The sequence below is a fragment of the Ictidomys tridecemlineatus genome, chromosome 12 (assembly GCF_052094955.1).
Source record: "Ictidomys tridecemlineatus isolate mIctTri1 chromosome 12, mIctTri1.hap1, whole genome shotgun sequence".
NCBI classification, from domain to species: domain Eukaryota; kingdom Metazoa; phylum Chordata; class Mammalia; order Rodentia; family Sciuridae; genus Ictidomys; species Ictidomys tridecemlineatus.
The window spans coordinates 119,686,081-119,827,410 of record NC_135488.1 but is presented as its reverse complement, the minus strand read 5'-3'; the positions used below and the strand labels follow the sequence as shown (position 1 = coordinate 119,827,410).

The following is a 141,330-nucleotide window of genomic DNA, read 5'->3' as shown; positions in this document are numbered from 1 at the left end:
TGAACCTCAGCAGATGACCAGAGGCCCCTGGTGCCTGGCACCTCGGGCCTTTCTCGTCTTTCCGGTTGATCCCATTTTCCAATTCCGGTCCTTCTTCTTCTCTCCATGACAGCCCAGCTCTGACGGCAACACCCTCTCTCGACTCTGGTCGAAGGACACACTGCTCTTCCTTCCACTCTGGAGTGTCCTCAGGTCACCTCTCCTGTGGCTTCTAGTGTCTGGGTTTTGGTCACCCAGGGCCTGGGTGGATGCCAGGGGTGAGGCTGGGCACGACCTGGTGCCCTTTCTCAGGGGGCTGAGGCCTCCAGTCCGACTCTCCACTGCCCTTCAGATGCAAAACTTGACCTTTGGCTCCTCAAGTCCCGTGAGGGGATCACCCTCTGGGCCTCTGTTCCACTGTGTCCTCACCTTCTGGAAGCTGGATTGTCCAGGTTGAGCGTGGCTGCCCTCTCCTCAGAGCTGGGTTCGAAAGAGGAAGCTGGACCTGATGTCTGAAGGAAGCTAGGGGCCACTGTCACCTTCTCTGAGTCCTTTCGGATGGGAAGAATAGAGACAGGAAGATGCTATTGATTTCCAAGAGGGAGACCATCAGTCCAGCGGGGTTCTGGGCAGGAAGAACTCAGAGCGGGCAGGATCCCACCGGCCTCTCCAGGGACCCAGCAAACACACGGGGCCAGAGGCCTGAGAACCAGGAGGGCTACACAAGCAAGTCCTGGAGTCAAAGGCCTGAGGGCCTGGATGGGCCTGGTGAAACTGGCCTCCTCGGTGCTTCCCACACGACCCACTCCACATTCAGCCCCAGGGCCCTTCTCTGTTAGCAGCTATGAAGGCCGATTCTAGGTGCCACTGGGGCTGGTTAAGAGCTACCTGGAAACTGGACAGCATACTTCAGGCAGGGCACAGGAGTCCCAGCTCTCACAGAGACCATGAGCTGCCCTTTCCCTCTGCCTCTGTCCTCCCTGGGCCCAGGTAATGGACACTGCTGCCCATGCTGTGCAGCTTCCCCCACCCGTCCATGCAGGCACAGCCCAAGTTCCCTGGCAGCAGCCTCACAACCATGCTGAAGGAGGCTGTCCAGTTTCTAGTAGCTCTTAACCAGCCCTGACCACACCTAGAATCAGCCTTCACAGCTGCTACCAGAGATGGGCACCTGCCTTCAGCTCTGGGGCTGAGTGTGGAGTGCCTCTGATTTGTCCTCACTGTTCTGCTCCGTAGCGAAAGAGCCCAAGGAGCAGAAGGCGGAAGAGGGGCCCAGTGCTCGTGAGCACATGGAGGGCGGCCACGGGGAGAGGGCTGAACCTACAGGTGGAGAATGCTGGGTGGCCCAGCTGGCTCACTCCCCAGAGATGAGGACCTGTGTGCAGGACTCTGGACTAGACGCTCAGGGCAAAGCTCTATCCTCCAGGCTCTGTCCACTGCCATATCGACGTCCTCACCCCAAAAGTAGAAGTTCCCAAAGAGAACTTCCTCAGGAGAGAAGACAGAGAAGACTCCTCCACACAGGAGTCCCTGCTGCTATTTTACGCCCCAATCCCATGCAGTTGCATGTAGCCTACTACACAACACAGCACCCCTGCGGATGTGTGACCATGTCTCTAGCCACATGGCAGCTCAAGGCCACAGCCTCGGGCTGCAATCCAGTGCACGGCCTGAATCCTGTGGTCACAAGTGACTCAAGGTTTCAGACCTGCTGACCTAGCTGGTTGAGCCTGAAAACCCCCTTCTGGGCCTCACAGGTACCCCCTTGGGCCTTGGGTCTGTGCTTCCTCACACCTGTAGGTACCTGGAGCCATCTCAGTAGGAGGGGGAGGGGAGCCTCTGTACAGCCCTGGGATCGGGGTCTGAGGCCAGCTGCCGCTTGGCGCGCCCCACCCTCTGGATTCTCAGCCGCTCCTCGCCGCCTGCTGAGGGAAGGCAGGGTTCGCAGGCTCCACTGCTCTTGGTTGACCTGCATGCACAGAGGCAAGAAGCTGGTGCTGCCTCCAGAACACACCTCAAACTGAAGGCCTCTGGGGGACTAAACTTAGCTGCTGAGTGATTCTGTGGGACAGCTGACACGGCTGAAAGTGGAACATGTCCAAGTACACAGGCATCACCCACATCCACCAACTCCAACTCCAAGAGGGTCCTCAGACTGCCTGCAAGATGCCTGCCATGCCCCATGAGGAGCCCCTTCAGAGCCAGGCCTCCCGGGTGCCTGCCCAGGGCCGGGGCTGGACTTTGACTCAAATCAGAACCAAGTTCCTGTGCTCAGTGCCCTTGGCTAGGAAGTGCCAGTTCCTCTTCACAGACTCTGAGCACCTCTGCATTGGTCTGCTGGCCAGCTGAAAGATGGCCCACATGCACCAAAAGGAGGAGTCCAGGTGGGCTCCTGGATCTTGGGCTGCAAGGAGCCCACTCCAGTGTGACTATTTGTCTGGTTCAAAGCATGAGGCCCAACCTGGTGCAGATTTGTCCCCTGAGCACACGCCCCAGCTGGACAACAACAACAGGAATCAACAATGCTCATGTGTTCCAGCCATAGCCAAAACAAGTGGTTCTGCAGAGAAGGGAACACGTGTTCCATAGAGCAGGGCCATGGTCCCTCTGCCAGGTGTGTCCAGCAAGTCTGCACTGAGAACAGAGACGAGGGAGCCAGGAAACAGAGGTCTGGTCCCTGCACAGCCGTCATTGTCCCTACTACATGCTGCAGTGGGTGACAGATCTGCAGCTTGGCTTCTCACTTCTCACCCATAAAATGGGAACAGAAAGTGGAGTCCAGAGCTGTCTTAGCTGGACAGTGATGTTAGCCTGTCGGGAGGTGTGCTGTTGTGTTTTATAAGCTTAAATGAGTAGGAGAAAGAGGCCAGCCTTCAAGAAAGGCACACATTTCATTTCCAGATGATTCCCTCTGCCAGATAGTGAGCCCCTCCTGCCTGGCCACTGTGATGGAGATATCCCTGTGAAGCCGACGGCAGATGAAGCTAGTCATGGTGTACAGTACCTTTGCTGGGGACCAGATCAGAGGCACAAGCCTCGGTTCTCTCCATATCCCTCACTGCTTCATAGCAAAGAGCAGCTGACCTGTGGTCTGGGGGGTTTACAGCTGGTTTTTAGGCCACTGCTTCATCTCTGGGTACTTTGCCAACATCATGACACTCACTGAATTTCCAATTCCCTTGATTCTCTTGGCAAAATGTCTGTACCGGAGCCGATTGAGAACAGAAACAGGGTTATGTGGATTATGTCAGAAGTCTCTGCAGGCTCAGTGAGTGAGTGTGCAAGTTGAAAACCGACCCATTCAGCCAAAAGTGGCAGGCACTGCCTCGGCTGTTATGGTCAAGTTCAGCCTCAGGACACGGAGGCCTCTTGCTCCCAGCGTCCCTGGATGGGGCCAAGATCCATCTAATTGATCCAGTTGTTTAATTAAGGAGGTTTAAAAGTGACAGCAGTTTGGAGCCTATTCATGATTCATTTGCAAAATAAAAACATCCATCTTTCTGCAGATCTGTTCCAGAAGTGTAAGTCTCTACTGTTTTTGGACTCTGGATGTCTTTGAGGTGCCCTGTGCTGCCGAGATGTGAGTTTGGCCTGGTCGGGATGCCATCCCAGGAGAGCCCTTTCCAGTTTTTGATGGCAAAGTTGTTCTGGTTGGTTGGTTGCAAGTTTCTTTCTAAACAATACCCTGTTGAGTAGGATGCACTTTGCACTGTAGACTTTCTTCTTTCAAGACTGCTTCTCGAAGACAGTCCTGGGAAGACCAGTGTGGCCACTGCTCCCAGCTGCATTGCAGCTTCAAGACCTCACTAGACTTGGCCGGGCCATCTCAGTCTCATGTTGTACAGTGAGAGAGGAGAATATCCACAGATGATGGGCACTCAGGTGGCCAATACTGGGACAGCCCTGTGCCATGTTCCTCAGGTGCTGGCCCAGCTCCTCTGATGCACCTGGAAGGAGGTCCAACTATGACCCAGAGCAGTGGCCACCCTCCGGGGGCCAATGATGCAGCCATGTCCTTGAGCCATGGGGCCCGAGGGAGGAGAGCCCCCCAGGGGCTGCCGCCCAGGAACTTGTTCCCTCTCCCATGGGCACGTGGAGTCTCCTGAGCGCCTTCCTAAAGCCCGTGATCCTTGATTGTTTGCTTTGAGGGGAGGGTTGGCACAGTCAGACAAGAATGAATGAGTGAGATCAGGAGGTTTTGGCAGAAATGTATCAAGAAGTACAGGGCCTCAAGCCAGCGACAACCAGCAGGAGGGAGAGGCCCCGTGGTGGAGAGGTGCGGTCACAGGCAGCTGCATCCAGTTCACACTAGCACGGATCCTGTCCCAGATGCAGGTGATGCCCAGGGTCACTGCAGGAGACCCACCCCGTGCCCACCAAGCACCAGAGGGTGCAGGTGCCTGCAGCCTCCATCTGTGCACTGGTGGAGATAGGCACGAAAGCTCTTTCCTGCTGGGGGCCTCCAGGGGCAGAACTGCATGTGACTTGCTCCACTCACCAGCCAAGACACACGTGTGAGAGAGCTCTTGCTTGTAGCAGCTGAGGCTATTTCCAGCTAGGGATGAAGCAGGCTCTTCACAGACAGGCAGGGCCCAGCCTGGAGTATCCTGACACCCCTTCAGGCCTCTGTTCCAGCTCCCATGCCCAGTACTAGGGAGGGTGGGATGGCTTTGGACATGGGGCTGCACAGACAACTCTCCGGGGCTCCAGTCCAGGGTCTCCAGGCTCCAGCTGGAAGATCTTTGTATTTCTGCCTTAATTCTGGCTAACGTCTTGGGCTGGAAAAGCAGTGATCGAGAGCTAAACATGGTGACTTCATCCCATCTGAGAAAGTAAGCAGCGAGGCTGCTGCTAATTCAATCTGAGTGTTTAGTGAACACACATCTGAAGTTTTCTCCCACAGTTCTATTCTAAAGTAACACAGTCTGCCTGCCACCAAAGATCACTTTCTGCTTTCTCATTTTTCACCAGCCAATAAATCAAAAATTAAACAATTCAACTTAGAAGTGTGACCATGCTGGCCACTTACCACCCATGCTCACCAGTCACATAGCCAACAAAATCTAGCAGAAAATGTCCACAGTCAATGTGTTTCCTAGTCCTTTTTTCTGACTGTTGATACAATTCTTTTTTATAAGCTTTCTTTGAAATCCAGGCAAAATTACCTGTAATAAATGGAACTTGATTGATTAGATTATGTCATTTATCAGAAGAGGAGGGAGGCAGGTCTATCCCAGAGAAGTAACACACTGCTCCAAAGAGCAGTGCCCATGAGAAAGCCAGGGGAGGCCAGGGGAGGCCGAGGTCTAGCAGTGGGCAGTGTAGTGCGTGGAGCAAAGTGCAGGAACCAAGGGCATCTTCCTTTTATCCCTGAAGAGGCCAAGCGCACACGGCATGCTTGCTCACGTTAGGTGCAGAGGACGCTGAGATAAAGAAAACAGGGCAGGCCTCGAGGGTCTGGTGATCCGCAGTGAACACAAGGACAGGACAGCAGTTTGGAGGTGAGAAGGCTTCCTGGCACTGTTGGGACCTCCCCCCGCCCAAGAGTTGAGGAGAGGCTTCCAGAAAACACGCCTGAGTGGAACCCCGGGATGACCAGGGCTGTCTGGCCCAGGGGCAGGGGCAGTGGCCTGGAAGATCCAGATGAGCAGGGCTGGGGCAGTGGCTTGGAAGTGACAGGGAGCTGATGGACCAGGCTCTCTGAGAAGATCCCCTGGTGCAGCTACACTGGCGTCCACTGTGCTTCAGCCAGCGCAGAGCCACAGAGCTGTGGTCATCCTCATCTCTGTCCTCCTGCCTGCCCAGGGCAATGGCTCTTGAGAAGAGAGCAGGAGCCCTGGTGAGCAGAAGCCCACTGAGGTGCTTGCTGAGAAGCTAGGGGTTTGCCTAAAGGCAGGCAGAAGCCACCGCAGAAGGAGAGGCCCAGCCACACGTGTGATTCAGGGTGACCCTGGTCTGGGAGCCACACTGTGCCAAAATCCAAAGGCACATCCCCGAGGGGACTGGGGATCTCCAGCAGTGTCAGTGGCCCAGGCCAGGGCAGCAGAGACAAAGAAATGAAGGGTAAATTTGAGGTATTTGTGAATTTATTGCTTTTATAGAAAGATAAATAGATGGGAGCAGGGGTCCCACATCTACAGCCTTGGGGTTTTGACAACTGAACACAAACTAACCACAGCAAGAAATGGACTGTGTGAGTCACCGCTGCCCAGCCTGGTGGCCTCTCCACCATCAGGCCTCACAGAGCGAGGGCACCCTCTCCCTGTGCTGTGTCCTGCGTGGCGGCAGCACCTGGCCCCAGCTCCTGGTCTGGGCAACGCCTGTGACTGGGCACTGAGTGGCCCTGACAGGACCTTCAGAGCGGCCGTGTCCTTCCACTCAGCATTGGCTAGCTATGTCCCCTGGGTGGGTCCACCTCCTGCTGTCCACAGCAGGCCTGCATCTTCCTTTTGTTTTATGGGATCTTAAGTACCTGACCTCCTTCATTCAGTTTTAATATTTCATAGTTTCTTCTTTTTCCTTGGTCAGTTTTGCTAGAAAATTACCATATTTTTAAGCTTTTCAAAAAATTCATTTTAATGTTGATTTTCTCTATTTTAAATTGGGTTTTTTTTTGTTTGTTTCATGGGTTTTTTTGTTTGTTTGTCTGCTCATTTTTACCATTCCTTTTGTCTAATTATGTTTTAGAATTTGCTCCTTCTAGTTTTTCCGAGTGGAAGCTTGGCTGACCATTTTACTTCCTGCAGTCTCCCTGCTTCTTCCTCTGCATCACGTCAGCTAACTCCCACACATTTTGATACATTGTGTTTATATTTCAAGTCCCAAATATTTCTGGTTTTCTTAAGGAAACCGTAAGATCTTAACATCTTTCCCATTGTTTGTTTGGAAGGGAGTTTCAAAATCCCAAACACCTTGGGTGGCCGTTGCTGTCGGTTTCTAGCTAAATTCCATGAGGATCTGCTGTAGTCAACCCAGGGTCACACCTAGCACCGAGTCCATCTTAGGCTGGTCCTTCTGCATGGACGTAGGTGCAGTGATTTGTGGGAGAATCGGGCCAAGTTCTGTGCCCAGTATTTTACCTTTTCAGACACAGATTTAGGGAAGCAGGTAACACTCAAGAGATTGCAGGCCACCTCCAGAGGGAGAGGCCGCCCCCTCCAGGCTCTTCCTGGGGTTTCATTTACTCTGTCAGGTGCTCAGGAACCATCCAAGTCGCTTTCTCTTAACAGACCCTGGCTCTGGGACAGGATGGGTGCCATGTGCACCTCCAGGGCCTGCCCGGAGGCCTCATGCCCAGCCGTCCCAGCCTCGGCGGAGCCGGCTACCCTGCACCTCCAGGGGCTTCCTGGGGGCTCGTGTCCACTGATCCTAGCCCACGAGGATGTGTCCTCAGTCGCCAGAGCCCACCGTCTGTTCAGGTTCCCTTGGGTCTTTCTCATCTTCTGCTCCGGGTCCTACCCAGGACACCCTCTGACATTTAGCTGTGGGCTTCCTTGGCCCTCCCTGGGGTGATGGCTTCTCGGACCTCCCACCCGTGAGAGCGCCACACAGCCCGGGGTGGGCCAGGCCTCAGGCAGCCCGCCAGCTCTTCTCCCAGGCAAGATGGCGTTCACGCTTATTGGGAGGAGACCAGAGGAACCGTCCCATGCCATGATGCCCTGTGAGGGTACCTGGTGGCCGTGAGTTGGGCTGAGACCCCTGGCTGGGTGGATCCCCCACAGCAGTCCCTCCTTTCCTGCTGCGCGTGGCTGGGGTGGCGGCCACATCAGAACAGGGACATCACAGCCCTGCACGGAGGCCCCATACCAGGGTGTGGGCGGACCTGCGGGGAGACGAAGCTCTGCTCCTCATTAGCTTCCTGGTCTTCTTTGTCAGCGTGAGCAGGGGGGCCTCCTTCCTCACATGTGGGTTATTTGGCTCCTCTGTTGCTCAACCTCAGCTCGCACCGTGGGTTCTTCGGGGGCTTTGAGGGAGCCCTGTGCTCTCAGGGTGGCTTCTGTTTGCGTGCTTGTGTGGATTCTCTGGCTTCCTGGCAGGCAGGAGGTCCAGGCTCATGGTGAATTTCCTACCCATCCTAGAATCAGCTGTTTCTAAAGGAACCTGATTTTTTGCTGGAGAATGTCCTTGGTAGACAAGACCCAGGGCTGGAGTGCTGCTTTTACGTGGCTCTATGGGCAACAGCAGAGCCTGGGCGTGCACATTCCACCCAAAGCCTCTGCACAGGGCTCTCACGGCCATCTGCACCCACACTAGGCTCCACACTCACACTGTGGCGTGGACCTTGGCCCTACCCTCTGCCTGTCTGCAAACGGTGGTGGCAGGGGGCAGGCTGACCCTCTGCCCACCACCCTCTTAGTTTCTTCAGTTCAGGCTGTGGGGGGTGGTCATCACTGACCCCCACCCTGTAGCTCCAGCATCCGGGTGGTCCTGGGAGCTGCGCTGTGCTGGCCTCTTGCACAACACTGTGTCTGCAGTCTCTGGACCAGCACCTTTCTCACCCTCGGAGAAGTTGTTTCTCACATTTGAAATACAACTAGATCCTGTGATTGGTCAGTTGGGACTTCCTTCTGGGACCCCCAACTCCTAAGGAATTTTTAACTTATATACAATGAAGTTTCACTTTTTCTCTATGAAAATTCCCTGGGTTTCGGCAAGAGGGAGAGCCGTCTCACCTCTAAAGCTGCTGGCGCCTGCCTCCTCATCCCTGACCACTCAGGCACCGCGTGCTGGCAGCTGCTCCATAGCTTTCTTACCCTACAATTTCTTCTTTTTTAGGAGTGCTGTGCAGCTGGGGTCCAGATGGGCCCCACCCACCTCCTCTGCATTGCTGAGCAGTGTTCCATGTGTGTTCACACCTGGATTTGCTCTCCATTCACCTGGGAGCCCGTCTTGGTTGCTGCTGCTGTTTTGAAGAAAGTGGCTATGAACATTTGCACACATTTTTTGTGTGGACACAGATTTCAGAGGCACTGGGGGGACTCTGGACACATGCAGAGCTGTGTTCATTGTTCTGAGACACGGCAGACTCCTTGGTGCTGCCCCTCTCTGCGTCCCACAGCAATGAGCATGTTCCGGTGCTCAGCCCTGGCCAGAGTCCAATATTCTCCATCATCTTCAGATTTTGTTCTGCCTGTTCTCCTAGGTGTGTGGGGCCGCTCATTGGTGTTTTAATTTGCAATTCCCTGATGGAAAATGATATTGATATCTGTTTGCATGCCTACTTGCCATCTGCCTCTCTTCTTATTGTTGAGTTTTAAATGACCTTTGTTTATCTTCAATACCAAAGCTCTTATTCCATTCTGTAGCTGGTCTTTTAACTTTTCAGTGATTTCCTTTAGAACTTTCAGAGAGCAGTTTATCATTTCAATAAGAGTAAATTCACTGACATTTTCTTGCGTGGTTTGTGGGTGCTGCAGGTAAAGACACATCAAAGCCCGTGGGTTTCTCTCCTGTCTCCTCACTGTTGGGTGATCTTGCTCCTGCTGTGCATGCCAGGTGCCACTTGAGTCCGTGTGTGTGCTGCACACAGTGCCTGGTCTGATAGGGTTTCACGACCTGTTTTTCACTCTCTCCAATCGCCTCCTCACCTTTGTTGAGAGCATATTTTCTTGGTTTCTTTGCTTCTGTGGTCTGCAGAAGGGGGCCAGGGCTGTGTGAGTGTCCCCCCACCTGGGCTCTCTGGGGCCACTGACCTGCACACCTATTCCCACCAGCGCCACACTGTCACCATCACTGCCGCTCCGTGGCACGTCTGGAGGCCGGAGGCTCCGTCTTCCCCCTTGGCTCTCCTTCTGGGCGGCACAGTCTGTTCGGGGCTTTCACCTCTGCATCTGGAGTTTGGGCTCCACTCGGCCGTGTGGAGTCTGTTTGGCTTCCCACTGTGACCCCTGTGAGCTGTTGGTGTTGGTGGACATCCCGTATCTACTTGGGGATGCTCCTCTTTGTCCCTCATTTCCTGCATTATTCACTGTGAGCCTGTGGGCATCCTTCCCCTCAGACAGCTGATGTGGGTTATATCAACAGATATGTAAATGTCAGTCATCTAATTGCCTCTGAACGCTGTCTGTCTGGCATCTTTCCACTTGCCCTCCCTTGTGATTCTTTCCTACATTGTGCTCAGCTTGCTGATGCTTTTCCATCTCATTTTTCCTCTCCTCTCCTTCTTCTTTCCTGCCACAGGTCTAGCTGTGCGGCATAGCTGCCTCCAACAGCCAGGCTCAGTGGTCCTCCTTCCCCAGCCCCAGGAGCTGAGCCACAGGTGTACCACGGTGCCCATGTCCACCTGCTGGTGTGTAGTTGAGGATTTTTGCCTCACTACTCATGGACACTGGCCAGCATTTCCCTAATGAAGCGTTACCTGGTCTTAGTGTTAGAGGAATGCTGACCTTGGAGCATGAATCAGGTGACGTGGACTTCTATTTTGTGTCTTGTTTCCTGCAAATATCTACAGATAGCTGTTGTTTTTTTATTCCTTGAGCATTTGGCAGAATCTACCAGTGAATTCATCTGATCATAGGCCTTCTTTCCTGGAAGGTGAATAGTTGACTCAATTTCTGATTATAACTATTGTAATTCCTGTATGCCTACTCAGGCATCTCCGTCTCCAAGGTGGGTTTTATAGGTATGCTTTCCAGGACTTGGTCCACAGGTGAGCAGTTGCTAAGCACACACTTCGACCTCCAATGCTGGAGGGTGGTGATGCCCTCTCATTCACAGAGCCAATTCTGTCTCTTTCTTGTTAGCCTGGCTCAAAGTTTATCATCCTTTTATTTATTTTTTCAAAGAACTAGCTTTTGGGTTTATTGATTTTTCTCTATTTTCCTGCTTTCACTTTCACTAATACCTAATCTCATTTGATTATGTATTTTCTCCTGTTTTTTTTTTCACGTCTCTGGGAGCATGCCCACTCAATGTTCATAGGACAGTGTGCCCGGCCTCGCTCCTACCTGGACTCCAGAGTTGGACTGTTGGCGGCACAGGGAGAGGCTGCGCCCCAAGTCAGGTGGGCAGGTGGGAAGACCTGGTCAAAGGGGACGGCACCTCACTTAGGAGGAGAAAGTTTTCCATATCGATTGGTGACCATGGTTAATAATCTGCTAATGTTTCAAACTGGCTGATAGTAAACTTCCAACGTTTTCACTACAAAAAAGTCAATGTAGTTAGCTTGATTTAACTATTCCACATGGTACTCATAGATGATGACATCATTTCGTACCTATGCCTATATGCAACTACAATTTGTCACATAAAAACTTGAAATGAAATAAAATAAATAATAATTGAGGAGAATATTTTAAGTTGAAATAAAATTAGAAGCTTTATTCCGCAGGACAATGTGCGTGAGGGAAAGCCCAGGACAGCAGACACTGCTGGCCATACTAGTGACCCACAGGGGTCTAAACAGATCTCAGAACTGAGAGCAGAGTACCACCTCTTTCAGATAAACACTCAGCAGCCATAAAAGGATCTCAAGATAGCACCTGGACAGAGAAGTGAAAAATCAACAAGTCCAAGTCAGTTACACCCCGTGTCCACTCTCTCCAGGGCGGGGGAAAGGCACGATACAATCACAAGGTGCCACTCCAAGCGCACCAAGAACCCCGCAGGACCCTATGCTGTGTGCCCTGCCGTGGGCTGCGGAGCACTCAGCCCTCGCCCACTGCAGGGGTCACTCAGTACCTCAGCTGGATGCATGTAGACTTGGTGCCCAGCTCCAAGCATCTAGTGGTCACCCACAGGAGACTTGTTAAATAGACTGTTAGCGTCAGAATGGAATACCACAGGACAATAATTTATCAAAATGTTGATACAATGAAAGAATGAATTTCGTAAGACAATATTGAGCAAAAGCAACCACACACACACACACACACACACACACACACACAAATTATTCTTTTAATTAAAATTTCAAAATCAAACATAATAAAATTTTTTTCCATCATGTATACATATGTCCAAACATTATGTTGCATAATATATATATATATATATATATATATATACACACACACACACACACACACACACACACACACACACAATCTAAATTATCCATTTAAATAATAAACAAAAATAGATGATTTAACAGGTTGCTTTTCTTTTTTTTTTTTTTGTAAAAAGCATTTAGTGAAAAAGAAATTCTCTGAGCTTTGGTAGAGGACCCACCAGGAATGAGGAATACAAGACACTATCATATCTGCAATGCAGATCTGCCTCTGGGCACAGGAGACTCGGGCAGGTGCTTCCTGTTGAGTTGCAGGTATCTCCGGGCCTGGGGTGGCAGAGCAGCTGTAGTGCGGTGATTGTACCAGTGAGACCAGATCCATTCAGCTCCCAATGCAGAGGAGAAGCCATGTGTGCATTCACTGATGACTTAAGCTAAAACATTCTCAAACTTCTGTTTAATCCTACCTTTAAACAAGGTTATCACACAGGTTAGAATTTTAAAAATATTTCCATTGCACAAGTAAGAAAACTACAGCTCAAATAATTTAGGATGTGCATTCAGAATCCTGTAACTAGTTGAACACAGTGGAGCCTGGAGCCGGTCCACCTTCCTTCCACACCCCACACAGGCCAGCACAAGGCTGGGGTGCTCCAGCCCAGCCCCAACTTCTACAGAAAAACAGTATTTTTTTCAGGTTCCTAGGCTGATTGTTGTTTTTTCCACCATGGCTCTGAAATTAATTATAAAATTTAATTTTAAGAGAGACAGTCCCTGTCACTAAGATTCCTAGGAAACTGGTCATAAAATAAAAATAAGAAGAGTAAATACTGGTAAATGAGAAACTTATGCAATTTTTTAGTTAAGTACATAGCTGAAATTCAAGGATGATGTGCATTGAAATACTAATTTAATTGGTTACTATTGGTTCCTTGCCAAATTCGAAATAAGGTCTCTACAAGTGCTTGATATGGGGTTCAGACTAGAATATTTTAGATTTACAATGTCTGAGGGTACCCCTTAGTGTTTTCATGTAGGAAAGGTGAGCTTATGTCCTATGCCTCACAGGCATGCTCACATCCCTGGAAAACTACAAAGCCTGCTATGCCACCAGACGGAAGCTGCAAAGCACGAGACAGAGGTGTCTGCCATACTTCCTGTTCTACTTCTACCAAACCCGAGACCCTGGCTGAAGAGTGTTCCACCTGAGGAGTGAATTTCCAAGCATTTCTAATTGGAAGTCAAAGAAAACAAGGCCAACTAAGAAATCAACACAACTTTCAATACATTCAGTGAGGACACTGCCAAAGGCGGCACCTGCAGCATGGGCCAGAGAAGGCAGATTCTGGAGCAGACATGGTTGGTCCAGAACACATCCTTCAGATGCATCTTCTACGTCCTGGTCAGTAAAGCTTTCAGGAAAGGTATCCAAACAGTTTGAAGACCATACAAAACTTCTGAATTGCAGGCAAGCACAGACCATATTACCAAATGTGATCATACAGTCCACAGGACATAGACTACCAAGTCATGTGGAGGACAACAACCACTGGCACAGATGGGAAGGGTAGAAAACAATCTTAAGAGACTCAGGTCCTGCCAACAGATGAAAAATGTGGACGTGAGCTCCATAGGACTCAGGTTCTGTCATCACAGATGAGGAGGAGGGAGGTGAGCTCCATGAGACTCAGGTCCCGTCATCACAGATGAGGAGGTGGGAGGTGAGCTCCATGAGACTCAGGTCCTGTCATCACAGATGAGGAGGTGGGAGGTGAGCTCCATGAGACTCAGGTCCTGCCATCACAGATGAGGAGGTGGCAGGTGAGCTCCATGAGACTCAGGTCCTGCCATCACAGATGAGGAGGTGGGAGGTGAGCTCCATGAGACTCAGGTCCTGTCATCACAGATGAGGAGGTGGGAGGTGAGCTCCATGAGACTCAGTTCCTGCCATCACAGATGAGGAGGTGGGAGGTGAGCTCCATGAGACTCAGGTCCTGTCATCACAGATGAGGAGGTGGGAGGTGAGCTCCATGAGACTCAGGTCCTGCCATCACAGATGAGGAGGAGGGAGGTGAGCTCCATGAGACTCAGGTCCTGTCATCACAGATGAGGAGGTGGGAGGTGAGCTCCATGAGACTCAGGTCCTGTCATCACAGATGAGGAGATGGGAGGTGAGCTCCATGAGACTCAGGTCCTGCCATCACAGATGAGGAGGAGGGAGGTGATCTCCATGAGACTCAGGTCCTGTCATCACAGATGAGGAGGTGGGAGGTGAGCTCCATGAGACTCAGGTCCTGCCATCACAGATGAGGAGGTGGGAGGTGAGCTCCATGAGACTCAGGTCCTGCCATCACAGATGAGGAGGTGGGAGGTGAGCTCCATGAGACTCAGGTCCTGCCATCACAGATGAGGTGGTGGGAGGTGAGCTCCATGAGACTCAGGTCCTGTCATCACAGATGAGGAGATGGGAGGTGAGCTCCATGAGACTCAGGTCCTGCCATCACAGATGAGGAGGTGGGAGGTGATCTCCAAGAGACTCAGGTTCTGTCATCACAGATGAGGAGGTGAGAGGTGAGCTCCATGAGACTCAGGTCCCGTCATCACAGATGAGGAGGTGGGAGGTGGGCTCCATAGGACTCAGGTTCTGTCATCACAGATGAGGAGGTGGGAGGTGAGCTCCATGAGACTCAGGTCCCGTCATCACAGATGAGGTGGTGGGAGGTGAGCTCCATGAGACTCAGGTCTTGTCATCACAGATGAGGAGGTGGGAGGTGAGCTCCATGAGACTCAGGTCCTGCCATCACAGATGAGGAGGAGGGAGGTGAGCTCCATGAGACTCAGGTCCTATCATCACAGATGAGGAGATGGGAGGTGAGCTCCATGAGACTCAGGTCCTGTCATCACAGATGAGGAGGAGGGAGGTGAGCTCCATGAGACTCAGGTCCCGCCATCACAGATGAGGAGGTGGGAGGTGAGCTCCATGAGACTCAGGTCCTGTCATCACAGATGAGGAGGTGGGAGGTGAGCTCCATGAGACTCAGGTCCCGCCATCACAGATGAGGAGGTGGGAGGTGGGCTCCATGAGACTCAGGTCTTGTCATCACAGATGAGGAGGAGGGAGGTGAGCTCCATGAGACTCAGGTCGTGTCATCACAGATGAGGAGGTGGGAGGTGAGCTCCATGAGACTCAGGTCCCGTCATCACAGATGAGGAGGTGGGAGGTGAGCTCCATGAGACTCAGGACCTGTCATCACAGATGAGGAGGTGGGAGGTGAGCTCCATGAGACTCAGGTCCTGCCATCACAGATGAGGAGGTGGTAGGTGACCTCCATGAGACTCAGGTCCTGCCATCACAGATGAGGAGGTGGGAGGTGAGCTCCATAGGACTCAGGTCCTGTCATCACAGATGAGGAGGTGGGAGGTGAGCTCCATGAGACTCAGGTCCTGTCATCACAGATGAGGAGGTGGGAGGTGAGCTCCAGGAGACTCAGGTCCTGTCATCACAGATGAGGAGGTGGGAGGCGATCTCCATGAGACTCAGGTCCTGCCATCACAGATGAGGAGGTGGGAGGTGAGCTCCATGAGACTCAGGTCCTGCCATCACAGATGAGGAGGTGGGAGGTGAGCTCCATGAGACTCAGGTCCTGTCATCACAGATGAGGAGATGGGAGGTGAGCTCCATGAGACTCAGGTCCTGTCATCACAGATGAGGAGGTGGGAGGTGAGCTCCATGAGACTCAGGTCCTGTCATCACAGATGAGGAGGTGGGAGGTGAGCTCCATGAGACTCAGGTCCTGCCATCACAGATGTGGAGGTGGGAGGTGAGCTCCATGAGACTCAGGTCCTGTCATCACAGAGGAGGAGGTGGGAGGTGAGCTCCATGAGACTCAGGTCCTGACATCACAGATGAGGAGGAGGGAGGTGAGCTCCATGAGACTCAGGTCCTGTCATCACAGATGAAAAGGTGGGAGGTGAGCTCCATGAGACTCAGGTCCTGCCATCACAGATGAGGAGGTGGGAGGTGAGCTCCATGAGACTCAGGTCCTGTCATCACAGATGAGGAGGTGGGAGGTGATCTTCATGAGACTCAGGTCCTGTCATCACAGATGAGGAGGTGGGAGGCGATCTCCATGAGACTCAGGTCCTGTCATCACAGATGAGGAGGTGGGAGGTGAGCTCCATGAGACTCAGGTTCTGTCATCACAGATGAGGAGGTGGGAGGTGAGCTCCATGAGACTCAGATCCTGCCATCACAGATGAGGAGGTGGGAGGTGAGCTCCATGAGACTCAGGTCCTGTCATCACAGATGAGGAGGTGGGAGGTGAGCTCCATGAGACTCAGGTCCTGCCATCACAGATGAGGAGGTGGGAGGTGAGCTCCATAGGACTCAGGTCCTGTCATCACAGATGAGGAGGTGGGAGGTGAGCTCCATGAGACTCAGGTCCTGTCATCACAGATGAGGAGGTGGGAGGTGAGCTCCATGAGACTCAGATCCTGCCATCACAGATGAGGAGGTGGGAGGTGAGCTCCATGAGACTCAGGTCCTGTCATCACAGATGAGAAGGTGGGAGGTGAGCTCCATGAGACTCAGGTCCTGCCATCACAGATGAGGAGGTGGGAGGTGAGCTCCATGAGACTCAGGTCCTGCCATCACAGATGAGGAGGTGGGAGGTGAGCTCCATGAGACTCAGGTCCTGTCATCACAGATGAGGAGGAGGGAGGTGAGCTCCATGAGACTCAGGTCCTGTCATCACAGATGAGGAGGTGGGAGGTGATCTCCATGAGACTCAGGTCCTGTCATCACAGATGAGGAGGTGGGAGGTGAGCTCCATGAGACTCAGGTCCTGCCATCACAGATGAGGAGGTGGGAGGTGAGCTCCATGAGACTCAGGTCCTGCCATCACAGATGAGGAGGTGGGAGGTGAGCTCCATGAGACTCAGGTCCTGTCATCACAGATGAGGAGGAGGGAGGTGAGCTCCATGAGACTCAGGTCCTGCCATCACAGATGAGGAGAAGGGAGGTGAGCTCCATGAGACTCAGGTCCTGCCATCACAGATGAGGAGGTGGGAGGTGAGCTCCATGAGACTCAGGTCCTGCCATCACAGATGAGGAGGTGGGAGGTGAGCTCCATGAGACTCAGGTCCTGTCATCACAGATGAGGAGGTGGGAGGTGAGCTCCATGAGACTCAGGTCCTGCCATCACAGATGAGGAGGTGGGAGGTGATCTTCATGAGACTCAGGTCCTGCCATCACAGATGAGGAGGTGGGAGGCGAGCTCCATGAGACTCAGGTCCTGCCATCACAGATGAGGAGGTGGGAGGCGATCTCCATGAGACTCAGGTCCTGTCATCACAGATGAGGTGGTGGGAGGTGAGCTCCATGAGACTCAGGTCCTGTCATCACAGATGAGGAGATGGGAGGTGAGCTCCATGAGACTCAGGTCCTGTCATCACAGATGAGCAGGTGGGAGGTGATCTCCATGAGACTCAGGTCCTGTCGTCACAGATGAGGAGGTGGGAGGTGAGCTCCATGAGACTCAGGTCCTGTCCTCACAGATGAGGAGGAGGGAGGTGAGCTCCATGAGACTCAGGTCCCACCATCACAGATGAGGAGGTGGGAGGCGATCTCCATGAGACTCAGGTCCTGCCATCACAGATGAGGAGGTGGGAGGTGAGCTCCATGTGACTCAGGTCCTGCCATCACAGATGAGGAGGTGGGAGATGAGCTCCATGAGACTCAGGTCCTGCCATCACAGATGAGGAGGAGGGAGGTGAGCTCCATGAGACTCAGGTCCTGACATCACAGATGAGGAGGTGGGAGGTGAGCTCCATGAGACTCAGGTCCTGCCATCACAGATGAGGAGGTGGGAGGTGAGCTCCATGAGACTCAGGTCCTGCCATCACAGATGAGGAGGTGGGAGGTGAGCTCCATGAGACTCAGGACCTGCCATCACAGATGAGGAGGTGGGAGGTGAGCTCCATGAGACTCAGGTCCTGCCATCACAGATGAGGAGGTGGGAGGTGAGCTCCATGAGACTCAGGTCCTGTCATCACAGATGAGGAGGTGGGAGGTGAGCTCCATGAGACTCAGGTCCTGCCATCACAGATGAGGAGGTGGGAGGTGAGCTCCATGAGACTCAGGTCCTGTCATCACAGATGAGGAGGTGGGAGGTGAGCTCCATGAGACTCAGGTCCTGTAATCACAGATGAGGAGGTGGGAGGTGAGCTCCATGAGACTCAGGTCCTGCCATCACAGATGAGGAGGAGGGAGGTGAGCTCCATGAGACTCAGGTCCTGACATCACAGATGAGGAGGTGGGAGGTGAGCTCCATGAGACTCAGGTCCTGCCATCACAGATGAGGAGGTGGGAGGTGAGCTCCATGAGACTCTGGTCCTGCCATCACAGATGAGGTGGTGGGAGGTGAGCTCCATGAGACTCAGGTCCTGTCATCACAGATGAGGAGGTGGGAGGTGAGCTCCATGAGACTCAGGTCCTGTCATCACAGATGAGGAGGTGGGAGGTGAGCTCCATGAGACTCAGGTCCTGCCATCACAGATGAGGAGGTGGGAGGTGAGCTCCATGGGACTCAGGTCCTGCCATCACAGATGAGGAGGTGGGAGGTGAGCTCCATGAGACTCAGGTCCTGTCATCACAGATGAGGAGGTGGGAGGTGAGCTCCATGAGACTCAGGTCCTGCCATCACAGATGAGGAGGTGGGAGGTGAGCTCCATGAGACTCAGGTCCTGCCATCACAGATGAGGAGGTGGGAGGTGAGCTCCATAGGACTCAGGTCCTGCCATCACAGATGAGGAGGTGGGAGGCGAGCTCCATGAGACTCAGGTCCTGTCATCACAGATGAGGAGGTGGGAGGCGAGCTCCATGAGACTCAGGTCCTGCCATCACAGATGAGGAGGTGGGAGGTGAGCTCCATGAGACTCAGGTCCTGCCATCACAGATGAGGTGGTGGGAGGTGAGCTCCATGGGCCTCAGGTCCTGTCATCACAGATGACGTGGTGGGAGTTGAGCTCCATGAGACTCAGGTCCTGTCATCACAGATGAGGAGGTGGGAGGTGAGCTCCATGGGACTCAGGTCCTCTCATCACAGATGAGGAGGTGGGAGGTGAGCTCCATGAGACTCAGGTCCTGCCATCACAGATGAGGAGGTGGGAGGTGAGCTCCATGAGACTCAGGTCGTGTCATCACAGATGAGGAGGTGGGAGGTGAGCTCCATGAGACTCAGGTCCTGCCATCACAGATGAGCAGGTGGGAGGTGAGCTCCATGAGACTCAGGTCCTGTCATCACAGATGAGGAGGAGGGAGGTGAGCTCCATGAGACTCAGGTCCTGTCATCACAGATGAGGAGGAGGGAGGTGAGCTCCATGAGACTCAGGTCCTGTCATCACAGATGAGGAGGTGGGAGGTGAGCTCCATGAGACTCAGGTCCCGTCATCACAGATGAGGTGGTGGGAGGTGAGCTCCATGAGACTCAGGTCCTGCCATCACAGATGAGGAGGTGGGAGGTGAGCTCCATGAGACTCAGGTCCCGTCATCACAGATGAGGAGGTGGGAGGTGAGCTCCATAGGACTCAGGTTCTGCCATCACAGATGAGGAGGTGGGAGGTGAGCTCCATGAGACTCAGGTCCTGCCATCACAGATGAGGAGGTGGGAGGTGAGCTCCATGAGACTCAGGTCCCGTCATCACAGATGAGGAGGTGGGAGGTGAGCTCCATGAGACTCAGGTCCTGCCATCACAGATGAGGAGGTGGGAGGTGAGCTCCATGAGACTCAGGTCCTGCCATCACAGATGAGGAGGTGGGAGGTGAGCTCCATGAGACTCAGGTCCTGCCATCACAGATGAGGAGGTGGGAGGTGAGCTCCATGAGACTCAGGTCCTGTCATCACAGATGAGGAGGTGGGAGGTGAGCTCCATGAGACTCAGGTCCTGCCATCACAGATGAGGAGGTGGGAGGTGAGCTCCATGAGACTCAGGTCCTGCCATCACAGATGAGGAGGTGGGAGGTGAGCTCCATGAGACTCAGGTCCTGCCATCACAGATGAGGAGGTGGGAGGTGAGCTCCATGAGACTCAGGTCCTGCCATCACAGATGAGGAGGTGGGAGGTGAGCTCCATGAGACTCAGGTCCTGCCATCACAGATGAGGAGGTGGGAGGTGACCTCCATGAGACTCAGGTCCTGCCATCACAGATGAGGAGGTGGGAGGTGAGCTCCATGAGACTCAGGTCCTGCCATCATAGATGAGGAGGTGGGAGGTGAGCTCCATGAGACTCAGGTCCTGTCATCACAGATGAGGAGGTGGGAGGTGAGCTCCATGAGACTCAGGTCCTGCCATCACAGATGAGGAGGTGGGAGGTGAGCTCCATGAGACTCAGGTCCTGTCATCACAGATGAGGAGGAGGGAGGTGAGCTCCATGAGACTCAGGTCCTGTCATCACAGATGAGGAGATGGGAGGTGAGCTCCATGAGACTCAGGTCCTGCCATCACAGATGAGGAGGTGGGAGGTGAGCTCCATGAGACTCAGGTCCTGTCATCACAGATGAGGAGATGGGAGTTGAGCTCCATGAGACTCAGGTCCTGCCATCACAGATGAGGAGGTGGGAGGTGAGCTCCATGAGACTCAGGTCCTGCCATCACAGATGAGGAGGTGGGAGGTGAGCTCCATGAGACTCAGGTCCTGCCATCACAGATGAGGAGGTGGGAGGTGAGCTCATGAGACTCAGGTCCTGCCATCACAGATGAGGAGGTGGGAGGTGAGCTCCATGAGACTCAGGTCCTGCCATCACAGATGAGGAGGAGGGAGGTGAGCTCCATGAGACTCAGGTCCTTCCATCACAGATGAGGAGGTGGGAGGTGAGGTCCATGAGACTCAGGTCCTGCCATCACAGATGAGGAGGTGGGAGTTGAGCTCCGTGAGACTCAGGTCCTGTCATCACAGATGAGGAGGTGGGAGGTGATCTCCATGAGACTCAGGTCCTTCCATCACAGATGAGGAGGTGGGAGGTGAGCTCCATGAGACTCAGGTCCTGCCATCACAGATGAGGAGGTGGGAGGTGAGCTCCATGAGACTCAGGTCCTGTCATCACAGATGAGAAGGTGGGAGGTGAGCTCCATGAGACTCAGGTCCTGTCATCACAGATGAGGAGGTGGGAGGTGATCTCCATGAGACTCAGGTCCTGCCATCACAGATGAGGAGGTGGGAGGTGAGCTCCATGAGACTCAGGTCCTGCCATCACAGATGAGGAGGTGGGAGGTGAGCTCCATGAGACTCAGGTCCTGCCATCACAGATGAGGAGGTGGGAGGTGAGCTCCATGAGACTCAGGTCCTGCCATCACAGATGAGGAGATGGGAGGTGAGCTCCATGAGACTCAGGTCCTGTCATCACAGATGAGGAGATGGGAGGTGAGCTCCATGAGACTCAGGTCCTGTCATCACAGATGAGGTGGTGGGAGGTGAGCTCCATGAGACTCAGGTCCTGCCATCACAGATGAGGAGGTGGGAGGTGAGCTCCATGAGACTCAGGTCCTGTCATCACAGATGAGGTGGTGGGAGGTGAGCTCCATGAGACTCAGGTCCTGTCATCACAGGTGAGGAGGTGGGAGGTGAGCTCCATGAGACTCAGGTCCTGTCATCACAGATGAGGAGGTGGGAGGTGAGCTCCATGAGACTCAGGTCCTGCTATCACAGATGAGGAGATGGGAGGTGAGCTCCATGAGACTCAGGTCCTGCCATCACAGATGAGGAGGTGGGAGGTGAGCTCCAAGAGACTGAGGTCCTGCTATCAGTGATAAGGAGGTGGGAGGTGAGCTCCTTTTTCTTGCCGAGTTTTATTCGCCCCAATGGCGTCAGTACATGGTGCAGGAGTGTGAGAGTGAACACTGAATAATGGTCACTAGATGATCTTGGAATCTAGGTCCCAGCATGTGTGACATGAATGTCGGGACGTGGGAGAAGCAAAGAATTTCATGTACAGTGGTCACTGCACGTAACCCTTTTTTAGCAGGCAGGACACACCTTCAGGGTAAGAAATGCCTTGCCTCCGTTCCCAGGTGCCGTGGGTCTGCCTGTGTCCTCCTTGCCTCTGTGGGGCTTCCAGCTGGGCCCTGAACGATGTGGTGAATCCACATGAGCTTGGGTCCTCTACAGACCCAGCACAGGACTCGCCCTGAGGAAAGGCTGAGCTGCCTCATGGTGCTCAGCACAGAGTTTCCTGGAGACCAGAGCTTCCTTTGGGAAGAACTGCCTTAGAAGGCTAACTTCAGGGACAGCCAGGGCTGGGTGCTCCCATGGCCTCTGGGGTGTGGTGTGATGGGACTCTCCAGCTCACACCCTCTCTTGCTTGTCTTTTGATGGGTCAGCAGTTCCCATGGGCGTCCACTGCATGGATGGAGGGTCTGTCCTCACCCTGGACCTGAGGCAGTGGAAGAGGAAAGCACTGTGGTGCATTCTGCAGTGGTCACTCACGGAAGAGCCGGGGGAAGGCAGCGATTTCTCACTAGGAAAGGAAGGGAGACCAGGCTGGGCTGGCTGGGAGAAGCCCACCTGCCTACTCAGCACTCGCCCGTCCACAGAGGCCTGAGCCTTCTCAGTGAAGGGCTCTTCAGTCAGAGGGAAGGAGGCTGTTAGACTCCAGAAGGGCGCTCTGTCTAGATTTTAGAAATTGTGGTCGGAAGGCGCTTCAGCTAGGAAAAGCCAGCACAACAGGGCCCTGGAGAGAGGGCCTCTTAGAGGCCTGGACAGGGGAGGATCACTGTGTCCACTTGGTGTCCAAGGAGATCCACTCCTCCCAGTGGCCGTGGGCCAAGCTCCAGGCTGCAAGCACTTGGACAGCTGGACGTGATGTTTCTGGTGATCTGGCGGAACATTCTGTAGAGTTCCAAAGGCCCGGGCATGTGCAGGACCGGCTTCCAGCAGGACACAGGAGTCCAGTGGTGAGCTCGCGTCTGAGGGCTGTGGCTGGAGGCCATTCCAGTCTCTGGGACGTGAATGCTGGAGCAGAGGCTTCTTGATCTGGAAGGAGGTGAGGGATGGAGCTGGACTGGGGTCTCCTGACGGAGCAGGTCACTAGAAGTTGCACAAGCTTTTCCCTAGGACCCTCAAAGACTGCACCCCAAACAGGGAACAGGAGGACAGCTCAGCTCCTGAGTCCCTCATTCCAAGATCCTGCAAAGACCATCTACCAGCTGGCACAGTGGCCATGCCTGTCATCACACTGACTCTGCAGGCTGAGGACCACCGGGGCAGCTTAGAAGACCCTACTCAAAATAAAATAAAAGATCCAGCAGTGTAGCCCAGTATCATACACACAAAAGATTATCTGTCCCTCAGGGCGTGGTCATCAGGAGCAGGCTGATTATTATAGAGGGAAGATTCATCTAGATCTTGGAATTTGTTTCTAAGTTTATTTATCTAGAACACATGGCCCTCCATCAAGAGTGTCCCAGCACACAAGAAGAATAGGAAAAACCCAGGTCCTCAGGAGGCTAGGTCATGAAATTACCAGTTTTAGATTTTAAAATAGCTATGGTTAGTATGTAAAGGAATGATGTAAACCTTAGTAGAGAGCCAGAAACTATGAAATGATAGTCCTAGTGTTAAAAAATGTATAATTTTTAATAAGCAATCACTGCCTAGGTTGAATGCTGATGAGACCCAGCTCAAGAGGGAGTTTGGAAACACTCAGAGCAAGGTCAGACAGAACAGAAGAGCAGATGAAGCAGCTGGGGAGCACCGGAGCTTTGTTCAGTTGCAATTCTCAGAGAAGAATGAATACGAGGAAGCAGGAATAATGCTTGAAATAATGATACTTAAATGATGCTTGGATTGTTGTGGAACTGAAGGGCAGCAAGCCATGGGCTCTGATGCTCAACCACCTAAACTGGACAAAATAAAAGATACCGTGTTTGTGATCATGTGCCAGGACAGCTGAGAGCCTGAAGCCTCTCCTGAGGGTCACCACCTGCACATAGGCTGCCGGGGTCCAGAGCTCCTTCAAAGAGTGAGTGGACTGGCTCTCCCAGAGGTGCCCAGGCACCAACCCCAGGAACAGAGCCACAGAGATGTCAAACAGCAACTGCAGAAACCATGGCAGAGCTCCACAGCAGGGGAGCCCTTCCAGAGAGGACTGTACATCCAATGAAGCCAAGGATGTAGACAGAGAAGAGGGATAGAGTCTGGCAGAACCGGCCCTACGGACCAATCACAAACCGCTCGGGCTTACACATACCTCTGTGCATCTGTGCACATGAACACGCTCAATGGACATTCATGCAGACGCACACATCTAGACAGACACCTTGCATAAGTACAAATACAGATGATCATACATGCACCAAAAAGGCTGAGAAAGCAAGAAAGCCTGGTACACAAGTTACAAAGTAGGGCTCGAATTATTTGGCAGATGTTAAAAATATTGGTTTGGGTTCTATTATAGCAGGTTGAGGATGTATGTCACAGCGGCACCGTGACAGTTCTTCAAAGAACAGTAAAGGATGTGTCTTTAACAAGGTAATATATGTTTAAAAGGGGGGGGTAAGCCAATTAACCTGATATGAGTAAAGAAATGAGAAGAAAAGAATATAGAAGGAAAACAGAGTCAAATATAGGAACCTGGCAGATTCAAATCTAAACATACCAGTAACTTCATTAGATGTAAGTTACCTAAATTCTCCAAATCAAGGATATAAATTTTCATCATGGATAAAAATGATCCACTATTATGCTGCTAGTTCAGATTTAGGAAAAACCAATCCAGCTCCATGTATTTATGAAAGATGCCCCTTTCCTGATGAAAGTAATAAGATACAAAAACACACTCCCTGCAAACACATCTTGGCTGCAGGGAGAGCGCCCCCGCAGACCCAGGGCCAGACACAGGCCCTGTCAGGAGCAGAATTGCAAGTGTCAGGAGCCTGCTGAGGTCACTTTTAACTCCAGGCAGGTGACGTGTGTGCTCTCAGAGCTGGGTGGGCTTCAGGGAACTGTTTGCTCTAAAATATGTCCCTCAGTCGCCAACACAAAGGCAGAAGAAAAGCTGCCAGGATGAGGCCAGCCATCCCCAGGCTGCACAGAGGTCAGCACAGGAAAGAGCAGTTGAGACAGCACAGCATGTGCCCTAGCCAACCTGGTCCAGGCCTCCAAAAAGACTGACCGACTTGCTCCCCACAGTCCGTCCAGGGAACCTGCCCACATCTCAGCTGGCCAGCCGGGGCCTCGCCTGGAGAAGGGAAGGGTGAAGGATGAGAGAGGGAACCCGAGTTCATGCTTCTGGGGAGAAGCAGCTGGACCTTCTCCATGGGATCCACAGAGTCAAGCCGGGAGACATGGGTGAAAGACGCGGCGTGGCTATGCTGGCCAGGGACAGCTTCAGCTCCTGAGGTGCTGTGAGCCAGGGCCATCTGTTTCCACTTTCAGCAGGAGGAGGTTCTGGATGCAGAAGCAGGGTCACCAAGAAGCTGCTTTCTCTAGGACACCATGGCCGCACAGAGCAGTGAGGTCCCTCCCACATGAGCGCCCAGGCAGGTGGAGTGGCTCTTCATGCCCAGTGCATCCTCGTTCCCTCCCGGCCCCTCCCTAGCCCCCGTTTCCTATTGGTCTTCCTTTTATGTATTTATAGGTTTGTTTTAATTGCTGTATTATAGAATTCATAAATGCAGGATTCACACATGCACATAGCACCACGTGGTGATTTTCATTCTGCCTTTTCTCCCTCTTCCCATCCTTCCTAAATCCTCTTCCTCTGCTCCACTGTTCTCCCTTCTACTTTCAGAGGATTCCCTATCCCACTTTTTTCCTTTATTTTGTTCTAGCTTCAGAACTCTAGCTCAGAAGCAGAGTGCTTTCCTGGTGTGTACAAAGCCCTGGGTTCTATCCCCAGCACTGCAAAAAACTGAAGCATCAACAAGAACGTACATGTTTCACTTCAGCCTCCCTGTTAGATTGGATTATAGACACAGGTCATCACCATGTCAGGAAGTGGCTTTTCACCTTAAAGGGACTCTGTTTCTCTCAGAATAAAGGGACTCCTAATCTAAAGAAACAAATCCACAGAGACCAAGAGCACAACTGTGATTCATGGTAGAACATCAAGCACCTACAGAAACACAGAAGGGGACCAGAAGTCCCCAGTGGTTACCATGGACATGATCTAGCCAGCACTGTGAAAGAAGAAATGACATAGAAGAACTGGAAAAGGATACGATGAATCCATCTTTAAACAAAGATCGCAAGATAGTGTGTATATCAAATTCAATTTCAAAATTAATAACCACATTTAGCACAACACTGAATAAAGATCAATGTAAACCTGATTCTATACACCAGAAACATGTCATAAGAAGATAAAATTTAAAATCTATCTTTATAATGGCATTTAAAAAATCAAGGCTTAACAGTGTATCCAACAGAAGATGCATGAGACTTATTCAGAAATCCAGAATATACTGTAAAAAATTAATTTCCATGACCATTTTAATTAAATTTAATTAATTAAATGAAAATGATTTAATTAATTTAATTAAAATGGTCATGGAAATTATGTCCGGTTTCTTAAAAGTGTTCTGTGGGTTTAAAGTAAGACCCTAAGATAACCCACGAGGTCAATCAAATCCTGTAGAACAAACCTGGAACAATTGTACACTTGGATGATGGTGAGGACTTGGCTCTGGGCTGGACGCAGGGCAAGGAACAGGGTGCCTCCTTCAGAAGCAGATGGTACAGGGACAGCAGTGAGCTGCAGAGCCACGGGGCAAGCACAAGTGAGTGGGATGCCCATGTGCAGAGATGGAGTCCCAACTTCACCCAGCAAACAGGTGCCCCTCCGGCGAGAGGCCTAGACTGCGCGCCGTGCAGACCCGTCCCAGACCTGACTGTAGCTAATGATGTGCACTAAAGGCTACAGGAGCCTGTGGCAGGGGGCCTGGCCACACATCCGGGGGGACCAAGAGGGACTAAGACCTTTGGAAAACCAACAAGAAGAGCAAAAAACAAGCCACGCTGGCGAAGAGGATTCCATTAAACACGAACCTTTGTGTACTAAGACGCGGCAAACAATCAGAGGCTGGAGAAGCTCACCTCATATCCCGAAAAGAGCTTGCTGTAGCGGAATTGAGAGGGACGCATACGGAAAACCCCAGGCTGGCGGCTGAGGCCCAGGAGGAGAACCGGATACACGCTGGTCACTGCCAGAGCACTCCCAGGCAGAGCCACTGCACCAAGGAGTGGGGACAGGGACAGGTCATACCTCATCTCCTCCTCTCCCAGAGTCCTCCCTCCAAGCTCCCTCTGCTGGTGAACCTGGGGCCCCGGGCCCACGCGGGCTGGCCCCCAGAGCTGCCACACCAGTGCTGGATGTTTCCACCAATGGCCAGTTCTCTGGCTCCGCCTCTCCCAGTTCTTAGAATTGTGTGGCCCCACTTTCTGACAGTGCTCAGTGGGGCCAGCCCCTCTTCCTGGAGACCACCCACACCACCCTCCTGGCACACAGGCTGGGCAGAGCCTTCTCCTGAGAGAGTGAGGCCCTGGCTGCTCTGAAGGAGGGGTTATGGCAGCCACCAGGAGACCCCATGGCCAGGAGGCGCTCAGCACCTGCCTCACAGCAGGCGCCAATGTGGCAGGTTCTCCTCCTGGGCTCCAGGACATGGGCAGCTGTCCTGGGGAGGCAAGGGGTGAGGAAACAGGAGCTGCCCGGTGGTGCTGCAGGGGGCTCTGGGGGTCCAGGTGCCAGCAAGGGTCAGGCACAAGGATGGGGCCTGTGGGTGCTCTGCAGAGCTTCCCCAGTCGGGCCTCAGATGGGAAGGAGCACAGTCCCGCCTCATGGCAGCCTCTGGGCCCAAGCAGAGCCTGGCCGAGCTGAGTATGGATGCCTGGTCACAGAGATGGGGAGATGAGGGCCCTCTGCCTCTCCACATTCGCAGCAATGGGTTACACAGCCAAAGACGCGAGCCCCTGTGCCCTTCTCCCTGAGGCCCCTGCTGGGCCCCGAGTGAGCTGTCTTCTCCTCACAACCAGCCACGGGCCCAGGTCCATCTGACCACAGCAGTGCCCCTGGGGCCCAAGCCAGTTCACAGTGTCGTCCCCTGCTCTCACATGGGAATGGGAGCAGGATGAGCTTAAGACTAGAACAGGGATTTGATGGGACTTTGTGTGTGCACATATGTATGCTGGTGTGGGGAAGGTGCTGTATTGTGTGCACATGTGTCGTGTGGTGAGTGTTGTGAATAATATGGGTGCACATACTTGTGTGGGGATCACAGTGTGCATGTAGCATGGGGCCTGTGTTCACACATGGGTGCACATGTGATGAATACCTGTGTAGTGTGCATGGTGTGTGGTGCTGCACTTGAGACGTGTGTGTATGGTGTACAAGTGCATGCCATGCCTGTGTGTGACATGTGTGGCGTGTACCTGTGTGTTGTGCACATAGTATATATGTTATAGTGTCTGTGTGCATGTGTCATTCATCCCTGTGGGTGGTGCATACATTAGGTGTATGTTTGTGGTATGCTTGTGTGTGGTGGGCATGTGTGTGGTGCATAAGCACATGGTGTGTACACATGTGGTGTGCATACATGTGGTGCGTACCATGGGGCACATTCAGGAACCCTCCATGGGTCCTGTCAGCTCTGCAGTTGTGCCAGGCACCCCCCTAACAAATGCTGTTGAGGGGCCGGCCGCATCCTCAGCCTGCAATCACCTAACCCACGTCCGCACTAGAGCCACCATGTGGTCAGCAGGACCCTGGGCTGTTGAAGCAGCTATCCCCAGGCATGTGATCCTGTGGCCCTGGTGCCATGTACTAAAGAATCATTCTTGTAGGGTAAAGAAATAAATATAATTGTATGTGCATTTTCTGTCAATGGTCAGGTCAGCTTGGCAGGAGGGTGGGTGGACTCGGCGTAGAGGTTCTGGTTCTCAATGGGCCACATCATCGTGTGAAGAGCTTTATTCATTTTAGCATGGGGGGTTCCATGCATTGTGAGTACATCTAATAGATACCTGTCTGTCCTGACTAGAGAGGTCCATGCCGTGGCCCAAGGGGAGGACAGCTCAGCCTGCAGGTCAGGTCTGTGTCCTGTGCAGACAAGGCCTGCTGGACAGGAAGATCCAGGAGAGTATGACTGGGCAGAAGACACTGGGCCTGAGGAAACGAGGGGACACCTTACTGTCCCTGAGATGAGAGGGACCTGGTGAGGCTCCTCGAGGCTGAGGCCAGGAGAAGCCTGTGACCCAGAGCAACTGAGCAGCAGCAAAACCAAGAAAATTCAAATCCAAAGAGTCAAAGCCTCGTAGTGTATGATCTGTCTCCGTCTCCAAGCGCACACACACACACACACACACACACACACACACACACACACACAGCTGAAACAAAGGAACTCGGGTTTTGTAAATCATCAGAGACTTGGAAACCTGTGCCTCATTTCAGAATGTCACCAAGGTGACTCACTGCCTGGGCTGTCGGGAGCAGTCTCTGGAGGGAAGGCTTCTTCCTGAATGAGCTGGTGGGAAGCAGGGGCTCTGCCCTCTGGCCTGACCCCACCTGGCTGTGCGGGCTGAGTCAGGAGGATGTCTGAGCTGGACAGCGTGGTGCAGACTCATGCTGCTCAGAGGGAAGTGCTGGCCGCGGCTCCCCCTCTGAAGTATGATTAGGTCTGATGGACACGCTGGTCACTGAGTAGCCGCCTTGTCCACACGACACTAGGACAGGTCTACTTTCCTTGCACTCAGGAGATGAGTCAGCAGGCTGATTCACTGTGCCCGCGCCTCACAGCCTGTCATATCCTGATGGAGTCACACCTGAGTATTGATAGAGACTTTGAAGCTTTGATTTGCTACATCTTCAAAATAAGCTCATGTTTTTGTTCAGTACCTGTCGCTGCTTCAGATTGTCATGACACTCCGGCTGGCGTGGCAGCTGTCCACTGCTGCCCTCCTGCAGGTAGGGCCTGGCTCCTGGCCCACTAGGTGCAGGGGAAGACTTTGGGCCTTGGGTGTGGCAAGACCCTGGGGTCTGGGAGGCCTCACAGGGATGAGCCCCCACCCCTTCACGCCACAGCACAGCGCTGGGAGGTCTGCTGCACAGAGGTGGGCTCTGTTGGAGGGGCGGCCCGTCTGGGGAACTCCCTCCCACACCCACAGCCAGCTCCAGGGCCACCTGCAGCCTCATGGTGCAACAGCCTGGCCAGACCAGGCTGCTCAGCTGCAGAGCAGCACAGCAGATTCACCTCCAGCCCTTGGCACTTGACCGGCCATGGAAGCCCCCAGCCTGGCCGCAGACAACGCTGGGGCTCCCAGGTTTGAACATCTTCAGGAGTCACTTGGCACTAACCTATACCAGACAATTTCCACAAGAGAGGCAGAGAGTGGGTGTGCTTGGTTTTCAGCACAGAGCACTTATGGCCACTGAAGTCACAATATGACGATGCTTTAGATCTCAGGGGAGTGGGTTGTTCTGAGGGAGGTGGTGTCAAGGTCAGTGCTATCCTCAGACGAGCCACCAGAAACGTTTCTGCCCTGGAACCTGCAATGCCCCCTGAACAGCCTGCAGGTCCCCATGTTCCCCCTCTGCAGGAAGGGTGGTCCTGGCCCACAGACCACAACCCAGGCAGGCGCCAAGTGATACTTTATCTACTTCACACAGCAATTATTCAAAACCAAACTCACAAACTGAGCAAACTGGGGAGAGGGGACCACCGAGCCACCCTTTAAAAACATGAGGGCTGGACCCAGCCAACCCTGCAGGGAGCTCGCTTGCCAGCAGGTCTGAGGCCCGTGACCCACGCCTCCTGCTGGTGGGGGTGGAGGAGACGCCAGGCGGCCACCTTCCATGGGAAGTCGCTCTCTGGTGCTTTGGCCTGGTCTTCACTTGGCACCCACAGAGGACACAGCAGTAGGGTCCGTGGACCCAGGGTGGAGAGTGCAGACACGCTCTGCTCTGGTGTCAACCGCTGGCCTTTGCACTGAAGCAGCTTCAAGGCCAAGGGCTCTCTTGGTGGCTTGGGTTCACTGCAAGGAGACAGAGATGCCATCACCTTTCTAGGCCCCAGGAAGTGGGCAGTTCTCCCACCAACTCTGAAGGGCATTGCTGCCCACTTTAGAAAGTGAACCCCAAAGCTCAGCGGATTTAGATGGCTCAGTCTCCCCAACACCTCAGCTTCCTGATATGGGGAAAGTGTGGTGCATGCCCAGGTCGGCCAGTGGGAAGGTCTCTGCGGTGGAGTGTCTGAAGGTGAGCTGGACTGATGGTGATGGACGGTGTGCTGAATCAGTACCCCTGCTGTGGATGAAATTCCCTGAAGAAGTGTGCAGGCAGAGGGTGCTACAGGGCTGTGCTCAGTGCGTGAGGGTGCAGAAGTCCCGTGTCATCTGTGCAGCAGGGTCAGCCTGCCCACCACAATGTGTGCATGTAAGCCAAGGTGGAGCCAGAGGACTATCCCACCAACTCCACACAGCCTTGAGTGCAAGTGGCCACTTGGAAATTTCCTCCTGTCAGAGAGCAAACTCACTCGTGCAAGGACAGCAGGATGGCTGTTTTCACCAGAATCCCTGGGAAGACAGTTCTCCCAGGATATGCTTAGAACAAAGTTCTGGACTCCTGTTCTCAAGCACCTTCTTGTGCAACAGAGTAACACTCAGGCCTGTGGAAGGGCTGGAGATTCACTCCACAGCACAGAAGTGGGGCTCCAGCACTCTCAGCTGGCCACTCTCAAGGCTGGCCTAGGAAGCAAAATCTTACTGGCAGAAACGAGTCAAGCTAAACAAATCCCACTGTTGCTTTAAAAAATGCCGATGTTTAAAATTTTTATTAATTTGCTCTTTTTGCCAAGGGGAAAAAAAAAACACAAACAGAAGCACTTCCTTCCACTGTGAGGGCACGGAGCTCATGGAGGCTTAGAAGTGGAGTCAAGTCCATGACGCAATGACCACCTCCTGGCCCCCGTCTTGCCCCCTGAGCCATGAGCCTGCAGATGACTGAATCATGCTGGCCAACAGAGTGCAGCATCCTGATGCTGCAATTAGCCTGAGTCAACCCAGAGCACCAGGCTGCCTTGAAGCACATGGCCCTAGAGATTCAGAAGCAGGTGCAGCACGCTGGCAGTAGAAGGGACCGACCCTGCACTGCTGTCCCCACCTTCTTTGTTTTCAGCTTAGCATCATGGGCAGCAGCATCTTCCTGTATACAGTGTCCAGAAGAAAATGTGTCCAGGTTTTCAGTGGCACAAGAGTTGCCCAAGTAATGCCTCAACTGTAGCCACAGATGCTTGGTCTGGAGGTCACAGGCTTGCCAGAGAGATTTGCTGGTTTAACCACAAAGACAAATTGTGCTGACTTCCTCATTAAACACAGTTACTGACCAGCGTACATAATCGACTGATCAGCGGGCCCCCTGATTTCTGCCAAGGTCATCTGAAGATGACCGGGTGAGCAAAGTGTTGGTGCCACCCTTCAGGCACCAGGCTTCACGTATGTGAACCAGAGTGAGCTGATGCAGGAGTCAGCATGGTGCCAGGACTCCTGGTGACAAAGCCACCCCTTCACCCAGCCTTCCCCAGTGCCCATGCAAGCCAGTCATTCCAGTCTTGAGACTAGAACCTCTGAGACAGTGGCAGTGACCGCCAGGTACTTTAGAAGCTTGCCTCTTCCCAGGTGCTCTCTTGCATCTCCCCGGAGCCCTGAGGGGTGGGCATCTGCTGCAGTAGGTTTTAACTGGGCAGCTGGGATCAGGAAGTGTGACCCACTCAGGGCCAGCTGCGTATTCAGCAGCATGTGACCATCCAGTTTCCTGAGGTGCCATTTGAACACAGGCTACTACGTACATGCACTTGGGTGGCAGCTCTGCAGGCAGAGGCATGCAAGCATTTGCTGAGTGACAAGGGACGTTCTCCATGACCCAACAGTGGCCCCAGTGGTGGCTCTCCTTGTGCTCCCGAGGTCTGCTCAGGAACAGGAAGGACGCTCCCTGGCTCCTCTTCCTCTGACGGCCAGCCTCAGTGCTCTCCCCCCTGGCAGGACTTGGGCACCTGCTCTCATGAGTCCACCTTATCCATGCCCCATACCTTCCCATGAGGACCCACAGCACGTGCTTGCCCAAGAGACTGTATTTCGGTCCCTCTTGTCAGGGCATCTGCTGACGCAGAGCAGAGCAGCTAATGGGCTCCCCCTCGGCCCGGCCCGCCCTGCTTGTTGGCACATTGTCTGTGCACATTGTTTGCATGTGCAGCTGGCTGTGCTATTCACAGGGGCCCAGCTGGCAAGGCAAAAATATGCCAGGGCCACGTCGATACGCTGTCGATACGCTGCAAGACACTGAGAGAGAAGGGCTGCCAGAGGCTCCTTGCTGTCGGATCTGAGGGGGAAGAGTGCAGCCTCCCGGCCACTGATGCCCAGCTACAGCACCGGGGAAATGGCCTGAGCTCACTCCCGGTGCAGAACCATAGAGCTGAGAGGAGCTGAGGGGGAAGAGTGCAGCCTCTAGGCCACTAACGCCCAGCTACAGCACCGGGGAAATGGCCTGAGCTCACTCCCGGTGCAGAACCATAGACTCAGAGGAGCTGAGGAGCTGGCTGCTCTGGAGCCAGCCTCCCTGCGAGCCAGGCAGGCTGCCTGGCCCTGCTCCCCAGCTCCTCCCCCCACGACTACACATGCTGGTGCTGTCACAACTGCTCTGGGTCACACTGTAGGACTGGGTCTCCTTTTGAGCTGCATTGGTACTGGCTCTTTCATGCTCAAAGGCTCCAGTTGGGCACAGGAGTGTTCTTGTTTTGAGTTGCACCTTTCAGCCAGGCCCATGAGTTCTGGGCAGGAGAGTCCACGTTGACCTGAGTTCACCTGAGGGCAGGCCAAAGGCCAGAAGCCTGTCCTCACATCGACATGTGATCTGGGCTGCTGGGCAGACCCCTGCCACTGAGATGGGTGAATGCTTTCTTTGTGCTTCACGGTGAGGTGAGCCGTGAGTTCAGGAAGCTTGGTGCCTAAACAGCAGGGCCTGATCTCTGTTAGAGCAGCATGCATCACCTGGCCCCAGTGTTCATGCATTGATTTTTGTGTCCTTTGCTCTTTCCTCCTTTCTGCTTCCAAAATGAACCTAATGTGCAGAAGTAACTCAGGCTGAGCAGTGGACTTCCTCCGCACCATGTTCCAAGTCCCTCACCTGCTCCCGCAGCCTCGGGCAGGCTTCCACTCTCCTGCCTGTCTTCTTCCTGCAATGGATTTTCTGGTTCCACTCCATGTGTGCTGACAGTGCTGTGGCTCTACATGGCTTTTGTTGCTTTTTCCTCACCCAGATGCATGTTTGAGGGTGATGCGCTCATCTCCAGCAGCTGGTGACGTTGCTGACAGCCCCTGGATGTGCCTGTGTGCCTCTTCTATCACCTATTTCCTGTGACTACCTAACAAGCTATCACCAAGTCGGATGTAGGAACCACACCTGCTCAGCCTGTGAGCTCATGCCCAGCTCAGCTGGGGCTTTGCAGGGGCTGCCGCAGAGCTGGGCTGCGCCCCTTCCCCCCAAGGCCTGACGGTGCCCATCTTGGCTCTGAGGACACCTCAGATCCTTGCCCTCGTGCCAGGTGACACAGGGCTGCCATCTTGCCAGGCTGGGGTTGGGAAGCAAAAGGCCACCTGGGGCTCCTCACCCAGGGCCTTCCTCATGTGTCTCCACCAAGCTGCAGAGTCTCCCGCTACAGGCTGCGAAGCAGAGCCCCAGAGGGTCGCTGATGTAGGGAAGGCTGACTTGGAAAATGCTGAAAAACAGGATCACGAGAGTGAGCCTATCCGAAAACTTCAGGGTGTACAAATTGGCAAGATCTCAAAGCATACATGCACCCAAAATCTACCAACAGTGTTTCTGGACAGTGAGGCAGTAAGTGAGTTTAGGGTTTTTGTTTTGTTTTAGCTTACTTTTATTTATAGATTTTTTATAATTGAGCAAAAATTGCTTTTATAATAAGAAAAAATATTTCCCTTAAAAATATAAACATGTCATACTAATTGTAACATATTGTATCAGTTTTCTACATTAGCACAAATAATATAAACAAAATCTGAGCACTGACTGTCATGTCAAAGTTTCCTCCCGTTTTGTCTAAAAGAATAATCAAAGCCATCACTTTTTAAGAGAGTCCAATGTAACTTTTACTTGAAACTTCTTTCTACATTTGTGTTTTAACATAAGAGGGTTACATTATATTTCTGCAGTGTGCCCGGGGTTTAAACTTGACAGACATTTGAACCTAGAGCTATCAAGTTTCATTGTTTTATTGGAAGTGGTTTGTGGTGTCACCTCAAAACCTCCAGTTCACCACGAGCTTGTTCTTTGGAGGAGGAACTCAGATGCCTTTCCTGGGGCCCGTGGGCCCTGCAGGGATGGGACTTCCCAGCTTCCTCCAGCAACTGCGGGACATTGTCCGGTGAACTCCTTTGTTCTGCACTTCCCACGGGTAGGCACTGCTTGAGAGCCGTGGCTCCGACCAGCACTATGGACGTCAGAATGGCTGCAGGACAGCTGTCCTTCTGTAGGGCTTGGAGCCTGAGGGGAGGCAGGTGATTGCACCTCTGAAATCGGAGTGTGAGGAGCCCCCACAGGGGAGCCAGTGTGTCCAGGAGGAGCCCAAGGCCAGAGTGGGACTGTGGCACCAGGGGTGGGGCTGGAGCTGGCAGAAAGACCTGCTGGGGGCTGGAGCGTGGCCTCAGCTTTGTAGGACAGTCTTCATTCCACGGCAGCAGGCCTCTGGCCCTCCCCCTCAGGTACCAGCTGACCACCAGACCACCTCAAGGTGGGGGTCCACGTGGTAAGAAAGGGACCGAGCCTCTGCTCTTTATGTGGCCAGCCACATCCAGATACATCCTGGTGTGCACCCACCAGGGACCCGCTGACCTGGCCTCTCACGCACTCTGACGGGAGGTTCAACAGAGCAAAAGCCCCTGAGCTGCAGGAGAGGGTGGCCGCTGCCCGCTGCCTCCTCAACCTTCTGTGGTTCTCACTTCACTCTGGGAAGACAGGGGGTTAGTTAAGAGGATGTTTTTAACCTGGCGAAATGTGAGTTTCTTGCAAAATTACTGGGAAGATGGTTGGGGCAGCGAGAAGATCCCCTGTGGGTTGCTTTGTTCTGTTCTGCTTTGTTTCTTTCTTTTTGAGTATTTTAAAACCTATTTGGGAAACCTGAGTCCATTTTGCCACCCCAGGACACTCCTGTGGGAAGTCGTTCCTCCGCTTCCTGGACCAGGCATGGAGAGATGGGGTCCGGGAGTGTGGGCAGCAGCCAGACTGTTCAAGCCCAGTGTCATGGTGGTGCTGGCTTTCTACCTGGGGCTGCAAGTCTGCTACCTGCTCTCCCTCCTGGGAGTGGACTGCCTGAGCCTTCACACACTGAGGAACAACTTTCACTCCTTAACCCAGGAACCCATTTGTCTTTGAAAAGGGGAGTTAGTGACAAGCGTAAACCTGGAGCCACACCTCGCAGTGAAGCAGAAGCTGCTGTGTGCCCAGCCTGGCCTCTTGAGAACACGGCTGGAGTCCACTCCTGGCCCATCTCCCTCATCTGATAGCACCGAGGGTGCAAAGCCCAGCAGGCCACTGTCTTCCCAGGAACTGTCACCTGAGACATGACCTGTCCCAGACGTGAAGCCTGGAGCTGCAGGGCACAAGACAGGCCTGCCAGGTGGTCTACGGGGCTCCCACACAGAGATCCTGCCTGTCTAACTCTGGCTTATTGTGAAAAATCCGTCCCGTTTGACAGTACCTGCTCTGGTTCACAGGGAGGAGTGCTCACTACAGGCCCTGTGCGCTTAGCGACATCAGCGCTGAGAGCCAGCAGACGGGAAGCAACAGCAGGTCTGCTCGTCCACAGCGACTCTCGCTGTTCCCAAGTCCTCTGTCCTGCCGCCACTGGGCACGAGTCCCATGAGGTGGGAAGCTGTGTCTCAGGTTAGAGGCGTGTCAATGGGAGAGATGCCCACCCACAGCAGGACTCCCTCTTCACAGAGAAGGAGTGGAACATCTAAGCCAGCCGCTGGTGAAACAGGAGAAGGGGCCCTGCCATTCCTGTCCCTTGCCCCTTGGGCCCAGGACATCACACCTGCCCATGTGGGGTCCCCCTATGAGTCTCCCAAAGCGGAGACATTGCAGCCCATGGAAGCCTCACGGTTGGGAGGGCCTGGGCGCCACCCACCTGGAGAAAGCCAGGAGACCAGCGAAACCTTGCCCTACAGGTGCTGAAACAGAGGAGCCCGGGCGAGGAGGCGAGGAGGGTAGCGCATCAGCAGGAGAGCGAGAAGCTGCTCCCAACAGAGCCAGCAGAGGTGAGCAGGGAGAGGCACTGCGCCCAGACCCAGCTGGGCCAAGCACCAGCCAGGAGGCAGGTGGGGGGCAGAGGGCGGCGCGGGCGGCAGGCATCGAGACTCTTGGGAAACTGCCTGGATCCCTCCTGCTTCTCCGAGCTCCAGTACCGTTAGCCGTGATTTCAGGTGATAGTGTTTAGCACCACAGCATTTCACAAATTAAAATACACACAGAAAGAGAAGAGCCACATATTATGAAACTAAAATTGACACACTCAAAGAACATTTTTGAACACAAAGCTTATATTTAGATGTTTTCTGTTTTTTTCTTCCCACTGCTTCCTGGGTTCCTATTTTTCACTCAGGGGAGTTTTGCTTTGATTCAGTAACTGCCCTGCATCTAAATTCAAGGTAGGATGAAGTTCCCAGTTCGGATGACGTTCTCCTCCTGTGGGGTGAGTTCTAGAGACCAGCAGCTGGTTGCTGCAGAGGAGGTCAGTGACCGAGGACCGGGCTGCCTCCCCCTGGCCTGGTCCTGAGGTGTGGCTCGACGCAGGTGGTCCTCTGTGCAGGCAGCTCCAACAGGGGAAGCCAGCTATGGGAAGGGAATGAGGGGCTTTGCAAACTCTCCTCTTACCTACACATCAAGAAAATAAATGAAATCTGCCTACGCAGGGGAGTGTAGGATTGCAGGATCCATCCGGGGATGGATCACCGGTGTGTCTGCACTCGACACACTGCCCGTCGCCCACTAGGCCCTAGAATCCAGTAGGGCAGGGCCTGTGCGGAGCGGTGACCCAGGCACTCACTCCACCAAGGACACACGGGAGTGCCAGAGTGGGTTCAGGGAGTTGGACTAGTCTCAACCTGATCTGAAAAAAGTGGCAGCTGCACCAGTGCCAGCCTCCATTCCTTCTCCAGGCCACACGCTCCCCCTGCACCCTAACGGTGGTGCCCTTCTCCTCAGGGCAGGCAGGAAGCCAGTGGAGCTCCCCCAGGATTTCTGGTGTCCCTGAACCTGGTCGGGTGCAGCGCTGGCCAAGTGTGGGTGATTCTGTCGGTGCTGTGACCTCATGGGGCCCCGGCAGAGGAGGAGGGTGCTGCCAGGCCCAGGAGTGACCCCCGCGCTTCCTGCAGGACTCTGATGAGGACGCCCAGCTGTAAACAACGGTGAAGTCCAAGTGTCGAGCCTGGGGCTAAAGGCTTGTTCACCTTTGCCCCAAAGGGACATGGATCGGGGGCCATTGTCCTCCCTGCAGTCACCCCAGTCAGAAGCACACTCCCAAAGAAAAGGCCGAGGGCAGCTTTGAGGGTCTCAGAGGGGTCCATGGCCGGCAGCCAGGTGTGCAGTGTGAGGGGCGCGTGTCCCCGCGTGTGGTGCCTGCAGGTGGGCTGGCACCCACTTCTCTGTGTCCCACCTGCCCCTGAGGCAGGGCCGGGCTGAGCTGGGCTGCTGTCCACCGAGTCTGTTGCGCCGCAGTTGCTGGAGGACCCCCGTGGATCTGGCTCCAGCCAGCCCAGTCCTGGGGAGACAAGGGCCAGGACTGAGGGACAGGGCCCTTCATAAATCTTCAGTAATTAGTTTTATTTGCTCATTTTTTCATTTCATTTGGTGTCTTCACATATTATCCTCACAAACCCTCCCTAGTACAGCAAATAAAATTGTACAAAAGTACAGGGACAGGGGAAATTAGGTTTCCCAGCACTCCAGAGTATTAATTAAATTTAGTTATTTACCAGTTAAATGCTAAAGGTCTTTGGGTGATTAGGAAGAATAATGACGTCGTCAAGGGCCCTGGTAATTGTGTGACAATAATGGGATTACACTGTGAAGCCCTGTGCCACACGGGGACCAGCTGCCGTCCACCCCTCTCAGCTGTGGGGAGCATCTCAGACCTCGGCCAGGTGGCTACGACCACCAGGTCCTCCTGCCCCTGAGCAGCGCCACCTGGGCCCGCTGTGCCCAGGCCTCCCTTCAGAGTGCTGCTGCTTCCTGCGGTGCCACGGCAGGTACGGGCACCAACACCACTAACTGGCGCCTCCTGATTCCAGGCTTCTGTCCACCTCTCTCAAGCCCCACATCCCGTCCCTGCCGAGTGGACAAGGACAGTTAGGTCCATGCCCTACCTCCTCTCTCTGCTGCCCTGAGACCAAGTCTACCCCCAAACCAGTGCAGCACTGAGTCCCGCTGGACCGCCCTGGGCCTGGTCCCCAATCGCACAGTGTGCACCTTGCACAACCCTTCCATGTGCCCCACCCCTGCCCATGTGCATCCCTCTCACACCCCAGTTCTGGACCTTAGTCAGAAGGCCTTCCTCAGCCATCCTGCTGGATGGAAGGTTCTGGAATGTGTCTTGAACTCATGGCCTGTCTTGTGCCCAGTACGGCTCCCTGGCTACCAGCTTCCACCCGAGGATGCAGATTCAGCTTCATCCACAGAATGTGTGTGAAAAGCTGTGTGCGCCCGAGTCTTGGGTGCCTGGTGGGCGTTTGGTCAACGTTGGGAGGAAACCCCAGGGACGGAGCATGGGACGAGGAGAGCAGAAAACGCCAGGGGGCCTTGCTCTGCCCACATGATCCTCCAAAAGCAGGCCTTACGGTGGAGACGCCCGTTTCCCTTCAAGGACCTGGCATGGCCTTTTGTTTCCTGATTCCCTGGTGGCCCTGTGACTGCAGAAGTGAGGTCCCAGGCCTGGGGTGGGGGTGGTCCCTGAGCTGAGGACCCCCTGACTGAGGAAAGACCCAGGAGCAGCTCTGCCCCTCTGCTGCCTTCCTCAGGTGAAGGAGCATCAAACAGGCTCCAGAAAGGCACCTTCACTGAGGCTGCCCCACCCCAGCAGCCATCCCCGGGTCAGGCGAAGCTGCCAAGCCAGGTGCTGCACAGGGGCCCCTCCTGACCCCACTGGCCTTCCGCCCTGGAGACCAAAAAGCAGCCTGGGCCAACCATGCTCATGGCCAGCCGAGCTGCGACTGTCCGCCTGCTCCTGCTCTCCAGGGCCAGGAGAGCACCAGCCCTTGGGGGTGTAAAACATGGGAAACGCGCACGTTGCCTGGAGTGCACGGAGGCCCGGCCCAGTGACCGCAGGAACAAGGAGAGTGGGTGGCATGAATGCCAGAAATAGGTGTTTCTGGCTTTCTTGAGAGGAAAGGCCACCTGCCCAAGATAGGCTTCTTGGAGACGGGAAGAGACATAGCCCAAGTATACTGGGTAGTGCCCCGTCACAGTGGACCCCACTGAGGCCAGGACAGGGTTGGTCCTGTGTCCCTCGCCCACCATTGCTTGGGCACAGGACAGAGCTGCAGGGCCAGCTGCTGCACACAGGCCACCTCTCCAGGCACCTCAGTCTGAGGCCTCGGCAGCCCTGTCCTGGGTCCGGCCCTGTCCTGGGACTCCCTGAGAGGCGTCACAGATTAGGGCCACAGGGGCTCTTCCCAAACCCATCTGCTTCACAGATGCAGTCCTTGCAGAATCAGGCGAGGCCACATGAAGCGCACTGACTGGCACCTGTACAGTGGCCTGCAGTGTGTGTGCTGCGCCAGGGGTACCTACAGGGCCAGGTCTGTGAGGACCGACTGTGTGCGGAGGTCGAGCAGGGCCAGTGCCAGATGCAGATGTCAGTCAACTCCACATGAGCAGCTTGGATGCCAGAGTGGCAGCAGGTGCTCCCTACAGTGGAATCCGCACAGCTCTCTGTCTCCCAGCCAGGCTATCTTTGTGGGATTCACAGTAGAGGACCTAACGAGGGACTTGGACACAGCGTTAAACAGAAGAGCCTCGGTACCATTCAGCCAGATCTGCAGGTGGGAAGCAGAGAGCGTGTTAGATCTCAGGCAAGAGGTGCAGCCTTGTGGTGAAAGGCACTGCCTCTGTCCTGCTGACCTGAAGCTGCACTGTGGGAGCGCCTCTCTGGGCAGAGCCGTGCCCAGGCCCTCTTGCCCCTCTCTGCTCTGTGCGGGGGACATCACCTGCTCAGAAGCAGCCTTGGCTCAGTCTTGCAAGGGAAAAGAATGGGATGTTTTGTCTCTCAAACCAAAATAAGGGGAAGAGGACAGTCCTGCTGGTGGCCCTTATGTCCCTGTGCCAGACCCAGAGCCCTCCACTCCCACCAGGGCAGCCTCAGCCACAGGCACCAGGAAACTCAGGAAGCGGCAGTCAGCACACGGGCCTTCCTGGTGGGATTTCTCCGTGGCACGTTGTGTTCTGAAATTCTCCCATCTGCAGCGGTCGTTCTTCACTGCTCTCTCACGTGAAGAGAAACAGAGGACGGATTATTAGACCAGGCGACCTCTGTGGTGTGTTCCAGGTAGCACAGGAGATTGGTGTGTCATCATTTGGATGGTGCCCAAGACCCCAGAGGCTTCCGTCTGGAGCCAAAGTTCTCCACTGGCAAAGTCTTGCTTTGTTCTTCTGTCATTTATCTTCTATGGCCTATCATCATCTGTCATCTATCACCTAATCTCCTTTTGCCTACCATCCCTCTGTTCATGTCTCTATCCAATCATCTATCGCCTGTCCACCCATCATCTACCCACCATCTTGTCTCCCTGTGATCTCCTCTGTCAACCATCCATCCATCCACATCCACTTCTTCCTGGGATCCTATTTCTATAGAACTCCTACCCTATGGCTCTTGTCTCCATAACAGCAAGCTTCCTTTAACATCTGCTTGAATAAAGCCGGCTTTGTTCCATCTATGCTTTTATAAAGTCTTTGCAAACTACTTGTGCCTTTCAATATTGGTATCCAACAATGGTGTATTGCTGCTGCTCTGGTGGCACATGGGTCCATGTGACACAAAGAAGTGTTTTCCATAACAATCAGGAGTGGAAGGAGCAACCAGGGTCAGGAAAGAAGCACAGCAGTTCCACGTCTGTCTCTAAGTCTTGTATGTCTAAAATAATATCATTACATTAAAATTTTGAAGAAACTTAATTAGCAACACAAGACAAAAGAAGTAACGGTGATATGCTAACACTTCTGTTTATATTGGTTTTTTTTTTTTGAAATAAGATGAAGTGCATATGGAATATTGGTCTGGCAGGAATGAGCAGTTACTTTGTGATTTCTGTTCTTGAGGATCAACTTTCAAAATTGCTCGACAACTTCTGCAAATACCCAGCGTATTCTCTGCAGTTGCTTTCCTGAGAGGCGGCAGGCCTCTCGACCCCTCCTCCACGATCGGCATGCACTTTGTTAATTTCAAGGTTAGCGTTCTTTTCTGAGGCAGCAAAGGTGCACAGAAAGCTTGAGTGTTCCCTGGCCCTGGCTTTTTCACGAGAGTCCCAGGAAATGCAGCATGGCCTATGCTTCCCTGGGTCACTTTCTGAGGGACTCTCAAAGGTCTGCAGAGACAGCGTGCTTCCTGCCGTCCCCAGAGGCACGTCTGCCACGGAAAGCCAGCCGCACTCCTCCCACTGTGTCCTGGGTCTTCTCAAGTTCTCTTCTCCCAAGTCAGAATGGCAAGCGTCCTTGCGAGGGGTGTCGGGATGTCCTCTGGGGGCGTGCCCTGGTCCTGGTCCCAGGGAGGCTCCACAGCCCCTGATCAGCTGCTCCTTTGTCTGCCAGTTACTTGCTGCCAAAGCTTGCTCTGAGAGCCGTCTGCAGACACACGCAGCCACAAGTGTGGGGACACACAGCAGCAGCCAGGTGACCCCGAGTCCAAGCGAGGAGCACGAGGCTAAATCTGGGGTCTGGGGCGGGGACTCTGCACTGCTTCCGCAGAGAGGTCATTGCTCATTAATCTTCAGTCCCGGCGATTTGCCAATTTGAAGCTAACGTGTATTATTAAGTCAAAGCAATTTCTTAGAACTGAGATTGACAAATGTTTTCCAAATGTAGTATATCACCATGTGAAACTGTTTAGAACTGAGGTCTTTATAGTCACTTTCATTGTTGTGACTATAACAATGTGCAGACAGTGTCTCTGTGACCTTTCCTGACCAGCACTGTGGGCACCACACAAGACAAAGAATAGTGCCTATCTCCTGTGTGTGTGGGAGCACAAAGAGGCCACAGGTGCACACTCCACATCACACAGGGGTTTGTCACGGCCACAGAGCCTCTGCCAAGGGTGATCTTTATTCAGTGCACTTTGAGAGCTGCTTTTAGTTTAGTGTACCAGCTGTGGGTTTGCTTTAACATCTGTAAGAAATTAATTCAGCAAATATTAATCTCCTGGGTACAGGGGAATTTAGGAACAGGGCAGAGTAATTACAATCCTGAATCTAGCAATCTCCTCAGAATCAACCTGCCAACAACTGAGTGCAACATGCCTGTTTACAGTTCCACCAAATGGTAATTATTGATTACTCAAAGTGAGTGAAGATTCAGTGCAAAGTTGCAATGACATTTTTCACAGAAAAGATAATCCTAAAATTCTGATGGGAATCAGAAAACACTCTGAACAACCAAAGCAATCAGAAAAAAAACACAAAAGCAGGGCAACGATACTTCCTGATTTCAAAATGCAGGAGGAGGCTCTAGGAACATGAGACCCTGGCTCAGTGCAGACACCTAGACGCAGGAACAGCAGAAAGACCTCAGAAACAAACCACATGAGCCCACCAACCTTTGGCTCAGGCACAAATGGTCCACCCAGGAGACAAACAGCCTCTCCCGATAACACCTGCAGAAAGTGAAATGAGGCCACCATCAACCCAAATTCAGCACAACACGCCACTTAAATATGAGGCCCCAAACCAGGAAGCCCCTGGAGCATACAGAGCATGTCAGCCTGGACACCAAGTCTTCATATGACAGCAGGGACAGGCCACCAAGGAAGACGTTCCATGTTGGGGGGTCTTTGCAGGGCAGGATGGGTCACTCTGAAGCCACTGAGCCGAGTCCACCTTCAGATGGACATCTGCTGATCATGTCCCCAGCCAGAGAAGAACCTCCAGGATGTCCCAGGGACTGAAGTGTGGGAGTGAAGGGGTCTGGGGTCCCCAAGACAGGGCACACTGGAGGCCTGGGGACACAAAAGGCTCAGTCAGCACAGCAGGCACCCAGCTCCCAAGGCCTGGCAGGCAGGGACCTCCAGGCCGTGTCGGGGCTGGGGGAGCACTGAACCCCAGGGGTGGACTCGAGACGGACCGGCCAGATGTCCCTGGGCAGAGGGTGGCCGCCTGCAGGGCCAGGCAGGGCACCGTGTGCTGTGGGCACCCTGGGGCTCCTGCTGCTGCTGCCACGTGTCCTCACTGTCCATGTAGACTCCAGACAGCTCGAGGGGACGCTTTCACAGCTGTGTCCCTTCATTGTCACCTGAGGATTGCTTCCTGATGTGCCTTGGACTATGAGTTGCCTGGGATTCCTTTCAAAGCAGTGGCCCAGGTCAGGCAGGAAGTCCCACGGGGAAGCTGGGATTCCTCTGATTGTTCCAGAACCCTGCATATCAACCCCCTGCACCTGTGGGCCCAGTCCTGATGTGGCTCAAGACCACCCACCCCAGGTTTGGGTTGTCACCTGCAGTTCGTCCCCGACACCACTCTCACACTCTGACCCAGGTCTCAGAGGCAGGGACGGGACCTGGTTCCTGCACACGGAGCGCTTCCCCCAGCCCCAGTGAGGGAACGGCATCCTGCTGGGCTCCCTCCCTCTGGTTCCCCAGGTCCTTCTTGAAGGGCTCCATCCTTGTGAGGAATACGAGGTGTGAAGATGGACAGGCTCATCCTGCAGTTTCCGTGGACCCCAACAACCAGGAAGCCCCGGAGGTGCACCTCGTTATGTCCAGCTGCCAGTGCTGGGGTTGCCTGTTCTGAAGGGAAGTGCCTTAGAACATCCGGTTTCCATGTAGGAAGTGTCCATATCACTGACATTTAAAGCTTCCCTTTAAATGTCCCTCGCTGACATAAGAAATGTGTGCTGGTGGGTGAACTGAATTGTTTTAAATCATATCTTTACATTTATGTATGAAGCTATTGCACAGTGACAAAATTTTCTTTTATATGATGAATCAAGAGAGCTGTATAACCTTATTCCTGACTGTCTTTAGCTTACTTTTTAGAATGGGAATCTCATCTGGGGGTGAGTACATTTTTCTCAGGTACATGCAGGAGACTACTCCAGGTCAGCCGCTCTTTCTGCCTCCTGTGAGCACTCTGAGCGCCCACGGAGTCCTGGTGGTGCTGTGCTGTGCAATGTGTGCAGTGTGTTTGCCCAAGTGAGGACAACTTGCTCGAGCAGCAGGGACATCTTCCGTCCTTCAACTTCACAGGTTGTTCTCTGCAGTTCACATCCCAGCGGGTGGAGTCAGAGTCTGCAGAGCCTTGCATGCACGAAGTCCTGTCTGCCACGACCCAGAGTGGAAGACACGGCCTGCCCAGAGGGTAGCAGAGCTGGTTGTGCCTCTTCCAAGGAGAGACACCAGAGGTGTGCCTTGGCTCTGGAAGGCCATGACCACGCTAGTCCCAAGGTCCATGTGATGGTGTAGAAGCTGGGGTCAGGTGGGACTGCTATTCCCGCAGGCGCAAGGATGGTGAGACCTGGGGGATGGGTCAGGAGCAGGCGCTGCCCTGCAGACATAAGGCGAGCACAGGTGGACATAACACACCCTGGTGGGAGGTGCCACCACCGAGGACCAGGGCACAGCTGCACTGTTCCCACAAACGTCAGCCCTCTCCTGATGTCTGCTCCCCCAAGCCCTGTGCAGACTGCTCCTGAGGTGTCCCAAGCTGCTCTGTGGGACTGGAGGAAGCACAGGCCACTAGGAAACAGCCCTGATGACTTACTGTCTTGTTAAGTGTAACCACGTAGGGCCCTGAAGGTCTCTGGGGCAAGCCGACTCCTGCACAGAGAGCAGCAAAGGTGGCTGCCCAGAGGAGCCACCAGACGGGACCCTCAGAGCCACTGCTCCTCTGTGTGAGGCCCTTGCTGGCTGCTGCCCTCCAAGATCCCTCTGGCAGCACGTGGGAATCACCGGCCCTGGGCACTGAGCTCTCTGGATGCCTGCTAAGAGGAGGCTGTTCTTCTGGGAGAAGCTCCATGGCTGACTCAGGCAGGAAGGGCCGGGTCAGGTGCCTTTGAGGACCCTGTCTCGGGTATTGTCACCCTTGATGGGCGGTCAGGATGGCAAACGCTCCTGTGTGGACGGACACTGCTGCCGGGTGACTCAAAGGAGGAGCTGGCAGAAGAACGGGCAGGATCAGCCACAGGGTGGAGAGGTGGCCCGTGAGGTCGGGGCTGCAGGGCACCGAGCAGGTGGGCCTGGGAGAGGAATGTGGCGGCAGGTAGCCTGGCTACAGGTCAATGGCAGAGTGGACGTCTATGGAGAAAACAAGGGAGGAAGTCAAGAGAGCCTCCAGCCCGGACGGACCACGAGAAGAGAGAGACCCTGGAGGCTGGGGCAGTGAGGTGGCCGGGCACCAGCCTCCCCTCTCCTCAGACAGCCCGTGTGGCACGGGCCTCGCACATCTGCCTGGAGGCCCACTAGTCAGATTCCCAGCAGCCGCCAGGCTCCACGGCCAGCATTCCAGACCCTCTAGGGCAGGGTCTGAGTGGCCCACGGAGGTCCTCATGCCCAGCTCCTGTTCCTCGTCCTCCTTGGGGAGTGGTCCTCTGGCCTGAGAGTCCATGGAATCTGCCCTCTAGCCACTGTCCCTGACCCCAGCTGCTCTGACCAGCACCTCCCTCAGCCCACAGGTCTGCCTCCCTGACCTGGGGTCCCAGTGTGGCTTCCAGTGTGGGCTCCCAGGCTCTGCCTCTCTGCACATGGGACCTCCTCAGCCAGCTCAGGGCTGCCTCAGGCCAAGTCCTGAGGCTCGAGGTGGAGGCTGTGGGGGAAAGGAGGGGGAGCTGTGTGACTCGAGGTCCCCTCACCTGGAGAGGCAGCCCACAGAGACCAAGTCACAAACACAAGAGGAGCCAGGACAGAAGGCACCGCCCAGCAGGGCTCACGGGAACCACGGCAGGCTTGGGGCAGGAGGCAGGGGCCTGGAGGCAGAGCCTTCCAGTCTGCAGCTGGAACGAGGGTGCTCCTGGGAGTCCACCATGACCACCCAGCCCCCGTGCCATCAAAGCCCTACCCTGGGAAGGACTAGAGGCAGCCTGGAACACCTGGAGGAAGAGCTGGGGAGGCCTGGAGCAGCCTGGCTTTGTCCCCAGACCTGGCTCCGCAGCAGTGGGGACGCATGGGAAGAGAGCCTCTGGCGCCACCTGCCGCTCTCAAGCCACATAGCGCCCAAGGCTCCTTCCTGAGGGAAGTTCTGCCCTGGGAAGGGACAGCACTGAAGGGGCCACACTGCAGGCGGACAGTCTGCATCTGACCCTGCTGTCTGTGGGCACCTGGGGTCAGACTGCAGGCTGGGGGGAGCCCAGCATCAGGAGAGGACCGAGCTCTGGGTGTCAGGCAGAGGGGCTGTGGGGGCAAGGTGGCCTGCAGGAGAACCCTGTCACCCAAAGCCAGCCTTGAGCAGCACCTGGGGGCTTGCTCCCCCTTGCTCAGGGCCGGGGATGGGAGAACCAATGAGGCTGGTCGGCCCCCACCCCCAGGGCCTGCCGGGAACAGGCAGTAACTGCAGAGGACCAGAGCTGGCCCTGTCCTGGGCAAACCAAGGACTGAGTTTCCTCTGCATCTGGTGGGGAGGGAGGATTCTGAGCAGGGGCATTTCCAGAGCACAGAGATGGAGGGTTTCTTGAAATCTCTGTTCTGGTGCACAAAACCCAGGTGGAGCCCATGTTATCAGCAGAATCCAGCTCAGTGGCCACGTGTTGTTCGCCTGGTCACTTCCAGCTTGACACAAGTGATCACACATAACACACGTCTGTATTCTGTATGTGCAACCAACTGGCATCTACCACTGGAATGTGAGGAAGACAGAATCTCCAGGGAAAAATCTAACTTTTTCCTAAATAAAGAAGCAGGGGTAAACACAGTCTGTGGGGAAACCCCCGCTATTTCCTTCTGACTCGCAGCTTTAGAGCCTTTATAAATGAAAACAAGAACATCTCAGTTACGCTCTCACATTGCTCAGAAGGTGAGATGGATCTGAAGCAAAACCTACCAGCTCCACCTTCTTCCCAGTGCTGCCTGCCCACCATCCCCGTGGGCACAGCCCATCCAGTACTCCAGCCCTCTGTGCCACATTAGACCAGCACTCGAAACCCAAGCCTGCATAGATCAACATCTGTGGGGTGCACCAAAAGAGAGATCAGCCCCTAACGTTAATCAGGCTCAGAGTGGCCAGGAGCTGATAGCGACCACTGAGCAGCCCCAAAGAGAGGAACCATCCCTTTAGGATTTGGCACACAAAATGTGACAGCAGCTAGAAAATACATGGGATTTCCAGGCCTGGTCACTCCAGCTCCCATCCATGAGGGGTCAGCCCTTGTTCTCAAACCATAGGCACATGAAGATGGCTAATGCACCTGACCCTCATGGCTGGAACCTGTAGCTCAGGGTGTTTTTGATGAGGTTCTTACATTCTAATACAAACATTCAGAGGATCCTGTAACTGAGCATCATCACAACAACAAATCCAAAGTGTTGCCAAGGGGCCTCCCAGGGCAGGAGAGGCAGTGAGCCCTCCAGCCGCCAGATTCCTCAGAGCCACATCATGATGGGGAGTTCCACTCGGTTGCATGTAAACCAATTTTAGAACAGGACTTTATCTTAACCCGGATGAGTCTCAGAAAGCCTCAGGCTGTCAATTAGCTCAAAGTCTTTAGCTCATCCAGCAACTTAAATGTTAGATTTCTATGTGAGCAGCTTTGGATGTGCATGTGTTATTTCTGTTAGTATCTTAAAGTCGACTATATCATCCAAAGAAAATCTCACACATGCACACATTCACACACATAGACACATATCCCACACTCATGCACATACCCACACACACAGCACGTGTCCCACACATGCACAAGTCCACACATGCAATGCTCACACATGCACATGTGCACACACCTGCTCGTGCCCCTGGAACACTGCCAGTTACTTCTGGGCAAAGTAGAGGTTCTTCACGGGAACCCATGGGCCACGTGTGGCGAGGCCATAGTTGATTATAACATGCAGGATTTCAAGAGGTCATGTCATGCTGAAGTCCCAGTTCCTGGTGATGATTGAAGCCACCTTTGGTCTGCTGTCACTGTGCCATGCACAAGGGTCTTTCTAGGATGCACCTGAATGCCCAGCTTAACACTGGGATGTGAGGTGGTGTCTGCAGACATGCAGCAAAACCCACTCACGCCATGCCACCTGGGCCACGTGCTCGTACCCACCCGAGGCAGCCATTGTGTTGGGGTATGTTTCCTCTACCCCTCAACGTTTGCCCCTAACCACAGAAGGCCCATCTTGAAGTGGAGACTCACCTGAGAAGGACAGAGGCTGAGGGCCATCAGGTCTTGTTGAAGTGTCACTGCAGCAGGTGGCACTGTGCTAAGGAGGTGAGAGGCTGTCATCTTAGCTGAGTGGGTGTGAGTCAAGGGCAAGGGTGGTGGGCTGGGGCTGGCCACCAGGCTCCAGCCAGCCTGGTCTACTGGACAGTAGGCCTGGAGCAAGAAGCAGCCACAGTGATGTGTGGACCCCAGGCCTCCATTTACCCAAGTGGTGTTCATGGTGCTCAGCTTGAGGCCTCCTGGCCTGCAAGACTGAGTCTGCTTCACAGCGGGGCCGATCGCCATCACCACTGTGAAAGAAACTGTCAAGCCTGCAGAGCCTTCAGAGGCTTGGGAAGCCATCATGAGCTCCAAAGGACCTGCTGCCGAGGTCCCAGGGTGCCCTCTGCAGAGTGACCCCAAGGGTTTGCAGTGGACCTAATGTGATTTCAGGAGCATTGCTGACGAAAGCAGCGTGCACTGTGGGTCAGACCACAGCACCCTGGCCTCTGCCTCTGTCCCAGGAAGAGCTGGCTGCCGGCAACAGTGCCTCTTGGCCACAGACCCAAGCAGCTCTGCTGGAGCTGAGGCAGTTCAACGTGCTCCTGAAGGGGGCAGAGGAACACCTGGGGGAGCCGGCAGTCTCTATGCTGAGAACTCAGGACGCCTCAGCCACTGGAGCCAACAAGCAGAACAGGCAAGTCCCAGGAGCAGAAAGCCCCACACACCACCTGCCCTGTCCCTCAGATGTGAGGTCCAGGCAGGTGACTTTGTGCCAATTTTCACTCTGAGCAGCAGAAAGTGCAAGGGAGGTTCCTGGGCTGGATCCCCTGGTGGGCCCAGGGGCCAGGGTTGACTGCCTGAGTCCGTGGATGAGTCAGAGTTGATACCAAGAGTGACCCAGACCTGGGAACCCGCCTCCCCAAGGCTACATGGACAGGCCACTGTAGCAGGCCCCCACACAAGGGCCCTGTCCACCAGGGGCTCAGGATCAGCAGGACAGCTCTGCACTTCCTTCACAGAACTGACCCAAAACCTGCCTTCTTGCCTTTTCTGGATGAGACGTGTTCTGGCCCTCATGGGTCTTGCTCTGACACTCATTCCAGGGTTGACACAGGCCCTGCTGTAAAGCAAGGTGTTGGAGGTTTTAAGAGACAGGCACTTCAGGAGCAGAGAGGACACAAGGACAGCCACCCTGGCCATGCAACATGGGCAGTGGGGAGAGCAGAGAGAGGCGTGAACACATACACAGTGTGGGTGGGGCAGCCTGTTCCTCCAGGGCCTTTCGCGGCTGCCTGCCTTGGTGGCCTGCCCTGGCGGCCCCCACTCACATCAGCTCCCTGGTCCCTGTGCCTTGGTGGACTGCACTCTGCCAAAAGTCCTGGATTCATGCAGCTCAGGGTGATTGAGCCACATCTAGGCCATGTCCAGGCCCTGGGGTGTGTCCTCACAGCAGGCTGGCCAAGGTATCGGGGAGCTGCGGGCTTATGCAGCACTGTTGGGGACAAATAACACCTGTCTCCTTCTGTGACAGGGTCAGACTGGAGCTCTTCTGCCCTTCTGTGTCTCTGAGTCCAGAGACGAGGAGCCGCCATCCACCAGCACCGAGCCGTGCACCTGGTTTGGATCCCATGGCTCCTTGGTCTCCTGGAGGGCTCCAATGACCCTCTTCGGCTCCTTGTCCACAGTCAAATGTGACTGACCCTTGTGTCACTTTAGGAGAGTCACCAGAGTGTCGACGAGTCTGGGCCTCTTCCGTCAATGTCCTCTGGCCCCACTCCTCCTTCCCCAGCAAACACAGCTGTGGCCTGGGCTTCTCAGGCTGCAAACTCAGATGCTTCTGGCAGAAGACCCCAGGACACCGGTCAGACGAGAGGCTGACTCTGTCTGCACCTGCACTGAGCCCTGGACTTTGGAGGAGAGGGAGGAAGTGTGCCTGCCCATCTCTCACAAAATGCAGGGTCCTCGTGGCTCCGAGAGGTCACAACTGCCGATGGCCCCCGCGTGGAGTGCTCTCTGGGGATATGATTTGGTGAAGAGAAAAGGCATCTGCACAGAGTGTGCATTGACTCTGGATGCTTAGGTCAGGTCTGAGCTCTGGGTGGCGCTGGGCAGTGCTTACTGCTACAGCCTGCCCGCATGCCCTCTGTGGGTGCTCACCCACACACCCAGGGTGACCAGTAGGCAGAACGACCCGTGACTCCCAGGCCCACTGAGTAAAACTTCCAGGACCCTTGTGACCTGGTTCCTGGCCTCTGGCTAGTGTGGAGGGTCCTGAGGACACAGCTCTGTTAGTGGGTGGAGGAGCCTCCAAGCACAGCCACCTGCAGGCCCGGGGCACCTCTTCTCCGAATGAGTGGGGAAACCGGGGTTAGCTTGTTCCAGCAACAGAGTCACACTGTCACACACTCTGCACAAGGAAGGGAAGAGGGGAGTGACTGGGGGTGCTGTTGACCTTACAGATAGGGAAGACGCTGTTCGGGGAGCGAAGGGGCTTTCTGAGACTGGGAGCTGCAGGCTGGAGGTGATGCATATTCATATGACATTGAGGATGCTGTCACAGTTCCCAGTGCTTCAAATACCAATGGCATCTGCATTTGATTCCCAACCTTTTAAACATTAAGACATTTCTATTTACAGGCAGATTGAGCTGGGCAGGTGAGCAGCCCCACGTTTCCAGAACTGGCATTCCCACCCCAAGAATCAGGCTTCCTCTTTCTGCAGAGAACTGAGGGCCCCTGCCCGACCTCCAGGGCTCCAGATCACCTGGTCAGTTTCAGTCCTAAAAACCTGAGTCTCCAGATCGCCTCTAGACTCATCCCTCATGAACAGCAAACTCAGCTCAGACCCATTGTTTAGAGGATTCTTCTCCATGGGAACTGTGTGGCCCAGCAGAATGAAACCCCTGTGTATCTCTTCATAGGGGAAAACTAGTGGTGGTGCCTTTCCTAACACACATCTGGCACAAGAGAAAGCAGAGTCTGCTGAGCTGGGCCAGGAGCTGCAGCCAGGTAGTTGCTGGCAGCGAGCTGGTGGAGCAGCTTCCTGCTAAATCCCAGCACATCCAAGCCGGAGCGAGCCCAGAGGAGGCTTCGCGTTTGCTGACCAAGCAGGCGGTGCCAGGCCCACTTCCTGCAACCTCTTGCCCACATTCACGCAGTAATATTTCAAAGTGACTCTGAAAGGCATCATTACTGAATTAAGTGGAACACACCTGTGCATGATCCAAGCATCACGCACCTTGGCTTTCGATCTGGAGCTCTCAGAAACCACATGCTTGTTACAGCAATCAAAAGCAGTGTCGTTTGGATTCCGGAAACATGGGCTTTGTGCCAAGCACATCTGTCCTGGTGGATAAAAACCCAGTTTATCCACCTCTCCTGCCCCCTGCTCGCTGGCAGGGCCTTGGGAATTTGCAGTCGGCAGGAACCTCACTGCTGCAGTCACCCAGCAGGCCCCGTGCAGACCTGAAGAATTCCTCGAGGAAAGCCGGAAGGGGGCTCTACTTCTTCAGAACTCAGATGCTGCCTTAGATGTCCTGGGAAGGCGCAGACATGACACCGGTCACAGACCTAAAATAACGGTGGTGCTTTGCCCATTATCTGATTTTATGTGTGTGATCCAGGTCCTTCCTTTACAAAATGCCCACCTGGTGGAACACTCATGAGAGGTCCCAAGCCATGATCACACAGACTGCCATCTCTTAAGCAGTGCCAGAATGCCAGACCTCACAGAAGACACGCTTTCCACGACTGTCCCCGACTTCTGCAGTGGCCCTGTGGCTGGGGACAGCCGAGAGATGCAGACAGGTTGACTATTTTACCCAAATTAAGAGAAAGTACAGAGTGTAGATGCAGTTATGTCAGCAAACCCAGGCCCGCTCTCCTGCCCTCCAGGCTCCACACAGTGCTGGTGCCGGCCAGTTACCGACACCAGGCATCACCAAGGCAGGCCTCACCAACAATACACAATGTCCTCCCCCACATGGGGGGGACAGTGGCCCCTGACTGCTGGTGGGTACATCTGCAAGGGCCAGGGATCCAGACAGCAGCCACTCTGTCGGATGGGATGTAGTGAGGCTGGAGGGAGCTGCAGGACCTGTAGGGTACATGTCACATGAGGAACATAACCTCTGTTTTTCAGAGCCACCAGGTCAGGCCGTTGTCACCGCAGAATGACAATGTGTTTCCACAGGGAAGCAAGCAGGTGCTGAGCACTGAGGGGTAGCGGGATAGGGCAATGGGAGAGGAGTGACCCCAGGGCAGTGGCAGGAGGCCAATGCTGTGTCCATCAAAAGTCAAGGTGACTTAGAGAGAGACTTTCCCCAAAGGCACAGGGAGAAGACAGACCCAACATCTATCATAAGCTGGGCTTTTTCCAAGTCCCTCTGAGGATGATTAGACTGCTCAGAGTGGGCAAGTCACCAAAAGCTCAGTCCTTGTCCCCAACACCAATGCAGTAAGAGGAATGGTTTCGAGAGAAAGCAGCTGTTCTCCTTTCCTCACCCAGGAAAGCACTGGGGATCCCTTCCCAGAGGTGGTGATGCTGCCCATGGAGGGAGACAGGAGCTTTAAAAGAAGCCATCAGAGGCTGCATCCCACGTGCTCTGTCCAGAGTTGACTCACTGGCTACTTTGCAGAGAGTGGTTTCTGAGATCTTCTGGTGCCATCCCCAAATCTGATTTACTTGGTTGCTGTGGTGGGTGTGCTCAAGGACAGAAAACTGCCTAGGAGGGGGAAGAAAGGTGATTCTATTTCCCCAGGATCAGGGAGGAAGAGGGAGAGAAGAAGAGAAAGAAACATGTCCACTTTAAAACTCAATCGCAGCAGCAGAGCAGCAAGGGCTGATTCGAATCCTAAAGTGGAGCCCTGTCACAGCAGAGTTCTGCCCCAGAGAGGAGGCCAGGGAGCGCAAGCCCGGGCAGCTGCAGGCCCCCAGGCTCTCTGGCCTGGCTCCTGCCCTGGGCAGCTCCAGGCATGACGGGCGTGGTGCAGACAGCAGTGAAGACGTGGCCCACACCTGGTGCTCCAGGAACGCCAAGATGTGCCCAGCACGTTTGCCTACGCTGCTTATCACCGAATCTCAAGCTTCCATTATCTGGTTTGTGTGATGCCAAATAATGGGAAACGTATTAAGTATTCAAAATATTCTGTTTACGAGGGTGAATGCAATGAAATTGATAGCAGTTGCTATTCAGAAATCTGGGAAAGTGATTTTCTGGAATGGATTCTAAAATATTTTAGCAACTCAGGGGGTGGGTGTTGTCCGCCTGATTGCCGATAAAGCAAGGGTCAATTACAGAGCCGCAGGAGTCTAAATCAATGCCACATGGCAGCATGCTCAGGCAGCTCAGCGCGAATCTGTCTCTAAGAGGACTCGACTTTGGGCCCAGGGTCTGTCTGGGAGGCTGGGGGTGGGGGAGGCCAGTTGGAGAGTGCAGGCTCATGTTCCCACTGTCGGGCTTCAGTAGGACGAGGGAGCTCAGACCCCAGGAGGAAGCCTGCATCTACCCTCTGGACCCCTCACCTGGCCTCTAGCCCCAGGACAGCACTGTGACCCCAGGCTGGCCCCTTCCTGCCCTGGCTCACAAGTTCAGGGGGCAGTGCTGAGCCCATGTGATGAGAGACCCACAGCTTCTGAGAATCTGGGGATAGCCAGGGGCAGTGGCTTCCCAGGGCCCCGGGACCCCTCCGCAGCCTGTGGCCTAGGCTCCTGGTGCTCCACCTGTGTCACCATCCACATCAGAGTCCCCACCTCTCAGACTGGGCTATGATCACCTTCATACCCTCTGGGTCCACACTAACAGCCATATCATCAAGCCCAAGGTCACGAGAGGTGGAGCAAGTCTCTCGTGGGTTATTTGCACATGGTAAAGAAAAGAGGATTTCACCCACAAGTATCCACAGCCTGGCCAAGAGGGAGGAAGAGCTGTTCAGGGCAGAGGTACAGAGCCATGGCCAGGGTGGTAAGGCCAGGAGAGTCGTAGCGAGGAGTGGGGGAGGCGAGGCTCGGAGGAGCCCTGAGAAGGTGCCCCAGGGTCCAGACCACCAAGGGGGCAAGGCCCAAAGCTTCCCCAGGGGAAGAACATGCCCTGGAGAGGAGGTGGGCAGGAGATGCTGGAGCTCTCAGGGAGGAGGCCAAGCTCACGTGGCCCAGTGAGTGGCCCTGGGTTCACCCAGAGTGGGAGCAGGCCCATCCGAGGAACAGCTGCCATGCCCAGTGGGAACAGGTCCTGGAATCAAGGGTCAGTGAAGCCCTCCGCGGCTTCTGCACACCGCCTGAAGATGCCCAGCCTCGGCAGCCCTGACCTCCCTGCTGCCGACAGGGAGCCCTGAGGCCAGCACCAACCGCTTCCGCCCACTGTGTTTGGCAGGTATCCATCTTCACATTCGTTGCTCAGAGGTGGGCAGGGTATGAGGCTGCAGCCAGCCATTTCTGTTTCCTGGTTTTCTTTTCTCAAGCCTCCTGAGATCATTTCTTGGACAGAGCAGAACATGCTCACCGCTGAGACTTTGTAACTTCCAGGATTATTCGCATGAGGAACTCTAATGATGACTTGTGACAAAGGCCCATGAGGGGCCTGAACTGCACCCTGCCTGGGCCCTACACTGCCTGCCCGGCACCCTGCGCCCACCTGCCCTCCTCACTGCTTCCCCTGCGTGTGGCCTCCACAGACTTCAAGCTGGGGGTGGTGCATCTTGACTTTCTTGGGGGAGCAACCCCCACCGTCCAGAGCCCCCTGTGGAGTGTGATCCCAGCTGGTCCACCGAGGCTGGGTGTTAGTTGCTGGCGCTCGAAGGTAGAACTGACTTCCAGGTGGCAGGAGGTGCTGCCCAAACCCCAACACGGCAGCGCAGACGCCGCGGGAGACCTGAGCAACAACAGCACTGGCAACTCTTGCCAAACCTCCATGTCCTGATGGAACTGTCTTCTCCCCTTAAAGCTGCGGTTAGGGCTGTCACCATGCTTAAATCACCCGGCATCACACGTGAATGCCCCCACCAGTCACCACCATCTTAGTGTAGTTACTGTGACAAAGCAGCCAGCCCAGCCCTGTTTCATTTATTACTTCTGAAGGTGGATCTTGGGGCGCTTCCAAGGTGCACATGCATTTCCCTTTAGCTCTGGTCATTCCTCTCTCCATCGGCCCCTGCCGTGAGCCTGGGTTCCCTGGCATGCCAGAAGCCGATCACACGACAGCTTCTCTCTTTTCTAGAACAGTGAGACCCAGGCTTTGTGTGCTGGACTTTCCCCTGGATTCCCAGTTTCTACTAACTCATAACTCAGGACCAGAGCAGAACATCCCGGGAGCCTCCCACACCTCAGCCCGTGGCTGCTTCAGGTCCTTCTGGCCTCCTTCCACCTTGGTCATCTGAGGGGTCCACACCGACACCTCCAGAACCTGAGCTGAGCTTTGAAGCTAAAACCACCTCAGAAACAAAAACGCTCAGTGTGCGGCACTGGTTCACAGGAGCGGCTGCCTCCTGCCCTCCGGGCAGATCCTTCTCCGCCTCCCACTCTCCCTTCCTCCCTTTCCCCCTCCCCCTCTCTCCACTGACAGGCCAAAGCAAAACCTTCCTTCCTCAAGCTTCTTTTACTCCATCCCACGTCCCCCTGGGCCCCAAACTGCCCTCACAGGAGGGGACAAGGTAGGTCTATGGCCACAAGGGAGCCGCAGGCTGAGCAGTCTGCAGAGGATCCAGCCCTGGCCTCCTGGAACTCGCAGCTCACTGGGTAGCTTGTGGGCCACGCCCTGTCCTTCTTACACTCCCAGGCCTGCTCCTTCCTGCGAATTGCCTACATTTCAGATGCTCACACCTGAACGTTCAGAACATTGTCACTGCTGTGCTGTCTCAGTCAACGCTCACAGCAAGCCTGGTGCTCATGGCCAGATCCCCTGAGCCCTGTGAGACATGGGCATGGACATTACCCTGGCTTTGATGTATCCACTTTGCTGAGAAATGCCAAGAAATGGAGAAGAAAAGGGAGGGAGGGAGGATGAGAGGAGAAGGGAGGGAGGGAGGATGAGAGGAGAGGGGTTGAGAACACGGTAGCACCATCCCCAGGCACCTGCATTAGTGCTCTGGACACAGTGAGCAGGGTGTGCACAACCACATGTGCCCTTAGTGTGTGTGTGTGTGTGTGTGTGTGTGTGTGAGAGAGAGAGAGAGAGAGAGAGAGAGAGAGAGAGAGAGAGAGAGAGAGAGAGAGAGAGAAAGTGACAGAGAAAAGTGAGACAGAGAGAGAAAGTAAGAGAAAGTGAGAAAGTGAGAGTGAGAGAGAAAAGTGAGAGAGAGAAAGTGAGAGATAAAAAGTGAGAGAGAGAAAGTGAGAGATAAAAAGTGAGAGAGAGAAAGAGAGAGAGAGAGAGAGACACTCTGGTAGTCCATTCTCAGAATACAGTATTTGGCCTTAATTGGGACGTAAGATCCAATTACAGCCATTTGACCATCACCCCCTGCCCTTTGCCGTACCCCATTTTAAGATCAGCCAATCGTACAGACTGTAACCCAGATCTCCCCTCTCAGGGCAAGGGGTGGTGCTGCTCTGGGGTAAAGCAGGGCTGCCCACCGGGGGCCTGCTAGCCAGGTTCAGCAGCATGCCTTCTGCAGAGACGAAGATTGCCTTGCCAGCTGCTTCTGAGCGCGTGCTGACTCCTGGCAGCACCTGCTATCTCTCACCATGACGGCACCTGATGTGCTGCTCCACATATTACCTGAGGGGTCATGGGGACTCCCTCCTTTCAGGAGATGTGTCCTGCTGCCTTGCTGCGGTGGCCTCAGAGCAGGGGAGGAAACTGTGAACCTGTGGCTAATGATGGACCCGAAACTCAAAGTGAATCAGCAACACGGGGAGGGGCCCAAGCAAGCCCTAAGGAACCAGGGAATACATGGCGAGAGCCAATGCAGGCCACCAGGTCACACCTGGCTTGCACCAACGTAGGCCACCAGGTAACTCCGTGTGTGGACTGAGGCAGGCCACCAGGTAACGCCCAGTGTGGACTAACGCAGGCAAATCTATGCTGAAGAAAGAAGCATATCCTTGGTTTTCAGGATGTCCTGAGGTTGTGTGAGTGTGACTCAGACTCTGTTCAGAAACACAAGACCACACCCAGGAGAGCGGGATGGGAGCAGGGGGCCCACATATAAAGACACCTCAAATTAGGGGAAGTGGGTACACAGGGGAAACTCAACCACAAAAAAAATGGGGAATACAAATTCTAGACCCAGGAAGAGGGAAGGTCAATGGAAAGATCCTTGTAGGTATTTTCCAAGCAGGGGAAATGGATTGTAGTGATGATGATAGTGAATCTGCCCACGGGGGATGAGTAGCCACCGGAACCTTTGGTTTCAGCATCCACCGTGGCTGCAGACCCTTCCTGACACTCCCAGGTGCACAGATCCCTTTCATGTCTGGGTCATACTGTAAAAATCTGTGACAAGCTCTATTTTAATTTCTAAATGGTTAAATCTGATTGTTCTTTTGTCGCCTCCTCCTGTAGGAATTTATGGCTGGTAAAGATCCATCAAATCCTTATTTCCTGTTTTATGTACACATTTGTACATACCTGCATACTGTAAGTCCTCTCCACATACATGCTGTGTATATCATGGACATGGCATCAAAATTGGCTTAAATAAATGAGTACTCATACATTTAATGAATGGATCAAAATGCCTTTCAGTTCATGTGACTTAAAAAAAAAACTTTTAACAAAAAGAGTCAATAGTAATTGGTAAGAGTAAAGATGCTTTGAAATTACCAATGCACACATTTTTCTAGGTGGCCAGCCAGTCAGTGTTGGTTTCTATGATATGTTTTAAGTGCAATGTCCATTGCTTCTAAGGATTCTTCTTTGGCAGAAATAACTGACTTAAAGTATTAACTAGACTTGTTTGATACTTTGGTTTTCATGAGTAACCTAAGTTAGAAAATGAGTGAATTAGTTTTAACATAAATGGGATTAATCTTTATAATTGTGTCTGTAAGAGGAGACATCTAATTAATTTGCAAAGTTAAAATATCAAAACATCAACTAAGTATATAGTCAAGTTCTCTTGGTTTCTTGGATTCCATAATGTAACATGTATTGGGGTCTATTAAATGTGTTTTTACAAATTGGTAATTAACAGAAAGTTTTAAGATTGCTTATTTCTGGGTCTTAACCAAAAAGCATGGTTACTAAGGGTTAAAATTCAAACAGACATAATCCTATGTATGTACAAAAAGTTTTAGCTGTTTTTTGATTAAAGTACTGTAAAGACTAAAGTATTTCATTTTATTAAAAAGCAGTAAGATCTATTTGAATGAGAGAAGACATCTTGTTGTGAGGGGAACCTAACAGGGTTTTTTCCCACTTGGGTGTACGAGTCTGGGGACGCTGGGCTTCTGGATAAAGGCATTGACTTCTGGATAAAGTCCCTGCTGAACAGAACTAGGAGAACTGCTGGGCTGACGGCTGGCATCTGTGTTGCCCAGGCACCGGGAAGGCATGGAGCCACTGGCTTGGCCCCTGACTCTCTACACACGACGCCTGTTAGTCCTTCAGTCTGCATTTTTCTGTAACCTCCCCTTGGGTCTAACCCCACTTCCATTTTCCTTCCGTTCTGGGACAAAGGAATTGGCTGGAATGTTTAACCTCACAGGGTGGCCTTTAAATTGTGGGTGAAAAAACCTTAATTGGGGCTCATTACCCTGAGTGCCTGATGATCACCCTATCTTATTCAGGGTAAAAACTGCCAGTCACAAGGACATATCACTGGGTTATAGTTAGATTATAACCTGGGGGTGGGGTGGGGGGGCAAACGGTCTTCCCTTTCAAGAGCTGGCAGGATGCTCCAATTGCCCAGGGGACACTTCTGGGTGTAATGTTGTCTGTTGCCCACAGAGATAAAACATGGAATCCCCATACATGCAGGCATCTGTGTCTTGGCCATGCTGATTTCTGTATAGAAGGGCTCTGCCTCTCACCTACTCCATGTTAGGATGGCTCCAAAGGAGGCCAGAATTAAGTACATTTAAAGTTATGCTCAAAAGTTTCATTTTTGTTCTAAGGGTTACTTCGATCTCTAAAATAAACCAGGGATATAATACAAAACTAAATAAGGGTTTGGGTAAATTTAAAAAGTTGCAAAAGAGTTTTTAAAAGAAGTAAAATTCATAAAGGATCTTATATGTGATTGAGTTGATGAATTTACGGGTCTTTGTAGAGGTAAATAGATACCAAAGATATATTAGTGTTATTATAGAAATTTTTTCTTGATTCAAAGCTCTTATACCAAAAGTGTTTTGGGTCTTGTTGATTTCATTTTGTATTTTCCATATAGAACTTTATAACTGTTGTCTGTTAGTGTTTTGCAGTAGTACTGCTTCTAATAAAACAGGTTGCGTTAACTTGAGATAATCAGCACCACCTACAGGACAGGCAGACTATGAAGCTGACTTCCACTACTAATACTGATCCCAATTAAATGGAAGGGGTGACTGTAAGATTACAGACACTGGAGTTTAAAACCCAGTACTCCTATTTCAAGACTGGTGAAACTGGTCTTGAAACTTGGAGACCAAATTTAAGGAAGTCAAAGGGCCAAGGAAAAAGCAGCCAATATTTTGGCCCCTGCCCTCTAAGGTCAACAAGAACCAGGGGATGACAGGACCTCTCTTTGGGCCCTGCAACTCTGGTGAGTCATCCAATCTCCTCAACAGAGGTATTGAGAGGACCCTAGAAAACAGGAAGTCAATCAGCACATATTCTGCAAAGAGGAAGGTTAGTAGAGAGGAAAGTGTCCCTAATGCTTCCAAGGGAAGCCACTGTGGTCAGCAAGACCCTGAACCATCCTGGCATATGGCACAATTGGTAGAGGAAAAGGTAAAGGAGTTCCCAAGAGTGATCCCAGACAAATGTCAGCTAACTCTAACAACAGATCTTAAAAAACAACAAAGGTTGATTTTGACCACCTTGGTCTTAAATACTTGGCAGGAGAATATAACCAAAGCACACCTTACACAAACAATTCAAAGACAAGACAATGGTTCTTTTATCAGAGATGTACATTTTTGTCAGTCTTCCCAAAAGTAAAACTGTGAGGTTATAAAGGAAGGGCTTTATACAGGAGTGCCTGATAATATCGCAGAAAGCTCTCTCAGAGTCACAAGTCTGTTCTGAGTCACCCTGAGACCTATCTGTGTTACTTTTTTCTGCTCAGACTCCTCTTCTGGAGTTCACAATTCATCACTGCCAGCCTGGTGACTTGGTTTTCATCAAGACCTGAAAGAAGACAAGCTTCACACTGAGTTGGAAAGGACCTCACCAAGTGCTCCCAATCACCAAACTGCTAAAAAAGGGTGGCCTCATTACCACCGGTGATTTGCACCTCAAAAAGTTAACATATCCAGGATGGATGGCAATACCTAAGGGTATGGGAACAAAAATGAAAATGAGACCAAAAAGGATAAAAAGAAAAAGGAGGGACTTGTGAGAAACAGAAAGTCTGGTGGTGCTTTTCAGAACACAGTATTTAGCCTTAATTGGGATAAGATCCAATCGCAGTCACTTTTAACTACAGCCCTTCCCTTTGCCCAGCCCAGCTTAAAATTAGCTAACCATGCAGATATGGCCCTGAGTGCCAGAGCAAGGACTGCCCACCCAGGTGCACGGCAGCCAGGTTCTGTAGCCCGCCCGTCTGCAGAACTAAAATTTGCCTTGCAGAGCTGCTTCCAAGCGCTCCTCAGTCAGAAGCAGCAGTTCTGAGACCAGAAACAGCAGCCTCGACAGCACTCTGGTGCCCCCTGGTGGTTGGTGGAGTGTGCTTCCCCAGGCAAGGCAGCCCAGGCTAGGCCAGCCCTGGGAGAGCGCAGGGCTCAGCATGGACTCTACCTCTAGCTGGGAAACAGGTTTGTACAGGACAAGGCTGGCCGGTACATAAGGCTTGCGCCCTGCCTTGCTGTGCTGTCTGCTCATGTCTCTTCCCTGGGTGGGCCAGAGCCAGGAGCACAGGGCTCCAGTGGTCCTGTAGGAAGTGGCTGCCAGCTGGGCCGCAGTGTGTGTGCTTGCAGCCTAGGGAGGTCTGAGCCTTGCCGCCTGTTTGGTCCCCACAGCGGCCTTATCTTACAAGTACAGACAGTGTCCTTATACACCTTTTCATAGGGGAAGCTGAAGCCCAGGGGATTTCAGGGATTTGGTCCATGTTAAATTTCTAGAGAGTTTCTAGCAAGGGCAAAACCAACTTCCAATCTGACATCACTTTCCTATGTTCACATATGACTGCACGACCAGTGTAACTCCACATCTCGTACAACCACCAGAGTGGAAGTTATACTCCATGTATGTGTAACAGTCAAAATACACTCTACTGTCATGTATATCTAAACAGAAGAAAAAGAACAAAACACTCTCTAGCTCAAAGACACCCTTTACACCAGCGTCTCGTTTCCCGTGTAACATTTCCTTTGTCACTCCTCTGAGCAAACCTCTGGGAACACCAGGAAGTGGAACTGACATCCTCTCTCCATGCAGCTTCAGGAATATTGCAAAAGCCACTGTTCTAGGTGCCAGGCCCCCGCAGGTTCCTGGTGTCTGAGGCCACAGAAGCACCTGCGGAGTGTCAGACACTGTGTGCTTCCCAGGAGCTCTTGGTTTCTGTGAACACATTTTTATAATTACAACGTGCTAACAGGTAGAATTCCTCCAGCTTGCAGCTCTTATGCTGGGAAATCAGTCAACTGCACATCTACTTTAATTTGCCACCAAAGTCAAGTGGCCTCCTTGTCAGAAGGGTCTTCAAACCTCCCTGGAGGAAAGTAAACAAAGTCCTTCTGCCTGTCCAGCAGCAAAAACCCGATCCTGGTCCTCTCTGCTTCCGGTTCCTCACCTGCTCAGGGCACAGGTTCCAGGTCATCAGCAGCCTTGTCACTGAGTAGGGAGCTAGTCACAAGGGAGCCCAAGCCCAGACAAGGTGACGGTTCTGCTGAACAAAGAGACCATACTCACCAGCACACATCCAGCTGTTTCAGGATGCAGATGCTCATGATACTGTGCACCAAGTGTTTCCAGAGGTGCCTGGAGAAGCTTTTGCATTGTCAGAACACAAACTGTCTAAAATTCACCATCTGAGGTAATAATGATCGCAGGAGACCTACAGAGAACTTGAGAGCAGGAGCCTTGCTGGTTGGTTTTGTGGATGGGCTAAAGGTCTTGGTCAGCTGCCTGGGAGGAGAAAGCTCCATTCCAGATACTCAAACCCTCCTGCCCTGCTTCAGGAGCCGGGAGCTGGGTGAAGGGGTGACAATGTGTCTGGCCCTAATGCAAGCCTGTGCCACACGCGACCTGAGCACAGCTACAAGTGCAGGGATTGGCTGGTGGCACAGGGCTGGGTTCTTGCTTCCCCTGCTGCCAGCACTAGTGCCAGCGGGTTCCTTGCCAGCTGAGGAGGAGCCACAGCTCGGCCCCATAGGCGTCAACCCTGACTGGAGAGCATGTGCTGTTCATCATTCTGAAACTTTTCACCCAAGGCCAAAACAAAACTGCAGGCTGGAAATATGTTTGCATGTTCTGTGAATTTCGATATATAAAATTAGAAACGTACATCTTTAAAAGCCTATACTGTAATACAAAGAATAAAGTACATGAACAGCCTATTCACAAAAGTGCAAAAGGCCAATAACAATTTGAAAAAATGTTAAATAACCCTCACTGGCAACTGAGGATATGCAAAGCAGTGAGGTGAGACTCTGTCCCTCACTCAGCAAAGCACTTTTCCAAGTTGCTCGGTAGCACAGGCAAAGTCCAGAAATCGTGCAGGGCTGATGTGGGACCGTGCTTCCTGACAAGTGACTTAGCCATATTTCCACATTTATCAACTGCCAACAAGTAGCTATTTTTCAATTCCCTTCATGTGTAGGAAAGGTAAAGGATGCCTCTCAGGCTGCACATGTTCCTGCTGCCCAGTAGTAACCAGTGAGAAACGCAGAGTCTCCAGTATCAGCAGCTGCTGCAGGAAGTTGGACTGGCACCTGGTCTGGTTATCTGCTATGCCAGACATGATGTCACACAGTGAAACATCTTCATGATCAAAGGACTGAGCAGTCACTTCAGAGAAGGCAGACCTTCAGGGAAAGGGGTGCTTAGTCTTGACAAATGACCACTTGCCCCATTCCCCACATGCCTGATGTTATACAAGCATAAAGAACGCCCAGCTGGGATAAAGACGCAGAGCCCCAAGTCCACATTCCAACAGTGTCAGGGCAGGGAGTGAAGCTGAGGCTAGTGGCACACAGCAATGCTCCCAGATGATAACCCTTGCATGACTGGGATGAGGACTGAATCCTGGCTGGCAGGGAAGGACCTTGACAGAAAACAACACAGGCAGGCCATCTGTGGCCCACTGCCACCTGGGGGCATGTGGGTGCAGGAGGAGAGGTTCCACCTAGTCCTTCTGCCTCTGGGGACAGATATGCAATGAGTTACCCCAGTCCCAACACAGGAGCACCCAAGGCCAACTTGGTCTGTCCCTCAACAGGGGCTGGCACTAGAGCAGAGGCAACTGCAGACAGGGGAAAAAAGTAAAAGCACACAAATAAAACCCAGGCCCACATAAAATAGGCATCTGATATCAGGAGACTCATAGGAAAAGGCTAGAGCAAATTCCTTAAGAATCCCACTTCTAGAGGACCCTGGACTCATGGGGTCAGTGCTAGAATCAGGAAAAAGAAAAGTGAGATGATCAACACAGAGCAAATCAATGCACGCTGGGCTGCTCTGCTCCAGCCGAGGCAGACCTTCACAAGCACTCAGTGGAAGGAGCACAGGCCCCGCAGAGGATGGAGGGCGAGTGCAGGTAGACAGCTGTGGAAGGAGCTTCAGAGCTCAAGAAACCAAGTCTTCTCCAAGGTAAAGGCTAATGTTGTGCAGGGCCACCTGCTGCCCCCAGGTCTCTGTATGCCTCGATGTCTCTCCTCTAAGGATATGGTTGAAACACCACTGCCCTATTAATATCAGGACCTGCCAACACTCAGGCCTGCCTGCACCAGCCCTGCTCATGCCTGGGGCTCCCTGCACTCTGCTGTTTCTTTCATGACACTCCTAAGACCCAGCATGCAGTTGGTCCTCTGGACCCCTTGCTTCTACATCCTTGCAGTCCACCAACACTGCATCACAAATATTTTGTAAAAAGTGGGGTGACTGAATACGTACATTTTTATTACCTCCTGAACAATACAGTGTAAGACATGTTTATTCTGCATTTACATTGTATTGGAAATTATAATCAACCTAGAGGTGATTTAACACACAACAGGTTGTGCCTGGTCTGTGCCACTACCACACTCTTTTCGGTAACCTGACAATTTTGGTGTTCACAGGTCCAGGGACCACTGCCAGTGGACCACAAGGCAAGACATTCTTTTCTATTCTGTCTCCCTCCGCTGCATCATGAGTACAGTCAAGCAGTCGCCGGCACTCAGGAGGTCACCGGGGATGACCTGCCGGTCACAGGAGTACTTCAATGAACAGGCCAGGCCATGCACTCCCTCCCATGTGAGGACCTCAACACACACAGCAGAGGCTCTGGCGGGCCACACCCCCTGCAGCTGCTCAGCACACCCACAGGAGCCCTCTGGAAGGACTCTGAGGTTGGTCCCGGTCTTGCCCTGCCACTGACAGCCTCCCGTGACAGCCTGAGTCCTGAGTGCCCTTCCAGGGACCCAGTGACTTACACAAGTTCTGTATAACGTAGAAGAGAATGGCCCACCAGAAGCCTGAAGACCTCCCAAAGCAAGGACCTGGGAAGTGGGGCTGTCAGGCGCCGCAGCTACCTAAGCATCTGACTCAAGACCAAGGAGGCACCCCATGCTGCGCCTCCAGCACACCTGTGAGCACTTCTACTTTCCATGCAGACGTCTTGTGAAGGAAAGGAGCACCTCAGATTCCCTCTACCTTCTCAGTTCCTTAACAGTGCAGGCCAGGCACTTCCTTCTAATCTGAAGCACCCATCTCTAAGCCTGAGTTCATGTCCTTCTGGGGAGTTGACAAATTTCTGGGTGAGTAAAGGTCACGGCCAGGTGCTGAGGAGCCCACCCTGCAGTGGGGATCCTGTCCTAAGCTCAGAATCAAAACAAACACTCTCTGGGGTAAACATACTATGTACTATCAAAGGTTTTATTGCATATCAATCAATAAACCTACAGTGTCACAGGCTTGGAGTATGCAGAATGTTCTTTTTTCTGCTTTGTTCATAAACACATGGTAAAAGAACTTCCTAACTTAAGCAGAGGAGCAGGGCCCCTGAGCCTTCCATTCTCACAGCATGGATGAGTGGGGCTCACACCCCACACCTTGTTTTAAAACTGGAGCCCAGCACTTCAAGCATATGGGCAAGTGCCTGTCCCACACCACAACCCCCACTGGAACCCTGCATGTGCCCACACAAGTTTTATGAATTACTCAGTGTTGATGATTTTGGCTTGCAGAATTTTCTCTAACAAGAAGAAAAGATACGAAGATAGTTGCTAGCAATGCAATTTCCAGCCACTAAAATAGGAGCCTCACTAAAAAGTTCATTTTTGTGAAACCCGGAGCCCACATCAGGGTCACATGTGGGCTGCACCAAGATACAGAGCTAACAGTACTATCACACACCTTTATCCAGGGAGGCTGGACTCAGTTGGACAGGCCCAGATGCACATGGTCCAACATACAGACAGGGTCTACCACCTTGCTGGTGTATTTCAGCTGGGCATGAGCTCAGACACCGTCCTCAGACATGTCCTCTCCAGCAGTTTCCTGACCTGCTTCCCATGGCTGGCCCTGGAGAGCCACACACGCCTGCCCTGAGCTCCTGCAGTCAAATATAGCAGCCCACACTTCATTTTCTATGAAACCTCCTTGTGGGGTGGGAACTCGAGTGAAGCCACGTGTCACTGAACACCCTGCAGTACAACTGGGATGTGTACCGTCAGACGTGCCACACACCCCACAGCTGATGTCGACTTGAGACTGGACTTGCTTAAGATCAGGTTTCTCAGACACCTCTGTGTTCACCCTACAAGCTGAACAAATCCCAGAGGGACTGGGAAGAGCTACAGGCAAAGAGCTGCAGGGGCCTAGATGAGGACTCTATCTGCTCACATCTACCTCCTGTTGACTCAGTCTAGCTTCTTCACTAAGAGCTTAACACCATGTAAAAACTTAAAACTCGCATATCTGGATTTCTAGACGATTTTTCAATCTGACAAACTGATGATTTTTAACCTTCTAAATGTAAGTGCTTTCACTTGGACAGTTTTTTTCTTTCTGAAATTTGAAGTGTTTCACAGCACCATACCTCAGACAGGCAGCCTGAAGGTGCTCAAGCAGGATAAGACTCAGGGAGGGAACAAGGGACCTGCCCCGTCCAGGTTGGGTGGAGCCCACTAGACTTCCAGTGAATGTTCCTCTATCTGTAATTCTGCACTCAGAACAAAATAAAGGGTTCATTTAACATATTCTTTTCCATGGAGTCCCAACTTCACGCTTCCCTTCACATGAGAATCTTGAGCAAAAGTATTTTCAGTGAGGTGGCCCCATGTTGATTTCAGAAAGCCTAACCTCATGGGATCCAGCCGCTGCACTGAGATATGCCCAGCTGGCGGTTTCAGAGGGCTCTGGGCTCAGGGGACTGGTCATTACACGATATGCCCAGCTGGTGGTTTCAGAGGGCCTGGGCTCAGGGGACTGGTCACTACATGATGTGCCCAGCTGGTGGTTTCAGAGGGCCTGGGCTCAGGGGACTGGTCACTACATGATGTGCCCAGCTGGTGGTTTCAGAGGGCCTGGGCTCAGGGGACTAGCCATTACATGATGTACCCAGCTGGTGGTTTCAAAGGGCCTGGGCTCAGGGGACTGGTCACTACATGATGTGCCCAGCTGGTGGTTTCAGAGAGCCTGGGCTCAGGGGACTGGTCACTACATGATGTGCCCAGCTGGTGGTTTCAGAGGGCCTGGGCTCAGGGGACTAGCCATTACATGATGTACCCAGCTGGTGGTTTCAAAGGGCCTGGGCTCAGGGGACTGGTCACTACATGATGTGCCCAGCTGGTGGTTTCAGAGGGCCTGGGCTCAGGGGACTGGCCATTACACGATGTGCCCAGCTGGCGGTTTCAGAGGGCTCTGGGCTCAGGGGACTGGTCATTACACGATATACCCAGCTGGTGGGTTCAGAGGGCCTGGGCTCAGGGGACTGGCCATTACATGATATGCCCAGCTGGTGGGTTCAGAGGGCCTGGGCTCAGGGGACTGGCTGGTACATCAGATATGCTCCATCTTTGCCAGACCTGCTTCAAAGGCCTCAGGCTGAGAAGACGGGGGCCAGCACTCTGTACAGTCCTCTGGGAGGCCACAGTCTATCCTTGCAGGAGTTCAGCAGCATTTAGGCTCCACCCACTTCCACCTACGGTGACAAGCAAAAGTGTTACCAAACTGTCACAAGTCCTTTGGGGGCAAAACTGCCTTCAGTTAAGAGCCATCCCGTGGAGCACAAGACACAGGGGGACAGCCAGGTGATGGGCCTGTGTGCAGGACAGCACTACCACTGGGGTTCAGATTCTGTACCAAGCAGACACTTTGTAACTGACTATGGAGTCCTGGAGAGAGGCACAGGCCCTCCTGGGGCTCAGCCAGAGACCAGGCATGCTAAGGGCGGACCCAGGCTCAACAAACACGCAGGGGTACAATCCGTGCTAGTTTGAGAAACAACTTTAGTGTGTGCTCCAGCACTGGGCCTCCAGCGGGGAGCACGGCTTTCCCCAAGCCAGCTGAGGGCGCCCGGGCCCCAGTGCACAGAACCCCCTGGCAGAGGAAGCCAACGGGCACGACCTCACTCCTCCTTCCTCCGCAGCTTCTCTTTTCTTTTCTCTTGCAAGTTCTTCAGGTCAGTCATCACGTTCAAAGTCTTGCGTACCCACAAAATCTACAACAATCATTTTAGGACATGTTCAGAATTGGGAAAAAGGCCTGAAGAAAACCAGGACTTAAAAGTCTAAAGCTACATACCACAATGATCATGGCGTTGAGCAGCAGTGGTGCTGAGAACACAACAGAAATGAACATCCCCCTGGAGTCAAAATACTGATATTTTGAAAACAACCTGTTAAAAAAAAAAAAAAAAAAAAAAACAGCAAATAACTTGGCATCGCCACAGGGCTCTTTATGGGAGATGATGATGGGGGAAAAGAGCCAAAAGATACTTCAAGGCTCAAAAACCTGCCCAGCAGGAGTTCCGGGCCCGCTGCAGGCGGGGCACCACTGCGGGTCTGCTAATGACCTCAAGTCCTGGAGCTATGCAGCAGCAGCCTCCGTGCTCTGCACCAACGACAGGCATGGCTTCACAGCCAGCCTCTGCTCTTAAGGACCGCTGAGCTGGGAACGCCCTGCGCTGAGACTCGCAGCCTCCTTAGGAGGCTCCTGCAGGACCCATCTTTTTTCAATTCTGTAACTGAAATTAAAGTAGCCCATGAATTTCCCTCACTGTTATTAAGGATCAACCAACAGGTACAGTGGCATGGTTCAGTCACCAAAGGTAACGCGGTTCGTGAAACATTTAACCAGCTGCCTCTCAGGGTGCGGCACACTCCTGCTTCCTGCTGTCTCCCATAAGTCTGACGCTCACAGGGAGTGCTGCCTGTGAACAGCAGGGTGGCTGACTCCTGAGACTCAGTGAGACATGCAGGAGCCGACTTTACCTCCAGTTCATTGCGGCCACTTCATTGATGTACTCAGCACAATAGACCAGGACCACTGAGAAGACAGAAATCACATTAGAATGGAGATGGCCAGGGTCAGCACAGCACTCTACACCAGGACACTGACACAATGAAGAGAAATGCAATTTCTGTTTTGGCTACAATTAAATTGTGAATGTAGAACGTGCTCCCTGACCGAAGGTGTCAGTGGGCTAGATGGGACCCGTGGGACTGCTGGAGGCCCAGGTTGGAGTGCCCAGTGCCCACTACGAGGCATAGCTATGCTGAGATGGCATCTCCTCAGGATTCCAGCCGCAGGTGGCTCCTGGACACCCTGCAGTGGGATCATAAGCAAGACTCCACACCTGGTGCCTAAACTGCTTCCCTGCCTCATGAGGTTCAGGCCGTCCAGGTGAGACTGCTATGATACATCCCTACCTTCAAGGAGCCAGGTGGTGCAGCCATGGGGGCTGCTGACCGGGGGCTGCATGGCCTCTCAGCCCTCCAGCCTCCCAAAGACCATGGCATTCCTGGAGCATAGAACACAACTGTCCAGGCCTCCTGCTAGTGTAGGGTGAGGCCTGTGTCCACGCAGGCCAGAGAGAGAGTGTGTGAGGGACTAGAGCAAACTCAGCAACTCCAAGCCTTCACTGTCAGCCAAACCTTTGTGAGCCAAATCAGAAAGTGGGTTAGCCCAGGGCTATCTACCTCCTCACATCCTGCCTGACAGGTAGACCCATGAAGGCAAACAGAATGCAGAGCCAGAGAGGCCAAGAGCTGGCTCGGAGCCTGGCCTCCTCCCTGCTGCTGATGCACTGCACAACTAGGGGAGTCTCTGAATCTCAGTGTGTTTCATCTGTAAGAAGGTGGCAAACAATACCCAACCCTTAGTAGGGCAGCTTAGGGATTCAATGAGTCAGAGGACATGAAGAGCACATGGAACAATGTGACCACAGTCACATCCCAACCCCACACTGTTCATAAGTTTCAAACTGCTCCATGGGTTAGCTCTCCTAGGAGGCTGCCCTTCTTCAAGGCACCTGCTGTACGAACTTCCCACCTTGCCCTCTGCAGGGAGCTCCCCTGGCCCCCTGCCTGGCTCTGCCACCTCAGTCTGGCATCACACACCTTCCTCTGCTCTGGCCTTTCCCATCAGAAGCTCAGCATGTGGTAACAGTGCAACGAGGCCTGTGAGTATGTGCTGAAGGAGTTGTCCTCTGGGAAGTTGCATTAAGACAGGAGGCTATTTTGTTGCCCACTGTATCCCTGCCCTTCCTTAGGGCTTGACCTGGTAGAAGCTCTCCTGTGGAGAACTGGACCTAACAAGGCAGATCACCTTGACTTTACAGACCCACTTTTCTGTAATGCAAGCTCTGATCGTTTCACTCCAGTCTTCCTAAGGCAACCTGGTGTTCAGATTTCCTACCTTGCACAGAGCTTCTCTCAAAGTAGCTGATATGTTTTAATTACTTCGCAGAATCTTCACTATCTTTTGGGAGCAGGGGTGGTACAGGTGATTGAACTCAGGGGACCTTGACCACTGAGTCACATCCCCAGGCTTTTTTGAGACAGGGTCTCGCTGAGTTGCTTAGTGTCTCACTTTTGTTGTGGCTGGTTTTGAACTTGCAATCCTCCTGCCTCAGTCTCCCGAGCTGCTGGGATTACAGGCGTGTGCCACTGGGCCCAGCTCTTTGCTGTCTTTCTAATGTCTACAAAATCAAGAAGGGTCTGGTCAGGCTCAGAGGCTCTCCCCCACAGTGTTAGCCAGAACCCCTTATGCCTCAGAGGGGGCATCAGAATGCTCAGCCCGGCAGGCTATAGTTTCTCTGACCTCTGATCCATACTCCCTACCCAACTCCAGCCTCTAGACTGGAATCTGTCTTCCTTCCCTCATTTGGATGCTCACGCCCTCTCGCCTGGGCCAGCTGGCTGCTCTTTATCTTTTCTTACTCCACCTTACCTGCTCTTCCCACCCTGACCATGATTTTGCTTGCTCCATTAAATTTCTGTCAATCTTTTCATGAAGCTACATCCCTTCTCTAAATTCCTTAGCCCTTACTTTTTTTAAAAACTCATCTTGGCAATATAATTTCAACACATAAACTTTCTTTCTTAGTTTACATCCTTTCTCCAGAGCAAGCAGTGCAGGACTGAGCCCAAGCAGGGAAATGTCTGCTTTAAAAATAGCCAGATTTCATTACACTTAAGAAGTCTTTGTAACCATCGGAATTCAGCACCCTCCTGGCACAGGGGAGGTGCTCCAAAGGTTCCTTTCAAATTCACACAGAATGACTCTTGGAAGGTATGGGAGGGACTGTGAAAATATTTACATATTTTGGAGATGGCATGCTGGCATCAGGTCGCATTGCCATCAGAGCACAGGGATTTTGTTCTGTTCTACTCACCGAGACACAGGAAATGGCCAATCTGTAGCCGGTACCTCTGGGATGAGAAGCAAGTGAGAAGCAGGCACAGCACGTGGAAGACAGCCAGCCCCACCAGCCAGGGCTCACTCCAGTCTGTCTGCTGTGAGGATACGGCGGAGTTAGGCAGGGCAGGCTTAGTCCAGGATACAGCTTTCTCAGGGGCCCCGAGCACACAGTCAGCCCTCATGGGAAGGTGGGAGCAGGAAAAGGAAAGGGAGAGAAGTAGGAATCCTCTCCACTGTAACCACACCAAAGAGTTTTTAAAGATTTTATAGGCTGAGCACACAAAACAGAGGGCATCACCAACCTGCCTGTTTGGGTAAAGCAGTATTTTAAAGTTGGGTAAAATCTAAGCAATGAACACACCCTGAGATGACAAGGAGGTTGAGCAACTTCAAGGTGATGCACTTGGTTAATACCAAAGCCCCTTGGACTACTGCCTTAGCACCAATGCCCTGGGAGCCTGAGCCACCTAACCCGAATGACCTGACCTTCCCACCCTTTCTGCCATACGCCCAGCGCTCCTGGTCTCCACCACCAGGCTGGGAGCCTTCTGAGCCTGGACCCCAACCCCCAGGCCCAGCTCCCAGTACAGGATGCTGAGGCCTTCCTGTCCCCTCCTGGGTGAGGCAATCCCTGCTCCCAGGACCCTCAAGGACAGCTCTAAGTGTCCGCACTGCTCTCAGGGAGGGAGTGAACACCCTGACTTTTGGGTAGTAGAACACAGAGCAGCCTGTCCATAGCCTGGCAGGGAAGGAATCTCTCCCTGCCCAGGCCCCAAACCCGGGGCCACACCAGGAGCCAGAGACTCAGAGAGGCAGCCTGAGAGCAGCGCAGGAGGGAACCCAACCTGCGCAGCAGGCACTCGCCCGGGACCCAGCCCCGCCCATGACTACAATCGCGCCCAGTTCCAGCCCCAGGGGCAGAGCCACGCCCCGTGACCGCGGTCCGGCCCAGGCCCCGCCTACCGCCGCCAAGCCCCGCCTACCGCCGCCAAGCCCCGCCCTCGCAGCGCGGTCCACGCCTCCCCCCCGCGCCCACACCGGTTCCTGCACCTCGGCGGCCGACCGTTACCGTGATCACCGCGGGGATGCTGACGGGGAAGGCGCTGACTGAAAAGGCCGACGGCATGGTGCCCACAAGGCCCGCCCTCGCCACAGCCGCCAAGCCGTTTCGCCCCGCCGGCTCCCCAGGAGGGACGCACTGTAGTCTCGCGAGATCGCCGCTGGTCGCGAGAATGGTCGTCTCGCGATACTGCCGCGCCCTCCAGGTCCCTCGCTCGCCGTCTTGTGCGGTGGCGCTGGTGGCGGTGCTCTGCCTGGGCTCCCGGGAGTTGCCCGCGGGCCGGGAACCGTCCAGCTCTGGGACCTGTACGGGATGCTGAGCCGTGGAGCTCGGGTCGGTACCGTAGCTTAGGGACGTCCAGACCTTGGGAACTCACTCCCTTGCTAAGGGCCGGGCGGGGCACGCGGTTGGGGACACCTGACTGGGACGCGCAGGTGAGCAGGTGAACTGAACTGCGTGTGACGACTGAGGACCCAGGCCCTGCTGGTGTCGTCCTGCGCGGCTCACGCCCAGCGCCTTTCCGGGCGCACCTGAGCCGCTTCTCTGGAGGCTGAGTCGGTCCAGTCTCTCACCGTGGTGTGCAGTCCAGGCGGCCACCGTCCTGGGTGGACAGTCTCCTCCCACCCCGCAGCTGGGTAAGGAGGTAAAATGATGAAGATGGTGGGAACCCGAGGTTAAGAGAATAATTCTCTTAAATGAGCCCACTTTGCTGACCCCCCCCCATACTTTCTTTGCTAAAAATCAGTCTGCCTGCAGCCCCGCATGGCCCGAGCGCACAGGATGTCACGTTCCATAGCAAAGGTCAGGCAGTCAGTGTGGGTGATGAATGATGGGGGTGGAAAGAGGATGAGGTCTGGTTATCAAACAGAAGACAAGGTGTTGTTGACCTCTACAATCTAATTGTGCTTCTGGGCACTCTGGGTTGCAAACACTTGACCCCCTTATCCTTGCTCTAAGGTATGTACAAGGAAAAGAAAGAGAAGACAATACTTAAAAGAGGATTCTAGGATCTATAAAAGAGCAACACACCTCTCTGGCAGGCACCCAGTTTTGGGGCCACTTCTGTCGCTATCACTTTCTTAAATAAACTCGCTTTCTATGCCTGCCTCAGTGTTTCGCTGGTATTTAATCTTCAGCACCAAGGAACAAGGATCCATTCCTTATCTGCAAGACCTATGTCAGCTGTACCCATCTAACTGCCCCCCCTTACAGGGAGCACCCAGACTCATGCTGTGGCCACCCTTGCTCCTTGTGGGCATTGGGATTGAGTGCCTTGTCCTTGTTCATCTAAGGAACATGCTCCCAGACATTAAGTGGAGCGGTGTCTCTCCCTCTACACACCATCTGCCAGCCTGAGCTGGGCCACCACTCACCAAGTGTTCCATCAAGCATGAGGGTGTCCACGTGGCTGTGATCTTGTCTCTGAGTTCTAAAAGGTTTCTGCAACCCACTGGTTCCCAATAGTCCTCCCTGCCCCTTGGCAGCAGGAAGTGCACCGTGGTACCCTGACTCTGAGCCGTGGAGCTGGTGACCCTGGTGCACTGGCACCTGGGAGATGGTTGGTGCATCTTGTGAAGGGTTTACAGGACCTGTAGCTTACCTGTGCTTCCTCAGGGATTTGTGTCCCATGGATCAGTTCAGGGGAGGCATGGATCCCACCATGTCCAGACCTGGCTCTCCACATCTTGGCTCAGGACTCTAGTTCCAGCAGTGCCCAGGGGGTGCTGCCCAGAGGCTTCAGCCCAAACACAAGTGTTGTGCAAATGTTGTGTGATCCTGTTGTGCATGGCAGATCACTGAGGGCCAGGCTCCAGTGCCTCAGAGCCTGGCAGGGATGACCCTCTGCCCAGACCCACGACACTGTGGTTCTTCATTCCCTTTGAACTTTCAGGCTTAGCAGCAGCACCAGCCAAAACATCAAGTCCACCTGCTGGGATCCTGACCTGGGCAGACTCTGGATTCCTGGTTCCGTTCACCTTGCCTCTGGCTGTGTGATCTTGGCCTGACCTGAACTTTAGGTCTTGCAGATTCTGCAGTGCAGCTAGCAATAACACATTTGAGAGTTGTGCTCATTCTATTCAGCTTTCTGTAGGAGAAACAAAACAGGCTTGCACAACTTCACTGACCAGGTAGGGGCTCCTGGAAAAAGGACAGCCTTCTCTTCTGTTGGCTGACCACCACCTTCCTGCAGCTCTGACCCCTGCCACCTGCTCTGGTCCTCCCCCTTGCTGCTGCCTTGTCTTCTTGTTTCTACTCCTGGGCCTGCTTGTAGCTGAAACATTCAGCAACAGTATCCCTCCACCAGATCCTCAGCTGTTTGTCCTTATACAGGGGAGAAGGGACAGATGGCTCCCATCCATGGTTTCTCAAGAGGGGGCAGGGTGGGGGGGGTGGATGACACTTCTGCCTCAGAGATCATGACACACACACCCACCTTCTTTCCAGTTCCCTTCTGCCTTTGTCATTTCTCAGGGATTGTGTCATTTTACTTTCTGTGGTCCTGCCACAGTGACTGTCCCCCGTCCCCCGTAATCTGAGCGCTGCTTCCTTTCTGTGATACCCCCACCTCACTCTTAGGCACAGTGTTGTCTTGGCTCAGACTCACACCCAGTTCCCTAAACCACAGTCAACAATCCAGAAATATAATTCTGCATGTTGATCTGCTGTGCTGCATTAAACACCAGGTGGGCATGCTGGCCTTACCACTGCAAGGAACCAGGTGGACCACCTCCACCTGGCCCCTCTGGCCCAGCCTCAAGGTTAACGCAGGGCCTGGAGAGAGATCCTGGTCCGGGAGGAAAGCCTTGAGGGTGTGCTGGGCCAGGCAACAGGGCTACCCTCCTCTTTGGCCTGGCGCTCGGTGGCCGTACCTGCCACCTAATAGGCTATCCCCCTCAGCCTCCCTGATGTTTGAGAAGCGGGGAATTAATTCACATGTTTATAGTTCCAGAAGTGAAAGATTTTAGTTTATGCCCAGTAAATTTTTCTGGAATTGGGAATAGACCAATCTGTTATTTTCTACTCTCTTTGCATAAATTGACTTTAGAAAACTAGTAGTTTTTAGAAGTGCTTGTGAAGATCTATAATTATGGATAACAAAATGTTTACAGAGAAAATCTAAGGAATGAATTCTCACACCTTCACCTTAAGTTCTCAGTCCTAAGTTCAGGATGTTTTCCTGCCTCAGTGCTTCTGGAGGAGGTCAGGAAGCAGTTGCCTTGGTCAAGTTTGTTCTGTTCTGGTCTCCTCAGGTGCATTCTTGTGGCCCTAGCACTTCCAACAGGCATGTGGAAGAACGCAGTGGTGACTCGTGAAGAGGTGGACAGCTTGCTCATGCAGCAGAATGAGGCTCCTCCAACCCCCTTTCTGGGACTGCACCCAAGCCGCTCTCACTGGAACTCCCTTCATTAGAAGGCAAGGAGGGTAGGAGAAGCCCTTGCAGCTACAGTCTTCACCCAGGGAGCCCTGGTGTGATGGGGTCAGGGTTTTCCAGAACATGTGAGAGGCCGGTGCTGGCAGGTGCACTGGGAACGGAAGCCATGTGCTCGGTCCCAGGGACTTTCTGCAGAAACCCTTCAAGCCTACCTTCCTCCAGCAGGCAACGAGCCCAATTGTGCTTGGCATCTGGAGATTTTTCTCTTTGCTTGATTGTGTTGTCCCAAAGCAGATGAAGCGCTTGAGGTGCTTGGGGAGTGGGGCACACCAGTGTGGTGTGGGGTACTTTCTGCATTTCTAGCAGGAAAACCTTGAGAAGCCAGCACCCCACCCTCGAGCTCTGTTGGTGCTGGGCCTGATCCCCTCGTTGAATGTGAGCCTCCACCTCCCACTCTGGACCTTCTGAGATCCCCTGGTGTGTCCATTTCCTCTCGGACACATTCCAGTTGTATTGAGGTCCATACATTTCCCAGGATAGCCAGCAGGTTGCACTGCTGAGACATTTGTCCCTATCCCTCATAGGAGGCTGCTTGCTGAAGAGTGGGCCGCACTGGAAGGCGCTGGGGAGCACAGCCTTCATTAAATGTGGCTTCCACCTGCAACAGCAGCTTGAGTGTGAGAGGAGGCTCCCAGCACCTCAAGCGTGCAGGGCCCTTCTGCAGAGAGTGGAAATCCTCAGGGGCACATTGGAGGAGGAGGACAGCATTGGCTGCAGGCTCCTGGGAATGGGAGGAAGAAAGATGAAAGTGTCCCGTGAGCACAGGAAATGAGTGTTGAGCTGCAGTGGCCTGGAGCTCCCACCAGCTCCTCAGAGGATGCCCAGGTGGAAGCCCACACCACCACCTTCCCTGGACACATCTCCTTGGCCACACGTTCCAGGCTGGGAAGCACAGCCTTCCCAGACAGAGACAGGGATGAGTCATCGTTCCTGATTTCTCTCAGTGGCCAGCGTATTCTGTTCTGTATCGCAACTAGTGACAGACTGTCTCACTGTCTCCAAGGAATTCAAATTAAACTTTACTGCAGCAACAATGGAAATGAAATATTTCAATAAATAAAAGTAGCAAATTCATCAAGGTGAAATCCAACCAACAAAATTGTAGGTTACTGTCTTATATACTCTTTATTTTATTGATGTACCAAGGATTGAACCCAGTGCCTTTACAGGTGCGCTCTACCACTGAGCCACAGCCCTAGCCGCCCATTAAACATCAAAGAACCACGAAGATGTCTTTTTCTCTAATAATTGCAAATTTATCCATTGAAACATAACTCAAACTTTAAACTCCACCTCTCAAGGCTGTGGTGGGGCTGCAGGCCTGTGGCACCCACCCCCAACCCTTCCCCGGGTGCTCTGCTCACAGCACGGAAGCTGGGCAATTCATAGTGGGGTTGACAGCTTTACTGAGTGCATAACTGAAAGTCTATTTTATATTTGAAAATGAAAAAGAAGTTCATGTAATTTGGTTGGGGACCTCTTTTTGCACCTGTCCTTTTTTGTTATTGTTTGTTTTTGGTTTTGGTGCCAGGGATTAAACTCAGGGGCACTCGACCACTGAGCCATATCCCCAGCCCTCTTTTGTATTTTATTTAGAGACAGGGTCTCACTGAGTTGCTTAGTGTCTTCCCGTTGCTGAGGCTGGCTTTTAACTTGCAATTCTCCTATCTCAGCCTCCCAAGCCTCTGGGATTACAGGTATGTGCCACTGCACCCTGCTACCTGTCCTGGTCCCAAACATAATGATTCATGCTCCCTAAGTTTTTCCAATAAGTTGTCCTTGATTATCTTCTTCACAGATTTGACGAGTGCTTGGAGAAATTGCTTGCTATTCAGGTTTGAATTTCACGGGAGTTCTGTCATACCTGAATCAGTTCATCCAGTGTGGCGTCAGGGTAAATGAAGGCCTTCATTATGTTTGGGATTTAATGTGGACAAGATGTCCTCTAGCAGGTGGGGGCCCTCACTCCCCCAGGATCAGAGGAGTGAGATCCTGCCAGGAAGGTGCTACCTAGGCAGAGGCTGGGGTAGAGTGGCCTGAGGAAGCAGCTGAGCCAGGGGAAGGTGCCTCCTACAAGGTGTTGTTTGATTGCTATCCCAGGGAACTGGGGACAGAGCCTGCAGGTAAGGGTGGCCATATCTTGTGGACAGTGGTTGGACATAGGAGGGTTTGAGGCTGGGACAGACTCCAGTGTTTTTCTGGCGGCTGTGGTAAGAATCGAAGGCAGGAAGCAAGAGCAGAAGAGGGAGAGCAGGCCTTTCCCATGACACAGGAGAGATGCTTCCTGGGCCAGGGGACACAGGCAGTGGGGGAGAGGGTCTGTGGCTGGGTTTAGCCTGGGCTCTGAAAGAACCGGGAGCTCTGGAGGCCACAAGGGTTTGGCCTGAGCTGCAGAGTGTGAGCTGCTCTGCACAGAGAGGCGGACTGGGGAGCAGCAGTCAGGGAAGCAGATTGGAATGCACCGTAGAGAGAGTCTGAGCTTCCTGTTGAGAACTCAGAGGACCTCAAGAACGAAGCAGGTGGATGTTTGGGACTTAATGTGGACAGGGGGGCACCCAGGTGAAGTCCACGCTCCAGGCCAGATCATGGATACATGCTGGAGTGGCACTTAAGTCCCTAAGACCCCGTGGGATGGTGACCTAGGGGTATCTGTAGACAGGTGAGGCCCTGCCACACCCTGGGGCCCCTGGTGGTTAGGCAAGGGCTCTGGAGGAAACCAGGGATCAGGAGGGTGTGGAGAGAGACCATCCATGCAGAAGAGTCTTCCGAAAAGGAGCTCCGCCATCCTGGAGAGTGCTGCCCAGAAGGTGCTGGAGAGTGCCTGGCTGGGCAGAGTGGGTGAGAAGGGGAGGGGCAAGCGGAGGCCACAGCCACGGGCTCCATGAAAAGCACGCCCTTGGCAACAGCTGCAGGACAGGACTTGCGTTCAGCACACTGAGGACATTCTCACTGTATAGACATCACCATCACCACCGAAGGACAGCCCCTCCCCCAGCTGGGCAGGCTTGATCAGCTTGCTGTCCTACGAAGCTGATGCCTCTGGGGACCCTGCCTTTGGGATCATGGAACACCTTTCCTTCCTGACTGACCACTTTCACTTCCCATCATATCGTTAGCTCTGTCCATGTTGTAGTGTCAGTGTCTTCCCTGTTTAAGAGCAATATGTTTCTGTTGCCACTGTGCAGACAACGCACACACACACACACACACACATTTGTGTACTGTGCATCTGTAGGTAAGTGGGCGTTTGCTTTGAGCCACTGTGAGTGTTGCTATTGTGGACCTGTGTGTGAAATACCCACCTCTGCTCTCAGGGTCTTCCAGGTGGAGTTGCAGGACCCTCTGGGAGCTCTGTGCTGATATCCTGAAGAGCTGGGGAACTGCTGTCCATGGTGGCTGCACAGCTCACCTTCCCATCAATCATGCACAGGTCTCAGTTTGCCCACCACAATTTTCTATTATTTTAAAACAGTTTGATTGTAATGGAGGTCAGAGAAAGTGGGTAGATTCAGAGAGGGTTGTGCAGTAAAACATGTCTAAATAATTCAGTATGGGCATGAAGTTGCTGACACAAAAGAAGGAGTACTGGTCACTAAGTGGACAAGAACAGAGCATCTGTGGCAGTGGCTCAGGTCAGGGCACCTGAGGGACCAGACTCTATGCACACCAGCTTCAAGAGGGCAGAGGCACCCGAGGAGGGTGCACAGGCAGCACCAGCTCCCCCAGGGTAAGAGCAGGGCCCTCCCAGATGCACAGGGCATGCTTCATCTTTGGATTTAGGACTTCTAAGACACGTGGGGATTCCTTGTTCTCAGGGAAGCCACGGCACAAGTTTACTGAGGGGACTGTGTGCCCCTTGGACACACAGCTAACTGGGCCGTGCTACTGGTAAACCCAGGAGTGAGCTGTGGGGCATGAACTTCCTCCTACTGATTCATATGGGCTCATGGGTGCCTCTGGGAGTTTGGACTTCCAGAAACTGACACAATGAGTGGTCAGAGCTTTTCTTACAGTTCCTGGCTATTGGGCAGTAGCAGTTTCAGGCCTCCGTGGACATGGGCCTGGAATGATCCAACCAGCTTCAGTGACCCTGTCCTTCCAAGAGACCAGCGGTCGCCCTACAGTGGACCCCAACCACCATGGAGAGCAGAGGGAAGGGGTGCAATGACGGTGCCTTCAATGTGCCCCCCACCTGTATTCCTGGGTACAGCTGCAGGAGACGGGATGTAGGGCTGGGGGGTCAGAGTCTGGGAAGAGCAGGGGTGTGACATGATCATGGTGGGGGTCAGTCCACGAGAACGGGGCTGCTGGGCAGCAGCAAGCCTCTTGAAGCCACTGATTGTGCCTGAAGGGGGCCTGGGCAGGGGGGTCCCCGGAGTGGGGAGTGAGTGCTGAGTGGAGGGAGGTCAGAGCTGAGGGGGTCATACGATGCTCACGTGGGATTCGAGCTGGGCCTAATGGAAATGAGCCCTGGGGAGGGAGGTGTGACCCAGGGAGGAGTGGACAATCGTGTCTTCCAGTGTGGTCACTGCTCAGGGTGGATGTCCCAGCAGCAAGCAGGAGAGACAGGGTGCTGAGTAGAGGGGTCTTCCCAAGGCAGTGGCCTTTGATCCCCAGTGGGAACTCCAAGTGTCCTCCTGGGAGTGGGCATTCTTTGCTGTGTGTCCTTTTATCAGTCACCCCAATGTCACACGCACACCCTCAGCTGAAAACAGTTCCACTTCTGATTTCCCAGAAATGGGAATGAGGGCAGCCTTCGTCGAGGCCAGGCTGCACCTTCTGAACTTTCTTTCCCTGGCTGGTGATACTTGGCATGACACTTGTTCGCGATGCTTCCAGCTGGCTGGGCAGCCCCTGTGGCCACTCTGCAGTGCCTGACCCGAGCGGGGTGTGGAAGGTTGAGTGAGATCCATGCATTTTTAGGTTGCCATCTTTTAAATCTAGGGTGGATTATTGGAAAGTGACCCTGTTGTGAGGGGGAGGCATCTATATAAGACATTAGAGCCAGAATGTTCCCCTCAGTTTGAGAACAGAGGGGTCAGGGGTCCACCAGAGCCCACCAGGATCTCTCCTTCCACAGATGGCCACCTCTGTGCCCTCAGCCATGGCAGCAGGGACCTCCTGCGACTCCCCCACTTCCCACCCCAGGTCCAACATCGCGGTTCTGTGTGTCCTACTCCCCGATTGTCCTCGATATCTTTACCTCTCTACATTTCTGGGCTCTGGTTTCCTGGACTTGGGGGGAGTCAGCACAATTCCTCACAGGATTGTTAAGGAAATTAATTAACACAGCAGAACATAGTTAACCAGAGCTCGCATGTGGGCCCTGAGTGTGAAGGTGGGGCCTCACCTCAAGGGCTGGGCTGCCTCTGTCAGCCCATGAGGAGGCCATGCTGCTTCTCTGGGAAGGAGATACCACGAAGGCTGGGCTGGCCAGTTACAGGAGCAGCAGTCCAGCCCAGAGCCTGCCTGGTGTGTCCAGAGGCTCATCTTCCCCAGAGGGCCTCCAGTCAGAACAGGAGTGGACCCCTGGCTGGGAGAAGAGGCAGAAAACACTTCCAGTAGGTGGGACCCTCCAGAACCACATGGCCACAGATGCCAGCAGGTACTAGCCAGGAGTGAGGAGCTGGAAAGCCACGTCCAGGAAAATCCAAATTTCTTCCAGGAATTCCACACCAATGTGCTCCAACACATCTCCCAGATAGACGTGCCCAGAGAGGCAGGGCAGGAGATTCAGGACAGCATCTGGCCCTGCGGATGGCAGAGTGGGCACATCCATGGCTCACCGGCAGTGTGGACCCCGCTAAGAGGGCGGGTGGGAAGCCAGTGTGTGCACGTTGGCTGCCGGGGAACTCACTGCACCAAACGCCTCTTGCTCAGCAAAGCTGAGGCCCCCAAGGGCCCATTGGTCCTGAAAGGCAGTAGAGGGCTCATTTCTCCTGAAAGGTGGTAGGTACGTAACTGCGTTAGCACCAGGCGCGCACCGGGAAAGCCCCGCACCACCCTCTGTTCTGTTCTGCCGGGTGAAGGATGGGGCAGCTCCACTCCAGACACTGCGTCAACTAGAGCCATCTCTGCCACTGGGGCTCATGTTTGCACAGCCCTGGCTGGCTGGCTCCCTGAGGCCATGAGGAACCTCTAGAAAGTTCTGTTTCTCCTAACACCTTCCTTGCACTCAGCCTGAAACATGCAATTTAAAAATAAGTCATATATTCTAGAGTGTAAACCCCTACAACATTATTAGGAACACAGCATAGAACTCGGACTTAGTGCTTCTATGTTATGTAAGCATCAGCACATGGTCTTCATTATATCCAAATATAAAGGGTATTATATACTCATTATATAAAGGGTATTTTGCAAAACAGGGGTCGTCCAGATCCAATACTTAACAGGTGTTTGATCACTGCTGAGCCCCAATCTAGAAATGAGGCTAGACACCCCTCAAAGATGCACAAGGACACAGCCCACTGCCAGCTTCCCAGGTCACCTCCTGGCAGATGTTGTTCCAGTGGTTAGTCTGCAGAAATTGAATGCCCTCCCAATTTGCTGCAGTTCATTGTCTCTGCAAGTTCTCTTATTGGGGGATGATTCATGCTTCCTAATCATGTGATGCCATTCTCTCAAGAAAAACACAAGTAAATGTGGGGCTATTTCTTTGCCAGGGATACGTGGAGACACTCTCCCGGGTAGAAGATGATCAAGACCCCCACCACCTGATGATGTGTCACCCGGAGGACCTACAGCATCCTCCCCAGACTCCTCCTTGGAGCACAGGCAAGACCCGGCTCCTGTCCAAGAAGCACCCCGGAGGCGGGCTCAGGGCTCAGCTGGACAGCTCAACCTGCCTCTGCCCTTGGGTGGCTGTTCTTGTCGGGCTGGGGCTGACCTGTGCCTTCTAGTCCCATCTTATCACAATCACCTGCCCCCTCCAACATGTCCCCTAGCCCCATGGCCAACCATTGCAAAGAGGCGCATCTGTCCTTACCTCCCCCTGCTGGAGGCAGGCCCCTACACTGCCCTCTGGGCTGTCCTGTGCCTCCCAACTTCCCAAGAGCTTTTTAAGCTCACATCTCAGAAACTCGTTTCTTTGACTCCCACAGGGCTGGCCTGGGGGTCTACACTTCAGGAGTTCCTAATATGCAATCATATGCAGAAAACCCCATTCCACAAAGCCTACAAGAGTGTTGTTGTGGATAGCTCTGGCATGGAAATTTAACTGCATTAAGCCCCATCTCATGCCGCCAAGGAAATGAACCCAAGAAGTGCCAGGCACCCAGCTTCCTCTTCTCCCAGCAAGTCTCCAGGCATGGTGACCCCAGCAGAGACCAGGGCTCTCATCCTGCTGGCCTGTGGCGCCTGCTGACACCTGGTGACATGGTGGTATCCCTGTGTCCTGAGACATGGGATCCCCACAGGCAGTCTGCAGCCCACCACCCGACCATCAGGGCTCTGTGTCCCCACTGCCTGACTGCCGCAGTCTGGCTGGGCACAAATCATGAGCCACTCAAGCAGGAACAAACTTTATTTCTGAACTCTGCCAGCACACTCCACACACGCTCCCCGGGAACTCTCCTGACCGCCACCCACGCGGCTCCTTCTCCAGGGACACACCACATACCAACTGGAAATCTCTCCTCCAGCACTTCCGCAACCAATGGGAACTCTCCAGGAATCCCCTCGAGAACTCCAAAGTAGCCCGAGAACTCCAAAGTAGCGGGCGCCCGAGGCAGACAGAGCTGCCCTGTTGCCCGACAGTAAAGGTCAAATATACAATACAATCAATCCAGCATCACAGAAATTATATACAGCTTACTCAAATCATCATCTCAATGGTTCGCTGGCGTCACCTCTCAAACATTCCCTCTGGCAAAGGCCAGGCGTCATTCTGACCGGCGGTGGCTCTCAACACCTGACCACTGGGGTTTGTGTCCCCACCATCTGACCACTGGGGCTTTGTGTCCCCACTGCCTGACCACTGGGGCTTTGTGTCCCCACTGCCTGACCACTGGGGCTTTGTGTCCCCACCACCTGACCACTGGGGTTTGTGTCCCCACACCTGACCACTGGGGCTTTGTGACCCCACCACCTGACCACTGGGGCTTTGTGTCCAATGTCCTGCTCAGGCACTTCAGTATTGGACTCTGGAGCTGCTGGAAATCTGTGGACTTGACTCAACTCCTCAGACGCCCCATGTGTCAAATCTGCACCGGGGACACACATCACAGAGGAGTGGGCCTCCCCGGGCTCCTGCTCAGAGGGAAAGACCAGCCTGTAGGCACCTGGATCCCAGCCCTGGGAGGAGCCCCGGCTTCCTTCCCAGGCTTCTCCTGGACCCACAGTGGAGCACTGGGTGCGGGACCCTCTCCAGCTCAGCCGGGGGAGGCGAGTGTCCTTCACGCCGCCCAGTTGAGTCCAGGACCAAACCCCTCTGTTTCCTTGGTGCTCTCTCGAGTCCCTGGGCCTGGGCCTTCCCCATTGCCAGCAGTTGAGGAAGGTCTTAAGCAAAACTCAACAAGAGATTTCAGAAGAGCAGAAGCTCAACCCTTCTACCACAACCAGTTGTTACACAGACTGACCAACAGGCCCCTTGCATACCTGTCCTCTTCACAAAAGCAGAAATGTTTTATTTCTGCTCAAGAAGGGCATGTTATTTTTATAGCCCACTTCCTTTCTACTCAGAAAAGCCCCTAGTTACCTGCTCACAACTCATCACTTGTGGTGTCTGATACCCAATAGAAACTGATGGCCTATAAGCCAGATGGTCATCGCGTCATCTGACACTGAGATCCCAATTACCCTCGGGAGCAAGCTAAAGTTATGAAAATAAGGACATTTATGCAACCTTCCTATGCCTGAGGTGGAGACCCTGTCTTCAGACTGCACCCCAGAGAGGCCTGAGCTAGCGCTTCCAAGAGCACTCCACTAGAGCAATTAAGTGGGTCTGTGGGGCCATGTGTTCTCAGGGTCGCTGGGCCGTGACACTCAGGGCCCTCCCATGAGCCTGAATGTGCTCTGACCAAGACTTGGAGCCGCTGGAGGGCTCTTGAGGGGCTCCTCACACCCCACTGAGCCTCTGAAAGGCAGGCGCCACTGGGGGTGCGGACGTCAAAGGCACAGGTTGCTCTTTTGAAGTCTTGGCGGGCCCTGGCCTTAGGGCAGAGCCCTGGATTCCATGACCTTGAGTGTGCCATGTGTCAGCTGGCTGGTGTCCAAGGCTGCATATGAGCACATAACTGGCTTGAGCAATTTAGAAAATGAGTTAATTAAATCAGAGTGGTCAGTTCTCTGCTCCTTAGAAGTTGGCTCTTATTGATGGGCCTGCGCTATCCCTGGCCTGGAGTCCTGCTCCTCTGGGGAAGGACACCCTGCCCCTACTTGGAAAGCTGCAAGCGTGTTTGAATGGATGCCAGCAAGCTCCTGGTTGCTTCCGGTGAGGGACCTGGCTGGTGGGATGGCTCAGTGACTAGTGCCCAGAGCTGCCAATGAGGAGAAACCAGACTCAGAACATAGGTACAATTGGGCCACATGCACCTGGAGGCAGGTGTGAGGTGCACGGCTCACTCTGCCTTCATCAGGGAGGCCAAGGAGCCCTTCTAGCCTCTGTGCTCAGGACCATGTAGGGTGGTGGAGTGGGCCGGCGGAGCTGGAGGCATGGAGACTCCAAGGCCACACCCAGCTTGTACAACAGCAATCTCAAGGTTCAATCACATTCTTGTGTTCCCTGCAACATAGGAAGAGGCTCCAGGAAAGACCGAATCTAGGGAAGAAACTCTTCAACAATAAGGGAATTCGACAGCACATTCCCCGTCCACTCTGGCTTTTGTGAGCACCCTGTGGCATCTGAACTAGATCTGCCTCTCCACCTCTATCAAAGGTGCAGGAATGTCTGCAGGCAGGAGAGTCACACTGGGCAGAGAAGATGGCTCTCGGAGGGCATCAAGAACCGGTGCTGTCAGAGGTGCCCCAGTGGCCACTCTGCGGCCAGCCTCCCCAGGAGCATCAGAACACATGTGCTTTTCGGTTGAAGTTGGCGCTGTGGGACCGTGGTTGGGGCCCTGGAGACACCTTGCTCTCCTGGACGCAGCTTCCTTCTGGCCCTGAGCAGCATCAGGGTTATGGAAACCCCACGACTAACGCAGAGCCTCTGGGCTTGCTGGAGGGAGCCCCGTCTGCTAGTCCAATCTCCGTCAGTCAAAACCCTGTGTCTTTAGCTGTGTCTGACTGGACTAAGCTCAGAACAAACCTGAATCAACCTTCAGATTTTTCTGGGAAGCTAAGCAAGTGTTGAGTCTAATTTCCTTTGGGGTGATTTAAGAGGATTGGGGGGTGATAGAGCCCTCGTGCCCTCTCCACTGCCCCGTGAGGACTCTGTGTGGCCACTGGGCAAGCTTCAGAGCTCCGTGAGTAGGCACTCGGAGGCCCACTGCACCACTCTGGTTCCCAGCTCTTCCTCAGTGTCCTTTTCCTACCCAGAACTCAAGGCTGACCCCATGTGGCTCAGAGACCCCTGGGCTGAGCCTCCTTCACCCAAGTCAGGCTGCTCTTGGAAGCACAGCCAGTTCTGTCGTCACTGCGGACAGCACAAAGCCAACAGCACGGACCCAGAGACCTAGGCACAGCGACACATTCATCACGCTCTCCCTCATGTGTGGTATCCAGAGGGCCAAATGTATAGCATTCAAGGTGGCTCCAGGGCTGGGGGGGCACCATGGAGGTGCCAATCAAAGGCACACCTTTGGGTTTAAGACCAGTAAGTCCTGGGGATGCAGGCACAGTGCAGAGACTGCCACTACACGCACTGTTCACGTGGAGTTCCCTGAGAGAGACCACAAACATTCTCATCACAGAAACGAGAACAAGTGGGGACGGATCCGCTGCGGTCGTTCACCACACTCACAGCTACAGGGACTCCCCTCCTCCACACCCAGGCCTTCTGACTCATGGGCAGGGGTGGGCTGCGTGTGCAGCATGATGCTGCACCGGAGCCTGGCCAGCCAGGGTGTAGGAGGACCCAGCCCAGGGACAATGGCACCAACCAGGGTTCTGTGGCCAGGAAGCTGGAGTCGCTCCGCCTCGGCCACTTGAGAGGGCAGCAGAGCAGAGTGGGTTTATGTAGGGGAACTAGGCCTGGGCAGTCAGGTCCATACTGCAGGAGAGCTTCGCGACTGGTAAGTACCCAACCACACACGCTGGTCGCCTTCCCGAGCAGAGCCAGGAAGGTCGGCTGTGAAACTGACTTTCCCATTTTATTTAAATATTTATTTTTTGTTGTAGTCTGACATAATACCTGCATTTTATTTGTTTATTTTTATGTGTTGCTGAGGATGGAACCCAGGGCCTCACACGTGCTAAGTGAGCCCTCTACCACTGAGCCCCAGCCCAGCCTCAAGACTTTCCCTTAAGAGAAATCTGTCAGTGGCCCTTGAAGAGTGGCCGAGGCCCGCACGGGCAGCTTCTCCTAGCAAAGCACGGCTGGCGAAGCTGTTCCCTCTGTGACTGCAGCTGAAGAGGGCTGGCGGTGTCCTCCTTAGCACCTTGCCAGGCGCAGGTACAGAGAGCCTGCTGCTAGAAACAAGGTAAAGGCGGTACCAGCTGCTGTGCCTGGTCTAAAGAGCCCTAGTCCTGGGACCCTGGGCGAGCGTGAGTGCTGCAAACTCCACCCAGACACACCTTTCCTTAAAATGCTGGATTCCTAATATCAGTTACTTGTTCCACAAAGATTCTAGGGGAAATAGATTTCTTTATTCCCAGCAGTGTTCCAAGTGATGTCCACAGGCCATCTCCTAAAACCCGTGGTGACTGGGAAACGCGGTGGCTGGAGCTGTCAGACCTGAGAGCTCCATCTGCAAGCCAGGGCACGGGGGACACTCAGCGCCTTGTTCTGACCGGGGGTCTTCCCGCCCTGGGGGCCACTCAGAACCATGCAGGGCAGCCTCAGGCTCCGGTCGGACATGACTGCAGGGTGGGAGCAGGAGGCAGACTCCAGGACCCACACTCATGCTGAGTGCCCTGTGCTCTGCCTGTCCGTTCCAGCCCCAGGATGAGGGTGTTGACAGCCCTGACCCTCACGCTGACTGCAGCCTGTGCCGGAGTGTTTTTCCTTTATATCCTGGGAGGCAGAGGACTGCGGTGGGGTGAGTATCCTCAGGATGGTCATTCTCACCAGCACACAGAGCCTGATGTAGCTCCTGAGCACCCCTGACCCCACTTTAGTGCACCTGTGTGAGGCTTTTCAAAACAAAAATGCAATTCCTGGGCTCAAATGGATTAAAACGATTTTTATGAAAAACTAATTTTCCTAAGATTACAGATTTTAGAATTTTCCATTTTTCACAGTTCACGCATCTATTCATGAACAAAATTTTCATGAAATAGATTCTGTGTGTAGGTTCTGGATCAGTGTGCTACCATACAGAATTAGGGTAAGAAAGCTAAGGAGATGCAGAGCTTAAAACAGTCACTCTTCAGTTAAAAAAACATGCTGGAGGGCTGGCCAGACCCTCAGCTGCATGGACACACCCTGGCCCCCCAGGCCTGGGCCCCTGGACATCACTGGCCCATGTGCAGCCTGTCAGACCCTAAGACTCCTGGTCCCGAAAGGGACATCCAGCCCTCGAGCCCTTGCCAGCTCTGCCTCCTGCTGGAAGCCACCTTGTGTCCAGCCTTTGTGATGACCAGGACCTTGTGACCATACTGATGCTCCTCTGCAGTCCATCTCGACTCTCAAACTCCTTATGGACACAGTGTGGTGTAGGCTGTCTGGGCATTAAGGATAGGGTCACTGCTTCCCCCAGCCTCTTCCTGCAGCATCCTGGCCAGGGACCAGTGGACCTGTTCCTGCCACTAACTCCAGGTCCTCACCTGCCACTGGAGAGGACAGGAGAGCTGCCCATCATGGTCATCCCGGGTGAGCATTAATGTAGGCAGTGCATTACCCTGGCCAGTACTAGCAGAAGTTAACAAACAGTGACTCTGTGCCTCATGGCCCAAAGTGAAACAGTGTGCTTTTAACAGAGTGGACATTCAGCGTGGGGACAGTGGGCACTGGGCATGGGGATGGCTGTGAACTGCTTCTTCCTTTCAAGTTTATCAAGGGCTCAGCTCTGCAAACCACATCCAGCTCTGCAAACCACAGTAACAAAAGTCACGGATCCAGTCGCTAGTTTCCAGCAAGTTGCTGAACCTACAAACTGATCAGCACAACATAAAGATTTTCTGTATGCAATGTTTTCAGGTTTTAGAATCATTTTTTTTTTAAATCAGGAAATAGGGTGTCTATAGCTTTGATGCACACTTTATCATTTCTCCATCTCTAGATTTGATTATTTCCAGTCAATGTGTAGACAAGGCTCACTCGAGCATTCCAGGTGCTCTGGAATAAGACTGCTCAGTAGGGTATTTTGAAGCTGGCTTTGATGCCTTTACTCTGTGAACTGCTTACTTAGAACATATGGTTTGTCGCTTGCTGTTTCAGTTTTACAGCCTTTAGTATAAGATACTTGATTTTACCAGTCGACATGCAAGACAGTAGCTTCAGGACTGTATATTCACTGGTAAGCTTCCTTTGAAGCATCATCTCTTCAGCTGCATCTCACCACAGCTACTTCAGTCGCGTTTGGAGGAGATGACGCTGCGTGACGCTGTGGGTTGGGCGCACAGTGCCTCTGTTCACAGCTTGGGAAGCAAACCCACTGCACTCGCCCTCTGTTGTGCAGAGCCTGGTGGGGAAGACCCTCCCAGAAAGAGAAAGAACAAAGGGAAAAAGCCCTAAACTCCTGAAAATTCTGAAGTAAAAATATTTGAAAACTTAAATGTTCTACTTTCCCAAGAAATGTATGCATGACCACTGCAGATCTGAGAAAAAACTGACCTGGTCCCTTCTGGAAAACCTGAAGGAATGTGCATCACAGAGGTCCTGTGTTCCTGGATGGATAGTTCCGATATTTGTGCAAGATCCAGACACACAGGGCCTTGTCTTTATGTCCAGTGTCCCAGCAGATCACAGATGTTGAAAGAAGTAAGTGGCAAGTGAGCCTAGGTGCAGAGACATGGCTGAAGATGGAGAAGCCTGGGGAGTCTGCAGGGGGATTGCTGAAAGAGGAGAGTTGGCGAACTCCACTCCAGCTCCCAGGATTTCAGCAGACAGAGATCATTAAAATCAGGACCAAACAGCTCTGGGCAAAAGCCATGTGCTCAGAGTTAGGATGAACCTCAGGGGCTGTGACGGTTAGAGTCTGGGGGAAGGAAGATTTGGGCTCTTTGTCTTTTTTTTTTGCTTGGTTTTGGTGAACACTTGTGGAACTAGTATCTTCTTTTTGTCCTGAAATACAGTACTTTCTAGTGCAGTGGCTTCCTGAATTCCAACTCTCCCATGTGAGGGGAACATGCACAGGGGAACCTGGGGGTCACTGCACCCTACTGGAGCAGAGGTGACCTTCAGCTGGTGCTCACACTGACCGCCCGAGACGGGACAGTTTCCTGGTCAAGGAACTGAGCTGGGAACTCAGAAGAATTTCATAATCAGTCCTGAGAAGCACACTCCTCGGGTACCATACCTCTGCAAAGAAAACACTGAATGGAGAGCTAGGTGCGACTGTGAAGGGCATGGCAGGGCCAGATGGAGGCCCAGCCCACCCAGCAGGCACAGGGATGACCTTGAGCTGAGGCACTGACAGGAATGACCTTGAGCTGAGGTGCTCAGAAGAAGCATGTTCTGGAAAAGCTCTCTGCTCTGCCTTGCCTGAAAGGAGGACACAGATTTGCACAGTGCCCTCCCCGCTCCTGACTGAGGATAGAGGTGGATGTCAGAGACCAGGGGCTGGCCAGCCAGGCCTGGACACCAACCTGCCTCTGGATGTGTCCACGTCCAGCCCCCCGGAATTGTGGGGCTGGGTGGGAGGTGTCCCCGACTCCAGCAGCTTCCTCAGGCCCGGCGTTTCTTCTGGCATTGAAGCCATGAGATAAATACCGGGACAGAGGCAATCAGTGATAATCCTGCTAGGCCCACTCAGTCCAGTTTTCTGGAATATGCTGTGCTACTTTAGTCCCAAACCATTGAATTTTACCTCTTCAAATGTAGTTTTATTTCCATATAGCGTGACATGCTCAAAAGCATTCTGATATTCCACTTACTTCTAGGAAAAAGTGAATTTCCTCTACAAGGTGCTGGTTATGGAAAAGCTCTCCTGGCTGGGCCACTATCATCCACAACACAGGGACCTCATACTTCTACTAGAGAAGGAACACTGACCTACCCAACGTTCCCAGCAGGAAAGGGAGAAAAACACAAGAGAGGGATTTCACAGGAAACTGGAATATTTAAATAACTTATCTTTTGTTAAATGCACAGATTAACAGGAAACTATTATAAACTAAAATATTCAGAAAGAAAGCTACTCGGAGCCATAGGGTGTTCCAGCACCTGGGAAAGGGGTTCAGACGAGTCCACCCTGCCTGATGGCTATGTGGGGGAGCTGGCTCCCATCCTGGTGGATGCCGGCCCATGCAGGGTCAGTAACCCACTGGCACCTGAGATGCCTGCCCACATGGCTACCTCCACAGCAGCTGGACTGTGGCTGGGTTTTGAATGTAGCCATTTATTCCCTAGGGAAGACTGGGATGTCCCTCATTCTCCCTGTGCTGGAGGCCAGCCAGCGCTTGGTGGACGATGCTGTCTACGACACCATGAAGAGGTAAGGTGGGGCATTGGCTGTCTCGGGGGCAGGTCCCCTGCCACTTCTTCACCAGTTCACATTCACTTCCAAGACCAGCTGCAGCCCATTTTAAGATCAGGACTTGGAGCTCCTGTGAGTCTGGTCAGTTTCCCAGCTCCCTGAGAGCCCTAGCCGTCTGTATTGAATCTCAAGCCCCTTCCTGGCAAAGCAAGAGCAAAAGCACCGTGATTCAACTGTAGTTACAAATATTCTGGGAAGAGATGATAGAGGACGGGGTTGTGTGTGCACACATGTGCATGTGTGCAAGGGTTTTTTTGGGTGTGTTCTGTGTGCATGTACATGTACGTGGTGTGTGTATATATTGTGTGTGTCATGAGTGTGATTGTGTTTCTCACATGTCAAGTGTGAGCATAGTAAGGGATGCTGCGTGTGTGCTGTGTGCATGTTGGGCCTGGACGGTGTGGTGTATGTAACGTGCGTGTGGAGTATGAGTGTGCTTGTGTGGGTGTGGGTGTGAGCTCCAGGAGCAAGTGGGCTCTGTGGCCAGAGGTCATGGTTCCAATGTTTCTGAAGCAAATAGCAAACCTCACAAGGTCGTGTGACTTGGCCCTTGGTCCTACCATGGGCTCAGAGGGATGGTCCCTGTGGTGCCTCGGAGGGACCAGAGCCTGCCCTTCCCTGGCAGTGCTGAAGCAGCAGCTCCCCAAGTTTCACAGCACTGGAGCCAAGAGTGTGGGTCTGCAGGTCGGGCCCTGGGCATGGCTGTATGGCCCTGGGGACAGGTGAAATTCCCAGCGGGCGCAGGCTTCATGACCCTTCACAGGGTTGGCCTATGGGCAGGCCAGGGGCAGATCCTGGGACTCAGGTCCGCTGGGTTAGCCTGGAACAAGAGCAGTGTCCAGGGGCCTTCTCAGGATGCTCAGGCTGGTTTTTACGCCCAAGTGTTTCTCTAGTTAGCAAATTCCCTGCTCAGAATCTCCCACAGCCATCCCCAGGAAAGAAGTGTGCCTGGGGACCACAGCGTGACTCCAAGAGGCGGCAGCTCTGCCGTTGCAGTGAGGGACGGCGCGCCTGGTCCCTGACCCCGATCTCCTCTTTGGCCAGCAGGCCTGACACTTTCAGGCTGTTCAGCTCACAAGTCGGGGAATCTGTCTCTCCAGAGCTCATTGCCACCAGTACCTTTTACAAATGTGTTGGCAGATCTAAAAGCAAGTGTTTCATATTTTAAGATGCATGGCACATACCCCTGCTGTGCTGGCTCATTTCTAGCGTATCTTGTGTGTGATTTCTGGGTCTCAATACTGTGCCATCACTCACTGCTGTCCAGCTGCTACAAGCCACTTAACTTCCACGGGGCTGATTTCATCATCTGTAAAGTGAGCACAATCATAGTATTTATAAGGCTTTTAAATACTATTTGTATCCTAGGTTTTCAGATGTGCAATGTGATGCTTTGATATGGACATGCAAAGGGAACTCATCTAACAGTCAAGTTAATACTTTCACTCCCATCCACATTATATCATTTTTAGTTTATTTATTTTTTTGATGAGAGCACTTGGTCTCCCTTAGCAAGTTTTCAGTGTAACATACAATACTGTAGCTATAGCACAGCACAGGAGGACAGGGCTGGCCTCTGGGGAGGTGGGCCTGCAGGGGAGCCTGGCCTCGTGGGTCTTGCTTTCTGTCAGGGTGGGTGATGCTGTGGTGAGCCGGGCCTCTGCATCTCGCCCCAGTCACTTGCAGCTAAGACACCTGTGGCCCCAAGGCCTGGACAAAAATGCACATGCCCATCTCCCCTTTCATTGGGTAGGTGCGAATAAATGACGTCTGGCTGAGTTTTGATAAGAACCAAATAATTGGAATGAGAATCAAACCATTGATGTGAAAGTTTTATAAAAAGCAGATCTTGGTCATTTTTGTCACCATTCAATACTGATGTACTAGTCATCTTTATATCCTGCCATTTTTTAAATAGTATCAGCTCCATTTTTGTACCCTGCACAGTGCCCAGAGTTTTGTCTGGTACGTGTAGTTGCTCAATCAATGCTTCACTTGTCGGTGATTAAGTACCAAAGCCACCCTAAAACACCTCCTTTACTTTTACCTCCTTCTTGTGCCATAGGAGCCTCAACAGGAGAGAGGCCGCCACCCCGGCTGAGCTCCTGTCTTTTTCTAAGCTCACGGAGCCAAGCAGCAGAGCTGTTTCACGAGCAGCAGAGATCATGGAGACTTCACTGCAGGCCTTGAGGCTGCAGCAGTCACAGCATCCCATGGGTAAGCGCCTCTGGCCCCGCGGGCCCTCCTGGGGGTCGCTAGTGTAGGGCGTCTCTTACTAAGAGAAGCCGGGTCTCACCAGGGCAAGCAGCACCTTCCTGGGATGCCCAAAAGGTCCGTCTCTTGTTTTCGGCAGGAGTCTAGGAAATGCTGGTTCTCCGTTTTCCAGATCCAGTCTGGAGGACCAGCCCAACACCCTTCTGTGGTGTGCAGAAGCCGGGACTTCTCAACAGCTCCCCCACCCGTGGTGTTTGGGGTGCTCATGGGCTTAGTGAGCCCCATTCCCTCAGAGGCACAACTGCTCAGCTCCAGCTGCGGCCCCACTGGGCGAGGCTTCCAGAGCTTAGCAGAGAGCGCCTCTCCTGAAGGAGGCTCGGGGCTGGCTTCTCAGGCAGAGGCTGCAGGGGAACGAGTTTGTGGGCACCAGCACTGAGACTGCGGAGAAGACGGGGAAGCACCAGGGTCCTGGCCCTGCGGCAGGAACTGGGAAACCAGGGCCCTCTGAGCTCTGAGACGGGTTTTCAGGGCAGGGCCTGAGTGCTTGGCCTCGGAGCTCCGATGGCTGTCACAGGTCACCCAGTGCTGTTCACCCAGCCCTGAGAATGCCATGAACTCAGTGGCAGATGAGCTAGAGTTCTCAGGTCCCGAACTTAACAGTTAACATTCTTGATTTTATTGCCACCAAAAATTCATTCAAAATGGCTTTGTTTTTGGAACCCTGGGGTTAAAAGTGTTTCTAAGGATGTTGGTCCCCTGTCCTATCATGAATCAGTCAGGGTGGCAATAGGCATGACAGGGAGATGCCAGGTTCTGGTGTCGGAGACGTGGGTCTTCGGGCTCACAGGTTAGCACCCCCAGGCCCACTGCCCAGGCAGGAAGCAGGTGCTCAGGAAGTGGGCCGTTGGGTTTGGCCCAGGCCATTCAAGAACTGCACTCCACAGGAAGTTTTAGAGTATTTCCACCATTGGTACAGCCAGCAAGAGGAGTCAAGGGTCCAGGAGACCCTGCCAGGCCCTTCAGGCCAAGCCATGGCCGCATGGTGTGTGTACTCCGTCCAGGCTGTCTTACCCTCTGTTGTTCACATGGCTGTGCCCACACGGTTCGCGGTACAAGGCACTGCTGTGCTCTAAAGTAGAAGACATGCCCGTCATTACAAGCTGAAGCAAGGGTGAGGCTTCACTGTCCCACGGAGAGTGCTGGTGGGCATTCTCCTTGAGGCCTGCTCCTTCTCTCTTGGAGAGGAAATGCCTTGCTCCCTGGTTTATTCCAGTAAATATCTCAATGTTACTGGTGCCTGATTAAACAAAGTTTTACGGCATTGTCTTCATGACATGAGCCATCTTGAAGAGGTAGCTGATGGCCGCTTCTACTAATGGACAGCAAGTAGCCCTTTGATTTGTTAAATAACATAAACAGTGACAGAGTTGGAAAAAAAATAAAATAAAACAGACTGCTTTCTGGGACCCAGTCTAGAGGGATTCACAAGACGGGAACCAAGAGCCAGTAGAAAGGAAAACAGAGGGCTTTATGGATGGAAAGGTGAGCTCTGTCCACCTGACCCAGGCGGGCTTCATGGGGATGAGTGCGCCCTGCTCAGTCCTCGGCAGACCCAGCCACTTTGGGGGCAGCTCCTGTCCTGGTGTGATGGCTCGGCCCTGGAGCTGTGCCCGTGAGCCTGGCAGATTCTGAGAAGGGGACCCGCCTTCCTCTCAGCAGCGCAGTGCCCTCAGGTTGCTTTTCTAGAACATCACAAAGCAAAACCCCACTTTCCTGGCAATAAGGAAGCCGAATGGCTTCCAGCTCCGGTGGGGAGCGATCAGCTGAAGGGGGAGGCAGACTCTCACGAGAGGGTCAGGTTGCTCAGGACGGGACCCCAGCACGACGCTCTGCAGGCCTGCTTTGCTAGATTGGATATGACAAGCAGAGAGTCAGGCTGCGCCGCTTGTCTCTCAGATGCCGTCCCAGAAGACCTGCTGAGCCTGGTGGCAAACCTGTCCGGATGCCTGCCTCACATGCTGCCACCAAAATGTCCCGACTCTTGCCTGGCAAACAAGTACAGACTCATCACGGGAGCTTGCAACAACAGGTAACTGAGGGCTCCAGGCTGCTCCTGGAGCCAGGTTGGAACATGAGGAGCGCCATCTTGGAGGAGACAGGGTCACTGTGATTCTCCCACTCCCACCGCCCCATTCCTGTCTGCCCGGAGGCTTCACAAGCAGCCCGCAGAGGAGCCCTCCCCGTCCCTGTCCCTGCCTGACCTCAGAATGGCCCAGCCATCCTTGGTTCCTGAGGCCCCTCCCTCCTCCCCCCGCGCATCAGCAGGACCATTACTTCAACCTGCAGAGGAGCCCACTCACCGCCACTCAGCCTCAGCCCACCCGGTTCTGCACACATCCTGGCTCCCTGGTGGCTGTGCAAACCCCCACCTTGTCCTCTCACTCAGCGGCCCCCTCGGCCTCAGCGCCAAGACCTCCTGGGCACCCACTCTCCCCTGGTCAGTTTCTTAGGGCACCTTCTTCATGTCTTGCTTAGCTCTCCCCTCTCCCCTCCCCGTCCTTCAGGCCTAGAAGTGCTATGCCTGACGCCATCTTGGTTCTGCACACTGCCCTGTCACAGGGCCAGGCAGAGCCAGCCCAGGATGAGTTCCAAGGGACATGTGCAGAGAGTATGTGTGAGCAAAGTCTGGGAAGAGAGCCCCTGGGGTGGAGACAGGCTCAGAGGCTTCACAGAGCGAGAACAGTCAGGCGGCCGGCAGAGGCTGTGACTAGTGGCAGGAGCCGACGGATGGACAGACCTCTGCAAGGCATCAGCAGTCTTCTGCTGAACCCCTAGGCTTTGGCTTGGGAGGTGTGTCCATACCAGCTCCTGTCCATTCCACAATAACAACAAGTTTGCATGATGGTATCGCAGCAGCCAGACCCAAGGTACCCGCACCCAAGAGTTTCCATGCACCCTGCTCAGATTACCACGAGGTGTCCCTGAGCACAGGAGGCCTCTGCGTCTCAGACCCTGGGCGCTTCATTTCTTCTCTGCAGTCTGAAGCCCATTGGCTCAATATCCCCCTGGGTGGTGGACCTCAACTTGGCCTCTGGGCCTCTGGGCAGTGGAGCTATGATAGCCGGTTCCCTGTCCAGCTGAGGTATGCCTGTCCTGCCATAGCCTGGCCTTGACCAGCCCTGGAGGCCCTACCCACAGTGGGTTCACCTCCTCTGCAGCCTGAGCTCCCTACTTTCCACCACTCTTTATTCTTTTTTCCTTAAATGGGGCCTCCAGGCAGACCTTCCTTCCTGGTGCATTCTTTTTTAACTTTGAAGATGCTTTTTGCATTCCTCGGGTTACTGAGGTTTGGCTGCACATCCTGCTGGGCTGGATTCTGTGTTGATGTGTTGGTGCTGGCATTCTGCAGAAAGCTTAGATTTTTGTTCGAAACACATGACCAAGATTCTTTGAAGGGTTTTGGAAAGAATCGAATCCTGGATTGGTGATCATGGCTACTGTTAATACGTTTCCGGGTTTCCTTCTTTTCCATTTGGATCTGCTTCACTGTGACGGCCTTTCTGCTAGGCTCCAGCTCAGATGCACAGTGGCTCTTTCTGCTCTCCTCTTCGCTCTCACAGTCGATTCGCTCACTTGTCTTCTGCTGGCAACAACTGTGTGATCCTAAGTGACACTGGGTGTCAACTGCATCTTCAAGCCCAATGCTAGTTGAGTCAACTTCTAATATTCTGCCTTTCTTTGGGCGTCTTTTAAACCTATTTCCCTTGTCTGTTGCACTGTGGTGTGGGTCACATGCCATCTGAGTGGGTTCTGGGCCTGTCTCCCTTTGCTGGGATCCCCAGACGCCCATGGGAGCCACTCAATGTAGAGAGGGAGATGACTTGCCGTGTCCCCCCACCCCACCCAGGGCTTCTTGCTCCCACTGCACGGTTCTGAAGCTGCTCCTTAGCTGGACACAAAGTTCACAACATCAGAAGGGCTGGTTGCAGACATGATCTGGGGACATTGCAGGAGCACCACTCCAAGCATTCCCAGCTTCGTTCCTTCTCAAACCAACATGTGCAGACCCTTCGGGTCCTGGTCTCAGCTCAGGGCTCCAGCCCGCCAAGTCCCAGTCACAGAACTTCAGGGAATGGAGGTTGCGGAGAGCAGGGGAGTCATGGGGCTGTTCCTGTGAGAACAGGATCCCACAGCCCGAGAACCTCCACCTGAAACTTAGGTTTCCGGGTGGGCCTTGGGCACCTACTGGCAGGATGTGAGGGGAGAGGCTGCTTAGGAACCTCAGCTTGGTGGTCAGGAAAGTGGCCTGACTTGTGTTCAAACAGCACATCTGCAAGACAGCAGGGGATGCAGGAAGGAGAGGAACCTGGAGCCGTGGTTTGCTCTGCAGTTTACTCAGTGGAGCAAATTACGCTGTACAATGCTGGTGGTGCCTTACCCACTATCACAGCCAAGTGTGCATCTTGAATTAATATTCAGGGCAAGACACACTATGGACGGTCCTAACCGTATGATGAACTTGTTTATCCAGATACTTTACATAGAATTCAGTCAATATGTGATAAGAATTAGTGTGTGTTTTCTTTAGAAGGCTTTCTACATTTCTGTGCACTGGGTAATGAAAAACCATTATGTCTTAAAATAGAAAACACGATTTTAGTCCCAACTCCACCAATTGTGAGATGCCTGGACTTTCTTTGTCTGATTCCATGTCACCTGAGAAGTGCCAGGACACTAATGTCTATCTGTAGGGTCATTCTTAGGGCTCTGTGAGGGTCAAGTGAGGAAATCAAGCAGGGATTTTGAGAGCAGCGTCCTGCAAAGTTTAGCCCTCATTGCCTGTGAATGACCACCTCTCTTAAGATCTTCATTGAAAGATTCTGTGGTTCCCAATTTTTTTATTGGTTCTTCTCAGTTATGCCTAACATTAGGATTCATCCTGACACAATTACAAAAGCATGGACTATAATTTGCTCTAATCTAGTCCCCTGTACTTCCATTCCCCTCCTCCCCTCCCCCGTCTCCATCCCCTTCTGAGCACTCTGCTGATCTTTCTGCTGTTTACTTACAACTTTTTAAACAGTTGCATTTTATCTCTTAAGTAGTTTCATTGTTGCTTGAATGACTGTGTCTCAAGAGTAACATGGTGGTCAGCCTGTGCCATGGCTCTGAGAATCTCTCCTACCGGCTGATTCCCATCCTTAGATGAGATATACCTTGCCTGGGATTGTGTGGCCAGTCCCCAGGCACAGGTGGGCCAGCTTGCAGGGCTTTTACCCTTCCATGAACTCGCAAAGAGGCCTGAGGGTTTCCTCTGCACCCAGGGGCTACCCTTGTTCCTCCAGCCCTTGTTGGAGTGGCCACTATGTTGACCTTGGCCTCTGGGCCTCTGGACAGAGGACTGACTTTGTGAGGAAAGCCAGACGCACCTGCCCAGGTGGCTCCTCTGCCTCTGCTCCCTGCTTCCGGTCTTCCCTCCTGTTGGTCTTTGGAGCCAGACTGGAGCCTTCAGAAGGGAAGGCGTGGTAACTAAGCTTCGAGGGGAGGGCAGAAAGGCCCTTAGGGAAAGCCAACGTGCCCAGGGCTGGGAAGTGGGAACCAAAACTGAGTCCAGAGCTCAGCCTCCATGTCCAGATGAGGAAACTTGGAAGGACCCAGTTCTGCATCTCCACGTCCACCAGCCATGCTGCTTGATGCCAGCCCCAGCACAACACCGGCAGGAGACAGTGAGTTGCCCTTCGTCACAGGGGTGAGGAGGTGACCACGGCACCCTGCACGTGCCTGCCAGAGGTGCACAAGCCTACGATTCTGTCCCCGAGGACTGACGCATGGTGAGGAGGGGAAACAGACAACACTGTGTGGCCCATGCAGAGAGGAAGAGGAGCTGGCTCCCAGGCTCGCAGAGGAGGAGAGGTCTGTGCAGGGCTGGGGATGCAGGTGTGCTCCGCAGGGTGTGGTGGAGGAGGTGAGGCCGACTCTGCAGACCCAGGCTCACAGAGGCTTCCCAGTGCTTGGCACGGAGGAGGCTGCCAGCTGCCCTCCTCGGGAAGCAGGGGCTAAAGTGCAGATTCTGTTCCATGGCTTTCTGTCTGTTTGGGGGGCAGGAGCTAGATACGATCAATGCATCCCGAGAACCTTTCGAATGCTGGTTCCTTCCAGTTATGCATAACACTAGGGTTCGTCTTGACACAATTACAAAAGCGTGGACTGTTATTTGCTCTAATCCAGTCCCCAGTACTTCCCTTATACTAAACCAGGAGAGCCAGGTGCCCTGGAGAGTCTTACCCCTGCAATCCCCAGGACCTGGGTCGGCCGTGTCCCGGGGCGCCTGAGCACCCTTCAGTGCACATTGCCCAGGTCCACCTCCTTTCTCTCTCTCCTTCCTCACTTCCCCTTCACACTGGTCAGATCACCTTTCAACCGTGTGTTAATCTCACAAACTTTCATTCTAAATACCAAGAACAAGAAAGTCGTGTTTTTAAGCTGATTCTTAATTCCCCACGAGAGAGTCATGGTGGGACATGACATGCTGGGACTGCAGCTCAGTGAGGCACATGCAGCCCCAGGGGTGCGCGAGCTAGAGCGTGGTCCTCACTGGGAGATGGAGGGACCTCTGTGAGCGGTGCCCAGTGGAGGTGAGAGGTCACTGGGGGCATGGCCCACGAGAGCGACCAAGAGTTCCCCCGGCACGCGGCTAGTTCCCACAAGAACAGCTGTGGTGAGAAGAGCAAGCCAGCCTGGATCTCCCTCGCTTCCCCGCCAGCCTCCATCCCATCTTGCACACTGCAGCACAGCCAAGAGGCCTTGTCAGAGGTGGGGCCAATGTGCTGCCTGGTCCTCAGCCTCCAGAACTGGGCACCATCTAAGGCCCTTTCCTTTATAAAGTACCCAGCCTGGTGTATTTTGTTGTAGTAACAGAAAATGGGCTACTAAGACCTAGGTTCTCCCCGGAATCCCTCCCAGATCGACCTGGCTTCCAGACACCCCCGTGGTGACAAGAACTGCTGGGACAACTGCACGTGGAGGGAGCTGGTAGGAGGGTAGCATCATCAGTGATGGAGCTCTGGGACTCTCAGGTGTCCTGTTGGGCGCAGTGGCAGGCGAGGGGCGGTGCTCTGTCCGTGGTGCAGCTCCGCCACAGTCTGATCGGGCTGTTCCTCATCCTCTTGATACTGCATGGGATGTCCTGGAGGCCAAGGTTTGACCAAGACTGCCCCTGGAGTGTGAAAAGCTTTCCAAGGCTGGGTCAGGGCAACCTGGCCAGGTTCCAACCTGAGTCGGCCACTTGTCATCAGGACAGAACTCTCCCCAGGTCCCCAGCTGCAGCGTGGAAATGGCACTTCCTGCCTTCCAGGGTGGCCACCCGTGGGGCTGGAGGAAAGGGAAGCTGCTCACAGCGGGAAGGCCCGTCCCTTCCACCCTCTCCAACTCAGTGGTGCTGAAGACCCAGCGTCACGGGGACCTGCTGGCTCACGCGCCTCTGCATCCAGGTTGAGGGGACAAGAGGTCCTGTCAATGACGGCGTTGCAGATACCACATGACAGGCACAACCGGGTGCTCCTTGGAGACCCTCCCCTCCTGAGGGATCTGAACTCTGACTAACACGTGGAGTCCCACGAGGAGGTGGACCCTCCAGGCCAGAGAGCTACCCGACTGGACCCGAGTCAGGCAAGGCTCAGGAACGGGATCTGCATCCCAAGAAGGTGCCCGGATTGGGCTGCCGAATGCTTCCTCTGGCTTCTCCTCATGAGGAGGGTCTTGCCTTGTGGGTGTGCTGGCGTCTCGGCACCCTGCCAGGCAGGGCTCTGCGGGGTGGCGGGTGCTGCTCCTGCTGTCCTCTGCAGCAGGACGAGGACTCTGGACAGACAGCTCCCATCAAGGGGCAGAGTGCAGCCGACGCCTCTGTCAGGCTGCCCTGGGTCCAGCCTGAGGAAGGAGAGCGCCCTGCGGTACGTCTGCTCCACCCAGGGCACAGATTCTTCCTCAGTAGCTGGGCGGGCTTATCAGAGTATCCTCCACAGCCTGCAGGGGGGCGGGCAACCGGGCGCTCCACCCGGGGTCCTGCAGTCTGCCGTGCGGGTGCAGAGCCAGGGACGCCGGCTGAGTGTGCCCACAGGTGTCGGTGTCTGGGCTCTCACACCTCCCTGGTGAACTGCTGCCACATAGGGGCCAATCAGCCAAACTCACCACTGGGGCAAATTCACATCCTACTGTCTTTAATTGGGGGAAGTAACCCTTCCCTGCAAGCCCGCCTTGATGGAATTCGTCAATTTGATGGAGGTCGTCAACATATTGATGATAGAATTGTCCTGCACTGACTGTCCCCATGGACACACAAAATATCTACAGCTCCCTGGAGCGCCCCCGCCAGCCAGGTAACCTGTATGGATGAACAGATGAAGCCACAGCCACGGGAACCAGAAAGATCCTCTTCCTCACTGTGAGGACCCTTGCAGCTCCACCAGGAGATGTGCAACCAGAGGGAAGCTCTGCCTGCTGGGCCCAGGGCCAAGGCCAGAACAGACCTGTCTTGACCTCAAGGGCCCTGGGTGCCACCTCACCAGCCATCCATCGCCGTGGGTGCTCCTCTCCCTCCCAGACAGGCATCCACACCAGCCAGGTCAGAATGCACAAGTTGTTATGTCCATAATGAAATGATAATTGAGTGATAAAGCAAGCATTTTGAGTATATTTCAAAAGTTTAAGATTTTTAACAAGACAAACAGTTACCTCACTATGATCATTGTAGTATTCAGTTCCCAGATGTAGGAACTCGAGATCCCAGGCTTTTCCAGCATGAATTCTTCTGTCCATGATGGGGACCTCCAGCCTCTACATCTCAAGCGCTTGCCAGGCCCTCAGACTCAGCGGCCTGGCTTGCAATCTGTAGTTGGGAACGGAAGTTCATTGGAAATGAATCCTGGTCCTCAAAATTCTTTCTGTGATATGTAGGAAAATCAACATAAAATCCACTATCATTAAACCATTCTATTGCTCTGTCAGAAAACAACTCCATCAACTGGCTCTTCAGTTAAAAAAAACTGAAAAGCACCTAATTTTCAGGATTATTGGTAACCAATAATCAATAATTAATATTTAAATTTCTCCACTTCCAGAAAGTGCTCCAAGATATGTCAAGTGGCTTTTAATTTTACCCATGCCTCTTCTCCTGAGAGGTGTTTACCTAACACAACACTCAGAAGTGTCGGTAAAATAAACCATCACTGAGCACCATTTGCCAGAGCGTGCACTTTAAGTGCTGCCTTTGTGGTGGAGGGGAACCGCAGACACTCGGAGGCAGGGCTGGTGTGGTACCAGATCTGCAGGGCCCTCAGGAAAGGCCTGATTTTAGTTAAAGTGAAGGTGCTAGCACCTGCTCCCCGACAACCACCTCACCTCTGAACTGGACTATGATGCCAAGTTTCTACAGAAACTGTGCTTTTGATCAACTAAGACAGGAGAGGCCCCAAGGCCCTGGGAGGTGCATGGAGTGGGACCACCTTTCAAACCACTTGTTTGGAGCAGCTCAGGTGTCCACCCTCCAGGGAAGCACTGCGATGCCCTCTCAGGGCGAGAAGCCCACCTCTGAATAGGAAGAAGGTCCCTGCCAGCTGCAGTGGCAAGGCCCAGGGAAGGCTGGGCTCGGGGGGTTCTGGCTGAGGGGGAGCCTGTGTGGTCCCAGGTGCTGGTCCCCGAGGCCCACAGACCCGGCCACACCACAGCCCCAGGAGCACCGGCCATGTGTGCCCTGCTTGGAGACTTCCCTGAGCCAGGGTCAGGGAACCCCCTGCCCACTGAGCACTGAATGTTGTATTGGGGACAATGCTTTTTCTTTCTTCTCCCATCTCAAACACATCCTCACGCTCATTTCCACAGGGACCATCCCAGATGGGGGGCCGCCAACACAGCCCTGGCAAGATGGCTCCCTCCAGTGTATGAAGATGGCTTCAGTCAGCCCCGAGGCTGGAACCCCGGCTTCTTACACCATGGGTTTCCACTGCCCCCGGTTAGTCCTTGACATGCTGCTTCATCGGCTGGGAGTCGGGTTCCCACAATGCTCACACGCCCACTAGGACCCTGGGCCTGGGCACAGCAGGCCTGGTACCACACCAGTCCTGCTGGTCCTCCAACCCCTGGGAGGTTGGGCCACGTCTCCATGGAAAAGCTTAGGAGCATGCTCAGCTAGCAAGCGGAACAGGTAGATGTAGCTGAGCTTCATCCGACTCCAGCACTTCCCATCTCAACAGTACGGAGTGTTTTCAGATGAAGTCCTCTGTCCCTCAGGTGGAAGACACCTGCTCCAAAGCTAACATACTGTTTAGGTGGGGAGGACGGCCTCCACCTCACTCCCAGAGGTGTGTTTATTTGTGAAGCACACTCATACCCCATCTAAGAGGCACTGTGCCCCACTGGATGCTCCAGCCGCTGGGCAACCCAGCCTGTCACTCTTGTGCATGCTCCATGCTGGTGCCCTTCAGGCTCCCGGCAGGGGTGCTGTGCTCAGCACTGAGAGCACTGACTAGGAGCCAGGGGCCACCAGCTGGGCTGCCCACCATGGAGACAGACTACTTGACATGGATGTTTTCCAGCTGGCTGCTTAGTAAGAGGACACAGTGTTCCCTAAAGATGGGGAGGGCAGTGGGAGATGTGCAGGGACTCACTGAGGAAGGGCCTTACTGGGCAGCAGGCCCAGGAATGGGCTCTGCTCCACCCTCAGCTGCCTGCCAGGCACTTGCCCCTCAGCCTTATGCAGACCTCCATGAAATTGGGGTAAGGCTTTACCTATCTTGGCACTGGACCAGTTCAAGTCCTAGAGTCCTGGAGCTGTAATGGACTATGATATTCTGATTCTACAAACCTCTAGTTGCTCATATACACAATCATCTAGAAGAATCAGAGCTCAAATATGTTCAAATGTGCAACATGTTAGTTTTCTACTCCTAACAGATTATTCTATCAAAAATGACTTTAAAAAGTACAAACTGATTATCCTCCAGTTCTGTAGGTCTAAGGTCTCTGGCGGGCCTCTGGCTGAAGCCAGTTACTACAGGCCAGTGTCCTCTGGGAGACTCTCCTTTTTGCCCCAGCTTCCAAGGCCAGAGTCCTTCTAGGTGCTGGGGGGGGGCTCTCCTCCTTGGTCCCAACTTCCAAGTCCACACAGAATCATTGGCTCTCACCTCCCCCTCAAAGCCTGAACTGTGTGTCTCTCCGCATCCTCCGACCATTCAGAAAGGCACTTGGGGTTTAAGCACCATGTTATCAGACTGCAATCACCTGGAAATCCAAAATAACGCCTTCATCTTAGGTCCTTGACGTCGTCACAGCTGCAGGTTTTAGAATTCAGGAATAGACACCTTGGGGGTTGTTATTCTGCCCACCAGAGTCCACCCTCCCACTCTGAGTGTTCATATGCATTCCCCATGCAAAACACATTTGCATCCCCACCGCATCAACTCAAGTGCAAACTCCAATCCCAGTCCCTCCATCTAAATCCTCCAAATCAGGGACAGGGAGGTCTGGGTGGGTTCCACCTGGGGACAAAATTCCTCTGCATCTGGATCTGTGAAAACCAATTGTCTGCCTCCAAAATACACTGGCTGGGCAGGCACAAGAGAGCAGCTGCAGACATCATGGTTCAGAAGGGAAGAAATGGGAAAAATCAGGAGTCACTGACCCCAAGCAGGGACAAAAACCACCTCATGTGGCTGCACTGGGAATGAGACTCAGCCAGTCAAGGACCAGTGTCCTGCACTACCTCATGCTAATAGCTAGATGTCCTGCAAATGTCATTCACATGACTTCCACAGCATCCCGAAAGCTCCTCCTTTTAGGTCCACTTAGAGATGAGGAAACTAAACATGCCAGCATGTGCCTAGTCACCACCAGGGGTCCAGCTGTGCCTGTCTTCCAGCTCAGCTGTTCCCACCTGCCCACAGGGAGCAGGTTCCCACAGCACACACAGCCATCACGGAATGTGGGGTCCCAGACCTCATCTGTAGGCTGCTGCCTCACTACAAACCACTCTCTTCTCACCCAGGTTCGGGAGGTGACAAGGCAAGTTATCCAAGTTTCAAATGAGGCAGTGACAGAAGATGACCAGTATTCTGATTTCCTGACTGTGTGGGGACAATACATCGATCACGACATTGCACTCACACCTCAGAGCACCAGCTCCACTCCCTCCTGGGGAGGAGCTAATTGCCAGCTGACCTGCGAGAGCCGAGGCCCCTGCTTCCCCATACAGGTGATTTCCCAAAGTTTTAATTTCCATTATGAAACTAACATGTGCATTCAAAACTTAACAGAAAAGTATGCGGTGGAATGCAGTCGTGTGGTGGGGGGGGGTGGGGGGGGCACCTGCTGTGAATTTCCTGCATCCTCAGGCATTGCTGGTGCCCGTGGGCCGCACCCCCTGCTTGTGTGTGCGGGCTTCCACTTGCACTGTGCCTGCGGGGTGTGTACCTGGGAGGGTCCCTCAGCAGTAACTCCCACTCATCGCTCCACAATTGATTGATTAGACAAGAAGCTTCCAAAGTGAGCGCAAGACAGCGCACCTGAACACTGACATCCCAAGGGGAGGAGGAGTTGCAGTTCCAAGACAGACAATAAACCAGAGGCCAGGACAGGTGTGAGCGTGAGGGCTGGATCCAAGCAAAGGGTCTCAGGGACCAGGACACGCTTGCCTGGGGTGGGAACCACATCCGACAGACTCTGCCTCTCCCTGCTAGGAGGGTAAACGCCCAGGCCACAGCGGAAGAGGTTTAGTTGAGTACCAAGGTGACCGGCCTGGTTGAGTACCAGGATGACCAGCCTGGTTGAGTACCAAGGTGACCGGCCTGGTTGAGTACCAGGATGACTGGCTGGTTTAGTACCAAGGTGATTGGCCTGGTTGAGTACCAGGATGACCGACCTGGTTGAGTACCAGGATGACCGGCCTGGTTGAGTACCAAGGTGACCGGCCTGGTTGAGTACCAGGATGACCGGCCTGGTTGAGTACCAAGGTGACCAGCCTGGTTGAGTACCAAGGTGACCGGCCTGGTTGAGTACCGGGATGACCAGCCTGGTGGGCTTGCCTTGCTTGAGCCTACAAAAGTCCTCAAAAGGGGTCCAGGCCCGAGGTGACCCGCGTCTCCCCTCTGGCACAGCTTTCTTTTAATACTTCGCTGGCCGCTGGCACCGCGTGCTTGCCCTTCTACCGCTCGTCTGCTGCCTGTGGCACCGGGGAACAGGGTGCTCTCTTCGGCAACCTGTCCATGGCCAACCCGCGGCAGCAGATGAACGCCTTGACGTCCTTCCTTGATGCCTCAACGGTGTATGGCAGCTCCCCAGGCGCAGAGAAGCAGCTGCGCAATTGGACCAGCGCCATGGGGCTTCTCCGGGTCAACACGCGCCACCAGGACGCAGGCCGCGCCTACCTGCCCTTCGTGCCTCCGCGTGCACCCGCCGCCTGCGCGCCAGCACCTGGCGCCTCCCGAGCTGCCCGCGCCCCCTGCTTCCTGGCAGGCGATGGCCGTGCCAGCGAGGTCCCTGCCCTGGCGGCCCTGCACACGCTGTGGCTGCGGGAGCACAACCGCCTGGCCGCGGAGCTCAAGGCCCTGAACGCGCACTGGAGCGCAGACACTGTCTACCAGGAGGCGCGCAAGGTGGTGGGCGCTCTACACCAGGTGCGAATTGTCAGCCTGGGCTTCCGACCCCGGGTGGGCCATCTGGGCGTCCCAAATATAAGTCTCAAGGTCATGGTGGGCGCCCAATCTGGGGCGGGCGAGGTCGTGGGGGGTCAGGGGAGGGCTTCACAAGATGTGTCCACAAAGTCATGGTGGACGCCCAGAACGGGTGCAGGTGAGGGCCCTGCGAGCACCCTTGTGGGCAAGGTCACAGTGGGCATCTCCAGTAGGTACCCAGTGGGCTCAGGCAAGGTCACGGTGGGTACCCCTATTCCTGTGCCCCCATCTGGGCCGGGTTCACTCAGGATATGGAGGACCCCTCTGGCTCCTCTGTCCCAGCTGCGCACCCCACCCCACCCCACCCCAGGGGGGGGGGGCTGTCCTGGTGCTGGTCTTCCTCCCCCAAAACCTTCTCTACCCCTGGGGGCCCTAAGTCTGTTTTTTTGTATTTTTAAAACAACAGAGACCTTAGTCATTTTTTTGTGTGAAAATTCTCAATTAGCGAATTAAACCAAAAGTCCGTTTGATTCTCTTCATTTTATGGTTTAATACAGAATCAGAGGGTCTTGAAAGGAGATTTTGTAGGCCAGGTGCTAGTTGTGATTTTAGGAAGGTCAACTATGAAATGCGGTCACTGGCTCTGGGGTCTCTGGCTTCTCAGGAGGACTGCGGCATGGCTTTCCACCAGCAGTGGCTCTCTGGAGAGTCCTCTGAGCCAGGCCCTGGGTACACACCTGGTGTTGCCCTTTATCCTCAGAGGTCCTCTGAGGAAGGTGAGCCTTGTCCAGGAGCACACAGCTGCAAAGGTGGCACCACAGGCCACTTGATGAACTGTGGGTTCAGGCACCAATGGCAATCCCAGGGTCCTAGAATCCCCAAGCCGGGCATCAGCCCTTGAGTTTCTGGGAGGAAGGGGGAGTGAGCATCCCGAAGTTAGGCAGGGCCACAGGGGGGACTCACATACCTTGATCGACCTCCACAAAGGTATCCAAATACTTAACACCTATGTGCACAGAGATGCTGTGGGCACAGACATGCCTTCCTGTATGTCCAGGCCCCCAGCCTCGGCAAGCACCACCAGGAGCAGGAATTTGGGTGGGAGAGGCAACACAGGGAGCAGCTCTGGGAGGTGGACCCTAGCAGAGCCCCTGCCAGAGAGGAAGGAGAGACCCCCACCGTGTCATTTCTGGGGTTCCTGCCCAAAGAGCTAAGGATGTTGCTGGGGGTAGTTCAGAAGGTCTCAGGGGTATCCTGGCTCCTACCTGAGTTCTAACTGAGGACAGTGTCCAGGGCACACACAGTCCCGGGCTTGCCTGCCATTTCCTTTCTGCCCAGAGGGCTTTGCTAGCACACACTGACCACTGTCTGGATCCACTGTGTGTCCTATCTATAGGGGCTGCCAGGTAACACGCCGTGTGTACATAAAGCCGTGCACACAAGTTCATGTTCCCACAAAAGCCTTCTGAAGGTGGGTGTCCCGTGAGAATGAAAGGCTCCTCAGAGCCACACAGCTCAGGACCAGGCCTGTTGAGACTCAGGGCCACCAGGGTTCAGAGCCTCCAGGGCCAAGGTCGGGTCTAGGGTGCAGAGGTCGCTCTTGGGCCCAGGGAGGTCCAGGGAGAAAGCCTGTCCCAAGCGACATTTCCGTGATTCTGCAGGCAGTGGCAGTGCCCTCTTGCAGCCACATCATCGGGGCCAAGTTCTGCCAGGCTCGCCCTGCTGGAGGCCTGCTGGGTTCAGGACGGCTCTGGCGTGTGGAGGGGCTGCCCAGGGAGGTGGTATTTCCACTCGGTACCTATGTCTGGCAGAGGTCGGCAGGCCCTGTCTGCTGTCCCAGCTGTCGCCGTGACCTGGGGCTCTGGGACGTTCCGGAAGCTGTTCTTCCCGGTGGCTGGCTCTGACCCTCATTTGACCAGAGGCAACCCCTGTCGGAAACTCACCTGCCGTCTCTGCGCAGATCATCACCTTGCGGGATTACGTCCCCAGGATTCTGGGTCCTGAGGCCTTCAGGCAGTACGTCGGCCCCTATGAAGGCTACGACCCCACGATGAACCCCACCGTGTCCAACATCTTCTCCACGGCTGCCTTCCGCTTCGGCCACGCTGCAGTGCACCCGCTGGTGAGGCGGCTGGAGGCCGGCTTCCAGGAGCACGCCGGCCTGCCCAGTCTGCCTCTTCGGGATGCCTTCTTCAGCCCCTGGAGGCTCACCCAGGAAGGTGCGTCCTCCTCCTGCCCAGGGACACTGCTCTGCCCCGAGCTGTCAGAGGCCACCTGGCCCCTGCAGAGCCTCCATCTCCCGGTGGTGTGCAGGAAGAGAAGGGGACTGTGGCTCAGACCCTTGTCTGTCATTTCTAAAGATCCTGGGCACTTGGCACGAGTTATTCTAGGGCTCTGCACCGTGGCTGCAGACACCGAAGTAGAAACCCACTTTGCCTGGCGGCAGCGCCTCTGACTCCCCCCCAGTGCTCGGCTTTGACGGTCCCCTGGTTAAGGTCAGGGCAGTGAGCTCAGGGTGCTGACAGCCAGGTAGCTGAGCCATGAGTCATTCAGAGCGACAGTGTAATTCCCTGGTTGGGCTTGGGAGCGCCATTTTCAGTTTCCCTTCATCTCTTCTCTCTCTTTTCCCTGTGTTCTTCTGTCTGTCTGGAAGGTTCTGAACTGCTGATTCTAAACTCACAAGTTGGTGACTCCAAGTGGGTGCTGGGTGTAGTGGTGACTAGGTGACAGTGGCTGGCAGGTGACAGTAGGCTCGTTGTCCCCTGTTTAAACAAAATGCTGTTGAGCAGAGCTGGTAGAGTGAGGCCAAGGGTCTCTCCAGCTCACGCCACACAGGCAGAGGCACATCAGGAATGCTGCTCAGTGCTGGGGGGAAGCATGAGACCTCCTGGCCCTTGGCAGACTATCACATGTCACTGGATTCACATGACATGGGGGGGGTGGGACCTCAGAGGCTCTAGTCTGTCTCCACCATCACCTGCTGTGAGGAGACCCTGAGGTGACAGGATGGGGCTCTGCGTGCCCTGCAGCTCCTGGGGCCCAGCAATGTCCTCTTCTTACTGTTCCAGACAGCAGAGTCTGGCAAAGGCTTCTTTGGGTGGCGAAGCTTCTGCTACGATGAGCAGAAGGAAAAACTTCAGTAGCCAGGGCCCATTGCCAGGATCCCTTGGGTTCTGAAGGCCCATCCTCGACCCTGGTGTGGTCAGTGCCAGGTCTGTAGCTAACCCACCCTGAGAGTCTCTGGAAGTCACTGACTCTCAGAAGGAGATTCATCAGCTGACACAAGCACATTTGTGGCAAAGGTGCTTGATGATGGAGAACTGCTTCTCCGGGACTTAGTACAGACTTTCCTTGGCTCTTATACCGCATTCCCAGGTGGCTTGGACCCGATAGTGAGAGGCCTTCTTGCCCGACCAGCCAAGCTGCAGGTGCAGGACCAGCTGATGAATGAGGACCTGACCGAAAGGCTCTTCGTGCTGGCGCAGCCGGGCGCCCTGGACCTGGCGTCACTGAACCTGCAGAGGGGCCGTGACCATGGCCTGCCAGGTCTGTTGGTGTCCTCAGACCCCATGCCCAGGCCTGCTGTGTGCCTGGCCAGATCAGCCAGCTGTCCTGTGAGGGACGGACCTGAAATGAAATCTGCTGCCAGCCCCTAAACCAGGGCTCTTGAGGCTCTGCTCCATGCACCCCAAGAGGCCACTCCAGCCACCTGCAGGAAATGGCCCAAGGTGACCCTGAGCCCCAAGGCAGGGAGCTGAGGGGTTCCCACCATGGCTCAGCAGCCTCATCCTCCATGCATCTGTGTGTGCACTTAGCACTGCTGAGTGCCCATAATGTGCCAGGCACCAACGTCAGAATAGTCACAGGCCTGGCACCTGCAGAAGGCACAGGAGCAGGCAAGAGGGCATGAGCTGCTGCGTGGCCTGGCATGGAGCAGTTCCAAAGTTAATCACTGGGCACCTGCAGAAGGCAGAGGAGCAGGCAAGAGGGCATGAGCTGCTGCGTGGCCTGGCATGGAGCAGTTCCAAAGTTAATCACTGGGGGGCTGCAGAAGGCAGAGGAGCAGGCAAGAGGACATGAGCTGCTGTGTGGCCTGGTATGGAGCAGTTCCAAGGTTAATCACTCGGGGGGCTGCAGAAGGCAGAGGAGCAGGCAAGAGGGCATGAGCTGCTGCGTGGCCTGGCATGGAGCAGTTCCAAGGTTAATCACTGGGGGGCTGCAGAAGGCAGAGGAGCAGGCAAGAGGGCATGAGCTGCTGCGTGGCCTGGCATGGAGCAGTTCCAAGGTTAATCACTGGGGGGCTGCAGAAGGCAGAGGAGCAGGCAAGAGGGCACGAGCTGCTGCGTGGCCTGGCATGGGGCAGTTCCAAGGTTAATCACTGGGGGGCTGCAGAAGGCAGAGGAGCAGGTAAGAGGGCACGAGCTGCTGCGTGGCCTGGCATGGAGCAGTTCCAAGGTTAATCACTGGGGGGCTGCAGAAGGCAGAGGAGCAGGTAAGAGGGCATGAGCTGCTGCGTGGCCTGGCATGGAGCAGTTCCAAGGTTAATCACTGGGGGGCTGCAGAAGGCAGAGGAGCAGGCAAGAGGGCACGAGCTGCTGCGTGGCCTGGCATGGAGCAGTTCCAAGGTTAATCACTGGGGGGCTGCAGAAGGCAGAGGAGCAGGTAAGAGGGCATGAGCTGCTGCGTGGCCTGGCATGGAGCAGTTCCAAAGTTAATCACTGGGGGGCTGCAGAAGGCAGAGGAGCAGGCAAGAGGGCATGAGCTGCTGCGTGGCCTGGCATGGAGCAGTTCCAAGGTTAATCACTGGGGGGCTGCAGAAGGCAGAGGAGCAGGTAAGAGGGCATGAGCTGCTGCGTGGCCTGGCATGGAGCAGTTCCAAAGTTAATCACTGGGGGGCTGCAGAAGGCAGAGGAGCAGGCAAGAGGGCACGAGCTGCTGCGTGGCCTGGCATGGAGCAGTTCCAAAGTTAATCACTGGGGGGCTGCAGAAGGCAGAGGAGCAGGCAAGAGGGCATGAGCTGCTGTGTGGCCTGGCATGGGGCAGTTCCAAAGTTAATCACTGGGGGGCTGCAGAAGGCAGAGGAGCAGGCAAGAGGGCACGAGCTGCTGCGTGGCCTGGCATGGAGCAGTTCCAAGGTTAATCACTGGGGGGCTGCAGAAGGCAGAGGAGCAGGCAAGAGGGCATGAGCTGCTGCATGGCCTGGCATGGGGCAGTTCCAAAGTTAATCACTGGGGGGCTGCAGAAGGCAGAGGAGCAGGCAAGAGGACATGAGCTGCTGTGTGGCCTGGCATGGAGCAGTTCCAAGGTTAATCACTGGGGGGCTGCAGAAGGCAGAGGAGCAGGCAAGAGGACATGAGCTGCTGTGTGGCCTGGCATGGAGCAGTTCCAAGGTTAATCACTGGGGGGCTGCAGAAGGCAGAGGAGCAGGCAAGAGGGCATGAGCTGCTGCGTGGCCTGGCATGGAGCAGTTCCAAAGTTAATCACTGGGGAGCTGCAGAAGGCAGAGGAGCAGGCAAGAGGGCATGAGCTGCTGTGTGGCCTGGCATGGAGCAGTTCCAAGGTTAATCACTGGGGGGCTGCAGAAGGCAGAGGAGCAGGCAAGAGGACATGAGCTGCTGTGTGGCCTGGCATGGAGCAGTTCCAAAGTTAATCACTGGGGAGCTGCAGAAGGCAGAGGAGCAGGCAAGAGGGCATGAGCTGCTGCGTGGCCTGGCATGGAGCAGTTCCAAGGTTAATCACTGGGGGGCTGCAGAAGGCAGAGGAGCAAGCAAGAGGGCATGAGCTGCTGTGTGGCCTGGCATGGGGCAGTTCCAAGGTTAATCACTGGGGGGCTGCAGAAGGCAGAGGAGCAGGCAAGAGGACATGAGCTGCTGCGTGGCCTGGCATGGAGCAGTTCCAAGGTTAATCACTGGGGGGCTGCAGAAGGCAAAGGAGCAGGCAAGAGGGCATGAGCTGCTGTGTGGCCTGGCATGGAGCAGTTCCAAAGTTAATCACTGGGGGGCTGCAGAAGGCAGAGGAGCAGGCAAGAGGGCATGAGCTGCTGCGTGGCCTGGCATGGAGCAGTTCCAAAGTTAATCACTGGGGAGCTGCAGAAGGCAGAGGAGCAGGCAAGAGGGCATGAGCTGCTGCGTGGCCTGGCATGGAGCAGTTCCAAGGTTAATCACTCGGGGGCCAGGGGGCTGCAGAAGGCAGAGGAGCAGGTAAGAGGGCATGAGCTGCTGCATGGCCTGGCATGGAGCAGTTCCAAAGTTAATCACTGGGGGGCTGCAGAAGGCAGAGGAGCAGGCAAGAGGGCACGAGCTGCTGCGTGGCCTGGCATGGAGCAGTTCCAAGGTTAATCACTGGGGGGCCAGGGGGCTGCAGAAGGCAGAGGAGCAGGCAAGAGGGCATGAGCTGCTGCGTGGCCTGGCATGGAGCAGTTCCAAAGTTAATCACTCGGGAGCTGCAGAAGGCAGAGGAGCAGGCAAGAGGGCATGAGCTGCTGCGTGGCCTGGCATGGAGCAGTTCCAAAGTTAATCACTCGGGGGCCAGGGGGCTGCAGAAGGCAGAGGAGCAGGCAAGAGGGCATGAGCTGCTGCATGGCCTGGCATGGAGCAGTTCCAAGGTTAATCACTGGGGGGCTGCAGAAGGCAGAGGCTGAACCAAGATGAATAGGATGGGACCGTAGGCAGGTGCCAGTTGGGGCCTAGTGAGGACCCAGGAAGAGCAGGCAGCAGCCCAGCAAAGCTGGAGCATGTGCCAGAGGGCTCCCAGAGAGGGGGAGCAGCTCAGGGCACTTGATGAGTGCAGAGGGAGTCAGCGGGAAAAGTTGGACCCACGCCAGCGCAAGGCCCTATCTTCCTTGTGGGAAGATTCTCCTGGAGCCAGGGGTAGTGGTGTGGGAGAGGGGTGCTGAGAGGTCTTCAGTGCAAGAGATGATAGGTCAGAGGGAAAGCAGGGAAGCTCACCGTGTGTCCACTTCCCTGTGTGTGCATGCAAGGCAGGGAGGGAGCCAGGTTCCCTTGTGCTCCTGGGGGCCTTGCGGGCACAGGCTGAAGAGGAAGGGCCCCTCTCTAGAGAATGGAGCATGCAATGCCCTGCTTCCACGCAGATGCCTGGCTCTTGCCTCCACTCACCTGGGAACAGACCCTTCTGGAGGACTGAGCCTGTGCCCAAGCCTACTGAGCTCTAAAGGGTGATGTTTTGGTCTGTCTGCATCTGGGAGTGAGGACAGGGCGGCTAGTGGGGACCCTGGTGAATCAGGCCCCTCTTTCTTGTAGGGTACAACAGATGGAGAGAGTTCTGTGGCTTGCCTCGGCTAGAGACCGCAGCCGACCTGAGCAGGGCCATTGCCAACAGGAGCATTGTCCGCAAGCTAATGGACTTGTACAAGCATCCGGACAACATCGACGTCTGGCTGGGTGGCTTAGTGGAGGACTTCTTGCCCAGGGCCCGAACGGGTCCCCTTTTTGCGTGCATCATTGGGAGGCAGATGAAGGCGCTGAGAGATGGGGACAGGTAGGTGCGTGTGGCAAGCCTCTGTCCCGTGGCTGCTGCTCCACAGGGGCACTGCTGGTCCTGCCATCCGGGGGTTGAGCCCAGGGCCTCAGGGGGGACTAGACAAGCTCGCTGCCACTGAGCCACACCCCAGTCCTCTGCGTACTGGCCTTGGGTGGAGCGGCCAGGCCTGGCTCCACTCCCAGTACTCACTGACCCTGGGCAGGCCATCTGTCAATCACAGTTTCCTCCACTGTACAATGAGGAAAGGAGGATGAGGCATGAGGATATCCTAAGTGCCGCAGTCTGGCTGGGCACAAAATCACGAGCCACTCACACCTTGTAGAGTCAAACAGCAACTCTTTATTCTCGAACTCTCACGGGCATTCTACACACATGTTCTGGGCAAAATTCACGTACTCCACCGGGCTCTGAATCCCAAATACTTTCTGAATCCCGCGAGAACTCAACGGGAACTCAAGGAGCAGGCGGGTGCTTGAGGCAGCAGGATACGCCCTATTCCCAGCAGGGTACACCTTAAACCTGGAACCGCCCTAAACCCAAGGAGCGGGATACCCCCTAATCCCAGCAGGATACACCCTAAACCTGGATCCGCCCGGTCCTTGAGCAAGGTCACCTTACTCAAGCATACATGCAATGTCACTGCAAATGACCTGGGTCCAAAGGCAAGCCCATTTCCACAATGGAGAGTCCTTCCTCTAAGCAACATGGAGTAGGCTGACAAGGAAATTGCCATGCGTCATTCCTACTTGGCAATGGCTCTCAGCACCTAAGCACTTAAAATGTGCATTCCTGCAGGCTGATCTCCCGCATTTCTAATCTCACAAACAAGCAGCAGGGAATGAAAATCAAACTGTCTTTCATGACAACCTGAAACTGCTCCACCTTTGGGCATTCTCTGAAATAGCTGCTGAAGCTGCAGAGGTGGACTGACGGGGTGCCAAGGCCCAGGCCAGACCTAGAGCCCAGGAGCAGGTTGCAGCTGCATGGACAGGCCACCCACCTTTCCACCTCAGGTTCCACCCTGCAGCCCAACCAAGCTGCACTCACAGCCCAGCCCAGCCCATGCTGTGCCCTCCTCCGCTGCAGCCTAGAGCTCTGAACCTTGCACAACCGGAGTCCAAGAGGCCAGCTGTTTCCACACCTCACTCAGCTGCAGACACAGCACTGATGCCCACATGGCTTAGAACACCTGTGTTGTTGGGAATGACCAGAAAAGAGCCATGATGTATATGGTGACCCTTTCACCTGCAGTTCTCTCTCTCCTCTCTCTCTCTCTCTCTCTCTCTCTCTCTCTCTCTCTCTCTCTCTCTCTCTCTCTCTCTCTCTCTCCCCCTAAGTCAAATTGTTTCCAAGCATATTTAAGTTCTTTTTAGAGAGGAATCAGCCACATACTTAGGATCCAGTCCTTCTTTCCAATACAAATTTTGCCATTAATTTTTGAGATGCAGCATTTCAAATACCTGAGAACATCTGGGCAGAAGTAACTAGGAGAATATTCTCCCTGAAATGTGTATCTTTCACATGCATGGGGTTTGGGGTACCCTAGGTCCTGAGAGCCCCTGACTTGGTAGTGGCCCGTGTGCTCAGCTGGGTGCTGCAGGACCTCAGGTCCAGAGCCAGCCGCAGGTCTGCCGTCTGAATGATTCTGGTCCTGAGCATTCCTGACTGACCGTCTCACAATCCAGACTCTGCTCAAGCCTAGACTGAGGCCCTTCTCCCATTCCAAGGGAATGTCCCCCTGTGGTGCACTCAGATGCTCTTGGGCTCTGTCCATGGTGTGACTGTCTTCTAGGAAAGTGAGGCTATCTCTAACAGGCCGACTTCCCTGACCACCCTTGCCTAGAGGAGGAGGTGTGAGCCTGGCTGCGGTCTAGACAGCAGTGGGTGCTGATGGCCGTCTGCCTGGCCACGCTTGCACCTGCACCCTGGGCTGACTGCAGCAAGCCAGATTGGCAGGGGGAACCGTGTCCATCCCGTGCTGCCCCACAGACGGGCCCACGTCAGGGCTGGGGCCCTCCTCACCCCCCACCTGGCCGTCCTGCTTGGTCCTGCCAAGGAGACAGAAGCGGGCCAGAGTGCCCACTGGTCAGCTCATGCTCCCCACCCCATGCAGGTTCTGGTGGGAGAACAGTGCGGTCTTCACGGAGGCTCAGAGGCGGGAGCTGGGCAAGCACTCACTGCCCCGGCTGCTCTGTGACAACACTGGCCTCACCAGCGTGCCCGTGGACGCCTTCCGCACCGGGACATTCCCTCAGGACTTTGTCCCCTGCGCCAGCATCCCCCGCCTGGACCTGGAGGCGTGGAAGGAGACCCTTCCCCAAGGTGACGCCAGCCCCTTGTGGCCCGTGGGCCCAGCAGCACCCATGAGCTGTGACCCCTCTGTGAGGACACAGCTGCCCAGGTGCCCTGGCCCGAAAAGTGGCCAGTGAGAGGACCGTGTAGGGTGTGGTGTTGACATCTGGTGTGCACACCACACACCACACCTATACCACACAACACACCACACTCACCACACACACCACACTTACACCACACAACACACCACACTCACCACACACACCACACCTACACCACACCTACACCACACACACACCACACACACCACACAACACACACACTGCACCTACACCACACCTACACCACACACACCACACAACACACACCACACCTACACCACACACACCACACCTACACCACACCTACACCACACACACACCACACACACACCACACACACCACACAACACACACACCACACCTACACCACACACACCACACACACCACACAACACACACCACACCTACACCACACACACCACACCTACACCACACACACCACACAACACACACCACACCTACACCACACACACCACACCTACACCACACACGCCACACACACCACACTTACACCACACACGCCACACACACCACACACACCACACACACCACACCTACACACACCACACCTACACCACACACACCACACCTACACCACACCTACACCACACACGCCACACACACCACACCTACACCACACACGCCACACACGCCACACCTACACCACACACACCACACCTACACCACACACACCACACCTACACCACACACGCCACACACGCCACACCTACACCACACACACCACACCTACACCACACACACCACACCTACACCACACCTACACCACACACACCACACACACCACACAACACACACACCACACACACCACACCTACACCACACACACCACACACACCACACACACCACACAACACACACACCACACCTACACCACACACACCACACACACCACACAACACACACCACACCTACACCACACACACCACACCTACACCACACACACCACACACACCACACTTACACCACACACGCCACACACACCACACACACCACACACACCACACCTACACACACCACACCTACACCACACACACCACACCTACACCACACACACCACACCTACACCACACACGCGACACACGCCACAGACGCCACACACGCCACACCTACACCACACCTACACCACACACGCCACACACACCACACACACCACACCTACACCACACACACCACACACACCACACAACACACACACTGCATCTACACCACACACACCACACCTACACCACACACGCCACACTTACACCACACACACACCACACACACCACACAACACACACACTGCACCACACACGCCACACTTACACCACACATGCCACACACACCATACACACCACACACACCACACCTACACCACACCTACACCACACACACACCACACACACCACACACACCACACAACACACACCACACACACCACACCTACACCACACACACCACACCTACACCACACACACCACACACACCACACACACCATACACACCACACACACCACACACCACACAACACACACACTGCACCACACACGCCACACTTACACCACACATGCCACACACACCATACACACCACACACACCACACCTACACCACACCTACACCACACACACACCACACACACTACACACACCACACACACCACACACACCATACACACCACACATACCACACACACCACACCTACACCACACACACCACACACACCACACAACACACACAGTGCACCTACACCACACACACCACACTTACACCACACACACCACACCTACACCACAGACGCCACACACACCACACCTACACCACACCTACACCACACATACCACACACACCACACACACCACAACTACACCACACATACCACACACACCACACACGCCACAACTACACCACACCTATACCACACACACCACACACACCACACAACACACACAGTGCACCTACACCACACACACCACACTTACACCACACACGCCACACACGCCACAGACGCCACACACGCCACACCTACACCACACCTACACCACACATACCACACACACCACACACACCACACCTATACCACACACACCACACACACCACACAACACACACACTGCACACACCACACCTATACCACACACACCACACACACCACACAACACACACACTGCACCTACACCACACACACCACACTTACACCACACACGCCACACACACCACACACACCACACTCACACCACACACCACACACATCACACACACCACGCACACCACACACACCACACCTACACTACACACACCATACACACCACACCTACACCACACCTACACCACACACACCACACCTACACCACACACACCACACCTGCACCACACACACCACACACACCACACCTACACCACACACACCACACCTACACCACACACACCACACCTACACCACACACACCACACCTGCACCACACACACCACACCTACACCACACACACCACACCTGTACCACACACACCACACCTGCACCACACACACCACACCTGCACCACACACACCACACCTACACCACACACAGTACACATCTTACACACATCACACACATGTCACACCCTACACATACATGCACACTATATGTACACACTCCAGACACATTGCACACACACCATACGTACAGACACAGCACACACCGTGCACACCTCACACACCGTACACACACTGGGAGACACGTGTTCCTGGCACGTCTGTCCTGGACGGGAAGCGGCAGTGGGCACAGCTCTCTGAAGCCCGTCTCCAGGGGCCTGTCTGCAGGGCTGGGCTGGCCTGGAGGTGTGGCGAGTGTCCGCCTGCGTCTTCCCTGAGGTCTGACTGCATGTGACCTTGGCCCCACGCAGGTGGCCAGTGTGGCTTCCCGGGCCAGGTGGACAACGGGGGCTTCGTGCACTGCGAGGAGTCTGGGACGCAGGTGCTGGTGTACTCCTGTCACCACGGGTTCGTGCTGCAAGGGCAGGAGCGGGTCAGCTGCACCCAGGACGGGTGGGACCTCCAGCCCCCCGTGTGCAAAGGTCAGTACTACCCAGGGGCATGGGGGTCAGGGACGATCCCAGAGCACCTGCTGTGTGAAGAGCAATGCCACAAAACCCCGTCCTCCTGGCCAGTAGCGCTGCACGGCGGAGCTGCTCCAGCCCAGCGAGTCAGACTCGCCATGGCCGGCCACTCCCAGGGGCCCGGACCGCAGAGCGCCAGGACGGCAGCATGGATCATGATTGGCAGAGCAGCTGGGGCACGGGGAGAGAGAACCCACAGAGCGAGTTTCCCAGGTGGAGAGGCAGAGGAGGTTCCCACCCCAGGCCAGGAGTCACACCGGCCCCTGGCCCGCCAAGCCCAGGAGGAAAGAGACCGTGCGAGGACGTACATGTTTGAGCAGAAACAAGACAGAGCCCAGGGGACATGGTGGGTTTGCAGCAGAGAGGAGACAGAGCCCAAGGGTTTGGGTTCTGAGTGTGGGAGAAGCGAGAGCTCTGAGACGGTGGCACTGGCCACACAGCAGGGGCCTGGGCTCCATGCTGCCGTGCAGCCTGCTGGCAAGTGACCAAGGTGGTCCAATCCATGCTGTCCACTTCCTGCAGTAGAGACATTTTGTTTAGATTTTGAAATTTCGAGATATTTGGGCCTTGAAGGGTTGCGATGGATGGCCACTGACTTCCAGACCCTGCAGTGAATCAGAGACCCAAAGTATCTGCCTGGTCAGATGTAGGTGTGGCCACCACACCAGCCATCCAGGTACCACTGAGGACAGAACAGGGGAGGAGGAGAAGTCCAGCAGCGGCTGGGGAGGGCGTCTGGGAGAACCTCATGGGGCTCTGTGGCCAGCAGCACCTGAACCCACCCCGAGCCAGGCTCTTCCGGGAGATCCTGAGAGATGGGGACAGTGCGTGTGACTTAGAGACCCTGGGACCAGTCCCGACCCTCTCCTTGCTCTGGCTACTGACCTGCTGGAAATCCAGTTGCTCCCCAGGAGCTAAGTTTCTGTGTGCCACCGGGTGTCCAGGTGCCTGGTGAGGATGGCAGGGTGGTCAGCTCACTGGTTGTCAACTAGGTCCCTCGGTGAAGGCACAGAGTGGAGAACGGGGCCCCTGCCGTCACTGTCAATGTGGCGAGTGCTCAAAAGCTGTCCTGCTCTCGAGCCAGCTCACAGAGACGGCCAGCCTCGAGCCTCAGCCATGGCGTACACCAAGAGGAAGCGACGGCTTGTGTGTCCTTAACGTCTTCCTGAAAGGGCAGAGGGGTGGAAGGCTGGGGGACAGGATGGGCGTGAGCGGAGGCTCTGTGTGCAGGGGAGGACGGCACTGCTGGACCACGGCCTGCCGGCTGGGCAGGCTCAGCAGGGCCCACAGGAGCCGGGCACCCCCCTATTCTCCCTGTGGGAGTCGGCAGCAAGAGGTGGGCACCTGGTCCTCTGCACCCGGATGCCTGCAGGAGGGGCCGGGCGGGGAGGGCCGCTCTCCTCCTGCTGACGACCTGGCGCTCTTTTCCCAGACGTGGACGAGTGTGCAGACCCCACGCGCCCGCCCTGCCACGCCTCTGCCCAGTGCAGGAACACCAAGGGCAGCTTCCTGTGTGTGTGCACCGACCCCTACGTGCTGGCCGAGGACCAGCGGACCTGCGTGGGTGAGCGCCTCCCGGCTGTGTCCAGGGCACCCCGCGTTCAGCCAGTCAGTCAGGGGGGGCCCTGAGGCCACCTCGCCTAGCAGGAGACTGTCACCCAGGGGCTCTGTGCCCGGTGCGCGAAGGCTGGGACCAGAGCTCCCACTCCCTGCCAACCCCAGTTGGCCACACAGCTGGCCTGTGCAGAAGCAGGTGTCCAGAGACTCTCCAGCTTCTCTCCTTCAAGCTCACACCCTCTGCCCTGGCCCGGGCAGCAAGGGTCTGCCTGTAGGTCTGTCTGCCCCACGGGAACTGGGTGCCCACCAAAGTCCTTCAGGGTGACGCTTGGCTCTGCTTCAGGGACAGTGTTCATCCTCACCAGAGGTTAGGGAGCGCCTGCCATCAGCTGGGCACTGCTGCAAACCTTCCACTGATTCACCCGCTGAGCTGTCTCTGAGGGAAGCACTGTGATTAATCCCCACTGTTCAGATGAGGAGTCTGGGGAACAGAGAAGTTGAGTGACTTTCTCAGGGCCACACAGCCACTCAGTTGCAGAGGTGGGTGTGTAAGTTGGCTTCTAGTTCTTATAAAAAACTCTACACTGGGGGAGTTAAAGCGGATTTTATTTAGCTACCACAGTAGGGGAGAGAGACCTTCTTGTAGAACTGAGCTACTCCAATGAGCAAACACACCCAGGAGTGTGAAAGTGTAGCCTGAGGGCAGAGAGAAGGCCTCTGGGTGGGAAATGCCCAGAGCTTACCAGGCAGAGCCGCCAGCGGGCATCTTGCTGACCTGGCCTAGAAGAGCCCACTGGCAAGGAAGGGCATGCCAAGGTCGGCCCGAGGAGGTGACTTGGCTGCTGCTGGTGCAGCAGGGACCGTGGCTTGCTGGCCCGGGCTGAGAGGGCCGAAGGGCATTGCTCTCCCTGCCCCCTCGCGGATGCTGGGAGCCCCTTCCCTCCCGTGGCCTCCGCGCCCCTCTCCCCAAGCCCCCATGCATGCCCAGCCCCCACACTGCCCCTGGCACCCCCGGAGCTCTGCTGTGCCTTCCTTCTGGAAAGGTCTGTGGCAGAACAGGAAGGCAGGCTCCACGCTCCCCAGGGAGGTCGGCGGCTCTGCAGCGGGCGGCATCTGCTCTGCCCGTCCTGAGGGCGCTTCACTCTTCTGGTCCCAGACCAAGGCAGGTGCAAGGACCAGGACAGACTCTTGGCCCCTGGCCAGCCCCCTACTCCACGTCTGGACCTCTCCAGCCCCTCCCCAGCACCAGGGTGGGCTTCAGGGTGAGCCGGCTGCTTGAGCCACTGGCTTGGCACTGCCGGACTCTCAGGCCCAAGGCAGGAGTGCCCTTGGCTCCCTCCAGCCACTCTTGCTGCCTCATGGACTCCCCCTGGGCAGCCTCCTCCCAGGCAGCCTCCTCCCAGGCAGCCTCCCCTCGGGCAGCCTCCTCCCAGGCAGCCTCCCCTCGGGCAGCCTCCTCTCAGGCAGCCTCCTCCCGGGCAGCCTCCTCCTGGGCAGCCCCACCTTGGGCAGCCTCCTCCCGGGCAGCTTCCCCTCGGGCAACCTCCTCCCGGGCAGCCTCCTCCCAGGCAGCCTCCTCCTGGGCAGCCTCCTCTCAGGCAGCCTCCTCCCAGGCAGCCTCCCCTCGGGCAGCCTCCTCCCAGGCAGCCTCCTCCTGGGCAGCCTCCTCCTGGGCAGCCTCCTCTCAGGCAGCCTCCTCCCAGGCAGCCTCCTCCCGGGCAGCCTCCTCTCGGGCTATGACGTCTCTTCTCAGCTGCTCTCTTCTCTCAAACCTGCTGTTTCCTCGGCCTCCGATTTCAATCACGTTTTCTCTATATTTGAGTGGATCCTCTTTTTATTTTAAACAAGATCACGCCTGGTCAGGGTAAAGTACGGAAAACTGAAGCTTTTGCACTGAGATTTTTAATGAGACCTTTTGTGTCAAACACCATCCGGGTGCAGACTGGCGAGGTAGCCTGCAGCGTGCTGAGCATGGACAGGGTGGCAGTCAGGGCTGCTTGGTGCACTCACTTTTGGAGACTCTAGAAAGCTGGCTCAGAAACGTGCCCAGGCGGCCACGGAGGATACTCGAGCCCACTTTCAAATTTCCCTGTTGCTGTAGCCTCAGAAATATTTGCTGTGTTTTTGCAAAGTCTTTTTAGCCTGTGAGATGGCTCTAAGGAGCCCTAGGAAAAACTTCTGTGCTGTCCCAACAGAGGCCACCTCATATGCCCCTCCTGGACATTGGGCTCAGGACTATCTGCAGAGGGTGTCTCTCTGAAAGCTAAATACTGACGGCAGGAAGATTTTTAGGAAAAAAACCACAGCAGTGTCTCTCCACTCTTCCGTGTTCACAAGAACTAAAGTGTCTGAGAGCCCAGGCAGACGGCAGGCAGGACCCTGTGTCACGGGGCTGGGGTGGGACTGAGGCAGGTCTGCCCGTCAGGCAGGGGTGACAAGGGCCTCAGTGCATGACCTGCACCCGCCCTCCCTGTCTCAGGAGCTGGTCTGGAAGGGTGATGGGGTGCAGGCAGAGGCGGGTGTGTGCTCATGGACAAAGACGGCACAGCTGGGCAGCTGCTGGCAGTAGGACCGCCAGGCTGGGCTCAGGGAGGTGGGCTTTATGCCTGCAGAGGCTCTGGGAGCTCCGTGGTGCCCCCAAGTAAAGCATTTCCTAGGGAGGGGAGCTGGACTGGGGTGGGAGTCAGGGTGTTCTGCCTGAACACTTTCCACCCAGTAGAAAGCCCAGGAGGCTGTGGTAAGAAAGGCACCCTGAGAGTCAACAAGAAGGGGTGGGGACAGAGGGCAGGAAGAAGGGCTGAGGCCGAGAGGAAGCAGCTGGAGGCAGGGTGAGTTCCCCGGTCTGTCCACCCAGACCAGCGGCTGCATGCCTGACCTCACGGAGGCTGGCCCCTACAACTGACCACACCTGGGGAGGACGCCAGTGTCAGTCTGCATCATCCGAGCATGGAGCCAGGCCAAGGGCTGAGCGTCCAGGCCAGCCCTTCCCACCAGGAGGGTCTGCACCTAGTTCTTCCTGCCACGGCAAACTTCCCAGCCCACCGGTCACTGTTGACCTCTGCTTGGCCAGACTCCCCATGGACTATACTGGCTGAGAGGGTTTAAGTTTTAAAAGTGGGTTTCCATCTCTGCTGGGTTTCTCCTGGGCCACTAACTGTGCTGGAGAGCCCGAAGGAACTGCTGGTCAGCCCCGTCAGTAGCAAGCCCAGGACATCGGAGCCGGGCCCAGCTCACAGCCCACAGAAGGCGTGGAGGTTGGCCTTGAGGGGCTGGAAGCCTTCCTGCCAGGTGAGGGCAGGGAGGACACACCCCGAGGACACACCGGCGGTCCAGCCCCAGCCCTGCAGGGGCCAGGCTTCCTCTCCCAGCCTTCTCGTCTGTCCGAGACCACACGGCCCTCTGCTTTGGGTCTCTGCAGGCTGCCCGTCCTCGCCTCAGGTCGACCTTCTGGTGGCTTCTGCAGAAACCAGAACCTGCCCCTGAGTGAGGCCACCGGGTTGGGCCCACTTCCTTCTGTGGGACCCCAGGCTCCCTGGGCAGGATCGCTCAGGACCCTGCGCCCTCCTGCCTGCAGGGACCTTCCCTTTCTACCCTGCAGCTGCAAGGCAGGTGGCCAGAAGCCAGAGCACTCTCGTGGGCGTGCCCTGTCCCTGCCTCTCCCAGGCCCCATAGGCCCAGGGCTGGGCTTGCTGTCTACCAGGCTTTCCTGGGCCAGTGACCGGCCCCCACAGCTGGTGCCGTGAGCCAGGTCAGATGCAGTGCTCTGCAGCCCGGGTGGCTCCCTGACCATCTCTGTCCTCGCCAGACTCTGGCAGGCTTCCACGGGCATCCTGGGTCTCCGTGGCACTGGGCGCACTGCTCATCGCCGGCTTGGCAGCCCTCACCTGGACCGTGATCTGCAGGTGGTAAGTCCCACACGCTGTCCTGCTTCCTTAGACCTGGCAGTTTGTCTCCTCTGGACACGGCCAAGCTGCCTGGTTCCCTGAAGCCATTTACAGGTCTGCTATCCAGACACAGTGGCCCCAGAGTCATTCTGTGTCTCGAACCCCGCCTTCTGGGACTTCTGTGGTGCTCTGGGCAGAGAAGGTGGGGTGGCCACGCTCAGGCCTTGGGCAGTGTCCTGCCTCTGTGGACAGGGTTCTCAGAGGAAGAGTCCTCTGCACATGCAAAGCCGTAAGTGAAGCCCAGTGCTCGGGTGGAGGACAGCACTGCCGTTCGCATGCCCCACGGCAAGGCTGAGGGGTGTTCTCTGTCAAGGAGCCTGGCCGGGGGTCCTCCGGGACGGGCCTTTCCTTCGCCCTACGGGAGAGACTCGGGCTCTGTCCTCACCCTGCTGGGCTCGCCTGAAGCTCTGAAGAACCAGCTCTGGCCGTCACACATGTCTCACACGGTGGTTGGTTTTACACGGAAAGGACTGAGGACAAATAGACGGCCCGGGGTGAGAAGTCGCGGGTGCCCAGGCTGGGCCCCAGCACCCCGTCTCCCAGCAGCACCCGCGTGTGCGTGTGGGCCTCTGGGACTCCACCTGCACACCCCCCCCACGGAGGCACGCCCTCGCTCCCGGGAGCCAGCCACCTCCTCCGTGGGGAAGGGGCAGGGTCTCCCCAGGGTCTGGCGCCCTTTCCTGCACAGCCCTGGCTGCGGTCTCCAGCAGGACCCGCAGCGCGTCCTGGAGTGGACGGTGGGGTGTCCTCCAGGACGCTCTCATTTCCAGCAGCCCGGTGGTTCCGGTGAGTCCCAGCACACCAAGAAACACTGGCCACCTGAGCCGAGAGGTGGCTTCTGCACACCTTTCACACAGACGTGGTTTTAAAAGCCAAACCGTGACCTTAGCCATCCAGGGTCACAGGGTCGTCGCTTCCAGAGGGTCCTGTCTGTGGCTGCCCCGCGTGGCCTGCTGCTTTCCTTTCTGCCTCACCTGCCCTCTGCCCGTTGGCCGGCTGCTGTCTCGTGGTAGAGCCGGTGCGCCATTTCCGCCGTCACAAGCCCTGGACGCGACTCTCACCTTCCCAGTGTCTGATCTTCAACCCCTGCATTTTCTAGAAGATTCTCGTTCCTGACAGAACTGATCTGGGCTGAAAGTCGGGTGGCCGAGGCGCTTGCTCAGGACGAGGCCGCGGTGCCGGGGACAGTGTGCCCTGGCCAGTGCTGAGACCTATGCAGCCACCCTTGAGTTCCAGGCAGTCCTGTGAGGAGGGGCTCCTGGAGGGTGGAGGGTGGCCCTGGGCACATGCGGAAGTCCCCAGCAGAACCTCAGCAGGGGCCTGTTTGGATGGGGTCCCCTTGGGAAGGGTGGCCCCTATCCAACATGAACAGTGTCCTGATGAGAGGAAGAGATCCGGACACAGAGCGGGCACCTGTGAGGGTGGAGGCACAGGTCAGTGCGGGGTCCACAGGCTGAGTGCAGAGGGCCATCCACCACCACAGCTGGAGAGAGCGGCAGAGCCTCCGCACAGCCCTGGCCTCCACCTCCAGCCTCCGGACCCCAGACAGAGGGTTTCTGTTTTCCCTCTGGGCCTGAGGCCGTAGGCCCTGTCGCACGCTGCCCTGTGACATGCTTTCCAGCTCACCATGCCACGCGTCGGCCACACGGCTGCTTGCCCACACCCGGGAGGCAGAGTGGGGTCTCAGCTCAGGACACGCCATGTGCCACCTCTGCAGCGTCCCCAGAGGTCCCGCCATCCAGCTGAGGCTCTGATAATCTCCAGGGTTTTCTCCATCTCTGCCCAAAGCCCTGTTGCTTCTCTGCTCAGGGGAGTTCCTTTAACTAATCTTCAAACAGCGTCTCGTTTGGGAGAGTGGCAGGAAATGTTCCCTGTATTGAAGAATCGCTGTCTCTTAAACGCTCAGACATGACTGATTATCAACTCCTTAGCAAACCCTGACCCAGGCTAGCGGTAAAACTCAAACAGGCTGCGGCACACAGCCCGCGAGTTCTCTGGCTCTGTCACACTTTCCACTAAATGTTCACGTCGCAAAGCTCTGGCCCTACTGGAATTCAGCTCTCCCTTGACATTCCGTGTTTCCGGGTATTTCTGTGAGCACCTGTCATGTCATGAAGATGCCATGCCTGTGTCCCCAGTCAGCCAAGCCAGCTTCTGTCTGGAGAAGGGAGACTTGGGCTGTGACACCCCTGGGAGTGTGAGGGGGGCGTCCTGTCACCCTGGACTCCAGGCTCTGGGCACACACTCAGTGATCCGAGCGCGGCTCCTGGCCCGACACGGGGGCAGAATGAGCATCTGAGAAGGTGCGCGTCGTCACCGCCACCAGAACCCAGTGCTGCTTTCACCCGGGTCTGCACGGTGCCCCACACCCACGTCCCCGAGGATTCCCGTGGCCACGCAGGTGCCCCGTGGCTCAGGCTGCTTGGTGCCAGAGGCATCTCCTGGCTGTGCCCTGGCCCAGAGCCCCTCCTCTGTCTGCCCTGGGGTTAAACCCCGCTCCAGGCCTGGCTCACCCCTCGCTTCTTTATTCCTGCAGAAGCTTCTGGTTCGCCCTCCTCGCCTGCCGGGCACCTGTCCTGCTCTCTCAGGTCCTCTCAGGGTCGGGGTGTGCTGGGGTCACGTGCAAAGCCCCACAACCTCCCACCACGCACCCCTCCCTGTGGGGAGCAGGAGGACTCGGGTTTAGACCTCAGCAGGCTCCAGAAGTGAGCCATCTGCCCTTGGTGGAATGGTTTGTGCCACAATCGTGGAGTGGAGAGAACGGAAAAGAAAACCGGCTGACCTCTGTGGCACTGGCTGAGGGAAGGGCTTGTGCTGGGTCTGCGAGCTGGCATTTCCCTGCTGTCGAGTCCCACAGAGAGCACGCAGTCCACAGAGGGAAGTGGGTGTGCTTTGTGCAGGAGGTTGCCTTACAGTTTAGAGTTTTCAGGAGTGCATGGTATCTCAGTCTCAGAGGGGGTCTTTGAAATGGTGGTGGAGTCAAGAGCACTTAAGGACTTGACCTTAGTGGTCACCTGTCACTCAGGTCCCTGGACTCCGGGGCGGGAAGCTCTCCAGAAGCCCAGCAGGGGAGCCGGGCTTCCAGCTCTGTCTTCGGACCTCCTGTGTTTGACTGAGGGCGCTTCCTGTGGGAGAGCACCGAGGCAGATGGAAGTGGCCCCCTGGCTGTGGGCACCGGGCACGCTGGCCAGGCCCCTGGGTCTTACTGAGCCCCAGAGCTCCATGAGTCGGTGAGGACAGCCATCTGATTGCATGGCTGCTGTCAAGGTCACTGATACCACCTACCAGACATCTAATGCATTCCCAGTACACAGTAGGTGCTCAATCAGTGCTAGCCTCCATTGTCATTACATGCTTGCACCGTCACGGCAGAGCCCAGGCTGCCCTGTTAGAGGAAGCTCCCGTCTGCTGCTGAGCAGGGTGCCACGGGGCCGACTGCCCCTGGTAAGAAACCCACCTCCTTCCAGGAGAAGAGGTGGAGCGGAGAGGCAGCTCAGTAGTGCCTTTACCGCACCAGTGTGGAGCCGGGTTCAGCAGGAAGGAGACAGCAAGGGAAGAGGAGAAGACAGGTGTTTGGGGCTAGAAACGCTCACACATTCGCAGAGAGCTTTGCAAACTGTCAGGTGGGGATGCCCATGTTGGGGACCTTCTGCAGGAAACTGTTGCTAACTCTACTTTCCTGGAGTGCACTTCTGCATGGTAACTGCTTTGTACAACTGGGTGATTTTTTTTTAATTTTATTTTTGATTGTGGTTGGGCACAATACCTTTGTTTTATTTAGTTAGTTTTATGTGGTGCTGAGGACAGAACCCAGGGCCTCCCATGTGCTAGGCGAGTGCTCTACTGCTGAGCCACAACCCCAGCCCCATGGGTTGGTTTTTATACAGGATTTGCTTATCTGAGTTTCCGCAGCATACACTTCAGATGTGAGCTTTTTGTTTTGCTGTTAAAGTAAGTATAAAAAACATTTGATCTCCTCGCTGCCTAAAAAAATCATTGAATCATGACCTAGTGATGATTCCTCAGTGGCCTGTCCAGCCTGGTGGCCCTCTGGGTTTGTCCACAGAGGAGTGCTGTGTCCCTGCTTGATCTTACTGCGCATAGCCCTCACGGGGGAGCTGCCAGAGAGCACGGTGCCTGGGGGGTACCATGTACCCACCCTGACGATGCTGGTGCAAGATCCCAGTGCGGCCGAGATGCCCTGGGGACGGCTTGGGGCTTTAACCTGTGTCTCGGTAAAAAGCAAAAACGTGTAAGGAGATTGGCCTCTGGAAGTTTCAGGTCCTGACTGCTGTTAAACATTTAAACTCAAAAATATAAAATGCCAAGACATATCGCATGGCCTGAAAGAAGGTGGAGGTGACATCCTGGTGAGAAAGCAAACCAGGGCCTCAGATCAACCCTGGATTCCTTCAGACGCAGGGCACGGGAGTGGGGCCACCCACAGCGCCACCCGGAGGCAGAGCCCCTGTGCTGCGATGGCTGCTGCCTGGAAAGACGACGGGGAATGCTCCTGGATCTCCTCCCTTCTGTGAACACGCCCAGGCTCCAGATGCAGGACCGGGCTGTGGTCAGCAGAGAGCAAGCTGCCCTGAGGCGCAGAGCTGCAGGGGAGGCCCAGTGCCCACCTGCAGGGGCAGCCCAGGGAAGTGCCCTGCCAGGAGCCTGTACCAGAAAGGTGGCTTCCTGCGAGGGGACGTCCTCAGAGTCGGGCCAGGCGTGGGGAGTTGATGGAGTGCTTCCCTGGTGACAGCATCACACCACGTGGCCCTGGTGTCTGGTCCTTGTCCCCACCTGTTCTCACCCGAGGCCAGTGACAGTCACACGCCACGCCGTCCACCCAGCTGAAACCCTGGCCTGTCCCACAGCCCTTCAGACCTCTCCAAACACAAGGGCCGTGACTGGATGTCTTAACCCACAGGTCACGTTCAGAGGCAAAGTCCACTCTGCCCATCACTGAGAGAGACGCAGGAGGAGGCGGACGGGAAGTGGGGACGGCCCAGCGCCGGGCTGCAGCTCGGGACTCAGAGCAGGTGGGTGCACCGTGGCCTTGTTAGGCTGACAGCAGGCCACGGATTCCCCACTGAGACCCAGGACCCCGTACAGGCCTTCAGCCTTCCTGCACCTGCGTGGACCCCCTGCCAGTCCCCTGTGGTCCCGGGGACGTCACAGGTCCTCCCTCTGTTTTCACACAAAGTGTGTTCATGGAGAAGGAGGCTTGTCAGAAGCTACACTTTAAAACACAGTAAATGGAATCAGCAGACCAGAGCTTAAGGCTGAAAATGGCTTCCAGGCACACAGACTCCCCAGCATTTCTTCACTGCCACCCGAGTCCTGGCTCTAATGATGACAGTGAATTCACAGAAGCAGAGAGAAAAATGTCACTTGTTGACTTGCTATTTGAAACAGAGTAACTAAACCAGAATGGGAAACGTCAGTCGACATTTGCTTTCTGCCAGTGGTACCTGGGGGCCACCCCAAGAGAAGATGTGCTTAGGAGTCCCTGGAGAATCCGAATTCCAGTTTGTAGGAGCAGAGAGCGGCGGCAGGGCGAGGGTAGTGGGAGGTGTGGTCAGGAGGAGTGAGTTGGGGATCTCTCCCGCCTGGTGCCTGGCGTGGGCTGTAGGTAACTATAACACACTGTGGAATTCACAGTTGCTGAAAGAATCGACTTTTAAACAAACATCTCACTACCAAGACTAAGTGGTGAGGTAGGTGACAAGTTGATGACGTTGATATGTAAAATACACCAAAACATCAGGTTTTACCACACAGATACCTGCAGTTAGTTGTCAACTGACATCTAAACTAAAGTACACACACTGGGGCCATCCGGATCAGTCCCCTCCTGCCACATGTGCAGAGCAGGGGAGAAAAGGTCCCCGTGCCTGAGGTGAGCGCAGCCCTTGGGCTCTGCCGTGGAGCAGGAGGACCTGCAGCTGCCCAGGCGCTCACCCACTTGTAGCGAGGGCCTCTCTGAGCTGCGCCCACCGGCGGTGCTCTCCTGCCACCGAGCTGCCCACCCTACAGGATGGGGCTGACTGACAGAAGGTGCTTCTGCTCAAGCCTGGCCCACCAGGACTGGGCTCACCAGGCCTTCCCTCCCCAGGAGCCGGCCTCTGGGTCCCAGATCCCACTCTGTGAGTAGCAGCCCTTGCTGCTCGGGAACGCCAGCGTCCTCAGGCACAGGTCCCAGGCTGCCTCGCTCAGACCCTTGGTGGACATCGCTGTGGGAACCCCTCGGCAGGGAAGCAGGATGCTCATCTCGCGGGTCTCTGGTGACCTCGACTCCTGCTCCAGGTGCCGCTATGAAGAGTGTGCTTCTCTGGGAGCAAAATCAATTGGGAGTTTGCTCTGAGCTTCTCAGGAGAGGAGCTAGAGAAGGCCCAAGACCCCCAGGCTGCCCACTCCTGCTGAACCAGGAGACTCTAGGTGCAAAACAGTTCTGCTCAAATGTCCCCCCAAGACTGTCCGCCCAATACAGGCCAGTCTGGCATTACGTTCTAGTGACTGTAAGGCGCAGACAAATAAACCCTACAAGGTTACCCGTGTCTCACCCTTTTTTGTAAAGATTGTCTCATTGTTCCTCCTGGGGAGTCGGCATTAAATGCATGTACTCAGCCTTGGAACATGGTTTCCACCAGGACACCCCAGGTGTTTGATCGACACCGAGACTGTTCTGCCTTCTGCCTGCTCTTGGTCTCCTTCCCATGACTCTAGATTATCGGCTTGGAGAGGAAGGTCTCTGCTCAGGGTCATGGCCCCGCCTCCCCGGGAGAACACCCGGGAGCAGAGCTGCTCACCTCGTGCCTGAGGCCCAGAGGAGGAGAGGAAGGACCAGGTCCCCACGGCACCCTTCATGATACGCCACCAGTGACCTGCCACCTTCCAGTGGCCTCAGCTCCCTGGAGAGCCGCCTGGGGACCAAGCCTCTGACCCATGGCCTTTGGGACACATTTCTCTCCCCCAAAGCTCCCTACCTGCTGGCCTGGTTTCTCCCACATCTGGCCACAGCTGGGAGGCTTTGCATCCTGCTGCTACTGCTTGCTTTGGGCACAGGGCGCGTGGTACACAGCCTCTGTCCCTCTCTCCTCTTCTGCACTGGGCTCCTGGCCTCCTGCAGGCCAGGGAGGAGGTCAGTGATCCTGGGAAAGCAAGCCCTTCAGGGCTGTCCACCAGAGCTGGACTCTGAGCTGGTGGCATATCACAGGTCAGGACTCACTTGGGCTGTGGCTTCTGGGTGGACCGCAGTCAGACAGCGCCACCTGCTGGGGGCTGTAGGAATAGCAGAGCGCCGCTGTGGGTTTCCAGGGTGCCGGTGAGCACCTGCCCGCGGCAGTCTCTCTATCTGACCCGGATTCTCCTTTGCTGGCTGGTTTCTTAGAGTTAAACGTGCCCAGTTCCTCACTCAGCCGTGGGGTTGAAGACCTGGTTCCCTGTGGGTTGATGCACTGAAATGGGTGGGAGCTTGGTGGCCCACTGCCAGGGGATGGCGTCCCAGAGCCTCGGCTCCTGTCACTCCCTCCACACCTGCCAGTCAGGTGGGCCTTCTGGGCAGCGAGGAGGTGGAAAGCCAGGTGGCCTTTCACTGGACTCCACCTGCACAAGCAAGTCCGCGTCCAGCCCGTCTGGTGCCCCTTATGCCCCATGCAGCCCAGAGCCAGTAAGTGGAAGGGTGGGGGCACGCACCCCAGGGCAGTGGGCAGTCCTGGCAGAGGAGGCCTGATGCCCACTCTGAGGGAGCAGGCCTGCTGGCGGGCATCTGGAGGGACAGACTCTTGAGATCTCTGCTGACTTTCGCCACACAGGGACACTGCCACGGGTTCTCTAGCAGCTTGCTGTCTGGAGTCCTGTCCTGCTTCAGGTTGTCTTGGTGTGTCACATAGAGAGAACACTCTCCTGCCCCTTGAGAGGGGCCTAGGATCACCAGAGGGTCCCTATCATCCTGTCAAGTGAAAGGGGAGACGCAAGAAGAATCATACCAAGAAAACTCACGCCTGATTGCTGTGGTAGGCGACTAGACACTGATGTTTGTAGTCGGTGTCCACAAAACCTTGGTCCGTAAACCCTCCAGGCCCTGTGACCAAATGCAGCTGGAGGTTTAGGACAGAGCAGGTACTGGACTCACAGCAGAACTTCCAAACACGGCTCAGCTGCCTCCTGCAGACCTGTGAAACACAAGACAGCAGCACAGAAGGCAGCTCTGTGGGAGGAGTCCCGTCCCCGGCTCCTGCCGTGGCCTGTTGTGCCGTGGTGCCTCCCAGGGCTTTCTGACAGTCCTGCTTTCATCCTGTTATCAAGTGCAGGAGAGGATGGAAGGCGGGGAGCGCACTGCTGTGGGCTTCCAGCTTCCCCTGGAGGGGGACTTCCAACACAGGGAGGCTTTCCGAGCAGGTCACCCCAAAACTCAGGCATATTTTTCTGTGGCAAAATCCCGTCCCCAGGTCTGGCAGCCAGAGCACAGCTAGGAAAGACTGTGCTTCCTTCCAGCGTCATCTTTGGAAACCCTGGGGTCTGGGCTGGGGATGTGGCTCAAGCGGTAGCGCGCTCGCCTGGCATGCATGCGACCCGGGTTCCATCGTCAGCACCACCTACCAACAAAGATGTTGTGTCCGCAGAGAACTAAAAAATAAATATTAAAAAAACAACCCTGGGGTCTGCTTCCTCAGCCCCTACCCCATGGCAGGAGTGTCAGGGTGTGCAGAGGCTGCCACAGGCAGAACAGCCTGGCTCTGCAGGGCTACCCTGAAACGTGAGCTGGCCAGAACAGAGGGGGACGGAACCTGTGGGCAGCCACGCCCCCATCATGCCCGAGGTCTCCTCCAGCCAGGATCAACTCTGCCCCTTAGCATGGTCACTGTGTGGGCCTGGGAGCGTCCTGCAGGTGGCCGAGGGATCCACTGAGGCCATCCCTGCCGAGGAGGGCAGCCTGCCTCCCCACTGCCTCTCACCCTCCCAGGCTTCGGAGGCTGGACTGGAGGAGCTGGCCCACACCTGCTGCCTGCCCTCCTGGCAGTCATGGCTTGTCTCCGTGTCCTTTCATCTCACACTTAAGGGAAGCCGCAGGGGCCTCCTGGTCCCAGTTCTTGGGCTCAGCCTGGCACTGTCAGGCTGAGTGACTGTCTCCAGAAATCCTGTGACACAGAGAAGCCAGAAAGGGGAGAGAAAGGGGGAGGTGCAAGGTCATGAAGGAGAGAAGCAGGTCTCTGGTTGGCTCGTGAAGGTGCACAGAGCTGTGCCAGGTCCCAGGAACGCGAGTGACCCGTGGGCAAGGGCAGAGGGACTGCCTTTCCAGAAGTCAGCTCATCAGAAGCACCGTGGGCCCAGTTCAGCAGGCCGCCTGCCTCCCCTCCTGACAGGAGAAGAGGAGGAGGGGTCCGCCCCAAGCCTTGGCCCCTGGGACTGCTGCAGTTTCCTCACACCCATGTGCAGCCGCCTGCGCTCTCTGGGAGCATCCTCCTCACCTGGTCTTCTGGGGCCCAGGGCTGGCACGCAATGGCCCTGGGCCCAGCCACCCGGTGCCTTTCTGCTGTCCCCTCATCCGCACCTGGGGCTCAAGGGGCATGTGCAGAACAGGACCTGCTCCCTTTTCTCCTCAGCTGGACTCTGGCCCCTCCCCCTCCCCAGCTGTGCACAGGTGTGACCTCAGGTGGGGGGTCCAGAGGGAGGTGTCAGGACAGAGGGCTCCACGGTCCAGGGAGGGAGGGCGGCCAGCTCAGGCTGTCTCCCCAGGGGACGTGTGGAAGTGTGCTCAGGCTCCGCTGCTTCCTCATGGTGCAGAACGCACTGTGAACCCTGGTCCTCCTGGGAACAGTGACCGTCCCCTCTGCCCTCACCGGCCAATCGGATGGCTCTGCAGAACTGTGCAGGTAACACCAGCGAAAGCCTCGGTGGGCAGTCCCACCACTCTGTGGTGTGGCCAGGCCCACCACAAACCGCCTCACGCTCTGGACATCGCAGATCGGGGACTTGGGAGAGAGGAGCAGGATTGGGTGCGGTTCCAGGGGCCTCTGTGGGGTCAGAGGCGGGTGGTGGGGACAGACCTCACCCTGGCACGCCCAGGCCCTCCCCTCTGCCTTCCCAGCATCATCCTGACTCCCCACCTTCCTGATCCGGGAGGGTGGCTGCAGAAGGCCTGCCTTGTGGAGACCCACGGAGGACATCCTGAGCCCAGAGTGGGGGCGGGCGGAGGGCGATGTGCCGGGCAGCCTCCCTGAGGGCCTCTCCATCACCCTGAGCACCCCTGGCCTTCCCTCTGACGCCGCTCTGCACCGCCAGGCCGCCAGGCCTCCAGGGGCAGTTTCTCTGTCTGCTCCTGGCGGAGCCTTCCCTGGGCCACATCTGGGTGAGCCAGCCCTCAGCATGGCGCCCGGAGCACTCTGCTTTCTCCCTGCCCAGACATCCTGGGAGGGAGCCATGCCTATCCCCACTTCCACATCCCAGCTCCTGGGAGAGCAGAGGACGTGGGAGAACTCTGCCCAAAATGTCCACTTCTGACGGCCAGCACCAAGCCACAGAAATGTCCCAGGAAGAGGGTCCTGGCCACCGGTGCTTCCAGAGACTCCTGGCCTAGATGGCTACTCGCCCGCTGAAGCCCGGGGCCTCCTGGCTGTGCGGCCTGTCGGCAAGCTCTGACGCTTTGGGGATCTGAGTGGGGGTATTTGGCCTCGGGTCAGTTTTGCTTTCCAAGCTGGACTCCCCAGGCCCAGTGAAGAGTCCTTCTCGCTGGCTCTCCAACCATGGCTGTCTCAGACCACGGCTGACCACATGGCTGAAAGCACATGCCCAGCCTCCTGATGAGGACCTGAAGTTTGAGGAAACCAGGAGAAGCAGCTTCTGCTTCGGGTGCCAGCCCTTGGCAGGTCCCCAAGTGTCCCTGATCCTGGGGCAGCTCCTCTGCTGGACAGGAGCTGAGGAAAGGGCCTCAAGTCCAGCCAGCGATGCCAACTGAGGGCCTCAGCCCAAGGCCCCGTGCTGACGGGAGGCCTGCGGGTATCCTCAGTGCTTCTGCTGGGGTCACAGCTCGAACCTGTGACCAGGGACATGAAGAACCAATTACACCACAGGGACTTTTCCCAGGAAGCGCGTCGTCACCTGTGTTCTGGTTCTCACGTGCTTCAGCAGCCTGGGGAGAAGGGGTGCAGGCAGGAATGATTTGGATCAAGGTGGAAGGTTTCTCAAGACCATGGCTGACCACAGAAATGACCAGCACCTCCAGGGCCGACCTCTCTATCACATGACCTCTGAGAGTCCTCAGACCGAGTCTGCCCTGAGAGAAGGCCTGCCATGGCCTGGGGCCCGCTGAGTCCAGCACAGTGCAGGCTTTCACAGGAGTGAGGGGCCAGCACCTCCAGATGTTCCAGTGCCGAGCCCTGCGCTCCTCATTGCTGTCCTCCCGAGGGCTGGTCCTCCAGGCTGGTCCTCCCCGAGGGCTGGTCCTCCAGGCTGGTCCTCCCCGAGGGCTGGTCCTCCAGGCTGGTCCTGAGCTTGGAGGCCCCATGTCCTTTCCAGTGCTGCAGGTGGGTTGAGGCCTCCTCAGCCTCAGAGCTGCCTAGACTTGAGGCCAGGTCTCCCCAGGGGACGTGTGGAAGTGCCCTCTGACCCCAGGCCCCCGGTCCCAGGGCTAGTAGGGTCCCATGTGCCACTAGGACCTTCCTGGATGCCCAGAAAGATAGTGGAGCACCCACCCCTTCCCCTGAGTGTGAAGGAGGCCCACACCCATGAGGGACCCTGGGATGGATCACAGGGGCCCCTCTGGAGGGTGTCCCAGGGTGATTCCTGTCCCTGGCCTGCGATGAGGCAGGTCCTCCACCAGGGGGCGCCGGGAGTCAGCTGCACTGGTACATTCTGGAAGAAGAGGACCAGGAGTCCCAGGCTGACCCCTGCCCTCGATAGCACAGCTGCTCCCATGCCCACCCGACTGTTCTTCAGGGGGCCCCTTTATCTGGGCGACAGCTGTGGTTCCCCGGGCTCCCAGCCTCCGGGAAACGGCACAGCTGAGACCTGGCCAGGGCTGGGAGTGGAGAACAAGGGCCTTTTGTGGAAGAGGGGCTTGTGGGGAGTGGCCCTGGGTCTGTGGGTCCTCTGCTGGGGGCCAGCCCTGGGGCCAGGTCCCGGGCTTCCCACGCAGTCCAGACTGGGGCCAAGCTCAGGACACTCCACAGTGAGCCTGCTCTCTCCCAGCTCCGTGTCCTCGGAGGCTGGGCCATCGGCATTGGGCTCTCCTCACAGAAGTGTTCATTTCCACAGGATGGAAGGACCGGGTCCAGCTGGGGTCAGAGAGGGGACCTACCTCCCTGTAAGGCATCGACTCCGTTTCTTCCCAGTGCACTAGTGTCCTGGGCTGGCCCCCGCTCCCCCGCGGGCCTGGGAAGGGCACCAGGTCCTGGGCGGTACATCCCCACTGCGCTGGCCAGTATCTGGAGGTCCCTGAAGACCCCTGGGCTCAGCCCTGTCCCTTGAGTGCGGAGTGCTGCAGGGGCTGCCCACCGCCTCTCCTGGCTCATCCCCAAGTTACAGGTGGGGACCTGAAGCCAGGCAAAGTCTCGAGGGTCTCCTGGTGCCACCCAGCCCTGCTTAGTACCTCAGGTGCAGCCACTGAGAGGAGCCTCAAGTCCTGCCTGAAGCTGCCCGCCACTGGAGGGGGCGGGCCAGGGGCACAGGGCAAGACGCAGCCTGTGGCCCCGGCAGAGTGTCCTGTTTCTGTTCCAAGTGCAGGGGGAAATGTCCCAGCCAGGCCCAGGATGTCATAGGACAGTACTCTGGGATGGGTCTTTAGAGAGTCTTTAGTTGGTGCACTCACTAGGGCGGCCCTGATCCAGTGCAGCTGGAGTCCGTGTGAGAAGGGGAAATCAGGACACAGACCCACAGCAGGACAAGGCAAGAGGACACAGAGATGGGAGCCTCTTGGCCAGGAGAGGCCTCAGGAGGGCCAGACCTGACGTCCTCACCTCTGACTTCAGGCCTGTGAGAGGTGAGCTGTGGCTGCCTGTGTTGGGGCAGCCCGCGATGGGCTGGGCGTGACCGAGTGCCCCAGGCCTCCCTCTGTGAGCACCAAGAGGAGCAAGCTTCATCCGACTGTGGGGTGCAGAGGGTCAGGGTCAGGTAAGGTCATCGGGCCACCCTGAGATCCCGGTGGCTTCACAGGAAGGAGAGACATCACAAGGTGCACACATCTGTAGGCTTCCTGTCCTCCCATGGAATGTCCTGCACCGCCTTGGGGCAGCCAGAGCCACCCCCAGATGTGGCCCCTCCACCGTGGCCCACCAGAACCAAGAGCCAAACCACAGCTCTTTCCTTTGTGACGCCCCAGGCTGTGGCTCTGTCGGGGGCAGCAGAGACCACTCCCAGAGCACAAGCAGGTCAACGTGGATTCCTGTCAGCATTCGGCAGGGCTGCCGTGGCCAGGGCTGCACCACACCTTGGCCCGGAGCCGGCCACTCGGCGTCCTTCACTCCAGGCAGAGCCTGCTGGAAGCTGCCTGGACCTTTCCTGGCCTGAAGGACAACTTAGTCTGGCCTGTCCAGCCCTAGAGAGCAGAGGGCACCACTGGAATCTGCCACAGCAGCGGCAACCATGGCACACCCATCCAGGACCTCGCAGGGCGGTGCTTCGGACAGCCAGGAAGGAGAAAAAGCCATGGTCAGAGCCATCCCTGTCCCTGGCACAGGACTGCCACTGCTTCCCATGAGCAGACCCCTGCTGACCCTTCACAGCAAGATCCATGCCCGCTCTGCTCTCCAGACCTCGAAACCTGACCCCATGCGATGAATAAGAAATCCCACCAGGGCTGCCCACGGGCCTGAGGACAGAGCACAGCCATGGGCAGACGGAAGTGCTGGCCACACCTTCAGTCACTTGTGTGCACAGTCAGGACAGATCACTGTGAGGTGGCCCAGCTGCAGAATTCCTGCAGGAGGTGACTGAGGTGTCCTGAGGCCACACCCCAGGTCACCGAGCCTCCAGTGCTCCGCAGGGAGTGGTCAGGCAGCACTGCTCCAGGGGCCAGTGTGGCCACGGAGCCAGTCCCCAGCTGTGTGCTGGACCATGGGCAGAGG

General features: G+C 55.0%; 2 protein-coding genes and 1 long non-coding RNA gene across 6 annotated transcripts; 2 read left to right on the top strand and 1 right to left on the bottom strand.

Annotated features, from left to right (window-relative positions):
- Positions 1–61,543: 61,543 nt before the first annotated feature.
- On the bottom strand, positions 61,544–73,903 carry Tmem18 (transmembrane protein 18). Of its 3 annotated transcripts, XM_021727736.3 has the most exons (6): positions 73,745–73,903; positions 72,650–72,770; positions 70,245–70,299; positions 69,556–69,649; positions 69,379–69,472; positions 61,544–68,953 (listed from the first exon to the last, which is right to left on the bottom strand). In XM_021727736.3, the coding sequence occupies exons 1-5, from the start codon at positions 73,799–73,801 to the stop codon at positions 69,380–69,382; spliced, it is 420 nt and encodes a 139-aa protein (XP_021583411.1). In that variant the 5' UTR covers positions 73,802–73,903; the 3' UTR covers positions 61,544–68,953; position 69,379. The 3 variants fall into 3 exon arrangements, with proteins under 3 accessions (XP_021583411.1, XP_005327384.1, XP_013215047.1); XM_005327327.5 differs by lacking the exon at positions 61,544–68,953 and having other exon boundaries at positions 69,244–69,472; XM_013359593.4 differs by lacking the exon at positions 61,544–68,953 and having other exon boundaries at positions 69,244–69,472; positions 72,650–72,767; positions 73,745–73,892.
- A 27-nt stretch (positions 73,904–73,930) lies between these two features.
- LOC144369485 (uncharacterized) lies at positions 73,931–78,267 on the top strand. Of its 2 annotated transcripts, XR_013429316.1 has the most exons (4): positions 73,949–74,370; positions 75,627–75,864; positions 76,987–77,149; positions 77,693–78,267. It is a non-coding gene; the product is annotated as an uncharacterized LOC144369485 (long non-coding RNA). The 2 variants fall into 2 exon arrangements; XR_013429315.1 differs by lacking the exon at positions 75,627–75,864 and having other exon boundaries at positions 73,931–74,370.
- An 11,798-nt stretch (positions 78,268–90,065) lies between these two features.
- Tpo (thyroid peroxidase) lies at positions 90,066–133,906 on the top strand. Its single transcript, XM_078027909.1, has 16 exons — positions 90,066–90,078; positions 92,779–92,863; positions 94,971–95,122; positions 97,076–97,208; positions 104,996–105,125; positions 107,157–107,363; positions 108,265–108,783; positions 110,741–110,999; positions 112,156–112,326; positions 116,040–116,277; positions 118,394–118,602; positions 121,560–121,730; positions 123,205–123,336; positions 127,135–127,234; positions 132,195–132,306; positions 133,383–133,906. Exons 1-16 carry the CDS (start codon positions 90,066–90,068, stop codon positions 133,419–133,421), a joined length of 2,670 nt encoding a protein of 889 aa, XP_077884035.1. The 3' UTR covers positions 133,422–133,906.
- Positions 133,907–141,330: the final 7,424 nt, after the last annotated feature.

Coding starts and splice junctions, on each gene's coding strand:
- Tmem18 (XM_021727736.3), bottom strand. CDS start 73,801: ATGCCGTCGGCCTTTTCAGTCAGCGCCTTCCCCGTCAGCATCCCCGCG. Junction 72,771..73,744: donor GCATCCCCGCGGTGATCACG/GTAACGGTCGGC, acceptor GTATCCTCACAG/CAGACAGACTGGAGTGAGCC. Junction 70,300..72,649: donor TGGCCATTTCCTGTGTCTCG/GTGAGTAGAACA, acceptor CTGTCTTCTCAG/TGGTCCTGGTCTATTGTGCT.
- Tpo (XM_078027909.1), top strand. Junction 105,126..107,156: donor ATGGGTTTCCACTGCCCCCG/GTTAGTCCTTGA, acceptor CTTCTCACCCAG/GTTCGGGAGGTGACAAGGCA. Junction 127,235..132,194: donor TGGACCGTGATCTGCAGGTG/GTAAGTCCCACA, acceptor CTTAACCCACAG/GTCACGTTCAGAGGCAAAGT.